The sequence below is a fragment of the Anolis sagrei genome, chromosome 1 (genome assembly GCF_037176765.1).
Source record: "Anolis sagrei isolate rAnoSag1 chromosome 1, rAnoSag1.mat, whole genome shotgun sequence".
NCBI lineage: Eukaryota > Metazoa > Chordata > Lepidosauria > Squamata > Dactyloidae > Anolis > Anolis sagrei.
The window spans coordinates 28637825-28782003 of NC_090021.1; the positions used below are offsets into that span (position 1 = coordinate 28637825).

Below are 144179 nucleotides of genomic sequence, written 5' to 3' on the forward strand. Positions count from 1 at the left end.
ACGGGTCTATGTCTTCAAAGTCCTCTATTCCATAGCCGAAGTCTTGGAATGCTGATTTGTAAAAGGATGTGATCCAAATTGTTTTTATGTTGAGATCCTGGACATACTGCAGTTTTTCTTGGATACCTGGGGGGGGGGGGGGGGGGGGAGAGAGAGACATACATTTCCTTTTACCTGAGTACTAAATAAAATACATTGAAGACCAATAACCAGCTCTCTGGCTTTCACAGAAGGTTTCTCCCTATAAGAGCCAGCCCAGTCTTTGAGATCATCAAAAGCGGTCTCACGTGCACAACTGAAGGGGACAGGTTTGCCAGAAGATCACCACAAGTCGGAAAGACCTCATTCCAGCAGACTTTAAAAATGGAATAGCTTATCTTTTAGTGATATTTTATCTTTTAAAGTCTAATTTTGAATCATTTTAACAGTTGACTCTGTATATCAGGCATAGGCAAACTTCAGCCCTCCAAGTGTTTTGGACTTCATCTTCCACAATTCCTAACAACTGGTAAGCCAGTGGTTCTCAACCTGTGGGTCCCCAGATATTTTGGCCTTCAACTCCCAGAAATCTTAACAGCTGGTAAACTGGCTGGGATTTCTAGGAGCTGTAGGCCAAAACACCTGGGGACCCACAGGTTGAGAAACACTGCGGTAGGCTGTTAGGAATTGTGGGAGATGAAGTCCAAAACACCCATAAAGCCCGGGTTTGCTCTTGCTTGCTTTATAGTCGCACATTCTTCAACCATTCATGGCTGCAGAATATTAATAAAAATCCCTCCCAAACCAAATTGTGATTTTGCCATTTTTGTAAGGCACACTATTTCACTAACACTGTTGTTTATAACGGGATTAGATCATTTACAAATTTTGGTAAACATAGGGAAGGGGTGTCCTGGATACAAGTCCCAGAGGATAACAAAGGTACACTAGATTATTTTGAAAGTTTAGTCCTATTTTAATGTTCACCTTTTGGTATACTGGAGGGTTATAGGAATCTTTGAGTATGAGGGAAGGAAATTTATGATACATGTGCATAAAATAAAGGCACTTTGACACCACTATAACCCAATGCTATGGAATCCTGTGATTCATAATTTGGCACCAGCATTTTGGTCAGAGAAGGCTAAACACCTTGTACATCTACAATCCCCAGGATCCCATAACATTTCTTGTCTCATCTCAAAGTAAACTTCTATTCCAACATGTTGCTGACCAGGGTTGGAGGAAAGCCACCTGAAGTATTCCATATATTTGAATTTGTTGCGTCATTTCTAACTTGTGGTGACCTTCAGGCAAACCTGTCACAGGGCTTTCTGGTCAACAATGCATTCATAGGCTTGTCACTATCTTCTCCTAAAGTTGGGAGAGTGACTTGCCCAAGGTGACTTTCCATGGCTGAACAGGATTTGAAGCCTGGAATCCCAGATTCCAAACCTAACACTCAAACCGTTGTATAACCCTGGTCGCCAAAGTAGAATTACTCTTGAGAAAACACATACAGGACTTCTGCTTAGTCCCAACAAGGGAAGACATTTTGGATCAATTATTGATCAGTGAATCAGCATGTAAGTTAATCAACTTGAAGGCACGCAGCTAATTCATTTACTCAACTCAAGACTTAATAAGGCAATGGTCTTATCTGAGAAAAAGTACCTAAATCTTGTTTCCTTCAGGATTAACGTAACTTTCTAACTTCTACATTCAAGGAACATGAACTTGGAATATTAATAATATGCAGGGGTGAAAGTACAGCTTTTGGTTTTCCATTAAGGAAATTGCTTGTGTGTTTATGACCATCTTTTCCCTTTGACCATCTTTATTGCTCTGCTACTTTCCAATTGGCTCTTTAGCCTTGTCTCAATCAATGTCAGTGCATATTTTCATAGCCTGATACCAAGGTTCAGGTGGAGCAAATTGTCTTAATGATGATCCTGATTCTTTCCTGGAAGCATTGAGGTTCGGCTGACATTCTATAAAATGGTATGATGAAACTTTTTGGAGGGAGCTACAGTAGCCACATGCCCTTCATTAGAGAGCTGCCTTTTGTTTGGAGAGCTGTTGAGTCCAAATTCACTTTCAACGTAAGATGGGAGGGAATGTGAAGTTGCCCGTTCCTAGCAGACTAGATGTGGGCTGCCAGATGGCAGACTGAGCAGACACCACAGCCAGATGGTTACAGTCTTTTCTACAATGATGAAATACTTAGTCAGTGGTACCAAACTTTGCACCTACACATTTCATTTACAACATGAGCCCCCGGTGGCGCAATGGGTTAAACCCTTGTGCCAGCAGGACTGAAGACCAACAGATTTGAATTTGGGGAGAGCACGGATGAGCTCCCTCTGTCAGCTCCAGCTCCCCATTCGGAAACATTAGAGAAGCCTCCCACAAGGGTGGTAAAACATCAGAAACATCTGGGCATCCCCTGGGCAATATCCTTGCAGACAGCCAATTCTCTCACACCAGAAGCGACTTACAGTTTCTCAAGTTGCTCCTGACATGAAAAAAAAATTTACAACATGCAATATTCTAGATGTTTTATGGAAATTATATTTGCACTTAGTGACCACTTCCTCTCTCTTTTTGAATGAAGATCACCTCCAGGTGAGCTGTGTGTATGCTTCACAATGTTGAGTGTATGCTTTCTTTCTAATGATTTTAAATGGTCATATCCAGCATTTAGAAAATATAGGCTGGTGCATAGTAGCTGTATGGAACATCGACCTAAAGGACTCCTGAAATGCTACCCTCAAAAGTGTTTTTGTAAATACACCTAGGCCCTTTCACACTGGAGGTTTCTGATGCTGTAGTTCATAAAGTAGGTTTCACCCCTTCACTATGATTAAATCATAATAATAATTTTGTTAACTAATTTTAATGTCATTAATTGAAATGCATTTAAATTAACAAATATATGTAAATTTTAAATGATAGCAATATGAATCTACTTTACTTGCTATGGTTTTATCCTATGGCATAATAGGATTTGTGAGGCACTAGATTCCTCTGGATAAGATTCCAAATATGCCCATCTTTAAAACTTCAAACCAGTTTAATCTGCTGATTGTGCAGCAAGTTAAACCACTGAGCTGCTGAACTTGCTAACTAAAAGATCAGCGGTTCAAATCCGGGGAGCAGGGTGAGCTCCCACTGTTAGCCCCAGCTTCTACCAACCTAGCAGTTCAAAAATGTGCAAATATGAGTAGTTCAATAGAATCAGCTTCTGCAAGAAGGTAATGGCACTCTATTGAGTCATGCTGGCCACAGGACCTTGGAAGTGTCTATGGACAACTCTGGCTCTTTGGCTTAGAAATTGAGATTAGCATCACCTCCCAGAGTTGGACACGACTAGACTTAATGTCAGGGGAAATCTTTGCTTCATGCCTGTTAAAGAAAAAGATAACCTCATATTCCATTAATTTATCAAAACCATCCTCCTTAACTTCCGCAAATTTGGCCAACCCAAAGATGGATGTGCAGTGTGGATGAATATTTCCTTTATCTGTCTGAAATAATCCAGCATTTAGCCTTAGAAGATCATGTTTTATGATAGCACCCAATTATTAAACAATAATGTACTCATATGGGAAAAGCGTGAAGATGGTTCTATTCTGTTTCAGCCAGTGGTTCCCCATATATTGGTGGACCTCAGCTTACACTGTGAATAGCTAATAGCCAGGAACTTTCTGACTGTGAGGGATTTACAGCAGTAGAACTCTCTACCCCGGAGTGTGATGGAAGCTCTTTCTTTGGAGGCTTTTAAACAGAGGCTGGATGGCCATCTGTCGGGAGTGCTTTGAATGCCATTTTCCTACTTCTTGGCAGGGGGTTGGACTGGATGGCCCATGAGGTCTCTTCCAACTCTATGATTCTATGACTTCTCAAACATGATGTGCTTTTCCTACATGGCAGAGGGTTGAATTAGATGACCCATGTGGTCTCTTCCAACTCTATTATTTTATGATTCTATGTAGTCCAACAACATCTAGGGACACCAGGCTGGAAACTAGGGTTTAGATCCCAAACCTCAGGACATGTTAGCATTGTGTAACTTGCCAATCATAAGTGAGAATTATCAGTTAATGAACATTTTCACATGTCTGCCTGTCTCACTCACATTTCCCCAGAAAAGCAATCCAGCTACAGCTTGGTGGCCAAACCTGTTCTCAAAATGCAAAAGGTCCTGGCTTAAATCGCCAGTATAGCCAGGAGCTAAACTATCTGGAGGATTCTGGTGCTGCAGTTGATGAAGTAACTTTCACTCACCCAATATGATTAAAATGTAATAATAATTCTGTCAATTAATTTTAAAGTGATTAATTGTAATGCATTTACATTAATGTAAATATGTGTAAGTTTAAAAATGGGTAAATAACAACACTGGAGGGATTTCCAGGATGTGGTATTTTTCAACCTATAGTTCAATCATTTTTGTTACATTACTGATTGCCAATCTGATAGGAAATGTAAAACTAGCATTTCCAGATGACCATTAAAGATCTCCTTTCCTACAAGGTCCTACACACTGAATGAACTTTATTTATCTCACAGATATCTGTGCTGTATTTCAGCAACACATTTCCCAAATATATTTTATTTAAAAACATTTTCTATTGGGTAATTCTACCTATGCAACTTCATAGAATCATAGAATTAGAAGAGACAACAAGGGCCACCCAGTCCAACCTCTTCTGATGTGGCAACACCCAATCAGAGCTTTGCCCTGCATGAACTTTCTCTACAACAGGAACATCACACAAACTTACCTTTGAGATCGCCATTTCCATCCTTGTCGGTGTCTTTAAATGACCGAGGATAGATTTGGTAGATGGGGCCAGCTTGCCACCAGCCAAGGCATTTAGGGGACATGACAATGATTGCAATCGTAGCTGCCACAAGCACCAGGGAAGCAGCAATGATCAACCAAAAAAGTATTTCTCTGGTAACTCGGTAGCGTGCCTGAGTTGAAAACTGAAGAAGGACCTCTTTGGGCATCCCAGCATAAGGCCGTAGAGTTAATTCTTGCATAGTTTCTAAACTCACACCAACTGCACATTGTTTTGGCAAGGCTTCAAAGCTGTTGGCACCTGCCTCCATTTCCTCCATTTCCACCTCCTCACTCTGGAGGAATCCATTGTTGTCCACACCTTCCTTCTCGTTCATCTCAAGAGAGATCCGCTTACTTTCTTGGTCAACCATTTCCACTCCGTCCTGCCTGATCCCTCTCAGGAGACTTGCTGAGGCTGGGAGGAGGTGGGAAGAAAACCTTCACTCGGTGAAATACCTTCGGTTAGTGTCATTACTCTCTGGTTTAAAAATAAACCTGACGGACCAGTCCAAAGTCTGGGTAAGGCTAAGAGCATCAAGTGCTCCAACCCCTTTGAACAAAAGCGTTTTTCCTCACAAAGTGCCAGACTTTTGCAAGAGAACAAAGGTCCTACTCATTCCAAGATCACTTCACAAAAAAAAAAGGGGGGCACGGCAGGTACAGCAATTGAACAGGACTGCTTCCTCCCCAGTCCTTTTTGGCAGGACATGAATGGCTTTTAACACTTTCAAGTGAGGCAGCCAGTGTTAGATCTACGCATTAACTCAGTCAGTTGTATCTTATCTACAGGGCTAATTCCAGACAGTGTCACTAGGACATTGTGTATTCATTCTTACTCTGGCAGATGATGTCCAACTCTGTCACTCCTTCCCACCTGCTACTAAGGAGGCTGTTCAAGTCCTGAACGAGTGCTTGGCGGCTGTAACGGACTGGATGAGAGCAAACAAATTGAAACTAAATCCAGAAAGACAGAGGTCCTCCTGGTCAGTTGCAAGGCCAAACAGGGCATAGGGTTATAGCCTGTGCTTGACGGGGTTACACTCCCCCAGAAGGCGCAGGTTCGCAGCTTGGGAGTGATCCTAGATTAAGTGCTGAGCCTGGAACCCCAGGTTTCAGAGGTGGCCAGGGGAGCTTTTGCACAGTTAAAGCTTATGCACCAGCTGTGCCTGTACCTTGGCCACAGTGGTCACACTCTGGTTACACCCCAAATAGACTACTGCAACACACTCTACGTGGAGTTGCCTCTTTTTTTTTTTTTTTTAAATGATTTTTATTAAGTTTTTCACAATCCACACAAGGAAAGAGGGGGAACAAAAAACAAGAAGATAGATCAGTAGGAAAGGGATAGGTACACACAGAAAAGAACAAAAACCCACCATATCTGACTAACATCTAATACATACAAAACAACTACTCAAACTATTCTAAAATGACTTCCACTCCAACCTCAGGATCTTTTCAAAATATTTCTTCACCTTAATTATCTATTCTTATCCCATTGTTTTTTCAGCTTTCTTTTCATAATCATATATCAGGGACCAATCTGTCCTCCTCAAAACTCTTCCTTCATTTCTTCTCAACAAAAAAGTTAATTCATCCATGTCTCTTATTTCTTTAATTTTCTTCCACCAGTCTTCAATACTCGGGACCTCACCATTCTTCCAATATTTGGCAAAAACCATCCTAGCCGCCGTTGTGCAATAAGTAAATAATTTATCTTCTTTCTCATCCAATTTACATACGTGGAGTTGCCTCTTAAGGCTGCCTGGAAGCCGCAATTAGTCCATCACTCGGCAGCCAGGTTGCTCACAGGAGCGGGGTACAGGGAGTGCACAATTCCCATTACATCAGCTCCACCGGCTGCCGATTAGCTTCCAGGCACAATTCAAAGTGCTGGTTTTAACCTACAAAACCCTTTACAGTTCCGGCCCAGTTTAGCTGTCTGAACGTATTCTCCCCTATAAACCATCAAGGGCGTTAAGATCTTCCGGAGAGGCCCTGCTCTTGGTCCCGCCACTTTCGCAGTCGCGCCTGGTGGGAATGAGGGACAAATTCACCAGCATTAAGCCCCATTAATAGGTTTTAGTGCATTCTAAAATCATCCACTGAAACCAATGTCCTTTATTTTTTTTCAAATAAAAAAAATGTGATGGTCCCCTGGCTATGGAACTTTCTCCCGAATAAGGTTAGGTCTGCCCCCTCCCTCCTGACCCACAGGAAGCAATTGAAATCCTGGCTTTGGAATCAGGCATTCGCAGAGTGACGGCTGAGTTCTGTAAAGACTAAGAATTATTGGACCACAATGCGCGGACTGAGTTGGACAATGTTTTTAACTTGGCGAATGGTTTTATATGTATTTTAGCCTATATGTATTTTAACCTATTGTATTATGTATGTTGTTTTAAAATGTTATTTATTGTCTTCAGTGAATTTTTGCTGTTAGCTATTCTGAGTCCCTCCATGGAGATAGAGAAGAACGGGATATAAAAGTTCCAAATAATAATAATAAATAATAAATATCAAGCTGCATAGTGCCACAGATACTATCTTATCTCATGTGCAGTCTATTATCTATATAAAATCACTGGGAGTCCTCAGTAAGCTGATGACCCTCCACTCTATTTCTCCTTGTCATCAGAGTCAGCTGGAGTTTCACAAAGGCCGAATCCATGCCTAGATGCTGTAATGTGATGAATGAGGGCCAATAAACCAAATCTGAATCCCAATAAGATGGGAGTTACACTTAAAAAGTGCCTGTTCTACTTACATACAAATTCAACTTATGAACAAACCTACAGAACCTATCTTGTTCGAAACTTGGGGACTGCCTGCATTTCCCTTACATTCTATGATCTTCCTGGGTAAAATTAGGCCCGAAAGAGGCACTTTGAAACCAAAACATGGAGAAAATGCCACAATAGCCACCTGGGAGCAAGTTATGTGTATGTATTGCAGCAGCAGCCCTAGAGGGATAAGCAGTCCCCAGCCTTCCAAATTTACTTTAAGGGAAAGATTGTAGTTCTGTGACCAGTTGCATTTTTTATACTAGGGGCTGCATGCAACCTCTAGCATCTCCACCTCAAATGGATGAAATAGTAGATACCGTACCAGTTTGATACCAGGCAGGAAGACAGTGCTGAGTTAGATAGGGAAATTGTCTGAGCTCAGATATGCAAGATCCACATATTTTATTTTATAATTCATCTCCCCATGTGCCCATTTGCTGCTCCCCTCCTTGCATGTAGGAAAGCAGGAAGAGGGAAAGGTTTCTCCATTTCCTTTGCATGTGCTAGATAATTGCATGTAGGAAATATGGGGTGGGGGAGGCCTTTAGTAACACTCCTTTGCAGAACTATACAGAATTTGAGTATCTCGCTTAGCATCATGTTGTAATGGAATCTTACAAGTTCTCTTGTGTTTAATTCTCAGACCATGCAAATGTTGTTGGTGTCCTTGAATGTTCTGATTTATTACACCTTTTATGGGTAGAATTAAAGATCGCGTCACCTGCCAGTAAAATGGCTGTTCGTATCACCCGATAGCAATGTTTACATATTTGAAAGAATGACATATTGAAGACAAAATGAGCTTGTTTTTTTGTTTTTGTTTTTTGCTGCTCCAGAGACTAGGGACATGGAACAATGGATTCACTATAGGAAAAAATATTTGTATAATCTCAACTCAAGGTGCAGTTTATTACCTATCAAGCCCTAAACAGTTCGGGACCTGCCTATCTTTGTGATCGCATCTTCCCCTATGAACCTGTGCAATCTCTAAGATCTTTTGGGGAGGCTCTTATCTCGCTCCCACCTCCGACACAAGTGCAGCTGGTGGGGACGAGGGAGAGGCCTTCTCGGTGGTGGCTCTGCGGCTCTGTAACTGTCTCCCCAGGGAGATTAGGCTGGCACCCACCTTGTCCATCTTTCGCAAAAATCTAAAAACCTGGATGTTCCACTGTGCTTTTGATTAGACAGTTTCCCAGAAAATTTTGGCCTCCAGCAATTCAATCCCTGCATTTGATTACTGTCCCCTGCCCAGAAATATAGTTTTCCACCTCATATTGCACTTTATCCCCAATCATGTCAACTGGTACTTGCACTTTATCGATCAGCCATTTCCCCACAACTGTTCGTGTCACACACCCCTCCCCTGCCCAAGCCTAGAACTGTTTTGCTATTTCAGACTACTGGTTGTTTGTGATGGTTGTTTTTATATGGTGTCATGCTCTTTAGTTTTTGTTTTATTTTGCTTTATGTTGCTGTTTTTTGAATTTTACTGTGTTATTTTAACTATGTTGATTGGGTTTGTCCCCATGTAAGCCACCCCAAGTCCCTTCGGGGAGATGGAGGAGGGGTACAAAAATAAAGTTGTCGCATGTTGTTACATGAGGAAGAATTTCCTGAAGGTAAGAGCTGTTCGGCAGTAGAATATGCTGCCTTGGAATGTGTTAGTCTCCTTCTCTTGAGGTTTTTAAGCAAAGGCTTGATTGATAATAATCTGTTGGGGGTTTTGTGTATTCTTGTATGACAGAATGGGATTGCACTGGATGGTGCTTGTGATCTCTTCCAAGTCAACAGTTCTATCTTACCACTTCCCTTTGCTTGAAAATTCCTCACCCTTGATTCACTGGGAAATGAAAACCAGTAAACGAAGGGATGTAAGGCCCGTTGAGGAAGGGATATAAGGCCTGTTCAATATATGCAACTGAGCATTTGTTGTTATTGTTTTAATTACTGTCACAAGATTTCTATGCAAAAGGACTCCACTTCAACCTTTGGTGTGGTTGGTTAAAAGGACTGGCAAGTTAGTGGTGGAAATTGTCTCAGCCCATGACTTAGAGAGGAAATAGTGTTTGTGTGGTCATCCAGATATTGCTGCATTGCAGCTTCTGTCATGCCTTGCCTTTGACTATGTAGTCCATAGGGCTGTTGTGAGTTACAGCTCAATGATAGCTGGGCCACATGATTCGCTCTCCTAATCTAGAGTAAGGCCGTGTCCTACATCCAATCGAATTAATTGGCATTTACTACTGAACCAAGATCATTACATCTTTCTGCTATACAGATTCATTACTGGCTTTCAAAAATTGCCACATTTGTGAAAAGATGGGGTGTCACCCAATCCAAGTCAAACTTTAACTTGATTGCAACCCCCAAAGGTAATCTTTGGTCAGGTTTCTTTTTTCTGAATGGCATATTAAAAATCTTTCTAGTTGTTCCAGGCTAAGGTGTAACTTTTTCATGTCTCTCCCCAACTCCTGCAACATTCCAGGGTTTTTCTGTGCTGACTTCCCTCATGTAATTCCCATCTCCACTCTAGATTTCTGCTGGAGGCTTCCTACCTTGGCCTGTTAATATAGTACTATAGGGAAGTCATAGGGAGGAGGCTTGTTTTCTGCTGCCTTGGAGACTAGGACGTGGAAAATGGTTTCAAACTACAGGACAGGAGATTCTATCTGAATATTAGGAAGAAATTCCTAACTGTGAAAGCTGTTCAGCAGTGGAATTCTCTGCCCCGGAGTGTGGTGGAGGCTCCTTCTTTGGAAACCTTTAAACAGAGGCTGGATGACCATCTATCAGGGGTGTTATGAATGCTATTTTCCGGCTTCTTGGCAAGGGGTTTGACTGGATGGCCCATTAGTTCTCTCCCAATGCTGTGATTCTATACACTGGCTGCTAACCTTCTGAGGCTGACGTTTCATTATCAAGGGCCCAGCATTTATTAAGACTGGCTGGTAAGAGAGCAATTCTGTAAATGACTACAGGAAATTTCAGACATGGGAGGTATCCTATCGCCCCTCTCTCCCTCTTAACTCAGAGGTGGGCATTTTAAAATTTACAGCCACTGGTGAGGGATGCTGGGAATTACTGGCCAATTTCATCTGGAAGGCCACATTTGCCCACCCTACAATTTATTGCAAGCACATATACAGACATATACTCGCAGTCAACCTATTGGGCAGGTTTTTGTTTTCTTCATATTGGCAATCTCTTCATATGTCCTCTTTGTGTTTGTTTTCCTTCTGGTTTGGCAATCCTCTTTCTGGCCTTCAGTTCAGGACCATTCCCTTTGCCCATTCTCCATTGTTAGGATGCCTGGTTTACCTTGGCTTACCTTTCTACAGCCAGCAAGTTGTTACAGGTAGCATTATGAAAGGTGGGCTGTGTGTCCCCTGCCCATGATCATACCTGTGAATGCATGCATAGCTTCAGGTGATCTGTTGGTGTATGGTGACCACGTGAGTTTCATAGATTTCTTTGGGTGACAAATAATCAGAAGTGGTTTGCCATTGCCTTACTCTCAAAGGTACCCTACAGTATCTAGGATTCCTTAGCAGTCCCTCAGAATAGAGGGCTGTTGTTATAGGAAAAATATAGGGACAGGGAGTACCATGTATAACCCATTGAACTGAAAGACAAGACATAACATATAACCTGGAGAATGGTCACCATTATGCATCTAACATTGATGGTATTATAAACTTTGGAGGATCTCAAGCTTCACAGAAGTACAAACCTGGCAGTGCTAGAGGGGAAGAAAAGACCGGTGGACACACAGAAAGATAGAAACACTCCATGTCTGAATAAACCAACTTGTAGTACATAATGAGAAGCTGTTTTTGCAGTATTCCCAGGGACAAATGTTCAGTGCTTAGAAGACCTATTCAGTTGACTTGTGGAGTCCCATGTTTACATGTTAAACAAATTGTAAATCACGACATGGGCTGTCTTTGAGGCTAATATTTGATTTTTTAGCTAGGCCCCAGCCTAAGGGAACAAATTGACAGCAGGAATACATGGTGCTATTCTGTGGCCAGCTCCCTCTTGTTTTCCTCACAGGTTCCAACTCTGCATGCTAATGTAATGAAAGAAGCACCATCCATGGACAAGAGAAAGACAACATCTCAAAGATTTGGTATAGTTCAAGACATCTTTAGAAAAGAGGTCCAAAAGCACTGGCTATAATCAGCACGTGCAAAATAGTGATTGGCATTTTGTTTCAGCTCCACCTTGCAAATGTAGTTTCCAGGCTCCCGCTTTCTCCTTTTCTCTGCTTCTTCTCTCCTCCTTTGCCCAAGCCAGGGAATGACAAATTCATAGGGTCCAGGGGTCATTCTTCCGGCTTCAAGATTGGCCAAGAGAAGTACGTTCAAAAATGAACCCAGAGGTTACCTGGTCTCTTGTTTGAGAAACAACATATCGTTCATTAAAATGAAGTGTGCAGTGACACACTATAGCCTGAATCCTGGATAATCCTCCCCAGAGTAGACCCATTGAGTTACTAGAAATTATGTCAGTGCTGACTCACCATTTCAATATTGATTCAGGGTGTCTACAATGGTTAAGACTAACCAACAGGACTCAAGAATCTCCCCAGATCAGTGGTTCTCAACCTGTGGGGCCCCACGTTTTGGCCTTCAGCTCCCAGAAATTCCAACAGCTGGTAAACTGGCTGGGACTTCTGGGAGTTGTAGGCCAAAACACATGGGGGCCCTCAGGTTGAGAACCACTGTTCTAGATGATATAATTGTCCAGTCTGACTATCAGTCCATCTAGCTATCACTAGTGTTCTTGGGATAAATGATCTCCATTTGGGGCTGTAAAAACAGCTGCAGAAGGGGGGGTACATAGTTTGCTTCCCTTGCCTAGAACTTCTGCCTGTATTGCTCAGGTAAACAATGGCCATCAGCAGTGATTTCTCCCTAGTCTGTCCTACATCTCAGTGATGTAATGGCAGCTCAGCTAATCACTTCTATCTGTTCCACACCTCAACTTAGGCTGGAACTTGCTAGGGAAATTCCAAATATGTAACCACCTCAGTTCATAGGTCAAAGACCTAGTCTGACTCCCCACTCCATCCACCCAATAGCAGCCACTGCCATAGACAGGAATCTGTTGCCATCAATCAGGAACAGATGACTCACTTCCCACTCCTTACCATGAACAATCAGTTACACAGAGGACTGAGAATATCAACCAGCCATTTCCCAATCAATAGGGAATAGTTTGGGAGAATTTCAAGTCCCCATATAGTCCCTAATCTTGTGAATATGTAGGAATCATAAATATGATTCACTCACTAATCCATAATTATTGGGTACATGCTCCTAAGTCTTTGTAAATTCGGGCTATTTGTAACTGACATAACTATGGGCAAATGTAGTGGCACAGAATTGATCTCCTTAATGTACTCAGAATAACTAGACTCAACTTTTTTATACTGTATGGTCCTCATATCTATGGGGGTATGTTGCAAGGCCGCCACTTTGCATGGGTATTTGGGACAGTTAATAATGGCAAATTCTATATTTTGACTAAACTTGGGCCAGACGTATATCACGGAATCATGCTGGAGAACTTAAAAAGAGGCTGGCAATTACTTTTGGAGGGTATTTGGAGTGTGGGTATACAAAACCTTTGAAAATGTGGATAAATACCGTGGTGTATTATCAATCTCAGTCCCAGTGTGATTTTAAAGGACCAGGAAGTCTCTTCCTCTTTCCTCAAAAGACTCCAGGGATCCCAGCCAATGAATGACAGCATAGCCCACTTGCTTGAATAAATGGGAACTGTTTCCAGGTGCAGGTCGCTCTTTGTAATCTTATCAGTAGATCTCTCCCAGTAGACAGGAAGCTTCAGGGCATGCCTCTCATTGAAGATGACAACTAGGGACAAGAACTTTTCCAAAGGTGATAACCTGAAGTTGGAATGTCTACTTCGATGGCACACTTTCGGCCCCATATTAAAGGATGCATTTTCTTTATTTTTAACAGTTTAATCATTATACCAATTCAGAACATGGCCATGCTGTCATGTTGAACAAAGATCACTATTAACAGCTTTACAACTCCCACAATGGATATGACTGAGGTCCACTTATTCCAGCAGTTGTCCTCCTCCAGGAGCAGGAACTTCATAAGAAGGGGATGGGTGATGTTGGTCATATACTTTTGCCCCGCAGCATTTGGGAATCAGAGGCCAAAGCGGAACCTGCAACAGAATGTTGCAGTGTGATGGGCTCCTCCTGCTCAGTGTACTAGCCACCCCATCCCAGCCCTTCCAGAATACTCAATTGCTTGCCCCCTTCCAGTCCAGAATTTTCCATTTCTGCCCAGTCTAAAATTCCAGCCAACATCCCACTGCCATTCAACATGGCAAATCCTGACTGGAATGTCTCAACCAATACACACCCATCCTCAAGATTTTGTGTATTTCTGTAAACCTTGGGGTCCTTTTGTGCTACTGCTTCTTTTTTGTGTGTGAATAATATACAAGTCCCTCAAGGTGTCTTTATCTGCTATTCTATGGCACAGATGGGGAACTTTGTCTAATCCCCACCAGTACCTCAGGTAGCGCGGGCCTTCATCATACTGTTTCGTTACCCAGTGTGAAGTTGAAGCATCCTGTGGTACTTTGATGCCAAAGCTGTACCCCTCCCTCAGCATTCTTAGTCAACACTTTCAGGAACCTGCTGAGATCTGGGAGGACAAGGCTGCAAATGGTTACGTTCCCAGTAGGGGAGAGGCTGACTCCAGTCTCCTTTAACTGACCAGAAATAGTGTGGACTCATCTTTCCACTAGCCAACAATGGCTGGATTCTAGTCCACCTGATATACAGAAACTGATGTCTTTTAAAGTAGACAACATTTTGCATTCAGTGGCACTAATAATGGTTGTTAATTTGTAGACAAAATCCGGATGTGCTCTTCCTTTACTGTCAATTTTGTTTTACAAAGCAATGCCTTGTAGCCAGTAAGGAATATAATCCATCTCCACATTGTGGCTATGAAAGCTTTTATATGTCTCTCCAACGAGCGTGAATTAAACTTTGAGGATATATTTCTCAGTCACTCTGTAATTTGTTGCCTGCGCGAGCGCAGGATTATTACCATATGTGCAAAACACGGTGACCACGTGGGGAAATTAAAATAGTATATTATTCCTTTCAATCACCTCCTCCTCGGGGGTTTGGAGGGAGATTCCTTCTCAGTGGCTACTCCAGACTGGAACTCCTTTGGATGGCTCTCCTTCTCCCAGCAAGTGAAGACATTAACTTTCACCATGTTTTTTGGAATTGACTGCAATAGGCTTTTAATGGTGTGATTTTTTTTAATGAATTTGTAGTGGTTTTTACTTTGCAGATGTTTGGCATTTAAGTAACTTTTTAAACTGATGGTTTTGTGTGGCTTTTAATCTGTATTGATTTCAATAATATGTAAACTGCCTTGAGTCCCATTTCTTCAATTGCAAGATGCACATTAATTTCAGTACCAACATATATATATATATATATATATATAGAGAGAGAGAGAGAGAGAGAGAGAGAGAGCGCCACAATTTTAAGAATTGTTTGTATGGAGGAGTGCATCTTAGAACTGAAGAAATGCCACAATTGTTATTTCCTAACCAGAATTTAACACTATTCAATGTCATAGCTAATATATTTCAATTACTGCATTTGCTGGGACCATAGGTGTGGTAGAAGCTCCTTCTTTGGAGGCTTTTAAACAGAGGCTGGATGGCCATTTGTCAAGGGTGCTTTGAATGCTATTGTCCTGCTTCTTGGCAGGTGGTTGGACTAGATGGCCCACAAGGTCTCTTCCAACTCTATGATCCTATAAGGTTATCTACCTCAATGTGCACCTATCTTATCTTGACACTGATAAAATTTGGGTGAATTCAGATGAACACCCAAGATATGATGGAGGTGCAAGGCAATTAAGTATTCAAGGCCTGGCATGTACAGACATGTGTGCTCTTCAGTCCCTTCACATACAATGATCATCTGTTATTCTGTCATCCTGGCATAGAAAGATTTTAAAGTCTGCTTAAGTTTTGATATCCCAGAAGCCTGCTTGGTACTGCTTTTTGTATATCCCCATCTTGTTCAGCCCTTTTCCCAAATCATTTGTGAACGTTAAATAGCACCTGTCTACAAAGAGATCCGTTGGGGTCCCTTCCCCTTCCTTGTTCTAGGGAAGGGGGGTCATTCTTCACCCACGTTCAGAAGGGAAATAACTAATTATGGGAAAGGTCTTACTGTGAAAAGATAATTGGTTGAACAGGAAGTAAAGGTTAAGGGCTTTGTTCAGAGCTTTATGGAAATCTCAGCATATGGTGTCAGACAGATCACACTCAAGTTGCTTGCCAACAACTTCAAAGAATGCTCTCGGATTAACAAAGCAAAACTTTTTTGTGTGAACCTCATGCCAATTTCCCCAGTAAAGGCTATACATAACAACTAAGTGAGACAGAGGTTATGCTAAAGGTCTGGAATTCCTTACACTATAGCAAGACTTTTTCAAAAAACAAGACCCCAGTAAGAGATTGCCTCCCCTCTAACCTTCATGTAAGGCTAAATTTAGAAATCTTACAGTTTTGCATAGAAGTTTTTTGGCGAGGGATATCCAGTGTAGCAGCCGACATACACTCTTAACATTTTGGACTAATTTTCCACCTCTATTTGACAGGTTTGCAATAGTAGGGTTGGAGAGCAACGTGGCAAGCACAGGATGCGTCCTTAACTGCAGTAAAGGATGGATGCAAAAAATTCATGTCATGTATCTGCCATTTCTATATCAGCATTCATTTATACCTTTATCAAACAGTAGTCTAAATTCTTGTATTCCTGCTAAGAATTGGATGACGTGATCTGGTTCCATGACTTTTGATTTTAATTTATTTTACACACTTGTTTTGTACATGTTGGAGTTGGAAGACTATCCTACTTGGACAATGAGGATCACCTAAGTAAGTAAGTAAGTAAGTTGGAGTTGTTAAGTTCTCAGCAATTGGGATACTTCTTTTCGAAACCAACTTTCATTCCTTCAGGCTACTTTTGCACAACTTCTATGTATGGAATCTAAACATTACCTGTTATTTGCACGGTTGTACCAAAGTACCAGAGCATTTTTATAGCCTACACTGAATTAACAATTTTCCTTGCTGCTTGAGCAAATTCTATTGTTTTTCTCCTATTTATCTTAATAAATCTCTCAACGGACTGATCAGGGAGCTAAACCTATACAAGGCTGTTGTTAAACTTAGACAATGTGAGCACCTTTTTGAACTACATGGTGCAACAAGCTAATCCTGCTTTTAAAGCTTTCAGTTGCTTTCTTCCAAGGAAAAAAATTTGAAAGACAATGAATGAAGTGCAATGAAAATGCAACATTTTTACTTGTTTATAAACCAACTTCAAACTCACTCACCCCAAACTTCTAAGCTCTGGAGCAACATATAATATGCTTTGTACATGATGGACTCCCTGTTCAATTTAGTGTCAATATTAAGTTATAAAGGACATTTTGTCAAGTGACTGAGAGGTCTGGAAAGCAGGCAAAAGTTCTGAGCATCAAGGTTATGATAGAATTGTCATCCATATGAGAAGCAGGGAATAGAGGAACAGGATTAAGCATATTGTGCCATATCAATTCTTCAGGAACACCAGTAAGCCTATTGCATTTGGGATTTTTAAAACCTTCACATGCTATTGGATGCAGTGTCATATATTCAATGGTGCAAACAATGTAAGAAACCCAAAGAAAGGTAAAGACCTTGTTCCCTAGTTCAACAATACGCACTTTGTGCAAATTTCAGACACTGAAATAACACAGTACTCGGCAGACACTGTTGTGTTAGACAGGCAATTATTCCCATCTGCTTTTAGAAACCATTTGTCAAAATACAACAATTTGAAAAACAACACCATGAATAAAAACCAAATAGGATCAATTATGATACAAGTAATGTTTTATACTTATGAACAGACTGACATGCAGCAGCTTCACAAATTTACAGACACCCCAAGCATCACAGAGAATGTTACAGCTTCATTAAATGGCGTAGGGTACAGGGTTTGATAAATAAATAGATCTTAAGTGAACTAAATAGACTAGATGTTCTGGTGGTGCTTACAGATCATAAAGAGCACAAGAGAGGAAAACAGTAGTAAAACCCAGGAAGAAGCTCAACAGTGCTATCATTTCGAGGACGCAACATTAATGGCAACAAATGAGTTTTCTACAATGCCAAAACGAAACATATTCAGACAATGCAGCAAGACACTTTTATTGAAAAAGTGAGCTATTACTTCTCATCCCTTTGGGTTCAATACTATTCCTTATAGTGAAGGATTAGCCCAGATCAAATATAAGAGCTGGCCTTATTTTAATCTTCCTTGTTATGTAAGTACGTAATACCTTTTATTCTTCAACTTCAAAAAGAAACGTACAATGTGATACAGAAACAAAGAATGTTAAAGAAGTTGTCAAATCAAAAGATTGACTGCAACTCTACTGATCAACTTGGCTTTTCCTGTATCAGTCACCTCTGTCGTCTAAAGTAAATCACGCCAGCTAAATAGAGATCAGTCAAAGACTGAGCAGCTGGAATAAGGAATTAATGAACATTTCATGGCGGAGCCTGTCCTCCAATCAGCAGTGTGATGGCTGCCTGAAATCCATGCCCATTGACAGGCTGTTGCATATGGCAACCCAAATCATAGGCAGCAGCTCACCACAGAAGTCTCAACATTCTCACAAAGCTGCTAAAATGAGTAAGAATGTTTTGCACGGGTGTGTATGGGGGTTGGGGAACCCAACACTTCCACACAATGAGCTGTGCACCCAAAGTGCTCACCCCACAGATCTGTCTGAATATCAAGCTGCCATCACACAGCTACTGGTTTGTCACTGTTACACTGTCAATTATTTTAAAGTCATTCACTGAAAGGCCATTTGCAAGTGTTCGTCCTTACTTCTGAATAACAAACTCACTGAAACAAAGAATTAGGTTGTTTGTTATTCTGGATTCATTTTGCCCCATGTCTGTGCCTCAAGTTGCTGGCAGTTTCAAACCAAGTACAGCAAACCATGGTGGTAAGCAGGCATTAAAAAGAGAGGGGGCTGAATTAGAAGCCAAGATAGAGCTTGTCATGTTTCAACAGAACCGATGGTCTGCCAATTAGGCAAATACATGTCGGCACTGTAGACTGGAAAGTGACTTGAGATTGAGGCTATTCCAACAATAAGGAAGTCTAACTGGACTCTTTTATATGTAGAGCAATATCCAAGACATCTCAAGACTTTTCTCTAAGAACTGCTCTATATCATTCTATGGGAATGCAACAGGACCTTATACAGAACGGCTGGGCTATTAAGTCTAACTTAAATGGTGCCACAATATAGTTTTAAGGAAACTATTCTGAGCCACTATAAATGTATTAGGATCATTGTGATATTTAGCTGGATACATTCTAAATTGATCAAAAATTGCTACCTCTTCTTAACAAGCCAGTGACAAAGTTCCTGTAGTAAAAAAATTAGATTGCAAAACTTGTCTCTGATTATTTTCACTGTTTTGGTCCACAAGATTTTGGCAACTGAATTGAATCCAATTTCTGGCGTCCGGGTGAACACACTGAACCTAGCAACATCCTTCAAAATCTACTGGGATGGATCCAGAATCCCTTCTCAGATTAAAAAAAAGTGGTAGGGGGCATATTTCTATCCATAGAGAAGACAACAATCCAAGAGAAGCTCCAGCTGGAAGAAGGGAGAGGATATGATCTCTGACAGTTTCTCCTTCCTCTGACAGCTCACAACAACATTTCCCATTCTGTTCTGGGGAATTCTTTGACTCCCCCAAAACAGCATTTTGCAGGGAGCAAAGTTCACCACTGATGCCAAGCCATCAAGCACCAATATCTACAGCACATAATCTACGCAGAATGAGGGAGCAATGTTGAAGTTTTGGAATTTATTGTGGACCGAAAATAAGGAACAAGGTGCGCTCTCAGGTGGAAATAGCTTAAGATATGGCAAAAAAAAAAAAAAAAAAAAAAAAGCAGAACAATGGTTTGTATGGTATTCCTCCATCAGGTATAAGAGGCTAACTTTGGCATCCAATAAAATAGTTCAGATAACAAATATAGGCACTTGCAGCCTAATGATGATATAAATGGATCTAATTCAATTAATAGTACACTCACATCTTATCACCCTTCCTGTGAAAAATATAACACAAGTAGTGGCAATGGTTCAGTTCCCTTTCCCCTCTTTCTCCTGGAGAAACTCTTCATTCACACAACTGCTACTATTTGAAAGTAGACCTAACCCTATAACTCAGTAGTCTGAAGTGCACAACTGAATTTTTTTCAGAAATCTTCAGTAGTACTTTTGAAGACGCCACAGGTTACCTTCCATTACTGTTACCACAAGCAATCCCTTCTGCCTATTTCATCTGCCATTCAATTTCTCTATGGTATCTTGGACCAAACAAATATCAAAGTGACAAGTTTAAGAACCTGTGCATGCCCAACACAGGTAGATCTTTGTTTCAAACCAAAGACTGCAATCAAGACACGCGTTCTTAAGCTCTTACAGGTCAAAGACCAGGAAAACAGATTTAAAATAAATCAAGTAAACAATATTTTAAATTCTAAAAGCAAGTGCTTTTTGTCACTACCTCCTCTCCCACAAAATAGCACCTCTCACTGTTTTAGCAATCCTTTATTGAAGATAACAAGTTGGTTATGTTCACTGTATTGTATGAAACATCACAATATCATACTGGGAAGGTACTATCAGTACAGGATTGGACCAGAGTAGACAGTCTGAACAATAAACCATTTTGCATTCTTCATCCCTAACTTTTAACATCCCCTCCCCTCCCCAGAAAAAAAAACTCAATAGGGACAAATACCTGTTAACATCATCATTTAGAACACTTTTAACTTACAAGGCTAAAATCTAATGAATAAATAAAATATATTGTGGCATTAATCCTCTCTAGACCACCCCCCTCCCCCAAATCAGATACACAATGAACCAAATGATTGGGAAAGCTGGCTATAGGCACCAGGCTACTGAGTGTACATGGGCTGACACTCAAGTGTGTATATAGGAGGGGGGGGGGGGGAGTTACAGAAAAATACCATGAATTTTATTTCACACAAAACCAGTTGATGACTGTCATTAGCTTAAACTACACACAAGGGCAATTACATCCTCGTTGAAACACAGTTTAAACAAATAGGAAAATGTTTACAAGGCATCCACAGCATGTAAATCATGTACAGATGGATACATTCATTGTTTCCCCTCCCCAATAGCTTTTATTTATTTATTTTTTTAGATAAATACTTTACTCTTCTCCACTTTCAGCATTAACTGGACTCAATACATGCACAACTCAAAAAGAATTAAGAAAAAAATAAGGTTATTGCAAAAATAGAATTAAACTAAGAATCTTCAAGTACCTTACATGACGGCCACTCTGTACCATGCCCATTGCTTATAAAATGAAAGGTCACTGAACCCATGAAAATATCTCTAATATTTTCTTAGATTTAAAATAGATAATTTTAGCTGTATTTATAGTAATCTCAAAGTGATAATTTGAACTTTGTAAATAATGCAAACAATTAAAAATTATACCCATATTACACAAGACCTCTCTTTTAAGCTGATAGAAATCAAAGGAAAAAAACTATAGAAAACCACATTTAGAACAAAATCACAATTTACATTATAATAAAGGCAAATATTCAGCATTAAAAAACTTGCAGCAATGAGTGAGATGTCAAAGCAAATTACAACTAATCATAAATTAAGTTGTTTGGTTTAAAAAGATTTTTTTCTAGCAAGAGTTTAAGGATGTGTTATACACATGCGTAAAATTCTTATTGGTTTTAGATGCCTAAAATCTCCTTATATTATTGCCAAATACATCTTATCTTAAGCAAGCGGTAGGCAACATATCACAATTTGGGCACTGTAGGGAAAAACCTAACAGTCTGGTAAAACTGGAAAATTAAAAAACAGTAATAATACACATCTTATAGCATATTGCCCAACTGAAATGATTTCCAAGCCCAGAGCTACAAAAGCCTTCCAACTTGGTAAGGTGAAGTAAATAAGTGTCTCATTACAATTATCTGCACTCAAGTGTGCATGTACGGTTAAGTTTTGTTAAACCATAGTGTATCTTCGGAGTACAACTACAATCCCATGGTACCTTATGTACATTTAGTGATGTGCTCCCAGCATTACTCCTTCCTTGTTTTATTTTGGGGGAGGGGGGCTCAGGCTCCATAAAGGTTTAACCAACGCGCCCAAGGCTGGTAAAAATACTGTAGTACAGGCAATGCTAAGAGTGGCAATTATCAGAAAACACAAATATGAACAAATGATGGAAAATCCTAATAATTTCTTTCTGCCCATTTCACAAAATGTTGGAAATCCACCAGAATTTTTCCCTTGTACTGAAGAAAACTGATTAAAAGTTTTTTCCCCATTTTTTCAGATTCAAAAGCATTTTAGCAGATCTGTAAGGCTACCACGGATCTTCTAGATCGCCAGCACCCTACAGGAAAAGAAGAGGGAAACTGTTAGTCTTCTACTGATGTCAAGGAAGATGAAAACCACATAGTTCTGAACTGCACATTTGAAAGACACACACAGAAGAGAAGAAATTGGCCCTTGTTTTCCCATTCATAGGAGGCTTACAACCTCACAGAAGCAACTTTCCTGCCATTGCTTCCTGTCCCAGGATAGTAACGTAGTGGCAGGAGGTACTGTCACAAACACAACAATTTGCTGGCTGTTCACTCAAAAGCTTTACAAGTACAAGAGTAGGTGCAACAACCACATCTGCCAAGGAGAGGGCTGGAGCTAAAACGTGTAATCATTATTAATATTAGCACTTATATAGTTTACTGTAGACATAGTGAAGGGAGTTATTAAAAGGCAAAACCCCATTAATTGCAATAAATATTAACTGTACTTGGATCCAGCTGAAGCCACTGAATTAGAAGTTGATCATTATGAACATCATTACTCTTCTGTGTCAGAAAACTTAGCATATTACTCTTGAATATTTAAGCAAAGTTGATAGCTGGTCTTTTTGGCAACAGCTTATACTACCCCACACTCGTTAAAATAAAGTCCATATGCATTCAGATTATTCCACACATGTTTTATTTAATCTTAAACAATAACTCTTGAAGCTAAGCACTAATCGCCAGTACATTTTTCCCCACTGGATACATAGTGCTGCGTGCATCCTCAATACAGTCTTGTGTACATACTATATAGTCCAAATTACAGCCTAACATAAACATCATAGTTTAATAGCTAACATAACATGCCTGAACTTGAGACTAATCTGCCATTGGCATTAACTATTCACCAGTCAAATATACTCATGCAATATTGGTTTTACGATGTTTAATCGAAGAAAGGAAGTTATAGTCACAAACTATAAATGCTGGAAAAGGGTGATGATTTTAGATTCTTCCAAAAAAATTAATTTTAAAAAATAATAAAAGTAGCCTGTTTCTCTGGCAAGCATTTATAACATGACAGTCTTCAAAGTTTACCCCAATGCCACCAAGACGTAAATCCACACAAGCTTCTTAATCAGCCTCTATGAACATAAATGTTTTCTGCTTCCTGCCAAGTGTGCAGAAGACAAGCGGGTGGCAACGCTGTGCAAGCTATAGTTGGCAATGGCTAAGATTCTCTGACAGAGCTCCCCCCAAAAACACAGAATACCCTTTTAACAAAACTGACAAACGTGAACTCTCTAAGGTGTGACAAATTTTAAGAAACTGAAAACATCGTAACTAAACCATCAATTCAACTCTGAAAAATGGGGTTACATTTTTTCATCACAATGTTCATCACTCATCTCTGAATCTTCATTAGCATCCTGCATTTCAGCAAGTGGGGGCTCACATTCGGCTGTGGCGGTTTTCTCTTCGTTACTGGATTCATCAGTGGACTCTGAGGTTGAGGCTGTAGCTGATTCGGCATTAGAGCAATCTTCTCCCTGCATTTTAGCTAGCCTGTAACTAATCAGCACGTCCTCCAGAAGGTGGCGGTAGTTCCCCCTATGAGTAATTCTCACTTGTCTGAGAGCTTCCACCAACTTTCCCTGCGTTCCACCTGCTGCAGCATCGCCAGGGTCCTTATTTAAGATTTAAGACCTCAGAATCAGATGTTAAGTCTAAGGTATTTCTAAAGTACTGAACATAAGATACAAGCTATGGCCTAGAAATAAACTTTCAACAAGTCTTAATGTGTCTTGGCAAAAATCTTTACAAGTGCTCATTGAGTGTTCTAATATTTATGGAAATGTACAAAATATGGAATCAGATATTCTGTCCTGAAATGCACATGAATGATGTTCACTGATATCAGCTGCAGATGAATACCATCAATAATTTTGAGGATTTAAATATTCATCATTGATATATTTAAATAGAGTAAAATACAATTTAAAAAAAAATCTGTGAACAGCTTAAGTAAAATGAGTTGCCATTTAAGTTCTTTACAGAGAATATATATCAGGTGCGCTTGAATGATCTATGTTACGTTGCTAATGGAAAGCTTACTGCCAAAGGGATTCATTCATGGAAATACCACATGACTTTCAGAATTCTGAGCTAATACATTTGAAAAGCACATGAAGCTATAGGAGAAAAAAAACCCTGAGTCTTTCAAGAGACAATGCTGAAAATGCATGACAGAGGGTCTCATAAGTAGTTCAAACCCTGTTGAAGGTTCTGATTTCAAAGTGTTCTCCTTCTTATAAAACAGACACCCAGGTTAGTTAATGAAGTAGATGGTTCAGGACAGGAAAGAAGGATTTCACAGAGTAAATACAATACATTATTTGCTACCACAGGATATAGTGATAAAGACCAAGTCAATTCAGCTTATTAAAGGTATCAGACCCATTCTTGGAGAGTTAAGTTGACCACGAAGGTTATGATGCTACATGTCACCTCTAAAAAAGCAATGTTTCTGGGTATCAAATGCTGGGGGGCGGAGGGAGAGATTATAACTAATATCCTGCTTGTGGGATTCTCATGGGCATTTATCTACTTTGTAAAATAGGATGCTAATTTACGATACAACTTTGGTCCACAATAGCTCTTGCTCATGGTGTCTAGTCTCATGCTAGACACCAAATATAAGATGAGGGCCTTTGTTAATATGTAGCTATATGTGTATGCACACAAACATACATACACACCTGCATGCAGCTGATAGCAGCAAAATATAAGCAGTCAGACATGTAACAAATAGCTAGCAATAAACCCTCACTAGACCTTCCCTTTTGAAAGCCACAGATAATACAAGGTGTTTCAAAAAGATGGATCTGATTTGAAATTGGATCTGATTTGAACTGCCCATGATTGAAACTCTTAGCAGGTGAAAGCATGGGGCATAAAGTTTCAAATGGTTACTGCTAGATGCCTCCCCCAGCGCACAAATAGCCTCAGTCAATTGCAAGATGGCAACCCCGCAACATAAAGCCTAATGAGGCATTCTCCATTTGCAGAGTAATTTTTAAGATTTGTTTTGGGCTAAAAATGGTGGATAAAACTAGATAACTAATTAAAGTGTTCATAAATTTTTATGTCATTGTAACAAGTTGCTATTATGAAATATATTGCTTTGAAATTAGGTTCATCATTTTGAAACCTAAGTCCCTTCCGCACTGCCCATACATCCCAGGATCTGATCCTAGATTATCTTCTTCTTCTCCTAGATTATCTGACAATGGAGACTCATATAATCTAATATAAAGCAGATAATCTGGGTTCAGTTTCTGGGATATAGGGCAGTGTAGAAGGGACCAAAGTGATGTGAATTCAGGGGTTGGATTTTCTGCTTGCTGAAACTTCCTTAAAATATAGACTCAAAGCAGTTTATCACATTTCAACATAGTTTACAAATTCACAGCATACTAAATTAAAATAAATTAAACTCTCTATATTTTAATTTAAATATTATTATATTAAATTTACACTGTTACACTTTGTTAAATCGCACACTACATACTACAAACTGATTAAGACTCATCAGCAGTAATTCTGGGAGTTTAAGCCATGAAACTATACTAATCACACAGAAAGATTAAGAATACTGTACAAGAATACTGTACAATGAATGAGTGTGTGGGGAACTGGCTCAACATATTTTTCAGGAGTCTCAAATGTGTGCCAGAGAGTTAAGAGTCTGAGAAGGAAATGATGGGGAGAGTTTAGGAATTCCTCGATCATGTAACTCTCTTGCATGTACTCACCTAATCAATTTAACAACCTTCAAAATCTTTTACAGAAAAGTGGGAAGGGGAAAGCTGACACTACTATTGTGTCAAGACACATTGTGACTCTTTTTTTTCCAAGTAAAAAAAGAAATTAAAAACACACCAGTCACCATGAAAAGTAACTATAATCTCAAATTACAGAACATGTGAGTGCTAAAATATTGTGTTTTAGGTAACATAACTGTACCAAACTACCATAGTGGTTTCACTCTTTTGGAAGAAGTATATGTTGATTATGCTAAGATGCATCCCCGAAATCCCTAGGTTAGGCAGACCTTAGTGTCCCATTATCCTATCAGGAGCCTCACAGGCTGCTAAAGCTATTTATACCACACTTCTGTTTTTTAAAAGAATTTTTGAAACTATTAAACAGTTTGGGAATCATATATCAATTTTAAAGGTCAGTTGAGGGTTCATACCTTTGCTCACATTCAAAGGTTGAATGTGAGTAAAGAACCACTTTTCCAAACCCTGAAATGGATGGATGTAATTATATGAATTGATATAAAGGGAGCATGAGGTGAAGGTATATGGATATTTTAGTCAACCATCTATCTCCAGAAAGAATATGCTGTAAGGCATTCCAACTACTGTTTTTCACTGTTCTTTTGAAAATTTTAGCTGTCCACTTAGAAAAAAATATATACCATTATTACTAAACCTCCAAAGCCATCACTGACGTCAGACTGCAGTTTCTCTTAGACTTGAATTACGTAGAAAATGCCATGCAATTCATTTATTTTGCATCCAACAAGATTTCTAATGATCAACTGCAATACAAACCTATGCTTGTAAAATTAGTCACCTTACACAGGATTTTCATAATACTTAGTTAAGCAAGCAATGAAATGCAAGAACAAATATGACAAGGACATTCTGAGTATCTCAAAAATCTTAATATTTCTGGTGAATGGACAAATTTAATCTGGAAGGTTATTCTTGGATTTTTTTAAAAGTACATAATAAAATGCATGCATTTGCATATGAATGGTTAATATTTTTAAGAAATATTTTAATTATTTTTTCATAGTTCAATACATTTGAACTGTTAATAATTGGCAGTCAGACTATGACCTTGTAATATACCTCCGGCAACAGGATTAAACACAATAACTAATAATAATTTTGAACACTGTGGAATAGCATGCTATTTTAGAAAGCACCAAGAATAAACTGGTTATACAGTGGCATCATGTTAAGATGACGATGACAATGACGATTTTCTATTTGTTACTCGCCTCTTCTCATGGCTCAATGCAGGGCACAACACCGTTACAACATAAACAAACTACTACTATGTCATGCAACTAAAAGTAGAACAAGTCTTTAAGATATATTTGTTGAACTTCACATCGCAGGATAAGCTTTGAAACCTTTATCAGTAATTGAGAAACATGCACCATTCTAAATTTTCATCTAATTCTAAACTTACAACTGCCCTATTCACTGTCATCAAATCTGGCAATTTGGAACAACACAAGAAAGCTCAACCGTGTTTCCTGAACCCCAAAAGTAGAAACAATATATGTGGATTATCCAATAATGCTATCATATAGATCAGAACCAAAATCAGGAGACTGATAGTTCTGCTCCGTGTCACAGTAGGAGAGCAGTTGTTTAGCTTGCAACTCCTATTATTCAGCCCCTAGCATCTGTTACGATAGTGAAATAGCCTACATGAAATTCTGAATATAAGTTAGTGTAGTCAATACTGAAATAAACAATGGTCTGAAAATTTAGGTCAGTTTCCTTTACTTTGGGAAAAAAGCACAAAGAAGTTTATATGATTATAATATTCAAGAAGGTGCAGGATGTATATTCCTTAATCGAAATATGGGGGACCAGAATTGTTTTAAATTTCGTTTGGGATTTTTTTCAGATTCTGGAATACCGTTACTTGCATACACATACATAATGAGGCAGGTTAGAGATGGGATCCTCAAGTCGAAATATAACGTTCATTCGTATTTTGCATAAACCTTATACACAAAGCCTGAAGGTAATTTTATATTCGATATTTTTATAGTGATCATGTTGTGCATGAAACTAGGTCTATGACACTGAACCATCTGAAAGCAAAAGAATCACTATCTCAGCACCCCATGTGAACTATTTTGGAATATTTCAGAATTTTGCATAAGGGATGCTCAACTTGTATAGAGAAAAGGAACTTTGAATAATTCCATCTATTTTCTAAGGAAAAAAAAATGCCCAAATACAAAAAACTGTAGTCACATACACTGCTGTTAAACACCACCAATGCAATTATGAATATTTAGTGGGGCTGTTCACGTGACTTCCATATGAACACTGGCTTGTTCAGTTTCTCCCTCAGAGTAATTGCAGCTAATATGTAGCCAGTGAGTTTGAATACGGTTTACTGTGTAGTCTTGCAGCAGGCTGCTTTTTCCTAGTTATTTCCCTCCCAAACAATGCAGAAAAAGAATCCTGTACTTGTTTTTAGCTTCCTTCTCACCTCTGATGAGAGGGAACAAACCAGAGGAGTAAAATGGATCATTGTCAATATGACACAATAATTCATCTACAAAGCAAAGAAGCTCTATGATTTCATTGTTGTTACAAGCAAGAGTCATCAATGTGCAGTAGCACATTGCTCAATTCAGGACAAACCAGGATTCACACAATTCCACAGTATGGGTTTTTTAATGGTCTGCAGAAAAGAAAATCTCTATATTATAGCTGAGATCCCAAACAAAAGATAGTTTTTTAAAAAAAAATGAAAAAAGCTATGCATGCTTATTTCACAGATTACAGTTCATGCACTTACTACATTTTAATTAAGCTGTTCACACCAACACATTTATACAATCCAATTTCTAAAAGAAATAAGCCACTTCTTAAATCATTTATTAAATTAATACCTATTTTGCATGTTATAGGCATTTTATAATTCATAGATATGCATAAGATTGGTTTAAGGGAACGTAACACCTGTGAAAGGACTGGAAATAAAACAGCACACAGAATGCCAAATCAACACTGGGCCCAGAACACTTTGCTATGGTTTCAACACATGTGGCTCAAAACACACTCTTTTTTGCAACACACAATAAAGTCAGTTAGCTTACTATAATAGCACAGCATGGAATAATGTGTGGTATGCTAAGCTTTGCAAGCTGATTATGAATATAGGTATGGAGGCTGACTTATATCTAAAGAAATAGAGCTGCCCACAATAGAGTTGTTGAGCTAAAAGTCCAGGTTCTGAAATGCAGCAACATATTACTTTAAACATCAACAGAGCCTGTCAAGTGCCTGTTAGACACAAATGGAAACAATTATTTTTAACACAGATCACTGCCATTGCTTCAAACAATAAGGAAGCTGCAATCCCTGGGAAACCTACATGTCATGTCACTTGTGTTGTGGAGGGGATTCTAGTTTGCCATCAATATAGCCCAGGAAGTGCATTTTAACCTATTGTATCATCATTATTATGGAGCCGCCAGTGGCACAATGGGTTAAACACTTGTGCCAGTAGGACTGCTGACCAAAAGGTTGGGAGTTCGAATCTGGGGAGTGAGGAGAGCTCCCATCTGTCAGCTCCAGATGCTCATGCAGGGACATGAGAGAAGCCTCCCACAGAATGGTAAAACATCCGGACGTCCCCTGGGCAACATCCTTGCAGACGGCCAGTTCTCTCACACCAGAAGTGACCTGCAGTTTCTCAAGTCACTCCTGACATGAAATGAACATTATTATTATTATTATTATTATTAGTAGTAGTAGTAGTAGTAGTATTAGCAGCAGCAGCAGCGCAATTAAAAGCTATTATAGGCTATCAGAAAGTCCAAATTACTTTCTTGGAAGAAACACAACTAGACCATGCCTCTGCCCTTGAAAAAAACATCAATATAAGATTTACAGATAAAAAGACATTAGGTATTGCCTAATACCTGTTGCTGTAGTATCTTTAAAATGGTGCAAAATATAGCTAAGTAGTGCCCTCTTATGATGTATCATGCCACCTGACTACTAACCAACCTGTCTTAATGAATTAAACTATCCCAACGAAATGAAAAGTAGACGATTACATGAACATCTAGTAAAGTGATCAACAAAGAAAGCATCCCTAAGATTAGCATTATGAGAAACTAGGGACAGAACCCTGCCAGGGACATTATGTGACTATAACTTTTGAGTTACAAACATGTACACTTTAGATTAAATGGGGGCACAAGTAGCTTTTCACTAGCTCTGGGAATCCCATCAAACCTTCTCCTCTGGCAACTGGAAAATCAAAAAGGCTGTGTGTGTAATGGCCGCTTAGGATGACAATCCAGCAGAAGGGACTGTCTCCCTTCCCTACTACAGTTTGTAGTGGAAAGGCAAGGTACGATAACCTAATTCTCCTTCCCTCTTTGCATTCCACTCTTTTCTCTCTGCAGCAGGAACAAGAGGTAGCCTCTGGTACTTGGTTACCTCATGCCACCTATTCCCCAACTACTTAATGAACATAGCAAACCACCAGTAGTAGCAAAACCTGAAGGGGTGCAGAGCTGCAGGCACAAAACATTATGCTCCCCCCTTACGATGCAACATCTACCGGGCACACAAATATGATGGGAATTATATGGCTCTATGGATCCTGTTGGATAGCCGCTCCTGACAGTAGTCAATGGTGAGGAATGCCTGGGCTGTAGTATACAAAATACTACATGTTTTCCATCCCTGTCCTAAAAGAATGTGTATAAAACATGCCTCACTTAATTATACACCTGCAAGGAATTAAGAACATCAAAGGTATCCATATATTGCAGCCCCTGAAGTTCAGTACAAAGCAACAGCAGCAGTTTGTATTAAAAGTAGTTTCTTTTCAGAATGAGACACCAGAAGTGGTTTTATAACCCTTTCAACCCTAAATTATCCCTCCCACTAAAATGTATTATTTGACTCAATGAAAACTAACAAGCAAATGTAGAACTTACCCCATCATTCTCTCTGTGTGGGTTCAGCCTGTTATAAACAGCTTCAATTATATTTCGCCTAGATAAAGATGACAGTATAAAGTCACATTCTGAGCAGCTTCTCTTACACAAACAAATACATTAACTATCAGTCATGATTGCTGGAAGAACTGGAATTAAGTCGCCAAATGAAATTTGATGTAAAAGTACAAAGTAGAGGGGAAGGGATTTCCAACTTTACAAATAAATTGATAAGAGGCTCCTTATTTGGGGGTTTTAAGCAAAAACTGGATAGCCATTTGTTGAGGGTACTTTGATTGTGAGTTCCTGCACGGCAGAGGGTTAGATTGGATGGCCTGCGTCATTTCTTTCAACCCTGTGATTCCAAGATGATGACTAAGAAAGGAGTTCTGGACTTGACACTTCAGTGAAAAAGCTGAACCACTGCGTGGCTATTGTATATTCCATGTTGTTAAATCAGAGAAAGAATAAAACATAAAACTGTGAACATTAAACTATCCATGCATGTATCCTTCATAAATAACCGAACAAGAAGAAATAGCTTGAAATTTAGTGTAAGGAAAATATAGCATGAAGCAGGACATTCTTCAGTCACCTCATTTATCATAGAAGTAACTGCCGCATCCCAGGAATGGATGAAATGTATTCCTATAAAATATGTGATATTATGTCTACTCCCACCCCAATTAAGTAACAATTTAATGTGTTTCTTCATTTTTACACGAGGAACTCCACATTCTAAATTATAGTTAGGAGCATAATCCAGCCTGTAACCGATCCAAGATCACATTAGAATATTGATGTGAGACTGGACTGAATAACCTTGTTCTGGGTTACACTCAATAATTCTAGCTTCTCAGTTCCTCCTCTGCCATTCTGAAAAATGAATAGAAGGTTGTACTAATCATATTTGTTACATTAACAGAAGACTCTTCATATCACTGGTTAGGTTTGAGGACACAGCTCCCTTCTTCTCAGCCTACCTCCTATCCAGGGCTATGAAGTCAAAATGTTGACCTTATTGAATGGGGGAAATGTAACACTGATGGTTGCTGCCTGAAAGTAATAAATGCCATGATCCCACAATAAGTGTAGACTATACAACTGTACCAGTTGTAGAGGAAAGAGAAAATACATGTTATATTTTTAATATTTAAACTTGTTGCAAAACCAAAGCAAAATATGCCCAGGCATGAACAAGCATGTCCTGTTATTCTCTATACATATATGTGAAGGAAATCAAAAGCTGATGTCAGACATCTCTGCTAATAAAGAGACAAAGTACTGTAAGGCTTTGTATATTTTTGATAAAAACTGAAAAAAGTGTTAATTATAAAGTGAAGCACATTTACTCATAGCTTTAACTAAGATCTTGGAATTATGTTTTATTTATTTATTTATTTATTGACTTCACTTGTATACCGCTTTTCTCACCTGGAAAGGGGGGGGGGGGCACGACTCAAAGCAGTTTCCAACATATATGCTTGTCTCACATACATATGAAACATAATATAAAACAACAATAACATATAACTATTGATTAGATCATAAAAACGTAACAACATCTAAACATTAAACATAACAACATCTAAACATGGGAGTTAAAAATATTAATGTCAATGTTAAAATCACATAATTCAAAAATCATGGTTTTCCACCTTCATGGGAACCACCACTCCTCTTAACGTTCCTCCAGCAACAGCAAGAGTATCCCTCTGAGTAGCTAAACCAGGAAATCCCAACTGGATGGCCCCCCACGAGGATCTGCCTCCAGGGGCAAACCAAGAATGGGCAGATCAAAAGACAACCGGGCAAAATGGCACTACCTAAAAGAATCCTCCACATTATGCGACTGTGGAGCAGAACAGACAACTCCGCATCTGTATGCTTGTCCGCAATGTCCTGCCTCATGCACAAAGGAAGAATTGTTTGAGGCTACAGGCAATGTGGTTGCTGTTACCCATTTTTGATCAAAATATTTAGCTGGTTGTGCTCCTTCTATTTTTATCAGTTTTATACTAATTTATGCAATGCTTTTGACACAAAATAAATAAATAAATAGTTTCCCACTTACTTGCCAGCTAGACCACCTCCTGGTGGCAGGTTTGGGATATTCTCTGCAGACAAAATGCGCATAACATGAGCAAGGTCAGGCATTCCTTCTTCGCCTGATTTCTCCATAATTTCTAGTAAAAAGAGAAGCCACAAATTACTAAAATGAAGAACAGACAGAAATTTTCACAAATGTTACTCCATCAAATAGAAACAGAATACTTGTACCAAAACAAAAAAGACTACTTAATGATATAAATACTACTTCTATAAGATGATAGACCAGATATGACCCTCAGTAGCCTCTCCTGCTTTTAAAGGACACATTGTCATGCCAGCATTGGGCTGTCAAACCACACAGATTACATCAGAGTAACTTCAATACAACACTCTATTCTATGGGATTGTTGTAGGTCATGCCTTACTTTGAAGCATCAGCTCCTGCCACTTAATATAATAAAAGTTCGTGCACAAACCCTAGGAAAAACTCAAACACCAAATGATAAGCAGTAAGAATGTATCTTGTGAATCATCCATTAATATGAAGGAAAGACAGTATTACCCTGCCCAGATCCATCCAGAAAAAAGAAGAATGTTGCATAATCACCAAGATTAGAATATTTCAAGGTGGTGCAGAAACTAAGAAAAAGGATTATTCTCGTTTCACTATTTGTACTGGAGGAGGAGGACAGAAGTGCACATAATTCTTTAACTTAGGAAATTAAGAAATGCCTGGCTTTAGAACCTGAGTGACCTCAAGTGGACAGTTTAAGGACTTTGTCAGTTTGCATGCTTCATCTGGAGAATTCAATTTTATAAAGTATTTGCTTAAAAATACAATTGGGCTCTCTTCCAAAAACATATGCAGGCACTTGATAAACATCAACTCAAACCAATAAGGAAAATTTCTTTTGCTGTGTAGCAGCTAATCAACCAGGAATGTTCTCTTTGCTTTGTAGTAGAGCTCCTATTAATGGAACGTGAGTGTCACACTCTCTAGGTAAAGAATTACTTACAGAAGAAAACTACTTATTAGACACAATTCTGCACGGCTATATTCAATAGTAAATCCCACCGTGTTAATCTTAATCTATATTTTACTTGTAATGTGTTTAGAATTTGAGGCCTAAGATAGCATCATATAATAATGATGGACATCCACAAGTAAAGAAACGGATTCAAATGTATGTTTCAAAAGCTGTTGTTACTGGAAGGTAACAGCTACAAACATGGAATGTTCATAAATGGGAATTGCATACATCTATTATGTTTTCAAATATTTGGAATTTTATTTTCACAGCCAAATGTTGGTTTCACTTGAGGATTTTTTTTGTAGTAAGATGTATGTTATTTCTAACCTTAAGAATGATTATTATTAATATCCTGTTTTTTCTATACAAAAGAGACTCAAATCATCTTACAGTAAAACCAATGCAATACAATTTAAACCCTAAAATATACAAACAGAATTAAATATTAACAGTATTAAAAATAAACACTTAAAATCCTTAAAACTGATTAAAAACATATTCAGAGCTAAAACCTCAGCTAAGCTTGTCATACACATTTCATGCCTCAACACTCTCTTTCTAAACTTAATCTTACCTAACAACACTGTGCCATAGATCATAACTTTTAGACTTTTGTTTTTTCACTTTTACCTTCAACCTGCAACTATTTTATCCTTTTTCCCCATTCCATTTATGCTGATGTGATTATCACTCATATCATTATGTAACTATCTCCAGAACACCTTCCTAACTTCTGAAGGAAGAACCTGCCCTAAATACAATACTTCTAAACCAACTCTAACCAAAAGAGGATGTAGTATTGTCCTCAGTTGCTTCAGATGGCCAGCTATTAAAAGCATGTACACTAAATGAAGGCAAGTATTTTACAAGAAGATTTCAAATAGCATTTTCTTTTTCTCTATAATCTTTCTGTATTTTGTATAAATGTTTTCTACCATTCACAGTGCATAAAAATCCCTGTACACTGAGGCATGCAGAGTTATGCCTGCTGTTACATAGCCTCTGAACCCCATACCTATATTTTTGGCAGCCCCAGGTTCGCTCTAGCACCACAAACATGTAGCAGTCAATGGGCCTACCAAATACAAGGCCTCAAAATCAGCATTGGAAATACACAGCTGTCCCATCCAATTATATTAGTCATTCACAAGGCACTGAGAATAAAAAATTGGCCCTAATTCTTCCACTGCTCTATTTCATATAGCCATCATCCTCTTAATCATTCTAAACGTATCTTGAAATTACATGACCAAGTTTTAAGAGACTCAAACTCAAAATATGGCAGGCATAGGAGAGATAGGTTTTCAAATAGTTACACTTCATCTGACTGTACTGACTTTGCTGTTTCTTTCTCTCTCCCGATATTTATTTATTTATTTACTTCATTTCTACCCTGCCTTTTTCGACCTGAGAGGGGACTCAAGGCAGTTTAAAAATCCGGCAAAATTTCAATGTTGCATAGGTAAACAATAACACATCTATAAAAATATAAATAATCTTCTCATATAAGCAATTAACCATAACACACATTCAAAATCCAGGAAAATCAAACAAAAATAGTTAAAATACTTGATTATAAAACAGCAGAGTTGCAGATCAATTTGGCTCAATACTTTTCAACAAGCAAGAGACAGAAACAATTGGTGCTGCCTCTTCGTGAGTGATTCAAAGTAAATGAAAAATGAAAAAGAGGCATATTTTTCTTACTTCATCTTTCACCTTGTTAAGTATATATGCCAAACACACACAAACAGCAAAATGTAACCAGTAAGACCAAATACTAACATATTAAAAACTCAGGCTTTTCCTCCCCAAACTCAGGAACTTGAATTCTTGATTGAATATGATATATGAATCTAAACTCAGAAAAGAAAACTAGGCTCCAGGAAAACAAAACAAAATATGTTACTGATTAGGCGTTCTTTAGTTAGATAAAAGCCAATCGGTCATTGTGACCCATATTAATTCTCTTGTTTTGTCTTGAGAAAAGTGATGCAAAACTACAAACTGTTCGTTTTTCTAAAAAAAAAAAAAGCTATTTTGAGTTCAAGCTCTGAAATTAAGGAAACAGTAGACATTTGTCAAAGGGCAGAGTTTGAATATTTATTTGAATTGGGAGACATATCAAAATAAAATAAAGGGGAAGGGAAAATAACAGTCCTTCTGCATTTTCTTCTGTTTTCTTTAAATTCTTCTATTCTTGAAATAAAATTCCTTCAATACTCTAAATCTCATTTCTTGTCAAGTATGTCATTTAAAGTTGTTACAGTTCATCCAACGTACAGGACATTGAATGACTTGGGCAATTCCTGCAAGGGAAAAAAAATCAAAAGCTGCACACATGGGAGAGAAAAAATATGGATAACTTATTCTGCTGAATATTTGGCTTATCATTGATATATGAACATTCCTGCATATTGCCTGAGATAACACAGTCCTCTTCAGGCCTTCTGATATAGGGGTCTACACCCTCATGTGCCAGGGATTGCCATGTCTGTGCTCATTGACTACAGATGGGAACTCTCGTGCTTAGTCTCAGCTACGATAGACTTCAAGCAAGCCATTTTTGTACAGAGATCTCTCCAGACTTCACAACTGCTATGAATTTAATTTTTATTTTGTTTGTTTTTCATTGTAACTGCAAGGCAATAGGCCTGGCTCACATGCCCTACAGTCAGCTAATCAATTTTGTCAAATCGTAGTCGAAAACTTCTGAATTCGTAAAACATTATGGATCTAGTTCAATCCCCTTGTATGTGTGTATCTCTTTCTCTGCATACAGAAAAGCTAGTAAAGGGAGAAAGTAGTTGGAAGGTAGGCTCTATATATGCTATATATTCTCGGGTATATATACTTGAGTATAAGCCGAGTTTTTCCAGCCTTTTTTTAGGCTAACCCCCCCCCCCCCCCCCGCTTATTCTTGAGTCAAGGTTATGTATTATTTTACTCTGTTGCTGTTGTTGTTACATTTATTATTTTACTCTATTTATTATTATCCTATTATTATATACATTATTATATTCACATTATTTTACTCTATTATTATTACTACATTTATTATTTTACTCTATTATTAATACATTTATTTTTTTACTCTATTATTATTGGAAGGATACGTAAGCATATTTCCATCAAAGAATTTATTTATTTATTTATTTATTTGCTTCATTTTTATACCGCATTTTTCAGCCCTTAACAGGCGACTCAATGCGGTTTACAGTGCAATTAAAACATAACAATGCAACAACAGGATCAACACATCGATCCACAACAATTAACAAACAGACAGGACAAATCAACAAAACAACATATATAACGCCTCAGTTGAAATCAGATCCGTTCTCATAGTCCATGTGCCGTTCCTATGTTCCATTTACCGTCTTCCTTGATTGGTTGCATTGCTTAGCCAAACGCTTGTTCATAAAGCCAGGTCTTAACCATTCTCCGAAACGTCAGCAACGAAGGTGCCTGTCTGATGTCTGCCAGCAAGGCATTCCATAGCCGAGGGGCCACCACTGAGAAGGCCCTGTCTCTCGTCCCCGCCAAGCGCGCCTGTGACGCAGGCGGGATCGAGAGCAGGGCCTCCCCAGACGATCTTAATGTTCTAGTCGGTTCATAGAAGGTTAGAATAATGGTTTAATTAGAGTTGGACAGACTTAAATTACAGTTTTATGTAAATATTCAAAAACATTTTACTTACTGATGTATCAATTAATGTAATTTTATTGATATCAATTTTATTTTGAAATTTACCAGTAACTGCTGCATTTGTTACCCTCGGCTTATATGCGAGTCAATACATTTTCCCAGTTTTTTCTGGTAAAATTAGGTGCCTCGGCTTATATTTGGGTCGGCTTATACTCGAGTATATATGGTAATAGAAGGAAAGAAACATTCAGAATAAAACATTATCTTCCCTTCCCTTCTATGCATAAGAAGTCATTTTGGAAGTTCTTACATGCACTCTTTGTTTCCCCAGCAAGATAAAAAAATTGATACAGCTATACTTTTTCCAAGTCTTTCCATGTGGTTTTTCTATGCAATAGTAATAAAATAACCCACAATCATTTTTGCCTTTTAGTATTATTTTCAACTGTGTTAGAAACCATTTCCACATCGCCAATCAAAACAATATGCTTATGGAGAACCAACACAAAATGTAATTTACAGATAGGTACCTGAACAGTTTGCAGAATAAAATATCTCTAACAAGCCAATGGGAAGCAATGTTGGGTGAGACTTTACCACAAAGAATTAAAAACAACTACATCTATAAAGAAACGTATCAGCTAAACTCATCCTTAGTATTTGATTACTGTATGTACTTCAGCTAAGTCTGTTTCAAAAATGAGAAAGATTAGAAACCAAGTAAGTCAAAATTCATCTGACTTAGCCTGGCTTAACGAATCCACTTCATTTTATATATTATTGATCTTATCTATTAAATAGCAACTTTCCTTAGCAATTGACTGAACCATAAGGCAATTTACATAATAGATTGTACAGTGTAAGGCTTTGCTAATTATAGCAACTTAACTCTGTCACAGATAACAAAAACATTCACCTTTTTAGTTTAAAAAAACATATCCGAATGCTACAAGTAACTTGCTGGCGGTACAAAACATATTCTAATCTCCTCTATCTTAATGTCACCTCAACAAACAAAACAGACGATGAAGCAGCACATGACAACTATAATCCTCCTGTGCCCCTCAGGGTGTCTGAACGCCAAAACCATAAGTAACTTAAAAATTAGATATACCGCAGAAGAAATAAAGTTCTTCTTAAGTTACAATTGTAATTTAAACTACTTCACTGCTTGGAAAAAGAATTAATTAAAAGTATTGTGTTAAGGGAGAAAACACCCTAAAGCAGTGGTTCTCAACCTATGAGTCCCCAGATGTTTTGGCCTTCAACTCCCAGCAATCTTAAAAGCTGGTAAACTGGCTGGAATTTCTGGGAGTTGTAGGCCAAAACACCTGGGGACCCACAGGTTGAGAACCACTGCCCTAAAGGCACCAGATCCAATCCAATCTTGGAAGCTAAATAGAGTTAGCCCTGGTTAGTGCTTGTATGGAAGACCACCAATAATACCAGGTGCTGAATGTTATATTTCAGAGGAAAGAACTGTCAAACAACCTCTGAGTATTCGTCATCCAAGAAAACCTTACAAAATGTTCCCATTATGCTGACAGGTGACTTGAAAGCACATGCACACAATGAACTCTGGACTTCGTCTATCTTTCCCCACCCTTAAAAAAGGTATTGCCAGCAATAATCCATAACTAGTTTTCGGACAACACATAGAATGTGTGCTTCCTTGATGTCATTTAGGGTTGTTTTTTTTTCTTAAAATATATAATCATAAAATTTCCAAGGATATTTTAAGAAAAAGAAAAACTGGGACACATATGACATGTCTCCTCTTAGAAGTCAACAAGAATATATTTTCATTCTAATATATATGAGAGATGGATAAATTCCTGTTGCTCTGGACTTCACGCTTTACTCGGTGCTCTCCCATTTCTCTGTTTAAAGAAAATTATTTTCACTGCATTTTCAAATCTCCCCTTGTATGTGCCACTTAATTATACCATACTATATACATGAGTATAAGTTGCGTTTTTCAGCCCCCTTTTTAAGGCTGAAAAAGCCCCCCTAGGCTTATACTTGAGTCAAAATTATTTATTATTTTTCTGGATTATTATTATTATTATTACATTTATGATTTAACTCTATTTCAGTGATTCTCAACCTGTGGGTCCGCAGGGGTTTTGGCCTACAACTCCCAGAAATCCCAGCCAGTTTATCAGCTGTTAGGATTTCTGGAAGTTGAAGGTCAAAACATCTGGAGACCCACAGGTTGAGAACCACTCTTTTATTTTTATTTATTTATTTATATTATTATTATTATTATTATTATTATTTCATTCATTATTTTACTCTATTATTATTATTACTATTACATTTATTATTTTACTCTATTATTATTGGAAGAATATGTAAGCACATTTACATTGAAGAAGGTTAGAATAATGGTTTAATTAGAGTTGGACAGTCTTATCTTAAATTACAGTTTTATGTAAATATTCAAAAACATTGAACCTACTGATGCCTCAATTAATGTAATTTCATTGGTATCTATTTTTATTTTGGAATTTACCAGTAGCTACTGCATTTCCCACCTTCGGCTTATATTTGAGTCAATATGTTTTCCAAGTTTTTTGTGGTAAAATGATGTGCTTCGGCTTATATTCAGGTTGGTTTATACTCAAGTATATACGGTAATTCTCCCATCACAAATTATCTGTAGCACTGGCCATAGTTTTATCAGTATCTATTAATATATTTAATGGTAAGGACAAAGATTAAAAGGTTCACATGTTGTTAAAACTATTGTAAGTGTACGCACATTGCGTCTAGGTCTAAATGGCCCAAGGACAACATCCTGTGGGATCATATCTGGAATACCAGCTGAGTTCAACAAGAAATGGCACTAGGCAGAAGAGGAAGCATCACAAAAAGCAAGTAAACAGGAGGGTCTATGGACTCTTGGAAGCTGGGGTTATGGATCAAAGAGGTTTTGATACATAGTTTTTAAATTAATTCAAAACTTTACTATGATGTTTCTGCTTTGGATTCGGTCAAAACTTCCATCATAGCCTGGAAACTTAAAGTGCAAACTCATAAGAGAATAGAAGATAAAGGTTAAAAAGGAGAGAATGCTTCTGAAACATAGCCATACAGCCCAAAAAACTTACAGTAACCCAGTGATTCTGGCCATGAAAGCCTTCGACAACACAAAGGTTAAACAATTTATCTGAAATAGGCAGCAGCACTGAATCAAAAAACAGTTTCATCTCACCTCAAATACAAATTATTATGTGCTACTCTCTACATTATATAACCACATTGCTCTGTAAAATAACTAACAGAACGATTAATCATTTTGTTTTGAAATAGAAGGGCAGTGGTTTTCTGTTACAATCAGAGCTCGTTTGCATGTATTAATTTTCAGTAAAAAAAAATAAAAAGTCATCTAGTCTTGAAATAGATAATACAGTCAGGCCCTTAGCATTTGCAAGTTTCGCTTCAGCAGATCCAACAATATGTTCTCTAGGTCCACCGTCTATGGTCAATTTCCACTATAGAGTTGTTTTAGAGAATCTAGAGATTCCTAGACAAAACGCTTATTTGAGCATTTGTAATTCTATGGTCAGCTTCTGACAGACCAATTGTCTCACAAAACCAAACTATTCTATTCTTGACAGGGAAAATCTGCTTGCACCACAGCACCTAAACTAGCAAATACATGTTATTTTGTACTCAATGACAATTCAGAAAGAAAGCATTAGAATCTAAATATATCACTAGATCGGGTGATGCTATGGATAATATCACAGTGAATTTCTAAGTGTTAGATTGAAAGAAAATATTTAAGCAGACCAAATCTAAATGTTTACTACATTATGGTTTTTGGATAACAGTGCAACAGTTAAAAAAACAGTACAAGACACTGAAAATCTTAAGTGTAGATAAAACATTTACATTGACTGTTCACAAACAAAACAAGGGCTTTTGATTTCAGGGTGCATTCCAGGGACCACACAGTTATTCTTTGATGTACGAGAAAAAGTAAAATCAAGAAGTCCTGTACGCCAGATCTGAAAAATTCAGAGAGAAACCATGCCACATTACAGGAAACCACCAGCCTATTCTTTTGAGTAGATAGACAAGACATAATTTTCTGACCTGATCCAGGCTGTCATTATTCTTTCAGCTCGCCCTCTTTCTAGTCAATAGTTTCTCCAAGAAAACCAGATGATTACTCAACTTGATCCTAAACATGACTCGTTAGTCCCAACCTTAGCTTACTATGTGGTAACTCAAGATACCCTTTTCATCTTACATCTCAGTCATAATGAAATGCTTTGTGTTCTGTGAGAAATTCAACCACTAACCTAGAGTAAAGGAACTACTACTAGATTACAAAATGTGTCACATATTAAACTGAAAAACAATCAATCAACCAAATATTTTGGCCTATCTGATGAATCCTTTTCCTCCCTCACATAGAGTATATCATTATTATGAAATATACTTCCTGGGGAAGTAAATTTATCCTTATCTTTTTTATGTCTACAGAAATTTGATGACATGCAACCCTCTTGAGATAGCAGCAGAAATGGGATGTGACCCAGTACAGGGGAAAGCTCTAGAAATATGCAGCTCAGATGGAGGAGCTCCATCTGTTCTTGTTCACCAATCAACCTTTGTAGAAAATGCCAATTACAAACTCACAGAGACTCAGCTTGACTCCTGGAAATAATTTTTGACTTTTCTTCAGCCTTTTTCTGGTATGTTTCCCTGGCTTATTATTGACATTCTCAGTCTCTGACCATGGATGGTTAATGACCAATGCTGGCTGAAGCTTATTCCTCTATTCCATGCTATATATACTCATGTACTGTACAAGACAACCTCATGTATAAGTCAAGGGAAGATTGGTGGACTAAAGCCTATAATACAACTTGGGGGGACATAGCAAAAGATGTAAAGGACCAAACAAAGGCAAAAAGATGCTGAAGTATTAGCAGTGATTACTGCCTTTAACTTTATAGCTTTGTCTGATTTTAACTCAGAAAAGTGGACAAATAATTAGTAGACCCTTGGTATCTGTTGAAGTTTAGTTCCAGGATCCTTGTGGATAACAATCCCATGGATGCCCATACAATGACTGTACACAAATGTCTTAATCAAACCTTTCAAAGCCCAAATACTCTTTGCTAGAGTAACTGCATAAATAGTGGAACTGTTCTTTGGTGAGATCAACAGCATAAACACTGCCTGCACTACTACAATCCATTAATTCATTATCTGATACTGATTCATCTTTGTCTTTGTGGATGCAGTCATTTTCAATGGCATCCACAGCATAGCTAATGCCAAATTTCAGGAAGAACACTTTTGGTAGAACTGAATCCCAAGTGTCCTTTCTACCAATTTCCCGACCAAATCAATGGTTTCATCTGATTTTCTTTTTTCATTCACCAGAACACATCATTGTTTCCATATATTGTGCAGACAGTCCTTCAAATGTTTGTTAAGACAAACATGCAATAGCGGGAGTATTGCTGTTAGGACACCTGGAATCACTGCTAACATTGTTGCCATTTTCTTTGCTTTATCCTTGATATTTAGAGTGGCATGTTCACAGAACATAACCCTCACCAACAACAATGGGCGTGATCTTATCCTTGACTGGATCGCTTTCCCCAAACATCAGGAAGCTATAGTTTAGTGACCAAGGCTTGGATGGCCAGGTATGACGGCCCCCAAGTGTAATATACATAACTGAATACTGAAATCAGAATTGTCCATGTCAAAGCATTTCCAATTTCTATGTAGCATTATGAAAGCGGGACAGTGAAGCTAACTGACAGGAAAAAATCAATGTGATGCTAAAGATGTCAAAATAGATGTCAAAATGAGAAATGTGTCCAAAAACAGATCAAGTATGAACTATTCCTAGAAGAAAAAATAACCAAACGGAGGCTTTCGTGACACACTATGTGACATCCCTCATTTGAAAAGATAATGCCTGCTAAAGTGGAAGACAGTAGGAAGAAATTAAGTCTCCATTACAAGTGCAAAGACTCATTCAAGGAAGCCGCAGCCTCTGAGTCTGGAAAAGCTTAGTAGGGCTGTTAAACATAGCATGACGTGGAGATATCTCCTAACGTATTTGACAGCAACTAACAAGAAACTATGCAAATTTTTCAAACGAATGGCTTTGTACAGTTAACTCAGAACTGGGTGGTTGTGACACACTCTTCCAGCAATATCATTTTCTATTTGGTAAATATCTATTAAGGACAATCAAGTTTATACAAGCACACAGTAGTCAATTTGCCAGAAACTTGTCAGTACTTTGAAATCATGGGAAGAGGAAATGCACCCCCAAATTTGTATTTTTTCATCTCCTCCATGCTGAAATGCTTATTAATTAAAGGATCAGAGACCTGAGACTCCAAAACATGCTGCAGAGAAACATATTCCCTTTGTCATGGCTTTGACAATAGTATCTTAACATTTCTAAAACAATTCACATAGAACAAAACATTACTGCAGATGCTACCTTAGCAAATGATATAAACTGTTTGATATCAATTGTTCAAAGAGTTGAATGATTAATATAAGCAACTTTAACTCCTCTTCAAGAATGTTTATGAAGTTCATAATGGATGAGCTAATAAAGGTAAGTTTAAAATATACACACCTTGGCCTATAAAATGTACCTTTATACAAGACACTGATCTGTGCTAAACAATCTGTGAAAGTCCCAAGAGATAATCAATTACATCAGGTTGCTGTTTGGATTTTGTAATTCAGAATCATTGCTATAGAAAAAAGAGTGTTATTCTCATCTGTTGCTATGCTCTGTGTGGATTTCAGCTAAAGGTACTTCAGTCAGTTTTGGGAGCTGTGAGGTAAAAGCCACCAAAACAACAATAAATTAAATAAAATAAAAAATACAGGATAGAATAGCAGTTCTTACCTTCGACCCGTGATTCCAAATGCTTATCCAATTCTGCATCTCTTTTCACTGCCTCATCTGAGACCTTAGGAGCATTTGAAAAGCAAACTAGAACAATACTCATGTTATCACGGCTTCCCTATATTTTGGAAGGAAGAATAGTACATATTTGAGGTTTAGCATTCACAATCCCAAATCACATACTTATCCACTCTTCCATATATGAAAAATTGTGTACCATTGATTTGTTAGGTATTTCTTATTCTCTGTTTTTTTTAAAAAAATTTGATGGTCCACAATATACTTGAATTCATAATATATAATGCATTAATTTTTTTAATAAATTGTCATTAAGAAAAAGCTCTGTTTAAATGTATATATATACACACAGACACATATATATATGAATGATTTTTAAAACATCATTTTAGAAATTGAACAAAAATTGTTGCACAACGCTTAACATTTTAGCAATCAAATTTGCCTCCATTCAGCTTTTGAACACTGAGATACTGTAGAAAAGCCAACCGAGTCATTTAACATTCCATCAAAATATACATTTCAATAACAAAATGTTTTCAGTTCTCATCTCACAAGCTCAAACAAACAGAACTAGCCTGTGAATGGATAGAAGATTGAACACACACTCATTTTACATCATTTTTCATATACTATAGCAATTCAAATGTAAGTTTTTCTTTTGAAAGCAATACATTCACTTGAAAAAGGAATTTGAGATGTTTCCCAGCACATGAAAAAGAAGATAACACAGGTTTAACAGCAAGAACTATCGATTTTAGGGCTTTTAAACAATGAAAATCAAAATACAACTAGTTTTTTGTAATTCTTCAGTCAGAAAGAGAAATGAAATTATTATTCCTTTCTGAAAGATATAACATTTTGCTGTTTTAATTATTCTGCTTCCAAATAAAGACAAAGGATAACTTCCATGATTAAGGTTTGGAATGCACATAATTCTAGCCGGATGCATAAGAAGCACTTAGACCAGGTGAATTCCTAGAAAGTTCAGTTATATCAATTTGCAGAGTTATCCTTTTTTTGAGTTTTAACAGAAACTGTTAGCGATACAGAAAAACTGAGCATCAATTTAACATTATTTTAGATTAATCTTTGTTAGGTATAAGGAATTGTTTATGCTTCCTTTTGGGGGAACAAAAAAGGAGTTACCTACCTTGTGTAAACAAGTATCCACAACCCAATTGCACACTTTTTCCAGATCATCTGATACTTCAAGCCTAGACTTAACAAATTCACAGAGCTCCTCGTTGCTCATTACATCCCAGATTCCATCACAAGCCAAGACAATAAATTCATCCTCTTCTGCTCTTACAATTTCATAAACCTCAGGTTCCGGAGAAACAAGTTGCTCTGTAGGACCTTTGCCATCCACACATTTGTAGTCATAGTCCCCCAGAGCACGGGAAACGGCTAATGAGCCATTAACACGCTGAATCATCACACTCCCACCTGCATTCTGGATTCTCTCCTTCTCCCTTGGATTACAAGGCTTGTGATCCTGTGTTGAAAAGCAGACTTGTCCATTCCTATACAGAACAGCACGCGAGTCTCCACAGTTGATAAAGTAAATGTGCTCAGGTGAAATCATAACTCCCACTGCTGTTGAGCCACTCCGGTCCATGCCATTTCTGAGGTCTGAAAAATTGCGCATGTATTCATCAATTTTCAAAAAGCCAGTTCTGATTCCACTCTTTACATTTTCCACTGAAGGTTCGAGAGTAGAGCTGGGCTGTTCTGTTCCCCTGAAGTCTTCATTGCTAGTGATGTGTTCTAATAAGTGGTTTGAGCAGTAATTCGCCACACGAGATCCTGCATGACCATCATAAACAGCAAAAAAGGACCAGTCCTCCAAACCATGAGGAATTCCTACAACAGCTGTGTGAGCATCTTCCATTTCCACTCTCCATCCTTGCATACTGCTTAGGCCATAACGCAGGCCATTTCCTGCCCCGTGGGCATTATGTTTTTCAGTTTTTGGTTTATCCAAAAATGCACCCATGTTTGCTTGATTTGCAAAGAAATCTGCAAGACAAAATTTGATGATGAATACAAAATGCAGCAATCGCAAATCATACAAATAACTACTTGAATAGCTAAACAAACAGTAACTCCAAGACAGTCAAAATTATGGACTCATTTAGTCTTCTATGACAATTCTACCAAAAGTCTTGAAATATGTAGTGTTTCATTAATAAATGACTAAACTATGTAGAAACCTATCTGTCAGGTGGTAGGCAGATAATTATATGATGTTCTTCGTGTGGCATACTCCTTCCACATAAGAAGCTAACAGTCCTATATTTTCCCTGCACCAGGCTAATGTGAGTGGTCCCCCCTCTCTCAGATGGACTATTCTACAGTATTCTATGTATAGTAAAGGTAAAGGTTTCCCCTTGACATTAAGTCTAGTCAAGTGCATATCGGGGGCGTGCGTGTGCTCATCTCAATTTCTAAGCCGAAGAGCCAGCGTTGTCCATAGACACCTCTTAGGTCATGTGGTTGGCACGACTGCATGGAGCACCGTTACCTTCCCACCAAAGAGGAACCAATTAATCTACTCACATCTGCATGTTTTAGAACTGCTAGATTGGCAGAAGCTGGGGCTAACAAAAGGAGCTCACCCCATCCCACGGATTCAAACTGCTGACCTTCCGGTCAACAAGTTCTACAGCTTAGCAGTTTAACCCACTGCACCACCGTGGCCCATTTAAAATATGTATAGCTACAAATAATATGCAGATGCATGACTCTGGACATTGAATGAAACTAGACTAAAATGCTAATCATAGTGTAAAACAGAAAGTCCAAGTATAATTTTACCACATAGAAGTTTGCAAAATTTCTCTTCAGAGCAGGCAAGAACAAGGAAAAATGCAACATGTCCATTGCAACATACTTTTAACTATGTTTACGCTCATTTTTAAACTGAATTTTTCTTTGCTGGTAGATCAACATAGACTATACAAATATAAATCAGAAAATAAGAACTCCAAACATATAATCAACCAAAGAAAAGCTGCAAAACAACTGAATCATTTAATGTTAATGGAACCAGACAAATAAAAAAATCTGGAGCTAACAAAAAACAGAACTACAGCACTGGTACCCAAGCACAATAGTAAAGACAGAGGGAACTACAACTGAGAAGCCTCCTTCCCTTGCTGATATATAATATTGAGATTTTAAAGTAAGCTTCTCTTTTAAGTCATGGGCAATCTTTTACAACAAGCTTACAAATATTTGAGCCTCGAGCCCTTCTGGGTTATCTTTAAGTGCAACCATGGCTTTACGTTAATCCAGTGCAAGTAATATCTGCTGGTTAAGGCACATCTACAAGTTTAGTGGCTGTTAACCAAACTATTGCAGATCAACACAAGCTTAAAATAGGTAGCATCTTTTTTTATGAAGCAATGAGGGACAGTAAAATTGGGACAATCCTCCATGCAACTCAATACTCCATGGGTATAGTACTATTATTCTATATTAAGATGCAGACTGCTTTTAACTGAAGCTTTTGTAAGAAAGACACAATTGTTCAACTCTAAAATATCTTGCAAATACGTTTAATAAATGCTTCATATATATGTCCCAGAGTTATTTATGTGCTAAATTCATATTCTTTAATTTGACTTTTGACTTTATTACTTTTATAAATGGTCAGCTGTGAACTAGCAACAATGGGTCAATTCACATACAAACACAAACGATGATTTGGTGCTATGGGAATTAACCCCATGGTGCATGCTGCCAACTTCAGCTTTTAGGAACAAGATTTGTACTGCACAGGCAAAATACACAAGCCAAAGCAAGAAACATTTTTTGTAAAAAAACAAAAACAAAAAACCTGAGGCAACCATTAGAGATTTTTTGGCTATGACAATATCTCAAGAGCAATGTTGGTGAACACTGGAGTAACAGAAACAGAATACCACAATGACCTCAATGTAATTGCCTTGGAAAGAAGGCTCACAAATACAGTGGAGAATGTGTTATTTAAAGAATGGAGAATGTGGTATATAAAGAAACAGGAAAACCTTATTAACACCATATTAACACAAAAATAGTATGTTAATTCGTATTATTTCAACACTTATGCAACCATCAGTTATAATTTTTATTTAACTTAGCCCATACAAAATAAGTATTTACCTGTCAGTTACACTTCTATCAGTTTTGCACAGATCTCAAACTTTAGGGTTTACATTCCTTCAGCCAATAGGTACAGAATAGGTTTTGTCAGAAAGCCTTCAGATAATGCAGGATTCAACATTTGCTTTGACTTGGAATCTCCTAAGAAAAAAGTAGTAGTAATTAGTGCTTCAGATTATACAAAAGATTAAAAATGCTATAATATTTCCCTATTCTACACCGATCAATTACTATTATTATAGTTCATTTCACTCAAACAAACACACTTAAACATAAAAATCATTTCTCCATTTAAGTCACAGTTAGCATTATGCTGAAACATTTGATTAACAAAAATTATACTTGCTCAGTAAACTAAGAAATTACAGGGCACTTTGGTTTTGCAATATATCTTAAAACTCCCTTTAAACATTTCTTAATATGTACTAAAACATCACAGGTATGGAACTTTACTAAATGTTAAGAACCACAGGCAGTCTTTGAAATTTTTGTACACGTCAAAGAATTCATGCCTATTCTGTTGCGGCTCATGATGGATTTCAGGAGGCTATTTTCTCACTCTCTGGCTAAGCAGTACTACAGTACATATTACAGTCAAAATCCAACATTGTGTAAAATCCCCTTTTCACGTAATTAAAATCACACACATACTGATCTCTCCCAACCCCCCCACCACCACCCAAGTATCCTCTAGCCCACCACTGCAGATCCAAGGAGAGACTGAGAAGGTTGTAGGAGCTGAAAAAAATGGTTGTGAAACCATCACTTCTCCATTTTACTATAGCAAATTAAGGAATACCTTTAACAATTATGTCAAAAATAATTGACACTATTATTTCCCTTCAGGGAGATAGGATGGTATACAAAGTTTTATTATTGTATTATATTTCATGAGTTGAGAGCTGTTTTGGTAATTCAAAGCTACACACTAGTTTGTGCAGCTTGTGTGAATCCAGCATATGAGAAAGAGAACATAGGAAGATTTCTGAGGACAGTGTTAAAAAGCGAGGCAATAGCGACGAGGAATTGTAGGATATAATTCTGAAAAATGGATACTAATATCAGATAAATTAGTAACTTTCCTGAACATCAGTTTCCAGAACACTAGAAAGTCATTTTCCTTCAAACTCCTCCCCAGACCATATTTTTTCCAAATACATCCTGAATTCACATATGAACATCCATTGTCAAATCTAATCATCTCCAGCTCATCCCTTGTTTGGGTATCAGCCAGCACGTCAACGACTTAAATCAAGAAATAGTTTTCTAAGATCTACAGAGACACTCGCTGGAACACCCCAGCAAGCAAGAGTCCAAAAGTCAAACCCAGAACCTCAATCAATGGCTGATACCAAATGAGACTCTCCCCCCTGGGCACACAGAAAACTGGGTGACTTGGAAGGCGCTGAACAGACTGCGCTCTGGCACCACGATGCAGAGCCAATCTTAAGAAATGGGGCTACAAAGTGGAATCCACGAAATGCGAGTGTGGAGAAGAGCAAACCACTGACCACCTGCTGCAATGCAACCTGAGCCCTGCCACATGCACAATGGAGGACCTTCTTGCGGCAATACCAGAGGCACTCCAAGTGGCCAGCTACTGCTCCAAGGACATTTAATCAACTACCAAGCTTGCAAACTTTGTGTTTTGCCTATCTGTTTGTTTGTTTGTTTTGTTAAAAATGTAATACAACTGTCTGGTTGCTCCTGACACGATAAATAAATCATGCTGCTTCATTCGGATAAAATTCTGGCATAAAGGTATTCAAGTATGATCTCCATATTTGCAGAACCAATATATGCAGATTCACTTGTTCACAGTTTCACTTATTCATTCATGGTGTCCTGTACAAGCTCTGCCCTCTTCTTGGTACCTCCATTGTTTCTTCCACTGAAAATAATAGGTTCACTATTATCTATCGTTTCACATATCCACATGAAATCCTTGAAAGCATTTCCCATGGGCATGAGGGTCATAATATAGTCATACTAAATCCTTACAAACAGTTTTATCATCAAATTTCGAGAATAAAATTAATGATCAGGAATGAATTAATCCAATTCTCTTTAATGGGATTTGGCAAAATTCACTCTCCAGCTACTTGGATTTTGACAAGGAAACAGCTGGCAGATAAATCAATTTAAGAATCTAAAAAGAGGCTTAAGGAAAACCAACTCAGACAGATGTGGGGTTTGTCTTTTCTTTCTGCCTTTATCTCTCTTCCCAGTATGAATTAATTCTAAAGCCCAGACCAGTAGTTAGTTTTACTTAGAGAATCACTATGAAGGGATGGTGCTTGGTACATAAGAGCAACTACCACAGTTACTATTTCCTTAGCATATCATAGACATTTTGAAATCTGTTACTAAGGAAAGACAGACAACACTTCTTCAAGGACTCAATTTAGTGTACATTTACTGATCCCAATTCAAGTACTTGTGCTAATTGAAGGAGAATTGCATGCTTCAATATCTGACATTCACAATAGTGGGTGAAACACTATAAAAATGTTCTCAGACTATTTTGCTTACTGTGGTGCCAGGAAAACTAGGTTCAGGTTCAATCACAATATTTTAAACATCAAGTTTCCCTCCCATGGAAAAACAGTCTTTTGGTAACTGCAGGTACAATATTTCCCAAATGTCAAAGTGTAAAAGGCAAAAAATCAAAGGGTGGTCATAGCACCACACAATACTTCTCAATGCTGCACAATATAGGTCAGCTCTAAACAGGAATCAGAAGAAGTAAGCCCTTCTAACTCAGTTCAGACGAGCGCCAACTTGAATCATGATCACAATGTCATTACAGAAAAAAATTAATGTGCTTTCATTTTTATGTGTGCAAAATCACACAAATATTAGTTAATTAGCTATACTCCAGTATGCAAGAATGTGGGATCCCAATGAGAGGTTGTACACGTAAACCAAAGAACAAGTCCCAGTTTAAGGCAAAGTACATGTTAAATTTCCCCTAGCCAGTGTCTTAACTCTAGAAAATTGTTGAAAGCCTTTTATAGACGAGCACCCTCCATTTATTCAGCAATTTATGTTTGCCTGAGTGGGAAGTAATCTTTTCCCTTATTCCCAAAACTTAAACTGGGGGTGGTATTCTGTCCTTCACCTCACTCACCAGAGGAGCCGAAGTTTTTCTATGCTCCCTGCAAATGATGCTCCTAGACCAAACAACTGCCTTTTTATTCTCTCCAAAAGCTTCTAGAATCTGCATCCTTAGGTATCCCTGGCAACAGCAGTCAGCCAGCATAATATCCCATGGCACTGGCCAACTTGGCTGAGCAATAAAATACATGATAGGTTCTTTCCTACTAAGGCTTCTCCTCAATTTTTGGGATTTGGAATTAGCAGTTGGAGAAGGAAAATAAAAGAGACAGTTTCTGCATATCTGGTATGGTAAAAGTAGAGTGTTCTCTCATTTTTCATTGGGTCTCAAAACTAATTGAAAGCATTAAAATCCAATAAATGCAGTCCCCAAGTTACGAACAAGGTAAGTTCTGCATATTTGTTCTTAAGTTGAATTAGTATGTCAGTAGGAAGAGGTATATTTTAAAGTGTAACTCCAGTCAAATATATATATACGCGTGAGCGCGCACACGTTAGCTTTGGACAGCATGGGGAAGTTTTGATACCACTGGTATTTATTTATTTATTTGTTTGCTATACTTGTAGGCCGTTTCTCAGCCTAGCCGGCGACTCAACGCGGTTTACAACAACTTATAACAAACAACCTGCTGTTCTGCTGTCTGTGCCCCTGTTCAGAAGATTCCACCTCACTTTCTGTCTCTGTGACAACTAGATTTTGAAAACTGTGGCTTATTGTGGAAACAAGGATTGCTGATAAAGCTCCAGTGGAGACATATTTTCCCTATGATAACAATTCCAGGAGTGAATTTCCCTCCCGAGAGGTAGATTTCTCTCACTTCCTGTTGTCTCACCTCTGTTCTTAACTATGTTTGTAAGTCAGATGTTTGTAACTCAGGGACTGCCTGTATGTTGAAAGACAACATGTCAAATAGTGGGAATACAATCAATTTTTAGTTCATAAAACCCACATTTATTTCTTTTACATATACATCCTAATTTCTTCAGTGTGAGACCCAAAGGATAACCAAATATAAAGTGTTCTGTCTAACAAGCTATGTTGGTCATATGAGTGAAATTCACACAAGATACCAAACTGGATGGGTTTAAATGGCACAGATAAAACATGGTGAATGGGACTATCAAAATGAAGTCCTCTGAAGTTACTTTTGGTGGTGGTACTGGTTATTCTTTATACCTTCCAAGGTGTCCACTCTAGCTCCATAAGGAATCCATAATGAAAAACACTATACCCCACAATGTATTGTCGAAGGCTTTCATGGCCGGAATCACTGTGTTGTTGTCGGTTTTTCCGGGCTATATGGCCAGGTTCTGGAGGCAATTTTTCTCCTAACGTTTCGCCTGCATCTATGGCAAGCATCCTCAGAGGTAGTGAGGTCTGTTGGAACTAGGAAAAATGGGTTTATATATCTGGTCATTCCACAGATATATAAACCCATTTTTCCTACTTCCAACAGACCTCACTGCCTCTGAGGATGCTTGCCATAGATGCAGGCGAAACGTCAGGAGAAAAATTGCCTCCAGAACATGGCCATATAGCCCGGAAAAACCTACAACAACCCACTATACCCCACACTTTAAAATATTGTCAGTTACAAATCTTTATCACAACACTGACCTCTACATTATCCATGCTACATTATGAACATAATATAACTACTACTTATTATAATCAAATCTTGTAATACATTATTAATGTCATAAGGTTCCATTATGGGGAAGAAATAGAGTAAGACATGAATAACGTAAAATGTGAATGATTATATATGAGGAAAATGCTCAGTGATTGTCTAAAAGAAGGGCACAGTCTTTGACAGATCAAGATGCATATTTGGAAATTCAATTAAGAAAAAAAATCTTGTTTACAGATCAAATTACAGATTAGTCATATATTGGTCTACTTATCAATTCTTTGGCAAGAATCTTCCAAAATGAACAGATTTGGGTTAAAAAGAATAGTCATCTAACGTAACAAGAAATTGGGATGACCGTAATAAGATCAAGATGTAAATGCAAGTGGACAGAAATAAAAGGTTCTGGAAGCGGTAACAATTTAAAGTAACTATTTCTCTAAGAGTATCATGCAAATATATAACAACTGGGATGACCATAATAAGATCAAGATGTAAATAACAAGTGGACAGGAATAAAAGGTTCTGGAAGCAGTAACAATTTAGAGTAACTATTTCTCTAAGGGTATCATGCAAATATGTAACAATACCCAAGAGGCTTCTTATTGAAAGCAGATCAGTTGCCCTGATCACCACCAGTCATGCTTCCAGGTGAGCCATGCTGTCCAATGTGGATAAATACATAGGAAGGGTCATTACTCAGTGCTACAAAACTTGTTTTGAAAGTCTAACCAAAGAAAAGGGTCCCACTGCAAAGTTCAGAAACACCCATCTATAGTAGTGAAGAACTACTAAAATAGCAAACCCCACTGGTACAATATATTCATACAAAGAAAATTAAACTGTCTTAAGAGGAGTTTCAAATGTCAAATGGCTTTGTACAAATTAGACACGGATTTATCAATGCAACAGTTTTTAATCAATGAAATAAAGAACATGTTGATCTTCTGCATTCAGATTGGGGATATGCACAGCGGCAGGAGGTGAGGATATTGGAGCAGAAGTCCACACTGCTACTAACTTGCACAGCTTGACATGCAATAGACTTCCCTCATTCTCTAAGAACTAGTTGCCTAAAGAGAGAAATGTGATGCCACACAGTAGCTGTTTACACAAAAGAGGGTATTAGTACATGGGAGATGTTTAAGACTCACAACACAGCAGGGCCTCAACTGTACATAACAGTTGTAATCACTAGTTATCTTCAGGTAAACTAGAGTTCTGTCCATCCATCCAAGATCTCCAACTTAATGTTTTGTCCTTTTAATTCCTACTTCAAGTAGAGTGCACTTTCTAATGGCAGAACTGATTTTCAAGAGGCTATCCATGGAGAATATGCAAGTGTCATTAACAACTGTGGCTTAGATCTATTGTTCTTTGCTATTTGTTATCAGCGGAGTTATGTCTCATAGACATCAATTTTCCTCATTTCCTCATATATCTACAATATTGTACGTTTGCAGAGTGGTATAACTATATCTCAACATCTAGCTATATAGGGGCTTCTGGTAGGTTGCAGCTGGTTTGCATTTTCTCAGTGTTGTGCCATCTTGAGCCGCTTCTTGGAATTACCATAAATTGCTGTGGGAGTCGGGTTGACAATAGTTCACTACCCTTACCATCTCAAATAACTGTTCCAAATGATGGATTCCCACATCCAGTAAGAATTGTACAAGTTGTTATCTAATGTTTAACTGGATCCACCCTCCCACCCCCTACCCTCTTTTAAGTTGCACTCTCTGGTTCTACTTTTTGGAACAGAAGAGATTTAGATTTCTTCAACCATTGCTCATTTAGGGTTTGGATTATAGACCCTTTATTGTCCCTGTGTCTTCCCCTGGTTACATCCTGACTAGTCAACAACCTTCTTAAAATGTGGTGCCCATGGACACAGTTCCTTATATGACCAATGCAGAACAGAATGCTATGATTACTTCCCATAAAAACAACACAGTGAGACACAAGAAACTTTCCTGTTCTTTGACATTTGGAAATGACATGAAAGTGGAGAGAGATGTTTGCTGCTCCCCCAAGTAGCTCTGGATCCCAGTGTTCCCTATAAGAGAACAAGGACAAAGATCTCATCACAGTCATCAATCTGTAGTGTCTATGGGGTGAAGCTGTAAGCTTAGTAGCATAGAAAAAATGGCCAGTCAGTATGAACAGCCTATTGTCTTACTCAGCATAAGGTGCATCCCTGTTTCCCATGTTGTACTAATATTCTAGTATTTCCATCAATATGAAATATATAACTTATCCCCCCCCCCCAAAAAAAATACTGGTAAAATTTTATCTCAGACATTAATATTCAAAATTCTTAAATTGGCTTAAGACAGCTCCAGTTTCTCAGTCTCAATCAGAGAGAGCTGCAGTATAAAATGCACTGATCATTCAAGTACATGCCAATGAAGTAGTGCTAAGCTGGGGCATACCAGAGTCTTAGTACTGCTTTAACTAGTGAACTTCTGCAGTTGTTACATATTTGCAAATATTGACAGATTGCAGTCCCCTTCAGATCATGTCAACACAGCCAATGGTGAGGGAGCATAAACCTGCAGTATAACACCATGTGGATAACCACACGTTTCCCAATCCTTGCATTTAATATGTTAAATTACTTTAGGAATTGCAATTACAAGAAAGAAATTGCACATTTAAAAAAAACCAAAAGTCTAGTATTGTTAAGTACTTTCAACTTAAACGATCAAAGATGCACAGTAAACTTTCATATGCAGACTACAAATATACAATGAGGCTTTGTGCTGAACTATTTTGTAAGACAATAAATGTAATAATAATAAAAATAGAGTAAAACAATGTAATAAAAATAATACTAATAACAGAGTAAAATAATAAATAACCTTGAATTGAGTATAAGCCAAGGGGAGCTTTTTCAGCCTAAAAAGGGGGGCAGAAAAACTAGACTTATACTTGAGTATACATAGCAGTTCCATCCACAGGGAACAAATAGTATGAAAGAAATGTCCCTTCTAACTTGGTGAGGCTACTGCTCCCTATAATGTGAGATAGAGATCAATTACCAAGAGTTAACAGTTTCTTATTCCGGAAATGAACAAAAAATGTATAAATTATAATGGTCAGAAATGTAACTTGTACCTATTTAAATTAACTGAGGACGATAGGATATTATTCACTGGCACTGCTCATCCTAATTTTACTACAAAATGAAATTTACTCAAACAGAAACTGAACAACTCTCAATAGAGCTATAGCTAGCTACTACTTAAAAGATATTTTGAAAATTGTTTATGTATAGATGACAGCAGCTGGAAGACAGAATTCTCTCTTAAAAGGTGAGGAACTTAGTGCTTCAATATCTCTCTTGCATCAATGGTTTGAACTGAGATCTCACACACACTTCTCGTCAGTGCCTTGCCAAGATTAATCATTTCCTGAGGACAACTGGTCTCAAGGACACAAGAGCTTCACAGAGAAGCAAGGGATACAAACCAAACCAGCTGCAAACTACCAGTAGTAACACTGCACCTGTTGAATGCCTCGGGCAAAGAAGCACAGAACTTCTAGTAGGAAACAATAAACTGCAGCTCAGATTCAAAAGACAATGGATGAATAAGTTATTAATATTTTGGTATTCTTTGTACTTGTTTGGAGAGAAGCTCTTCATATTATTTGCTGGGGAAGAGGAAAATAAACAACACATTTTTGACATTTCAGGAAGGTATCTGTGGCAGCACCTGCTCTGCTGGACATATAGTACCAGCACATGGCGGTACAAGCAACAAAATTAATAGCAAGGTGACGATTTATAGATATCTGAATCTGGTCCCTCAGCTTGGATGCAAAAGTTACACTGGCAAGAATATTACTAGGAGTCGACTAGTGGTTAATAATGGATAATAGCTTTCATAAAATAGCTTATGGAAAAAAGCTCTAAAAATCATGGAATAAATTGCTGCTGAAATCTCTGCCGATTATGAACTTTAATGATTGCACACAAGCATTCGGAGAATAGGTTACTATGGGTTTCAACACAGTCTGAATAAGGATTATTTGCAAGGATTTTGGATGAATGAAACTATGAATTTTATATGTTAATTTGTATGCTGTTTTATGTGTTTTATATTAACTGTTAATTGGTTTAACTGAGAGTTGTTTTTATAGTTTGATTGTTGATTTTACTGGCATTGAATTTTTTGCCAAAGTTGAGTCCCCTGAGGGGTGAGAAAGGAAGGGTAGAAATGAAATAAATAAATAAATAGTTAGAATATCAGGATTTTGATATCTGATTATGTAAATGTTCTTTAGCATTATTCTGTGTGCACCTACTCAATTTGTATGTTAATCATCTAACTTCAGAATAGAAAAAAGTTACCTATGAAAGTTTTGGTCATAAAGCCTTTTGAATTCCATTTTTTTTAAAAGGTGGTTAAGTCATTTATTTAATGACATATCTTGCAACATGTACCTACCGTAAATAGTGAAGTGTGGGCATTGCCTTCATGTAACTGCCTATTTTCCTTACTATTGTATTTCAGTAAATTAGCACCCTACGCCTGATTACAGCTTTATACTGATCATTACCTTCTTGCTCTTTATTGGCACTCCTCTTCTATATAAGCAGCCAATGAGCTATTTTCTCTTCCAGAGGAAGTTTGATACCCCAAAACAGCTAAACTAGTTTTGAACCTGTCCACTGTCTGGCCAGAACAGTTGTAGTTTACACCAAATAATTCATAAAATATAATCTGGGATCACACATAGTGGAAGAACTAAATGTCATTCTAGTCTATGGCAGGTTATTGCCGAAACTAATAACTGCTGGTGAGCTCAATCAAAGGGCACTATGATAAGGATAGAGGGCCCTTATCAATGACAAGCAAGGTGACTAATTTTGTCACACCTGTGCTCATAAACATTTCTTGAAGATTCAGAATTGTAAATCTGAACACTACTCTTCTCATAGAAAGTAAACTAGTTTCTAACTGTTCATTTGGCTCTGATGGACATGTTACATGGCTAAGAGTGGCCTGATGATTGAAGATAAAGAACACATAATTATGCATGATTGAAGTTAACCAACTTGAAAAACCTTAAATGTTCAATATAATTCATACTGAATGTTAGCTAAAAATATAGTCATTCCTGCATACACATAATTAATCTTTTCCCATAAACTCGTATTTATTTATTTCACATATTTGTGTCCTGTCCTTCTCACTCCTGAAGGGGGACTCAGGGTGGCTCCACAAAATACATTCGTCCAATGCCAACAACAGTAATAAATGATAAACACAATTAAAACATAAAATTATTAAAACATTGTTTAAATCACGCAGGTTTGAAAACATAGTCCAGGTCAGTTCATTATAATTCACACAAATTGGGCCTCATTCTAAATTGCTGCCTCTACTGTTCCAGCGCTTGGTCCCATAACCAGGTTTTGAGTTTCATTCTAAAGGATAAGAGGGTGGGAGCCAATCTATGTCACTGGGTAGAGTTCCACATGCGAGGGGCACCACTGAGAAGGCCCTGTCTCTCGTCTCCACCAGTCATGTTTACGAGGATAGTGGGACTGAGAGCAGGGTCTCTCCCATCGATCTTAGACTTTGTCATGGTTCATGGCAGGAGCTACCTTCAGACAGATAAAATGAGCCAGAACTAAAGCCAGCACTTTGAATTGTGCTTGGTAGTAATGCTACCTGCAGAAACTATGCCCCGTTCTCCAGTCCTGATTATACAGTATGGTCCCTAAATCCACAGGGGATACATTTCTGGCCTTACTATGAAACCAAAGATAACAGTGGATCCTATTGGAATTCATGACTTCCAGTAGAAGCATACTGTAGAACAGGGGCCCACAAACTTTTTAAACAGAGGGCCAGGTCACAGTCCCTCAAACTGTTGAGGGGCCGGATTATAATTTGAAAAAAACATGAATGATTTCCTATGCACACTGCACATAACTTATTTGTAGTGCAATAAAAACCCTTAAAAACAATACAATAATTAAAATGAAGAACAATGTTAACAAATATAAGCTTATTAGTATTTCAATGGGAAGTGTGGGCCTGCTTTTGGCTGATGAGATAGGATTGTTGTTGTTGTGTGCTTTAAAATCATTTCAGAGTTAGGTTGACCCTGAGCGAGGGCCGAGTAAATGACCTTGGAGGGCCGCATCCGGCCCCCGGGTCTTAGTTTGAAGACCCTTGCTGTAGAATCACATTGGAGGAACTAGAACATGCCTTGAGCAAGTGAATTCATGGATACCCATCCTGGAGGCACACTATCAGCATTTTTCCAATCATCCTTAATCAAGGGGCACCTAAATTACTGATCACAATGTAACTGGAATCCCATCCATGCTTACAGTATATTCAGATATAAGTAGACCCTGTGCATATGTCAAAGGCAGGATTTGGAGTCAAAATTATGAATTTTGATACAACCAGTGGAAAAGTTGAGGGTCATTCTGTAGAGAAGAGAAAGCACTAACAATACTGGTCCCTAACCACCACCAATTCCTTACCCAGGAATTCAAAAAAGCAAGCCGAAGTGCCACAACATAGAAAGCAGAAAAGGCCAGTCCTTCTTTTAAGTTCTCCCAGAAAAAAACAACAACGCACTTGCTTTTCAGCATTCTACTCACAGGTGATGGCTCCTTTTTTGATATGAGTAAAGCTGCCTTACTTACAGTGACTTGTGCATAATCAACCTCATTTTTTGGAATGATTTTTGACTAAAATTTCTAGACTCAAACATGTATATACCGTATGTCATAACTAGCAGAACAGAGAAAAAAATCTTAAATTCAACTGTGCTATAGCTTTGTTTTACTATAATAGTAAATGCAACAAGATAACACCATACCATCCTGCTACTACAGGTGAATCCAGAGTACTTGTAAATATAGCACATACTGAAATTTAATGAAGATATTGATGTGACCTTCAAAACCTGTTTACAACCAGAATTTTTATTAGGTAGAGATATGCATAGGCAACCAATGCAACTGGTACAACATTGGTAGCATGTGTTCTTCCCAGTAAGGATCCACCAACATTTAGACAGGTAGTGAATTGTGAACCAATTAAAATCTTCAACTGCTTTCAAAGGCAATTCGCACAAAAATATCTCTAGCCACAAATGCCACCAGTGTCTTCAAATATAATGGCAAGGGAAAAAGCTGTAGACTGGGTCCAAGCAAGTACAACTCCACCCAAAATCAGATATGATAGGTTTCTAACCCAAAGTATTTGGTTCTTATCTTTTCTTACTTATACCCTTTACATCTACTGAATTGGACATGGCTCTCAACAAATGTAAGAATGGCAAAGCAGCTGGCTTGGATGATCTACGGATGGAACAAATCAAGAACTTTGGTCCAAAAGCAAGGCGCTGGCTGCTGGAGCTGATGAACAACTGCACTGCATCCTGTCAGATCCCCAAAATCTGGAGGAAAGCAAGAGTCATCGCCATCTTGAAGCCAGGCAAAGACCGTAATGACCCAAAAAGCTACAGACCAATCTCCCTGTTGTGCCACCTCTACAAAGTTCTGGAGAGACTTATTTTGCATAGAATTATGGAAAATATAGACCCCTGTCTGATCCCACAGCAAGCTGGCTTCAGAAAAGGCAAAAGCTGCACATCGCAAGTGCTGAACCTGACTCAGCACATAGAAGATGGCTTTGAAAGGCAGCAGATCACAGGAGCTGTCTTCATAGACTTGTCAGCAGCCTATGATACTGTGAACCACCGCCTCCTCCTGAGAAAAATGTATAATATCACAAAGGACTACCACCTCACCCGCCTCATAGGAAACCTGCTACAAAACAGGAGCTTTTTTGTTGAGTTCCAGGGCCAGAGAAGCAGATGGCGGAAACAGAAGAACGGCCTGCCTCAGGGGAGCGTGCTTGCTCCATCCATGTTCAACATCTACACAAATGACCAGCCACTGCCAGAAGAGACAGAGTGTTTCATCTATGCTGATGATCGTGCCATTACTGCTCAAGCAGGGAGCTTTGAGATGGTAGAACAGAAGCTCTCCGAAGCTCTAGGTGCTCTTACTGCCTATTACAGGGAAAACCAGCTGATCCCTAATCCATCTAAAACACAGACATGCGCCTTTCACCTTAAGAACAGACAAGCATCCCGAGCTCTGAGGATTACCTGGGAAGGAATCCCACTGGAGCATTGCAGCGCACCCAAATACCTGGGAGTCACTTTGGACCGTGCTCTGACCTACAAGAAGCACTGCCTGAACATCAAACAAAAAGTGGGCGCTAGAAACAACATCATACGAAAGCTGACTGGCACAACCTGGGGATCACAACCAGACACAGTGAAGACATCTGCCCTTGCGCTATGCTACTCTACTGCTGAGTATGCATGCCCAGTGTGGAACACATCTCATCACACTAAAACAGTGGATGTGGCTCTTAATGAGACATGCCGCATTATCACGGGGTGTCTGCGCCCCACACCACTGGAGAAATTACACTGCTTAGCCGGTATTGCACCACCTGACATCCGCCGGGAAGTAGCAGCCAATAGTGAAAGGACCAAGGCAGAGACATCTCCAGCTCATCCCTTGTTTGGGTATCAGCCAGCACGTCAACGACTTAAATCAAGACATAGTTTTCTTAGATCTACAGAGACACTCGCTGGAACACCCCAGCAAGCGAGAGTCCAAAAGTGGCAGGCCCAAACCCAGCACCTCAATTCATGGGTGATACCAGATGAGAGACTCCCCCCTGGGCACTCAGAAGACTGGGCAACTTGGAAGGCGCTGAACAGATTGCGCTCTGGCACCACGAGATGCAGAGCCAATCTTAAGAAATGGGGCTACAGGGTGGAATCCTCAGCATGCGAGTGCGGAGAAGAACAAACCACTGACCACCTGCTGCAATGCACCCTGAGCCCTGCCACATGCACGATGGAGGACCTTCTTGCGGCAACCCCAGAGGCACTCCAAGTGGCCAGATACTGGTCAAAGGACATTTAACCAAATACCAAATTTACAAAATCTGTGTGGTTTTTTTTTTCTTTTTCTTTTTAATCTCTGTGTTTGTTTTGCTCTGTTAGAATTGTAATACAATGGTTGCTGATGACACGATAAATAAATACTTATACCAAACCTGTCTTGAGAAACCTGCTGAAGAGCCACTCTGTTATTTCAATGTGCACAGAGACCAAGCAACCAAATAATATCTGCCAAAAATATTATGCAGATGTTAAAAATATGGATTAATTGTTGATAAATCAATTAAATTAAGAATAGACAATATTACTGCACAATCCTTGTGGTAACTTTGCCTGTACATCCACACAAGGTTACTATGGAAAAGTTTATTGAAATACCATGGAAATGTATTAATATCCTAAACAAAAGGAGCAAGAAGAAAAGTTAATACAGGAGCACTCCTGTTGCACTTGACAGGCATGAATGAAAGGACTCTGAAAATTATTGCCTACACTCTTCCATTTGCTCATGCCAGTAATATGGGCAACAAAAAGCACAGGGCCAATTTTTTATTGTCTTGTCTTAGATATTATAACAGAAATCTACAACTCAATTAAAAGGGCTCAATCCATGATTCCACAGGCACTTCTAGTGGTCACAGCAGAGGCAACATATTCATTTTTTCTTCCCTTTTCCAGGAAAAGAATGGCTTAATGAAGGGAATTAACCTCAATGACGTATATTGCCATTGGATCAAATCATGTTTAGAATTCACTTAATGCTTAACTTGTACTTATGCTGGATGTTAAAAATGAAGTTATCTTATTAAAGTGGCCAATTCTGAATTGGAATAAATCAAAACAGGATAGAATATTCCAGCTAAGGGCCCCAAGCAACTCTTCCTCCATAATTCTTGTAATCAGCATTGCATGTTTGCATTATTAGAAAATGTTTCTTGATAGGTATGTCAATTGTTTCTGAATGAGAGTACAAACTTCCCTTATTAACCACACACTAAATTTCACTACATAAAGATCTACCTACCTAAAGCAATGATTGCCACTTTTGTTCAATTGTCCAACTATTCACTGCATTTATACTGGGTTGACAACATACTGTCTGATGGCTGCTAATAAACACATTATGCAATGTCTGTAACTACACAGAAAGCTGGCTTTGTACAGCATCTGCCTAAGTAGCAAAGGAAAATTAACACATGGAAACCTGGACTAACAAGATCATAAAAACACTACCACACTACCTGCATAAACTCTCCATAGCTACAGAATCACACAAGTTTACAGACTGTCACATGACTCCACCAAATTGAAACAAATGTCTCACCTAACAAAATGTCTTACGATTAGTTTTATTTCCAATGTAATTGTATTAACTATTACTGCAATATATATTTTACCAATATACTTGCTAGTATCATTTTGTGTCATAGCACACAGCTATACAATGGGAGACTCAAAGCCTGTGCTTTTTTCTGAACCACTGCAATATGTTTTTGTTATTTACAAAATGCATACTGTGCTTTACTAAGTAATACAAGCAAGAGGCAGGTCTCAACATCAAGGAGTTTGCAAACTCATTTTCAATTGTGAGTGGAAAAAACAAAAGATATTGGAGAGGTTAAAGAAACGGGATGAATGTGAGCAATAGGCCATCTGTTTTCACTAGCTTTCAGCAGTTAAATCTAATAATTGGTACTGAAGCAAAACTCCTTTCCTAGTCTTTAAGGTCTGGGAAATTTATGGCACTATTTAAAAGACATATAGAGCCTAAAACCTAATGAAAACAGAACTAAAAATAGCTTAACCTTTAACACTGGTCACTAAATAAAGAAAAACTGGGGGAGGGAAGAGAGAATGCAAGCTACAGTTGGGAGCTGAAAGATAGGGTGGAGAATGGAGGAGTGGTAAGGAAAATTCTAGTGTGTGGCAAGACAGCAGGCTTCTTGGCCATTTCAATTTTCTCTGTACATAAAGATAACAGTTTCTCGAACTTTACACTGTCAACAGGTATTTGTGTTTTGGTGAAACTGTGGAACAACAAAGTCCCACAGTTGGAGTGTAGCCAGTGGAAAAACAGCCCTCATGTGCCTTGGTATCGTTATTAATATGTTTATTAAATAAACAGCCACAGAACTTACCAAGAGGGTTAAGTATCCCTACTATTGGCCTTAAGCCTCTTAAGAGTTACAGAGGCAAGAACAAGCAGCTTTAACAGCAAGAAAACAATGCTTTATTCTGCACTTACTTTTTCTCTAAATCCCTAAGGGGATCTAATGGTTGTGGTTTTCATTTTATACCTTTATTATTCTAAATTTGCAATACTCTTGCCCATCCTAAACAGCTAACTTTTAATTAAGTAGGTAGGGTCTTGCTGCACCCCTCCCTAATATTACACATATATTTCTGCTTATTAGGTAGTCCACCTGTAAGTCTGAGTTCCATATTTCTAGGGATCATAATACATCCAAGCACTACAATCCCTTTCTTTTACTGGAATTTGCTTGCTCTTCTCTTCTCTTTCTCTTTTTGCTGATTCTGCCTGCTTTCTATTGAACAAATTCTCTTTGATAGCTCTCATAATGTGGGCCTCTTTGGCTTCAGAGACTGAAACCAACAGGATGGTGAGAACATTCACTTATTAACAATAATAAGGATGTTCACTTATTAACATGGTAATGCTATAACACTACTGTCAGAAAGCATTATAGACTTAAACATGAGGAACAACTGCATTGATCTAAAATAACATTTCCATGATTTATACAAAAGAGTATAGTTATAAAGACACCACTTGATGTCCCCAAATTGTAGAATAACACATGTCTATATATAGGTACAACTGTCTCATGCTTACATAGGTCACACCAATTGCTCCAGGCAAACAGTCAAGTGTCAATTGTCCCCACTTCCACAACAACCAATGCTATATTGCTCAACTTTTGAAATCAGAGATGCTCAGAATATTTCTACAGAACTGTTTTCAATCTAAAAAAATAACATTACTGTCAGAATTGTGTACACTCAGTTTATCCCCTTATGGCTAAGAATCTAGAAGAGTACTGGCAAGCAGCTGGGAGCAAGCAGAAGGATTAGGCAGATTTGGTAAGCAACTTTGTCTAAGCCTAGTACCCCTGCCCGGTTTCAGTTGATGGAAAGTTAATAGCCACAAATACCCCGGTACAATAATACCCTCGTCCAGTTTTTAATAACCCAAAATACTACATAAATTACACAAGGAAGTCCCATACAGTACTCTGTTCATCTGTTTTTAAAGGTGGTTTTTAAAAAAAAAATTTAAGGGGAAAGGCAAGTTTGAGAAACATTTTCTCATCTATTATACAAATTTCTTATAAAAAATGAATCACCACCACACAGAGCTAGAAGTACAGTACAATGGTGGAGAAACAAATTCTACTTATACCACAATAATTATTATCCAAATGCCTAAAAGGATATCGTATTATTCAATTGACTGAGGACTCTGCAACCCTTTCAACAGATAAACACATGTTATGCACATCACCACCTTATACAAAGGCTGAGAAAATATGATTTGCACAAAAACACTAGCATCACCATGTCCAGCTATGAGAGCGGAGTCTGGTTTGGATATCCAAGACCAATATTCTAAATATAGCACTGTACTAGCTCTAGTCATACCCTGTAAAACCATTTCCAACTGTGAAAATAATAATGCAAAACGGCTTTAGTCTATTTAAGACTAATATTAATCTCCATAGCAAAATAGCTACCCTTTCCCAAGTATTTGTTTTTCAAAGATCAGAGAAAACTTTCAACCTCTCCTTGTGTAGACCTGTGACATGGAAATGAAGCACCTAACAAGTCTAACCTCTGAAAATGGGACAACAGTCTTAACACCTGGCTGATCAGGCATGATAGGCATTCATTGCCTCCAGGCACCAATCCCACTAAGCTGACATCTGTGGAGAGCTTCCATAATATTGGCCCAACTGAACACATGGCCATGATTGTGCACAAATTCTGCATGGCAAAGGAAACATGCTTCCAGTTGGGGTAAGGCAACTGATGGTCAGCTGTAGCTGCCCCATCTACAAGGTCATCTCGTGTATACTGGAGGGCAGGTTTGGGGGCCAAAATTATGGATATTGACATGAGCTATTGATGTCAAGGGTTATTCCATGGAGAGGAGAAAGCACCAACACCATCTCAGAGGGTTAACTTCAACTAGATGCCACCACAATTTCCCTGCCATACCATTTCCTTGCCCAGGCATTCAAAAGGCCAAAAGCAGTGTTATGGCAGAGAAAATAGAGGGTGCTGGTGTTTCTTTTGGATTTTCTCAAGATGGATTAAGCTCTTGCCTTATACCACTCTGCTCAGAAAAAGGGGCAGTTCTTTCTTTTATGTCAAGAAGTTTCCCTAGGTTTTCTGGATTGATTTTTTAAATAAAATTTCTAGACTTATGTATACAGGGTAAATTTTAAAGCCATTGTTTAATATACTGAGTAGTGCAGTGGTTTTCACCCTGTAGGTCCCCAGGTGTTTTGGTTTACAGTGCCCAGAAATCCTAGCCAGTTTACCAGCTGTTAGGATTTCTGGGAGTCGAAATCCAAAACATCTGGGGACCCACAGGTTGAGAACCACTGGGATAGTGAAATCCAGAATATTCTATGCCTTAAACAGCTATCAAAATAAGTATGGGCAAACAGAGTTCCTTTCGAAATGGAACCAGGTAAGTCTTTAGCTGCCACAACATAAGAAAAACAATGCAGAGTGAGCAGTTACTGGCTTTAAGTGATGTGTGAACATTTTACATGGGGAAAAGCCAAGTTGCCCCTTGACCCTGTTCAGGCAGGGTTCCAGGAAAGAACAGAAAACTTGACAGCTGTACATGTAACCATATTCTGCATAATTAGGGGTGGAGACCGAGGGACTCTGTAGACATTACTGAACAATATTTCCAGCATTCTTCATCATTGATTGTGTTAGTGACGGCCGATTAGTTAACATTAGTCAACATCACCTGGAGGGGAAAAAAGTTTCCACTAGTAGTACAACGGAGATGGTGGATGTTGTTCTTTTGCCACAACACCAGGATCCTCTTGATAGCTAAAGACAGCTACATGATGCAGGGAACAAGTTGAGCATCAAGTTACAAAGATGCTCCATCTCCACTGAAGTTCCTGCAAATGGCCAGCACCAGAGCTAAAGCACACATGGGCTATCCCCTGAGCAATTTTTAAAAAGTCACATGCGGATAGCTTAAGGCTTTCAACACTCTACTCACACTGGCCTCCTTAGCAAGTAAATCTCATCACATATGCATTGTTACAAAGCTCTAGGCTTTTGGCTAAACCTACATTCTTATATGGATAAGAATGCAGGAAACCTCAAAACCTACAGGTTTGTTATTGTATGAATTTTCATTAGAAACACAAAGAACCCTCTTCATGTACAATAAAGCTTTGTGACACATCAAAGACTAGAAAGTTTTATTTAGCATGAGCTTTCATGGATAGCAAAGCCACTTCAAAAATGTATGGAGTGCTACCTCAGCTGGAAGTTATTTATACACACATGCTAGGAGAATAAAAACCCTCTATGCATCCAATTAAGTATCCTTATACAGACTGACCACTCCTTATCAAGCATAACAAAATCTGAAGTATTCCAAAATCCAAAACTGTCCACATGGGTAGATAGGACAGTACCACCTTTGCTTTCTGATGATTCACTGTAAACAAACTTTGCTCCATGTGCAAAAGATAACTATATGGGATGAAGTTATCTTCAGACTAGGTATATATGAACGTGTATAGGTATACGTGTATAGGTATATATAACTGATGTTTCTTTAGATTTGAGTACCATCCCAAATATCATAATATGTACTTCCATACAACTCCAAGCATTTCAAAATACACAAAAATCTGAAAAGCCAAACAATTCTAGTCCCAAGCATTTTGGATAAGAGGCAGTCAACCTGTTCTATTTTTCAATTTTCCTACAAAAAATGTAGCTTACTTTTATTTTTATACAAAAGGTGAGATTAAACCATTAAGTACCTGACTGAACTGAATCAGAATCTGAACTTTCCTTAGTTCCCCAGCAAGAGGTCCCCGTGATTACTTCTAATTGCTACGTACAACAGCATCAGAACTATAAGTTGTGTACGTTCTCCCTAAAGCAAAAAGTCTGCCCTTTTCTGAAGAAAAGAAAAGGTCTTTAATAAAGTATTTGTGTTCAATTCTATTTTAATGTTTGCATCTTTTACACTTTTAAATTGTATACTAATGCTTTTATGTCAAGCTGCTTTGAGCCCCCTTTGGGGAGATAAAACGAGGGTGTAAATATAATAATAATAATAATAATAATAATAATAATAATAATAATAAATTTCATATCTTACACACCTCTTCTCAAGGCTTGAGATGAGGTAATAATGGTAACAATACTAATTGATTACTTGTTACCACCTCTCCTTACAGCTGAAGGCAAGGTACAATGTATCTCAAATCCACAGATAAAATTGACCCTAAAATACCTATTTTAAAAATACAGAACAAAAATTAAAATACCAATATTAATAAATTGTAAATTTAAACATTCAAAGTTTAAAATTGACTAGGTAGGCCTGCCAGAAGAGAGAACTTCAATCGCGTTTTAAATTCTGATAGCTCATTTAGAGATCAGGGCTTTTCTGGCAGGTCACTCCTCCATTGAGGGGCGACCTATGAAAAAGTCGTCCGAGTGAGTTGCCAGACAGGTTCTGGCTGACTGGACTAAACATCCCACAGAGAATCGAAGTGTGTAGGGTGGGAATTAAATGGGACAAGGTGATCCTGTAAGTACCCTAGACCCAAACCATACAAGGCCTTAACAATTATAACACTTTTTACTTTGCCTGGAAATCAATTGGCAACCAGTGTAGTGACTTTTTATATAGGTACAGTATCCTCACTCCTGGACATTCCCATAACCCATCTGGCTGCCATGTTTTAAACAAACTCGGGACTGAGGTAGCAGCCCAATATACATCACACTGCAGAAGTCCAGCCTTAAGGTGCCCCATTCGCGTGTAAGCACCACACAGGGCAGCGTTTTAAAAGACCTGCAGACTGTCGAAAAATTTCACTAACGAAAAGCAAAAACAAAATGTTGCTATTTTGACCTTTAAAGCTCTACGTGGTTTGGGTCCAGGTTACCTGTAGGATCACCTTCTCCCATACAATCTGCCCCAAATACTTAGGTCCTTGGGGCTGGGGGGGGGGGGGGAGTAGTTTCTCCAACTAGCCAAAACCCGAATGGCATCCGTCACCCAGAGGACCTTTTCATTGGCCACTCCACGACTGTGGGACGACTTGGCAGCACAGGTCCAACAGCTAGATCAACTGTCGGAATTTAAGATACAAGTGAAGGCTTAAACCTTCTGGCAGGCCTACCCAGACAGTCTTAACTGTGAATTTTAAATTCCTTTAAAATTGTATGTCTTGTTTTTGTTTTGTGATTTTGATACGCATTTTAATATGTGTATTTTATGGAGTGTTTTAAAATTACTATGTGTGAGTTTATGTTTTAGCAATGCTGTAACCAGCTCAAGCCATGAGGGGAGGCGGGCAAGACATAAAACTATTATTATTATTTTAAAAGGAGAGGGACTCAAATGTCAGACATGATTACTCAACTAAGTCCATTTCATCAGTGAATTTTAACGTCATGTATCCTGTTCTATAAATGTTATTAGAATTGCACGGGCAAACTTTGGCCCTCGGGATGTTTTGGACTTCAACTCCCACAATTCCTAACAGCCAGGAAATGTGGGAGTTGAAGTTCAAAACACTTAAAGGGCCGAAGTTTGCCCATGCCTGCCATTGTATTTTATTGTTCTTTTTTAACACAGTTGTACCCCGTCTCGAGCCACAAGGAGAGGTGTATATTATTATTATTATTACTGGGAAAAGATACACCAAAACAGACGCAGGCAAACTTGGGCCCTCCAGGTGTTTTGGACTTCAACTCCCATAATTCCTAACAGCCAGTAGGCTGCCTTGCTGTGAGTTTTCCGGCCTGTATGGCCATGTTCTTTCCTGATGTTTCACCCTCATCTATGGCAAGCATTCTCAGAGGTTGTGAGGTCTGTTGAAATCTAGACAAGTGGGGTTTATATATCTGTGGAACAATGTCCAGGGTGAGAGAAAGGACTCTTGTCTAAGGAAGGTTTTATTTTATTGTAATTTTCTGTTTGGGCTTGGCCTCATGTAAGCCGCTCCAAAGTTTATTATTATTATTATTATTATTATTATTATTATTATTATTAAAGTGTGAGTGTTGCAACTGGCCATCTTGATTAGCACTGAATAATCTTGCAGGTTAAAAGCTTGGTTGGTTGCTGCCTGGTTCATCCTTTCTTAGAAGGTGTTAGGTGGCCCTGATAAGTTTGTCTAGAATTCCCCAATTTTTTTAGTGTTGCTCTCTATTTACCGTCCTGATTTTAGAATTGTTTAATACTGGTAGACACGTTTTTGTTCATTTTCATGGTTTCCTCCTTTCTGTTGAAATCGTCAACATGCTTCCTGTGAATTTCGATGGCTTCATTGTGTAGTCTGACAAGAGTGGTCCAGCATTTCTGTGTTCTCAAATAGTGTGCTGTGTCCAAGGTTAGGTTCATGAGGTGCTCTGCTATGGTTGACTTCTCAGGTTGACTAAGTCTACAGTGCTTTTTGTGTTCCTTAATTCGTGTTTGGGCATCGCTGCATTTGGGGGTCACTTCTATGGTAGGCTGTTGGGAATTGTGGAAATTGTATTGTTCAAGGCTTTCATGGCCGGAATCACTGAGTTATTGTAGGTTTTTTCAGGCTATATGGCCATGTTCCAGTTCCGAGCACAATTCAAAGTGCTGGTTTTGACCTACAAACCCTATATGGTTCCGGCCCAGCATATCTGGTCGAACGCATCTCCCTCTACGTCCCACCTCGGAGTCTGAGATCCTCTGGGGAGGCCCTGCTCTCGGCCCCGCCTCTGTCACAAGTGAGACTGGCGGGAGACGAGGAGCAGGGCCTTCTCAGTGGTGGCCCCTCACATATGGAATTCACTCCCTGGGGAAATTAGATCAGCAACATCCCTCCTTTCCTTCAGAAAGAAATTAAAAACATGGATGTGGGACCAGGCGTTTGGGCAATCTGGCAGATGAATAAAGGACTGTGACGACCGATAGGAATAGACAATGTGGAACGAAGTATGGACCCTGAGTTGGCAAACGCTGTGCTTGAGATTGGCTATCGACTGTGAGATATATTGTTGTTTTAATTGTTAACCATTTAATTGCCGTTTTTATATGTTATTGTATTTGTGTAGGCACCAAATTATGCCATTTTGTAAGCCGCCCTGAGTCCCCCTATTTCGTATAGAAGTATACGAAATAATAATAATAATAATAATAATAATAATAATAAATGTTTTAGAGGCATTCTCTCCTGATGTTTTGCCTGCATCTATGGCAAGCATCCTCAGAGGTTGTGAGGTCTGTTGGAACTAGGAAAAAAGGGTTTATATATCTGTGGAATGACCAGGGTGGGACAAAGGACTCATAGAATCAAAGAGTTGGAAGAGACCTCATGGGCCATCCAGTCCAACCCCCTGCCAAGAAGCAGGAATATTGCATTCAAATCAGCCCTGACAGATGGCCATCCAGCCTCTGTTTAAAAGCTTCCAAAGGAGCCTCCACCACACTCCGGGGCAGAGAGTTCCACTGCTGAACAGCTCTCACAGTCAGGAAGTTCTTCCTCATGAGATGAAATCTCCTCTCTTGTAGTTTGAAGCCATTGTTCCGCGTCCTAGTCTCCAAGGAAGGAGAAAACAAGCTTGCTCCCTCCTCCCTGTGGCTTCCTCTCACATATTTATACATGGCTATCATATCTCCTCTCAGCCTTCTCTTCTTCAGGCTAAACATGCCCAGCTCCTTAAGCCGCTCCTCATAGGGCTTGTTCTCCAGACCCTTGATCATTTTAGTCGCCCTCCTCTGGACAAATTCCAGCTTGTCAATATCTCTCTTGAATTGTGGTGACCAGAATTGGACACAATATGGTGTGGTCTAACCAAGGCAGAATAGAGGGGTAGCATTACTTCCTTGGACCTAGACACTATGCTCCTATTGATGCAGGCCAAAATCCCATTGGCTTTTTTGACTCCTGTCTGTTGGAGTTAGGTGTGAATGTTTCAACTGACCACCGTGATTAGCAGTTGATGACCTGGCAGTGCCTGGGGCAATCTTTTGTTGAGAGGTGATTAGATGTTTGTTTCCTCACTGTTGTAACTTTAGAGTTTTATTTAATTTTAGTTTTTTTAATACTGGTAGCCAGAAAGGAGGAAACCATGAAAATGAACAAAATCTGGCTTAAGCGGCTGAGGGAGGAAAGGAAAGGACATGAGGCTGTTAGGAATGGTGGAAGTTGGAGTCCAAAACACCTGGAGGGAGGGACCAAGTTTGCCCACGCCTGGTCTAAAGAGAAAATAGGTGTGAATGTTTCAACTGACCACGGCAATCTTTTGTTGAGAGGTGATTAGATGTCGTTGTTTGTTTCCTCGCTGTTGTAATGTTAGAGTTTTATTTAATTTTAGAGTTTTTTTTTAATACTGGTAGGCAGAAAGGAGGAAACCATGAAAATGAACAAAATCTGGATTAAGCGGCTGAGGGGGGAAAGGAAAGGACTTGAGGCTGTTGGGAATGGTGGGAGTTGGAGTCCAAAACACCTGGAGGGAGGGCCCAAGTTTGCCCACGCCTGGTCTAAAGAGAAAATAGGTGTGAACGTTTCAACTGACCACCTTGATTAGCAGTTGATGGCCTGGCAGTGCCTGGGGCAATCTTTTGTTGAGAGCTGATTAGATCCTCAGAGGTAGTGAGGCCTGTTGGAACTAGGAAAAAAGGGTTTATATATCTGTGGAATGGCCTGGGTGGGACAAAGGACTGTCTGTTGGAGTTAGGTGTGAATGTTTCAACTGACCACCTTGATTAGCAGTTGATGGCCTGGCAGTGCCTGGGGCAATCTTTTGTTGAGAGGTGATTAGATGTCCTTGTTTGTTTCCTCGCTGTTGTAATTTTAGAGTTTTATTTAATTATAGAGTTTTTTAATACTGGTAGCCAGAAAGGAGGAAACAATGAAAATGAACAAAATTTGGATTAAGCGGTTGAAGGGGGAAAGGAAAGGGTCTGAGGCTGTTGGGAATGGTGGGAGTTGAAGTCCAAAACACCTGGAGGGAGGGCTCAAGTTTGCCCACGCCTGGTCTAAAGAGAAAATTGGTCTGTATTAGGAACAAAATCTGTCTTAAGCGGCTGAGGGGGGGAAAGGAAAGGACCTGAGGCTGTTAGGAATGGTGGGAGTTGGAGTCCAAAACACCTGGAAGGAGGGCCCAAGTTTGCCCACGCCTGGTCCAAAGAGAAAATAGGTGTGAACATTTCAACTGACCACCTTGATTAGAAGTTGATGGCCTGGCAGTGCCTGGGGCAATCTTTTGTTGAGAGGTGATTAGATGTCCTTGTTTGTTGTAATTTTAGAGTTTTATTTAATTTTAGAGGTTTTTTTTTTAATACTGGTAGCCAGAAAGGAGGAAACCATGAAAATGAACAAAATTTGGATTAAGCGGTCGAAGGGGGAAAGGAAAGGGCCTGAGACTGTTGGGAATGGTGGGAGTTGGAGTCCAAAACACCTGGAGGGATTTACTCAGTCTTTGAGGAGGCTCTTTTCATGTCTCCTGACTGAAATAGTGACATACAGGCAGTCTCCAAGTCACGAACAAGATAGGTTTTATACGTTTGTTCTTAAGTTGAATTTGTTTATGAGTGAATTTCTCCTTCACAATTATTGAAGGTACTGTACAAGAGACCTATCTTCTCTATTACCTAGCAATTCTGGTTGCTCTACAACAGTGGTTCCCAACTTTTGGACTTTTGGGCCTCCAGGTGTTTTGGATTTCAACTCCCAGAAATCCCAGAGAGTTCCACTGCTGAACGGCTCTCACAGTCAGGAAGTTCTTCGTGGTGTTCAGATGGAATCTCCTCTCTTGTAGTTTGAAGCCATTGTTCCACGTCCTAGTCTCCAAGGAAGGAGAAAACAAGCTTGCTCCCTCCTCCCTGTGGCTTCCTCTCACATATTTATACATGGCTATCATATCTCCTCTCAGATGTGGAACTGTGGGAGCTGAAGTCCGAAACACCTGGAGGCCCAAAGGTTGGGAACCACTGCTTTATAAGGTTGTGGTTGGATTGCAAAGAGGAAGGTTAGCAAGATTCGAAGTGCTTCTATCCCAAATGTGATGCTGAGAGGACATTGCTCTCTGTTTAGAGTTAAATATCTTGAAAGCCTCTGTATTAAAAATATACAGATTTCTGGCCCTCAAAACTGATACTTTAAAGTGGTGGGAGGTTTTTAAATGGAGTGATACCTGGTGTAATTTTCGTATAGCTACAGATTTGTTTTAATATTTTTCAGGCTTCTATGGGAAGTGGGCCAATGAGAACGCAAGCGAGGAGGAGGAGGGGCAGCATAATAAAGATCCCAAGGATCCTGGCCGAGGATCAAATGCGGGGCCGCTAATGCAAAGCAGGGGAGGCCGGGCCTCTCCAAGCGACGCCCTTCCCGCATTCCCTTTCCCATCGAGAGAGAGAGAGAAAGACGGAGGTCGAGGAGGGCCAACCTTCCTCCCTCCCTCCCTCCCTCCCTCCGCGAACCCGCCCCCTCCCCTCTCCTACGCAGAAGCCAAGCGCAGGCCCAACTGAAGCCTGGGCCTCCCTCAATCCCTTTCCCTGCCTCTCCCTCACTGACTCCCTCCCTCCCTCAGGCCTCGGCCTCTTCCCGCCCCTCCTCCTCCTCCTTTCCTGCCTTGAGCCTGTACCTCGTTTAGGAGCCCCGCGCCAGAGTAGGCCAACTAGGCCTGGCTCGAGTCGACTGAGGCGAGAGCTGAGGAACCGCCGCTGCCGCTGCCGCCTCCTCCTCACGCAACGGCCTCTCCTTCCGCCGCCCTTCGCCCAAGCGCAGCCAGCACCACGGACATATTGGGAGCCCCCGTCCCAGCCGCCGCGACTGGGCCCGCCCTCGCTCGCTCCCTCCTCCTCCTCCTCCTCCTTCGCCGCGCAACGTCAGAATGCACCGAGGGGAGGAAGAGCGGCCCCCCTCCTCCCGCCCTCCCAGAACGTTCAGCCCGGCCGGCACGCACAAAATACAAAACGCTCCTCCTATTGGTTGGTATTGCCGTCGCTCAAAGCCCAGCTCGCCTCCTCTACTTCCTCATTGGTCTTCCTACCCCTTGGTGTTGTCCCTTCTCGCTGCCGATTGGCACATCCGCTTGTCACTTGCCCCATCTCAACCTCGCGTCTATTGGTCCTCGGCCCTGCCCATCAACTCCTCCGTCCTTACCTATGCGCAATTTTGAAAGGAAAAAAAAATCCCAAGGGCTATGCAGCTCTGGATCTCATTGGTCCAAAGAGGTGTCAATTAAACACCCCCTCCCCTCCCCATAGATCTGTTGCCTCTTTCTTTCACCAAAGATGAATTATCCTCCTCTTGCCCCGCCCCGCTGCATTGTTACTTTGTAATCATTGGCTCTGAGAACTGCCGGTCTTGGCTGGCTTCCGCGTCCTTCTAATGGAGACTCAAATTCTTGCATTACTATTGGGAGGAACCAAGGAAAGGGCGAGGCTTCGAAAGCTACTGAGCGTTGAGCTCTTTTCAGTACAACCCCCCCCCCCAAGGCCGCAATAGACTCTTCCATGTGATTGGTTAAGTGCTGGAGCGGCCTTCTCTCCGGTACTTACCAAGAACAAGAAAGGGGGGGGGGAGAGAGGAAATGCCCGTATGTTCTGTCGTATTACATCATCGCCAACCAATAGGAAAGAAGGATCTGTTTGCCTCTCGTGCTCAGGGCGCCTGAGGCTTCAGAAGGGGGAGACAGGAAGCAGAGCTCTAATGGGCTCCGCAGGAAACGCATGCTCTGCTGAGTTAAAGGAGGTTTACCTCCCCAAAAGGTGTCTTTCACTAGATATTTGTGTGTGACATTTCTGTTCCAGTTGACCATAAAAAATAATAATAAATAATAGTATGTACATAAACAATATACAGAAAACCCACACACACAGATAGATATCTACATAAAAACTCCTACCATCACCCAAGTCAAAAAAGAAGCACCATTAAAGCCTTGGCAGACCGTGCAAAAAGAATCTGCGAACCCCACCTCCTCCAAGATGAACTGAACCACCTCAACTGGGCTCTCCAGGCCAATGGATACTCCACCTCAGGCATCAGAAGAGCTGCAAGACCAAGAACAAGCCACGAGAGTCAAGATGAAGATCCACCCAGAGGAAAAGTGTTCCTGCCATACATCAAGGGAACCACTGACCGCATAGGGAAGCTGATGAGGAAACAACATACAAACAATCTACAAACCCACCAAGAAAATCCAGCAAATGCTACGTTCAGCAAAGGACAAGAGGGATCCTCTCATCTCTGCAGGAGTCTACCGTATACCATGCAGCTGTGGACAAGTCTACATAGGGACCACCAAACGCAGCGCCCAGACACGCATCAAGGAACATGAAAGGCACTGCAGACTCCTTCAACCAGAGAAATCAGCCATAGCAAAGCACCTGATGAACCAACCTGGACACAGCATATTATTTGAGAACACAAAAATGCTGGACCACACCAACAACCAGAGTTTGTTTAAGGAGCTCCACTGGCTGCCATTTATTTCCCAAGCCCAATTTAAGGTGCAGGTGCTCACCTACAAAGCCCTGAACGGTTTGGGACCACCCTACCTGCGTGACCGCATCTCCGTCTACGAACCCACACGCTCACTCCGGTCATCTGGGGAGGCCCTGCTTGTGATCCCACCTACGTCGCAAGCGCGCTTGGTGGGGACACGGGACAGGGCCTTTTCTGTGGCGGCCCCCCGACTTTGGAACACCCTCCCAAAAGATCTTCGACAGGCCCCTACTCTGGCAGTTTTCAGAAAGAACCTAAAAACTTGGCTGTTCCGATGTGCCTTTTCAGATTAGGAATTCCCCATCACTATGTCCTAGAAGCACTTTAGTAGAATTAAGATCGCTGCACACCGCACTTATTTTAATCCTACGTTCCTCCTGCCATTTCAGCACTTTTAACCCTGTACCCACCGCTCTGGCCGGCCCAGTTTTAAAGTGTCCTGATGTATTGTTACTGTTGTTGTTATTTGCTTAACTATTTTGATTTGCTTCTGTTTTGTCGTGTTATGTTTTGTTGTACTGTGTTTTGAGGCTTCGGCCTGTGTAAGCCGCATCGAGTCCTTCAGGAGATGCTAGCGGGGTACAAATAAAGTTAATAATAATAATAATAATAATAATAACAACCATGTCAGACTACACAGAGAAGCCATTGAAATCCACAATCATGTGGACAATTTCAACAGAAAGGAAGAAATCATGAAAATGAACAAAATCTGGCTACCAGTATTAAAAAATTCTAAAATTGCAACAGCAAAAACAGCAGAGAGAAAAACAGGCAGGGACATCTAATCACCTTTCAAGAAGAGTTTTGCTCCAGGCACAGTCAGCCCATTGTATGCTAATCAAGGTGGTCAGCTGAAAGATTAACACCCAGCCCAACTTACAAAAGCCCTTTGTCTCACCCTGGTCATTCCACAGATATATAAACCCCCTTTTTCCCCAGTCCCAGCAGACCTCACCTCTGAGGATGCTTGCCATAGATGCAGGCGAAACGTCAGGAGAAATGCCTCTAGAACATGGCCATATAGCCCGAAAAAACCTACAAGAACCTAATGTACATAAACATACTGTGTACATAAACCAAGATTATGGCAACCAGACTGGGAAAGGTTGGGAAAGGAGTATGACGGTTGTATACTCTCACCCAACCCTATTCAACTTGTATGCGGAACGCATCGTGGGACATGCGGGGCTTGACAAATTCAAGGCTGGAGTTAAAATTTTGAATAAAAGAAACATAAACAACCTTAGATATGCAGATGATAACACTTTGATGGCTGAAAGCAAGGAGGAGGTGAGGAGCCTTCTAACCAAGGTGAAAGAAGAAAGTGCAAAAGCTGGGTTGCAATTAGACATAAAAAATACCAAGATTATTTATTTATTTATTTATTTACTATATTTGTATACTGCTCTTCTCAGCCCTCAGGGCGACTCAGTGCGGTTAACAAAGCAAATACAATATTAAACATGATAAAAACAGTTAAAAACAAGTTAAAAGAATAACATTATAATAATCAATAAACATCATAACAACTCGCCTCGTCTCATAGTTAAAATCAAGATCCAGTCTCATCATCCAAATGTTCCATATTTCTATATTAGTTACACTGCCTATTCAAATGCCTGCTCAAACAACCAGGTCTTCACTTTCCTCCGAAATGTGAACAGGGAAGGGGCCGATCTAATTTCTGTGGGAAGGGCGTTCCACAGCCGAGGGGCCACCACTGAGAAGGCCCTGTCTCTCATCCCTGCCAACCGTACTTGTGATGCAGGCAGGACCGAGAGCAGGGCCTCCCCAGACGATCTTAACATCCTAGCTAGTTCATAGGAGGAGATACGTTCAGACAGGTAAGTTGGGCCAGGACCATTTAGGGCTTTATAGACTAAGGCCAGAACTTTGAATTGTGCCCGGCAGCAAACTGGCAGCCAGTGGAGCTGGCACAACAGAGGAGTTGTATGCTCCCTGAGTGCCACTCCTGTTAGTAACTTGGCTGCCAAGCGTTGGGCCATTTGAAGCTTCTGGACAGTCTTCAAAGGCAACCCCACATAGAGAGCGTTGCAGTAGTCTATACGGGATGTAACCAGAGCATGGACTACTGTGGCCAAGTCAGGTTCTCAACCTGGGGGTCGGGACCCCTGGATGGGTCGTGAGGGGGTGTCAGAGGGGTCGCCAAAGACCATCACAGACAGTATTTTCTGTTGGTCTGTGTGGGAAGTTTAGCCTAATTCTATTGTTGGTGGGCTTCTGAATGTTCTTTGGTTGTAGGTGAATTATAAATCCCAGCAACTACAACTCCCAAATGTCAAGGTCTATGTCCCTCGAACTTCACCAGTGTTCACATTTAGGCATATTGAATATTCGTGCCAAGTTTGATCCAGATCCATCATTGTTTGAATCCACAGTGCTCTCTGGGTGTAGGCAAACTACAACTCCAAAACTCAAGGTCAATGCCCACCAAACCCTTCCAGTATTTTCCGTTGGTCGTGGGAGTTCTGTGTGCCAAGTTTGGTCCAATTCCATCATTGGTAGAGTACAGAATGCTCTTTGAATGTAGGTGAACTATAAATCCCAGCAACTATAACTCCCAAATGACAAAATCAATCCTCCCATAACACTCCAATAAGAATACATCCTGCATATCAGATATTTACATAACGATTCATAACAGTAGCAAAATTACAATTATGAAGTAGCAATGAAAATAATTTAATGGCTGGGGATCACCACAACATGAGGAACTGTATTAAGGGGTTGAGAACCACTGCTGTAGGGGTTCAGCCTGTAATTGTCTCTTTGCCATGGGAGAATGATCATGATCAGGACCCTTCAGAGGTTCCCAGGTTTGACTTTAATGATCAGATTTCTGTTGATTCTCAGGAGTTTGTGAATGCAGGTGATGGCCTAGAAAATGAAGTTAGCCAGAGTGAAACTGAGGAAGATTCTGGGATTCCTGGTTCCCAAGGCAAAGATGTCTTGAGACAGTCTGATGGGAAACAGGCTGAGGCCAAGGTTAGATAGTGAGAGAGAAAGGAATGTGCTAATGAGCGAACCAGAGGAGGCTATCTTTGATTGCAGAAGGCAAATCTATCATGATAGCCACCTGGATTTAGGGAGAAGGCGTTCAGCAAGAGAAAGAAGGGGTTTGAGAGAGGTTTCCCAAGGGAATCGGAATGCTTTTGCCATGGTGTTTTGAATAAATATAGGGGCCTGTGAATGCATGCACTTCAGTGAGTCCAACGTTCAGCTTCCATGCCTGCCTCATGTCTTTGTATCATGCTGAGACTCATAGAATCATAGAGTTGGAAGAGACCTCATGGGCCATACAGTCCAATCCCCTACCAAGAAGCAGGAATAGTTCATTCAAAGCACCCCTGACAGATGGCTACTCATATAATATCTTGCTCCAGATTTCATGTTCATGCTGAGATTTTTGTAAGCCTTGTATCCTGATTTCAAGCTACTGCATTTGGTGTTGTTCAAGTGTGCTCCTGACTCTTCAAGGGACTTTTTTCTTACAACCTTTTGGACTTAAGGACTATTTCCTGTGCACTTGATTAATTGGACTTTGGAACTATCCTGTTCCCCTGATGTGGACTTTGCTGGTTAAGTTTACTTTGCTATTGGATTGTTTTTTGGACATTCTATTATTTCCTTTTGAATTGCCTTTTACCTTTTTGGCACTTGCTATATTAATCTTCAATAAACTAAGTTCTTCAATAAACTAAGTTCTATGGCAAGCATCCTCTGAGGATGCTTGCCATAGATGCAGGCAAAACATCAGGAGAAATGCCTCTAGAACATGGCCATATAGCCCGAAAAAACCAACAAGAACTTAGTGATTCCAGCCATGAAAGCCTTCGACAATACTTCAATAAACTGCTTGCTTATTAAAGAACATTGGTGTGTTTGTGGGTTCAAAGGTGCTCATCACAGCCTTGGTGTGCAACAATGGCAACCAGACTAATTGATAATTGACAAATAGAGGGAGAAAATGTGGAGGTAGTGACAGACTTTGTATTTCTCAGCGTGAAAATTACTGCAGACACAGACTGCAGCCAGGAAATCAGACGACATTTACTTATTGGGAAGAGAGCAATCGCCAATCTCGAAAATATAGTGAAGAGTAGAAACATCACACTGGCAACGAAGATCCGCATAGTTAAAACAATGGTATTCCCCGAAACAACCTATGGATGTGAGAACTGGGCTATAAGGAAGGCTGTGTGAAGGAAGATAGACGCTTTTGAACTGTGGTGCTGAAGGAAAATCCAGAGAGTGGACCACAAGAAGATCAAGACTCTAACAGGTTTCACAAATATTTCTGTACTGCAGGGTTTATATTTGCCATTACTTTTACACATGAAGCTAATAAATGGCTTCTGTGTGATATGAAATAGATCTTTTTTCATTTCTCCCTTTGCTAATCTTAATTTATAGGTTAACAATTCCAATAGGGCTTTAGTCCATATCCTATTTAACTCATTCTTTCTTGATAATTTCTCTAGCTTTTTCTAGGTTCTGACTATTTTGATCTTATGGCACATAACATGAGCCATATAAGATTTTTAGTCAGTGAATCCTTATTCTTACTTTCAAATACAGAAATCATTAGTAGATCACCACTGAAATATACTGGTTCCCTCATTTTTTTGCTTATCTGTGATATAACTTCATCCTAGAATCTTTGTAATATTGTTATCATCAATAATAATCATCATCATCATCATCATTCACAGAAGACTGAGCAACTTGGAAGGCACTGAACAGATTGAGCTCTGGTACCAGGAGATGCAGAGCCAATCTTATGAAATTGGGGTTACAAAGTGGAGTACACAACATGCAAGTGTGGAAAAGAGCAAACCACAGACCATCTACTACAGTGTTTCTCAACCTGGGGGCCGGGACCCTTGGAGGGGTCACAAAGGGGGTGTCAGGGGGGTCGCCAAAGACTATCAGAAAACACACTATTTTCTGTGGGTCGTGGTGGTTCTATGTGGGACGTTTGGCCCAATTCTATCATTGGTGGGGTTCAGAATCCTCTTTGATTGTAGGTGAACTATAAATCCCAGCAACTACAACTCCCAAGTGTTAAGGTCTATTTTTCCCAAACTTCACCAGTGCTCACATTTGGGCATATTGAGTATTTGTGCCTAGTTTTTTTTTCCAGATCCATCATTGTTTGAGTCCATAGTGCTCTCTGGTTGTAGGTGAACTACGACTTCAAAACTCAAGGTCAATGTCCACCCATCCCTTCCAGTATTTTCTGTTGGTCATGGGAGTTCCGTATGCCAAGTTTGGTTCAATTCAATCATTGGTGGAGTTCACAATGCTCTTTGTAGGTGAACTATAAATCCCAGCAACTACAACTCCCTAATGACAAAATCAATAACCCACCAGTATCCAAATTTGGGTGTATCGAATATTTGTGCCAAATTTGGTCCATTGAATGAAAATACATCCTGCATATCAGATATTTACATGACGATTCGTAACAGTAGCCAAATGACAGTTATGGAGTAGCAACGAAAATATTGTTATGGTTGGGGGTCACCACAACGTGAGGAACTGTATTGAGGGATCATGCAATTAGGAAGGTTGAGAAGTCCTGACCTCTTACAATGTAGTCTGAACCTGCCATATGCCAGAGGCACTCCACGTGGCCAGCTTCTGGTCAAAGGAAATGTAATATAATGCTAAGTTTTTAACTTTGTGGTTTTTCTATGCATTATAACTATATTCTCAATTTGCTTCTACACGATAAATAAATAAATAAATAAAATCATCATTATTATTTATGGTATATAGTAACATTTTCATGCATTTCTGTGCATGTCATTTTACAAGCAAAAACACAACAAAACAATGGAAAGAAGGGAAATTTCCATCAATTATCACATGACAAAAAACAAGCAGTTCCACAAGTCACACAGTCCATTGTTTTCTCCAGTAGAATTAGGTACAAATTACATTTTTATTGAACTTGTAGTATTTTCCTTTATTTTAGTACATATAAAATAACACTTTGTCACAAATCTGCCTTCTTTTGAACTAAGCGCTTCCTGTTTTGGAATTATGTGAAGGTGGCTACTCTATTAGTCAGAGATCTGAATCCTAAAAATTACGTCAAACTAGAGTGATCCCATGAATCAGTTGTTGAATAGTAAATCAACACAATAATTAAATTGAACCAAATGATCTACTGTTGTGGGAACTAAGAGCAGGATGAAAATGAGCTCAAAGACTCATTTTCTGCAAAGAGGGAAGAGTTTGAGCCCATTTTTTAAAGGAGCAATTAAGTTTTTCTATTTTTTAAAAAGGAAATCCTAAGAAAATTGTCTTCCAGCGAGGCAGAGACAGGGACCCCTGATAACATTGTGCTGCAAAAGTACAACAGTCTCGTCTGCTGCTTTTAGTGAAAGAAGCATACAATCCACTTGACACATGCACGATAGACACATGTGCATCAGCTGAACATTTGCAGAGCTTGAAAACCCAAAGGTAAAAGGTGAGATGATAATGTGAAAGTGTTGTCAGCTCCGGTATCTTCCTGCAGTTAGTGATGTTATTTTGTCAAGATGTATTTCACAGATCATTGACTTGAACATCAAGCAGACGTAATCCATGAAGAGATCCATCAGCTACTATCACTATAAAGACCAATCTTTTTTCACATCACAAAAGAATAACAACAGCAACAAAATAGTGGCAGCTTGGAAGAAGGCAGCCAGAAAATATGAAATTGATGTTTGAAAGCAAATAATTATTGTTATTTTTTTTACTCACATTTATTTTTAATAGTCTTGTAATTGAGAAATTCATTACAATTTTGCATTTGGTATACAGTCAGTCTTCCACATTTGCTGGGGTTAGGGGCACAGGACTCTTGTGGTTGTGAAAAAACATAGAATAAAGAAATTGGATTTATGGCAGGGGGTCATATCTTCACTTCTCAAGGAATTTCTAGGTCTTCTAGCACAACTCTATGGCCAACATTCATTGGAAGCTAAACATAGAATCATGTTGGAATATAAAGAAATCGCTAGACATGTGTTCTTTTTAGAAATCTCTAGTTCCTCCATGCTTTTGAACGGAATCTGTAAAAATTCAAATCCACAAAAGTCAAAACGGCAAATGTAATACTATCACCCGTGTAATTCAGTATAGTCTTCTTCTTCTTAGGCGATCCCTCGTTGTCCGAGGATGGTGGTCCTCCAAGATCGGTGTCTTGGCGGTGGGTCCGTAGGTGACTGTGGAGCCCTATTCTTGATCGGCATATTCTCCTGCAATGAGGGCATTGGTTTCCAAGTGAAAACAAGAGTTGGGGTTGGCTTGATGTGCCTTCCTCTTGGCATGTTTCTCTCTTTCGTCCTCCATTCGTGCCTCTTCAAATTCTACAGCACTGCTGGTCATGGCTGACCTCCAGCTGGAGCACTGAAGGGCCAGGACTTCCCAGTTCTCAGTGTCTATGCTAGAGTTTTTAAGGTTGGCTTTATGCCCATCTTTAAATCTCTTTTCCTGTCTACCAACGTTCCGTTTTCCGTTCTTGAGTTCGGAGTAGAGCAACTGCTTTGGGAGATGGTGGTCAGGCATCCAGTCCAGCAGAGTTGATGGCGGAGGACCATCGCTTCAATGCTGGTGATCTTTGCTTCTTCCAGCACACTGACATTTGTCCACTTGTCTTCCCAAGAGATTTGCAGGATTTTTCGGAGGTAGCGCTGATAGAATCGTTCTAAGAGTTGCATGTGACATCTGTAGGCTTTCCACGTCTCACAGGCATATAGCAAGGTTGGGAGGACAATAGCTTTTTAAACAAGCACCTTGGTATCCCTACGGATGTCCCGGTCCTCAAACACTCTCTGCTTCATTCAGAAAAATGCTGCACTCGCAGAGCTCAGGCAGTGTTGAATTTCAGTGTCAATGTTGACTTTTGTGTAGAGGCGGCTGCCAAGGTAGCAGAAATTATCAGCATTTTCTAATGTTACACGATTAAGTTGTATTTCTGGGATTGGAGAAGGATTGGTTGGTGACTGCTGGAAGATCACTTTGGTTTTCTCAATGTTCAATGACAGGCCGAGCTTCTTGTATGCTTCTGCGAAGGTGTTTAGTATTTTTAATTTCCAGTAAAAAAAAAGTCATAGAATTGCCTGGAAGACCCAGAAAATTCATAGGGAGGACATATTTTTGGATGCATATAGGTGAAACTGTGGGTACTGATCGCATGGTTATGGGGATCATACTGGGATGAGTTGTACATGAGTATGCATAGAAATGGCTAGCCCTGAGAAGTAACTAGCTGGAAATAATTAGTTACTTATGATTGATTCCGCTTTTCAATTCCACTACAATTTTAACTCAAGCAGGAATAATGCCTCTCCTTTTGCTGTGAAATTACATCTAGTTACAGAAAAATGGCTTTTCTAAATGATGGAGGAAGATCATGTTGTTGTTTGAATACTGGTCTTTTGCCTTAAGCTTCTGTGTTTCCTTCTTTCCTTTCTTTCTTTTGTGGATGTTGGGGTGACAACAAGATAAACTTAAGAGGTTAAGTTCTGTTCCACAAACTTCCCTGTTGCGTTCTGGCTATTTCAGTTATTTTTGAGAAGCTGGAAAATAGCTATTTCTTTATATCTGTATTTGCAACAACAACAACCCTTTAAATGCTAATAGTCAAGCAAGTAATTATTATCAAACTGACCTTGCAAGCCTGGGAGATGGCTTATTAGCACACCGTAAACATCAATATATACATGTTTAGAAAAGCATATATCTAGCCCTCCATATTCATGCTCTGTATCTTTTTTAAAAAGTGAAAATGTGTCTATTGTCTCCCATAGTTAATGGAAACAAGCAATGTTCACACACACACTCACACACACATATGTTTTGAATCACAGTTAAGATTAACCACCTTTTAGGGTTTAGATTAAACATGGAACTAGGGATAACCGAAAACAGAAATGGGTTTTTTGTATATCCTCATGGTTATATGGGAGGAAGAAAATGGAAGGAAGAGCAGCACACAGCTTCAATATTTGTTTGTTGCCGCTTGTCCTTGTAACACTAAAGCATAGCATTGTTCAACCATTTGTGAACTGAGCTATCATATCCCTGTGGACTCAGTTGGACACATTTCCAAGAATACATCCATAGCTCATGTTGAAGAATTCTTGGTTTGGAGAAAAGGGCATTTTCATGTGATTAATGCAGTGCATGTCAACAGTAATTAATATTTGTCACACTGATTTTTGTAGAGTTTCTTGTTTCACTCTGTGCTAGTTATTGTGCTGAGAGACTAACATTTAAAAATGTGCTTGGAATAACTGATGTATAGCTGACGTATTATCTATCCATTCTCCCTCCCCACTCCAAATTGTACCAGTACATTGGGATCAGATTGAAGGATCTCTGTGTCAACCTTCCAGCTAATCAATGACCTATTTTATTATTACATCCCAAGCCTAGGCTCAAAGAGAGGCTTTTTGCATTGAATGACGTTCTGATCAATAACTGGCATGAAGGACACAGTAGGGTACGGTGCAATGGAACAGAGAATAGCCTTTACTAAATGTCATTTCATAACACCTTCCCTTGGTGGTCCAATCTATTTTGGATTCAACAGGAAGTCATAATTCAAATTACTTTTTGATGTAAAATGTTCAGATTCTGGAAAGACACTGACTAATGCACCCCCCAAAAAGCTTACAGATTGATATTAGCTTATGACAGTAGTAGGAGGGGACCCAACCATCTTTTATTTCATTCATTCATATTAAAATTTTATTTATTATTGATTGATTAAATTTGATGAGATTCCTTCTATAGACTACTTAGAATGATCCAAGGGATACAATCGTTTTAAAAGTACAATAATCACAGGGAACATTTACCTTATCGATGAAACTAAAGGAAAGACCCTGAACTTTGGAGACATAGCTTAAAATGTCCATATCTAAAACTATACTACATCCCCCTTTTTATATCCAGAACTATATTACATCTCTGTATTACCTCCGCCTACTCACTCACCCAAGTTTTCAGTACAGAAGACCCCTTGCCACATATATTTTCTGGAGAGGAGGGGCATTGGAAAAGTATTTGACTATTTCCCTGTTCCCAAAAAACAAATAAATGACATCATTTATGTATTGTTGAAGGCTTTCATGGCCGGAATCACTGGGTTGTTGTAGGTTTTTTCGGGCTATATGGCCATATAGCCCGAAAAAACCTACAACAACCCAGACATCATTTATATTGAGACCTTTAGACCCCTGTCCCGCTATAGAGATGAAGCCAGAATCTTCTCCCACATGTCCCAGTCTCCACCAATCACTAAATGGCTATAAGAAGAATGATCCTATATCTGAAAAGTGGGTATCAAGGCAATGTTCATTACACAAGGTTAGTAGAGAATTCATCCTCTGCTACAACTTTACAATAGCTTCAAATGGACATGTGGCATCATAAGTCCAACTGAAGCCCTGGTGTATTTTAGATAATTATGGGAATGCTTGCAAAAAATTGGAACACACTAAACATGCGCATAAAACCACAAGTTGTTGGAGCATGTTGAATTCCGAAAGGAAGAGTATCTGAAACATTGGATGCTATCATACTAAATGTCCTTCTCCAAAGGACTTCAGAGTTCTCAGAAACTGTAGGGCCACCAGGTGACCCATTTCAGATGACATTAAGGAATAAGGTGGATGGAATCTCTCACATAACAAAATCTCAGTTGTTTACAGCTTTGCAAATTAACAAACACACAAAAATCCATTAAACCTAGATCAATAACAATTAGGCAGTGAGTGCAATTTCTTTAGCAGGTACTTTATTTTTTTTCATTGAATTTTATGGATTTATCCCTACGTTTGAGAATACAAATAGAATAGACACTTTGAGTTTCCTTTGGGAGATATAAATAAATATGATGAATGATAATAATGAAAATAATAACAATACAATCACACCTCATCTAGAATTCCAAAATCCCAAATACTCAAAAATTCAAAATTGCCAATAATTGTTGTGGTTCAGCACCAATGTGATGGGAATGGGAGTGCAGATGGGATTGAGAATAGTGCTGATGTGGGCTCTCAGCTTTCTTCCCATGAATTTAGAGACAGGTCTGTGTCTTCAATGTCTTCACAAGATCGGAATGTGAGTGATAAGGCAGTTGCTGGGAAGCAAGGTCAGACAGTCGGTGGGATGCAAGGCCGCGCAGGCCAGGTGGTGAGAAGGAGTGCACGGCTGGCAGAGAAGGGTTGACCTCATCTGTGGGAAAACTGCTCGTTAAGGCTTGTTTGATGTTTGCTGTTTTGCTGTGAAACGTATAAGTAATCTGCCTGGACAGAGATCCTGTGTTAGTTCAACGTTGCAATATGGCTTGCAGTAGCCCAGTTCGGGGCTAAGGATTTAGCAACAGCCTGCTTCATGTAACTTAAGCTGCTTCCTGGTTTGGGGCTTCTGGTTTTGCTTCATGTCTTCTGCTTAAACTTCCAAGGAATATATTGGACTTATTATTTTGTAACCACTGAATTTTTTACTGCTTTTACTTTGATTGTTTTCAATAAACTCTTTTACTTCTCAAGATTGGCTGGTTTTGTCTGAGTAAGCAAGGTGAATCTATTCTGAGGTACAACAGTTTGAACTAACCACCAACAAAGTCCTTGCTTCTCCCAGCCACTATGAATCCCGCTGAAGCTCAAGCGATGCAACAACAGCTGGTGACCCTTCAGCAGCAGATAGCAACGATGCAAGGGCAAGCAGCAGCCAACCTTCCGGTTCAACCGCTAAGGACTCCCATGGCGTTGCCTAACAAGTTCTCTGGAGACAGCCAACGGGTCAAGGACTTCCTGGGGCAGTGTGATGCCTATCTCACAGTGCGGGCAGCGGAGTTTCCAGATGAAGCCGCCAAGGTGGGCTTTGCCTACAGTCTGTTGGAGGGCCCGGCCCTCTCCTGGGCCACCGCGTTACGTGAGGCTGCTTCCCCTGTGTGCAACACCGCCAAGGCTTTTATGGATGAACTGCACAAAGTATGGGGAGGCCAAGTGCACCGGGAGATGGCGGATCGTAAGTTGCGAGCGCTCAAGCAGAAAGAAGGACATTTGGCCGAATACATTTCAGAATTTCGTGTTTTGCAGCGGGAGCTTGCCTGGAATGATGCCGCCTACATGAGTGCTTTCAAGGCGGGGCTCACCCAGGAGATGCAGTTGGAGGTGGCCCGTTCCGCTGTCCCAGCCGATTTGGAGGAGTTGATGTCCCTGTGTATCCGGGTAGATGGGACTATGACTACCCAACGCCATATCCTCGCCGGCTCTCGGCCAGTTGGTCGAAGGGGGGCCGATGCAGGGATACCACGTCGCTTGGGACCGCCGCCAGCTCATGTGCTTGACGCAGAGGAGCCCATGCAGTTGGGTTCCATGCGCCCCAAAATCGATGCGGCGGAAAAGGCGCGGAGACAACGGCTGAACCTGTGTTGGTATTGTGGGGGCAGTGGACATTTCTCTCGGGAGTGCCCCGTAAAGAAGAAGATGACCCCTCGCCTGGCGGGGGCCTCTGGTTCAGCGGAGGCCGTGGCGCCCCCGGCCCAGAGTTCGGGTGAGCAGTGGGCCGAACAGCCGGCGGGGGAAGGCAACGACCGAGTTTAGCTGGGCTCGCTGACTCGGTCTCCATCCCGTTTCCAGAGCCCGCCACTGGGATGCTGTTCTTTCTGTTGGTTTCGTTTTGTGTGGCTCACAAGACTCCCACAGCGGTGCACGCCTTGGTCGACTGTGGGGCCACTAACAATTTCATGGACAGTCGGTTTGTGGAACACCTTGGATTACAATGCTTAGACCTTCAGCCTCCCCGGGATGTACAAAACTTTGATGGGCGCTCGCTGAAAGCCGGGCCGGTCGCTCGCTATACGGCGCCCATACAGATGAAGGTCGGGGACCATATGGAAGAGGTCTCCTTTTTGGTCACGGACCTTCCACACGCTGTGGTGCTGGGAATCCCATGGCTGGCCAAGCACAACCCGACCATTTGGTGGTCCCAGAAACAGTTACGATTCACTTCGGCCTTTTGTAAAGACCATTGCGGCGGGGAGCGGAAGTGTCGGCTCGCAGAGGTTGCCGCACAGGCTACGGGCCAGCTGCCCGCCAAATATCAAGATTTCTGGGACGTTTTCAGCGAAAAGGAGGCGGAGAGGCTTCCCCCCCACCGTCCGTACGACTGCGCTATTGACTTGATTCCGGGCGCCCCGATTCCGCGTGGGCGGTTGTATTCTCTCTCGGAACCGGAGCTGGCAGCTCTCCGGGAGTTTTTGGATACCAACCTACGTAAGGGGTTCATTCGTCCTTCGCAGTCGCCGGCCGGCTCCCCAGTTTTGTTCGTCAAGAAGAAGTCAGGGGAGCTGAGACTTTGTAATGACTATCGAGCATTGAACAACATTACGATCAAGAACCGCTATCCGCTTCCCCTCATCCCGGAGTTGCTCAACCGGTTGCGAGGAGCTCGGATTTTCACCAAATTGGACCTAAGGGGGGCTTATAATTTGGTGCGTATCCGGGAAGGGGACGAGTGGAAGACAGCCTTCCAGACCCGTTTCGGGAGCTTTGAATACAGAGTTATGGGTTTCGGACTCTGCAACGCTCCAGCCACGTTCCAGCACTTCGTCAACGACGTCTTCCGCGATTTTTTAGACCGTTTTCTAGTCATTTACCTGGACGACTTCCTGATTTACTCGACGAATCCCCGTGACCACACTCAACAGGTGCGTGCGGTGCTTCAGCGCCTGAGGGATCATGGACTGTACGCGAAGCTGGAGAAGTGCGCTTTCGACCTAGAGGAAGTAGACTTCCTGGGACACCGCATCTCGGCGGAGGGAATCTCCATGGACCCCACTAAAGTCTCCGCGGTGTTGGAATGGAAATCCCCTGGGAGCAAAAAGGACATCCAAAGATTCATGGGATTCGCCAATTATTACCGCAAATTCATCCCCGACTTTGCCCGCTGGGCGGACCCTATTACTCAATGCCTGAGAGGTAAACGGCCGTTCCTATGGACTGAGGCGGCTGAAAGAGGGTTTCAGCGGCTCAAAGAACTTTTCACTTCCCAGCCTATCCTGCAACATCCGGATCCTACTAAGCTGTTTGTGGTGCAGGCCGACGCGTCGGATGTGGCGGTCGGGGCAGTGTTGCTACAACCTGCGGGGGATCATCTCCAGCCCTGTGCATATTTTTCTCGACAGTTGACTGCCCCAGAAAGAAACTACACCATTTGGGAAAAAGAGCTCCTAGCCATCAAGTCCGCGTTTGAGACTTGGAGACATTGGCTAGAGGGTGCTCCCCAACCAGTGGAAGTTCATACGGATCACCGCAATCTGGAATATCTCCGTACGTCCAGGAAGTTAAACCAACGACAGCAGCGTTGGGCATTGTTTTTTGAGAGATTCAACTTCCGAATTTGCTACGTGCCGGCGGCCCAAAACAAACAAGCAGATGCTTTGTCGCGCAAGCCGGAATATACTCGGGGCCAAGAAGACTCCTCAGAGTCCTGTATTTTGCGGCCAGAAAACTTTGCATTTACCAACACAACGAGGCCCCCTTCGACTTTGGCTGAAAGAATCCGGGCACGGCAGCAAGAGGACTTGTGGGTGCAAGAACAACTGGAGGCCGGATTAAAGTTCCCATTTCAAGAAATAGATGGGATGTTGTGTCATCGTTCACAGGTCTATGTGCCGCTTGGCCCCGAGCGGGAGGAAATCTTAAAACTATGCCATGATACCAAGCCGGCGGGACATTTTGGGATTTTTAAAACACTGCAGCTAATACTGAGGGACTTTTGGTGGCCCAAGATCCGGCGAGAGGTCGAGAAATATGTCAACGGCTGTCCTGTTTGTCACCGCGCCAAGAATCCTACTGGCAAACCGGCTGGTTTGCTACAACCTCTGCCTACTCCGAGTCGGCCCTGGGAAATTGTGTCGGCCGATTTCATCACGGATTTACCGGAATCCCAAGGTTTCACTACCATTCTGGTGGTGGTGGATCTGTTTACCAAGATGGGACACTTCATTCCCTGTGGGGGAGTGCCTACTGCCAAAGAAACTGCCGATTTATTCCTAAGCCACATTTTCCGTCTTCATGGACTTCCAAAGAGCTTGGTGACCGACCGTGGGGCTCAATTTACTTCGCACTTCTGGAAGGAGATACAACGACAGTTAGACATCGCGAGTCGGATGTCGTCGGCGCATCATCCACAGTCTGATGGCCAGACCGAGAAGACCAACGCCACCCTTGAACAATACTTGAGATGTTTTGTCAATTATCAACAGGACAATTGGGCCTCGCTTCTTGCTGTAGCCGAGTTTGCCTACAACAATGCTACTCACGGGTCGACTAAAGAGGCCCCGTTCTTTGCTAACTATGGATACCACCCCCGGTTCTTTCCCTCCGTGATTGGGCCTGGGGAGGTCCCTGCTGCTACCACTTGGCTGCAGGAGCTCTCAGCGATTCAAGAGATCTTAAAGGCTCAGCTTGAACAGGCAAAAGAGGATTACAAACGGATGGCAGATACCCATCGTCAATCAGGTCCACCGATTCAAGTGGGAGATCGTGTTTGGCTGTCCACTAAACATCTGCCTATCCAACGCCCCTCTCGGAAGCTTGACGCACGGTTTGTGGGACCATACCCAGTGGTGGAACAGTTAAATCCTGTGACCTTTAAACTAAAACTTCCGCACGGCATGCGGATTCATCCAGTTTTCCATCGATCTTTGCTGCGACCCGCCACGGAAGTCCGGCCGGATGCTGGCGGGGCTCCTCCGCCCCCCCCGATTCTACGCGATGGCGAGGAGGAGTTCGAAGTAGCGGACATTTTAGACTCTCGTCGTCATCACCGCAAGTTACAGTACTTGGTGGACTGGGTGGGCTATGGGCCTGAGGAGCGCTGTTGGGTGGATGCTCGGGATGTTCATGCTCCTCTCCTAGTGTCCCGTTTTCACCGGGCCTACCCGGCCAAGCCCGGGCCGGTGGGGGGCCCTCGGGGGGGCCCTAGGGGGGGGGATAGTGTTGTGGTTCAGCACCAATGTGATGGGAATGGGAGTGCAGATGGGATTGAGAATAGTGCTGATGTGGGCTCTCAGCTTTCTTCCCATGAATTTAGAGACAGGTCTGTGTCTTCAATGTCTTCACAAGATCGGAATGTGAGTGATAAGGCAGTTGCTGGGAAGCAAGGTCAGACAGTCGGTGGGATGCAAGGCCGCGCAGGCCAGGTGGTGAGAAGGAGTGCACGGCTGGCAGAGAAGGGTTGACCTCATCTGTGGGAAAACTGCTCGTTAAGGCTTGTTTGATGTTTGCTGTTTTGCTGTGAAACGTATAAGTAATCTGCCTGGACAGAGATCCTGTGTTAGTTCAACGTTGCAATATGGCTTGCAGTAGCCCAGTTCGGGGCTAAGGATTTAGCAACAGCCTGCTTCATGTAACTTAAGCTGCTTCCTGGTTTGGGGCTTCTGGTTTTGCTTCATGTCTTCTGCTTAAACTTCCAAGGAATATATTGGACTTATTATTTTGTAACCACTGAATTTTTTACTGCTTTTACTTTGATTGTTTTCAATAAACTCTTTTACTTCTCAAGATTGGCTGGTTTTGTCTGAGTAAGCAAGGTGAATCTATTCTGAGGTACAACAATAATAATAATAATAATAATAATAATAATAATAAACCCCCAGATGGGTTGCCACCTTGTCGTGGTGGGGGGCTAAACTGCTCCAAGGATGCTGAGAGCTATGCTGGCGGTAGTGTAACTACCAGCAGGTTCAATCAAGTCAGAGAGGTCTCAACTGAGCACTAACCCATTAGCATTATGGAGAAACAAACCAAAACGAAGCCTATACTGGCTTGGCCAACGCCCAGGATAAAAAGGACTGCAGTGGATGCTGCTGATATGGGACATCCATCAACAAGTGGGCTACAGATCATAAACCCGCAAAGGTCGTGGAAAATGTACATGCAAAAATACTGTGGGACTAAGTTTTGGAACACAATACACCAGACATCACGAGTGTGGAAAAGAAAAAAGTCTGGATTATTGATGTCGCCATACCAACTACACCCCAGTCTCAATGTATCTTAACAAAAAATAATGTAGTTTGACTATCCTTTTTCTGAAATGCTTGGAACCAGAAGTGTACTGGACTTAGGGTATTTGCATATATGTATGTAATCTTGGAGATGAGACCCAAGTCTAAACACATCTTATAGCCTGGAGGTAATTTTATACATACTATTTTTTAATAATTTTGCATATTTAACAAAGTTTGTGTACATTGAAAATAATATAAGTGGTTCGTGTAGCTGTGCCCTTAGATATAACTGTCAGTTGTTCCTGTCTTTTTATAAGAGTGTAGCTACGGATGTGAGAGCTGGACCATAGGGAAGGCTGAGCAAAGGAAGATAGATGCTTTTAAACTGTGGTGCTGGAGGAAAGTTCTGAGCGTGCCTTGGACAGCGAGAAGATCCAACCAGTCCATACGTCAGGAAATAAAGCTCGACTGCTCATTGGAGGGAAGGATAGTAGAGGCAAAGATGAAGAACTTTGGCCACATAATGAGGAGACAGGAAAGCTTAGAGAAGACAATTAAAGTGCTTAGGGACAGAAATATTTTGGATTTTTAATTTTTATTGGAATACCTGAATATGCATAGAGAGAGAGAGAGAGAGAGAGAGAACAATATCCTGCAGATAGGCCCCAAGTCTAAACATGGAATTCCTTTATGTTTCATGCACATATGTGCATTTATGCACATAGCCCAACATTAATTTTATACAATACTTGAAATAGTTTTGTGCATTCAATGATCTTTGCATACATCGAATCACGATAAAGTGTCACTATCTCAACCACCCACATGTAGCAGTCTGGAGTGCTTTTGTCAACTACCCAGAGTCTTTTTGGGGAGATAGTGGTGGGGTATAAATAAAGTTGTTTATTATTATTTTACTGACAAAAAAGCACAGTATGTCACAGCAAACGAGATCTATATGCTGGATTTTGTATCACAAAATCACAAGTCGAACACTTCCCAAGCATCTAGGACTGTGTGATGTATTTTCGAATGATGCTCGCAGATCCAAGTAAGGTGGCCTTTTTCAGTTGACAGATCGTGATTTTGTTGATGTTTATTGTTTCCAAATGCCGGCTGAGATCTTTTGGCAGGGCACCCAGTGTGCCGATTACCACTGGGACCACCTGTACTGGTTTATGCCAGAGCCTTTCCAGTTCGATTTTGAGGTCTTGATAGCGGCTGAGCTTTTCCTGTTGTTTTTCCTCAATGCGACTGTCACCTGGTATGGCGACATCAATAATCCAGAGTTTTTTCTTTTCCAAAATTGTGATGTCTGGTGTATTGTGTTCCAAAACTTTGTCAGTCTGGATTCAAAAGTCTCACAGTATTTTTGCATGTTCATTTTCCATGACTTTTGCGGGCTTATGATCCCACCAATTCTTTGCTGCTTGCAGATGGTACTTGTGACATAAGTTCCAATGAATATCTTGCTTTTTATCTCTAAAAAGAGTCTAAAAGCTATTGATACTACAGATCCTGGAACCAGTTTGAGGCCAGCTTCTTCGTTGTGTATAAACACCATCCAGTTTCCTTGAACTGGTTCCAGGATTTCACATATAATCATCTGCACAGTAAAATTGCTTCATTCCCTGCTAGTGCCCTTTGAGTTTGAGAGATATAAGCAGGGCAGCTCATTCCCAGAGTTCCTGGAAGTTTCTCATTCATAGAGTAACCAAAAGCCGAAGCTGACTTGATGGCAAACAACAACAACAACAGCAGTAGCTGCAGTCCCCAAAAAGGAATTTTCCAAGCTGTGAGAAAACTAATTTAGATTTTGAATGGCAGTGTTGAAGTATTTGCGTACTGAATTTCAAAGCAAATGTGCAGCCTATGCAGAGTCTGAACTAACCAGACACATAATTAATTTTTCCCTGAATTATAGTCCTCTAGTTCCTCTCTAGGACTACTCTAGGCTAAAAATAAGCTCTGAGAAGAGTGCTTATTTGTAATTCCCCTCTAAAACAATGGCCAAGCAGGTCATTTGTAACAGCATCTAATGTTGTTTCATTGCTGAGAGTAGGGAGCAAATGTATTTGCTGACAGACTCAGACTCTTATGTTTTCAAAAGGAATTCCAGCATTCTCCACAATCTCCTAAAATCATGCAAACAAACAACATGGTAAGGATGGTTGAGAAAGAAGGGACACGAAGGTGGCCAACATTGCAATATCATAGAGCTTAGGTTGCCCACACAGGGCAATGTTTTGACCAATTAGGTCTGCGTTTGTCCAGATTTAGGCAGTGGCTCTCTACCAGTGAAGCACCACGTTTTGTTGGATTCCAGTTCACACAAACCCCAAGCAGCATGGCCACTGTCAAGGATTTGGGGAGCTAAAGGCAAAAACATCTGGACCCTCCTCAACTGAGAATCATGGTTTTAGATTTTTCCCCTTCTGTTTGACTTAAGAGGACTCCAAAGTGGTTTACATGAAAATCATAAGATTCATAAAACTCCCAAGAAAATCATATATGTTATTTATCAAGTTGTCCACTTTTGTTAATCATATACTACATTTCTATCTCTGTTTTTATAAGGCCTTTTCAGACATCACTGATTTTGTTATGAACATGTCCACATAGTAAAAGGCCTCTGAGGAGCAGCTGGGTAGGTTTAACCTGGATAAAACCTCCCAGTAGACTCAAATCCCTCTGGGCAGCTAAACCAGAAAATCCCAATTAGACGGCCCCCCATGAAGGTCTTCCTCCAGGGGCAAACCAAGAATGGGCAAATTGAAAGTCCCTGAACAGACTTAGAAGTGCCATGGGGAGATCAAAAGACCACCTGGCAAAATGGCACTACCTAAAAGAATCCCCCACCTTGTGTGACTGTGGAGCAGAACAGACAACTCCACATCTGTATGCTTGTCCAATATGCCCTGCCTCATGTACAGAGGAAGAATTGTTGGAGGCTACAGACAATGCCATTGCTGTTGCCCGTTTTTGGTCAAAAGATATTTAGCTGCCTGCGCTCCTATTTTTGTCAGTTTTATACTCATTTACACAATGCTTCTTATAGGAAATAAATAAATAACCTGGGTAAGCGAAGGTTAAGAGATGACATAGTGGCCATGTTTAAAAATTTAAAGGATGTCATATTGCAGATGGAGCCAGACTGTTTCCTGCTGTTTCAGATGCTAACAGATAAAAATTGATTCAAAGTACATGGATTCTACTTAATGTCCATTAGACATGTGCATGAAATTGTTTCTACTGTTTCTTTTGTGTCTTCTGTTTCTTCAAAAGCATGAAATGGGAAGCCTCCCCCCGCCCCACAGGGGCTCAACACAAAAGCTGAAATTTCCTCCTTGTCTGCATGTAGGCAGGTCCGGAGCTCAGCTGTAGGCATGCTAGGGCCTGCCTGGACGCCCCGCCACACAAGTGTGTGGTGGGGCATGTGTGGCGGGGTGTGCAGGCTGACCCCACCACACACACACTCTTGGAGAGCGTGGCAGGGTGTATGGGGGCTGGTGGTGCGTGCAGGCACACCTACAACTGAGTGCCTCTTACTCTAAAGGAGAAACAGCAGGTGCCAGATAAGAACGCCGGAAAAGGAAGCCATTGGGTGAGAAGCCCCCCCCCCCTCCTCACATAATGGTCCGAATTTCTTGGCCATGAACTGAAAACAACCCTCCCGATTTCAGGAGGGTCTGGAAAACAGATCAGGGCCCCAATGAAAGCCGGGACACAAAACGAGGCAAGGTTTACCTTGAAAGCACAAGCCTAATGTCCATAGAGTAAGGGCTATTCCACAGTGGAATATACTGCCTTGGAGGCCCTTCCACACAGCAATGTAACCCAGAATATCAAGGCAGATAATCCACCATATCTGCTTTGAACTGATTTATCTGAGTCCACACTGCCATATAAGCCAGTTCAATGTGGACTTTATACAGCTGTGTGGAAGGACCCTCAGATAAACCAGTTCAAAGCAGATATGGTGGATTATCTGCCTTGATAATTCCGGGTTATATAGCTCTGTGAAAGGGTCCAGAGTGTGGTGGAGTCCTATTTTCTGGAGGTTTTTATATAAAAAATGGATAGCCATATGTCTGGATGTTTTGATTGTGTATTCCTGCATAGCAAAACATTAGACTGAATGTCCCTTTTCATATTCCCCGATTCTGTGATTCTGTGGTTGTCTCTGATAACATTTAACAAAAGAATTGTCCAGTCGCTTGCACTGCCTGTACTAATGACAATATAGACACAGTTAAGTGGTTTTAATTCTAGGGATAGTTTAGTCGCAGGATAAACTTTGTGTGAATATTTTACGTATGTAAAACATTCTCGAATGGCTTCATTGAATGGCTTCATGCACTTTTAAGGCCATTTGACTGAATGTGTGTAAGCTGCTGTGAGTCAGTTTTCAGGGAAATGAAAAATATAATTAAATTAACTAGATGAGAAACATACTGCTAAAACTTAAAGAGTAGGAGTACTGGATTTTCTTTTAAACCTTTGTTTTGAAGCTAATTCCCCCATACACACACCACTGAAAGTGGTGAGGAATAATTTTATGTCAGCTCTAAAATAGGCATTTTTTTCTCCCTGGATTGCAGTCATTGTAGGTGGGTACTGCATACCTTCCAACTGTTGTGATTTCACAGGGTCTGTCCCACTTTCAGCACTTTGTCCTCAACTTACTTTCATGATACCAACTGAGTTTGAAGTGAAAGAATAATTCCTCTCAGGACCTGTCTACACTGGCCAGTAAACCTGAATCTAAGCAGATGTAGCTCCTGGACATTCAGACAACACCCAGTAATGTCCAATCCATAATGCAGGGTAAAATCAAATAACATGGCAACAGGGATGACAGCACAGGTAAGGGTGACTGTCCGATGGGGGGGGGGGACCTGCCTCTGAAGTAGATTGGGAGTAAAGCATGTAAAAGCTCCTCAGAATCCAGGACCAACAATGAAGCAACATGTTTGTTTAGATTAGCCTTTAGTTAACTTGATAAGGAGGAGAAGTAGGCTCAGGTCAAAGCAAACTTCTGCAGTGTCTCCAAAAAATTGTTCCTCATCATTTGTAATGTTCTTTCTGATCACACTCAGATGTTTCGGGGCCACAAATGTTCTTGTTTTCATCAGTACAATGTAGGAGGGAATGGCATTAGATCCTTGGATCAACACTTTTCTCAAGCTTGCCCAAGCCTTGGTGTTTCTTCCTCTAATGTCAACAAACTGAGTGGCATGGATCTTTCCTCTGGGAAAGAAGTAAGGATCTGACCTCATATATAATTCTCACTGAACTTTGAGGAGGCCATTCACTCTCTGAGGGGACTAAAAGATCTTAATACCAAAACAACAATTTTTTTCTTTTGCAATAGTTTACAATGAATTAAATTGTAACAGAATAAATGGAACAGAAACTGAACATCCTGGTAAAAGAAAAAAATGAGAATTAACACCCAGGGGACATTCTCAAGGAAGCCATTCAAGAAGATCAGAGCAGTTACTGAAAGTGTCCTTCTCATGAATGCTAATTGCATTCATAAATTACTGCACCCTCAACTGTGGTCCCATTTACACTGTCATATAATACAGTTTCAACTGAGACTACAGTCCCCATATACTTAAAAAAGGTAAAGGTTTCCCCTGACATTAAGTCTAGTCATGTTTGATTCTGAGGGGTGGTGCTCACCTCCATTTCTAAGCCGAAGAGCCGGCATGGTCCGTAGATGGCTCCAAAGTCATGTGGCCAGCATGACTGCATGGAGCGCTATTACCTTCCCACAGAAGAGGTATCTACTGATCTACTCACAGTTGCATGTTTTCAAACTGCTAGGTTGGCAGAAGCTGGGTCTAACAGAGGGAGCTCACCTTACTCCCCAAATTTGAACTGCCAACCAGGCCCATAGCCAGGATTTTGATTCGGGAGGGGCTGAGTTTGATTTGGGGGGGGGGGGCTGAGTCTGAGTGAAGGAGGGTCTACCCTAGCAAACCTTTTGTATTGTTACCCCAATAGCCCCATGCATATGGGATATATTGAGCATGGTGATCAGATCATGATATGAATGAACATAACAGTTTAAATAATGCACCAGTAAGGCCTTCTCGCAGACCACCATGAGAATTTCGGGGGGGCTGAAGCCCCTCAACCCCCCCCCCCCCCCCCGGCTACATATCTGCTGCTAACGTTTTGTTCAGCAAGTTCAGCAGCTCAGCGGTTTAACTCGCGGGACCACCAGGGGGCCCATATACTTTAACTGTCCCCATTAGATAGGACAGTCCTGATTATTTCTCTACCACTCCACATTTTAGCTGTTTTTAACATGGTCCAGTCACACTCTCCTCCATCCAATTTCCCCTTTTCCCACAGCTTACTTCAATTGCAACACACTGAACCCAAAATACAAAACCATTTGGGCCACTGATTCATAAAATGGCATTGAATAGACCACATCACTTCTAGTTTCTTATGATTATTATGATTCTTTATGGGAGAGCAGATTGTGACTGGTATTATTATTATTATTATTATTATTATTATTATTATTATTATTATTATTTATACCCGCCTTTCTCCCTGTGAGGACTCAAGGCGGCTAACAATCCCACAGTAGACAAGTCTAAAAGTGCAATACAAAAGTTAAAAAACAATTAAATGGTTGTTGTTCATTCGTTCAGTCGTCTCTGACTCTTCGTGACCTCCTGGACCAGCCCACGCCAGAGCTCCCTGTCGGCCGTCACCACCCCCAGCTCCCTCAAGGTCAGTCCAGTCACTTCAAGGATGCCATCCATCCATCTTGCCCTTGGTCGGCCCCTCTTCCTTTTGCCTTCCACTTTCCCCAGCATAATTGTCTTCTCTAGGCTTTGCTGTCTCCTCATGATGTGACCAAAGTACTTCAACTTTGTCTCTAGTATCTTTCCCTCCAGTGAGCAGTTGGGCTTTATTTCCTGGAGGATGGACTGGTTGGATCTTCTCGCAGTCCAAGGCACGCTCAGAACTTTCCTCCAACACCACAGTTCAAAAGCATCTATCTTCCTTCGCTCAGCCTTCCCTAAGGTCCAGCTCTCACATCCGTAGGTTACTACAGGGAATACCATGGCTTTGACTAGGCGGATCTTTGTTGCCAGTCTGATGTCTCTACTCTTTACTATTTTATCGAGATTGGACATTGCTCTCCTCCTAAGAAGTAAGCGTCTTCTGATTTCCTGGCCACAGTCTGCATCTGCCGTAGTCTTTGCACCTAGAAATACAAAGTCTGTCACGGCCTCCATGGTTTCTCCCTCTATTTTCCAGTTGTCAATCATTCTTGTTGCCATAATCTTGGTTTTTTTGACGTTTAGCTGCAACCCGGCTTTTGCGCTTTCTTCTTTCACCTTGATTAGAAGGCTCCTCAGCTCCTCCTCGCTTTCGGCCATCAGAGTGGTGTCATCTGCATATCTGAGGTTGTTAATGTTTCTTCCAGCAATTTTCACCCCAGCTTTGCATTCATCCAGCCCCGCACATCGCATGATGTGTTCTGTATACAAGTTAAAAAGGTTGGGTGAGAGGATGCAGCCTTGCCGTACGCCTTTCCCAATCTTGAACCAGTCTGTTGTTCCGTGGTCAGTTCTGACTGTTGCTACTTGGTCCTTGTACAGATTCCTCAGGAGAGAGACAAGGTGGCTTGGGATGCCCATCCCACCAAGAACTTGCCACAATTTATTATGATCCACACAGTCAAAGGCTTTAGAATAGTCAATGAAGCAGAAGTAGATGTTTTTCTGAATTAATTAATTAATTAATTAAATTAATTAAATTAATTTAATTAATTAATTTAATTAATTAATTAAATGGTAACCGTGTGGTAAAAACAGAATTAAAATACAATAAATACACTTAAAACCCATACCCCCACCATCTCCCCTAAGCTTGCTTCTTATCCTTCCCCAAATGCTTGGTAGCAAAAGAAGGTCATGGTATATGGCATACGTTCTGTATCTCAACAACTAGAGCTGATAAGGGAAAACTAGTACCATTTTTGGAATCAACCATTTTTGGAATCAACTTGGCCATGATAGTCCACACTCTGGTTACATCCCATATACACTACTGCAACACGCTCTACATGGGGTTGCCTTTGAAGACTATCCGGAAGTTTCAATTGGTCCAACAGACGACAGCCAGATTACTAACAGGAGCGACGCTCAGGGAGTATACAACTCCTCCGTTGCGACAGCTCCACAGGCTGCCAGTCTGCTACCGGGCACAATTCAAAGTGCTGGCTGTAGCCTACAAAGCCCTAAATGGTTCTGGCCCAACTTACCTGTCTGAACGCATCTTCCTTTATGAACCTGCTAGGACATTAAGATTGTCCAGGGAGGTCCTGCTCTCGATCCCGCCTGCATCACAAACACGTTTGGTGGGGACGAGAGACAGGGCCTTCTCAATGGTGGCCCTTCAGCTATGGAACGCCCTTCCTGGGGACATTAGATCGGCCCCCTTCCTCTTAACATTTTGGAAGAAAGTCAAGACTTGGTTGTTTGAGCAAGTGTTTGAAAATGCAAGGTAAAAGACATAGGAATTGGAACGACTGGATGACGAGATGGGACAATGTTTTTATTAGGAGACCCAAATGATGTCTGCTTTTAGTATTCTTGTTATGATTTTATATTATGTGTTAAGTTTTTAAAATGTTTTATGGTGTTTTGGGCATTGTAAACTGCCCTGAGTCGCCTAAGGGTTGAGAAGGGCGATATACAAATATAGTAAATAAATAAATAAATAAATAAATAAATAAATAAATAAATATATCCAGAAACAGGTTTAACATTTGAGGTACCAAAGTATGTGTTGGCCAGTGCTATGAGACGCTTCAGCAGTGCCCATTACAGTAGAGTCTCACTTATCCAATCTTCGCTCACCCAATGTTCTGTATTATCCAACGCAGTCTGCCTCCTGCTCATAATATGGTCCAGGGTGGGAGAAAGAAAGAACCCTTGTCTGTTTTGGTGCTAAATTTGTAAATACAGTAATTACTACATAACGTTACTGTGCATTGAACTGCATTTTCTGTCCATTTGTTGTAAACAGGATGTTTTAGTGCTTAATTTGTAAAATTACAACGTAATTTCACATTTAATAGGCTTTTTCTTAATCCCTCCTTATTATCCAACATTCTCGCTTATCCAACATTCTGCCGGCCCATTTATGTTGAATAAGCGATACTCTAGTGTAATTGTTATTTTAAGTGAGAAAACATTTGGCTTTCCAAAGGTTTTGAACAACATCTTCCCCCAGCCTGTTATTTCAAGCCATTTCAGCTAGGACCTCTTGAAACTAAAGTTCAACACATCTAGAATTCCTTGATATCAATCAGAACTGTGCAATTCTGTTTTTTATTTAGATGTGTTTGAACTACAATTCCCATAATTTACCACCATTTATTACGAATGCAACACCTGATAGGCCAAAAGTTGTTTATCCCAGCTTCAAAAAATCATGTGGATAATGTCATTGCAGCATTCAATCACTAGATGGCACTGAATTTAATGTTGTCTGGGTGGAGTAAGAAGTTTCTTGCTCATCTGCTGTGAAAAGCAAACAATCATGTTCTTGTCTGCCCTCATAATTGGTATGTTCTCTAAACCTCTGATGACAATTTCCAGGCAAAAACTTTTTCCATCCTCCAGACATTTGACATTTACCAGAGTACATTGCTTGGTTAATCAACCTTTGTTTACATCTTCAGATCTAGCCATCTGCTACATTTCAGCTGTTGTGGGTTGGTGCCAAACTTTCTTCTAAGTAGACTTAACATCAATTAAATTCCATCCAGGGCTGTAGCTGAATACTTTCTGTAGAAGGATAAACCGTGACTTGCCACCTTTGACTTTTTCTCATATATTCAATCATGGAAATATTGCAAATCAAAATTATGGTTCAGAATGGTACTGACCCTTATATCCATTCCAAGCTGAAACACTTGTGCCACTGCACTTTTATTTTTCTTTGCCACAATGATATTTCTATTAGCACATTCCATGCAAAATTCCATGTGCTCACAAGACAAAAAGCTGCTGGGAGAGTATTAATGTCCTTGCATCCATCACAAATAGTGGCAAACCTAGCTATTCTGTTAAGATCTCCAATATTGTTCACACAGGAGATTGTGGGTCTTATCCCCATTCAAAAGAAACATCGAATAAGATGCTACAATTTGATTTTTTTTTGAGAAAAGGAAATTATTTAAAAGAGTTAAGAAGAAGATATTGTAGAAGCTCATTGTCAGTAATAATAATAATAATAATCATATATATATATATATATATATATATATATATCATTTGCTGTGACATAATATATTTTGTGTCAGTAAAATAATAATAATAATAATAATAATAATAATAATAATAATAATAATGTTATTATTATTATTATAACAACAACAATGCTTTATTTATATCCCACCACCATCTCCTGGAGGGACTTGGGAAGGCTCACAAAGCACTCAAAGTTGCAAACGTGCAATATTCAAAAAGTTCAAGGACAACAACACAAGGTAAAGCAACCGACATAAACATCACAACCCCCCTCCCCCAAGTTAAGATCAACAAAATACAACAGTACCTGCAGAATACAAAACAAACTGCAATCAATACCAGTCTCATAAAGTGCACTGTGAAAAGTCTCTAGGTCCTCAAATTTCTACACATGGTCAAAAGCTTGTCTAAAAAGCCACGTCTTCAGTTGTCTACAGAAGGCTTGGAGAGTGGGAGTGAGCCCATGACTCACACCTGTGATGAAAGCCAGGACTAGAGTCAAACATTAGAGCAAGAACCAAATGGAATGGTTTCTAAAGGAGATGCTTACCTAGCAAAAGCCTGGAGCAAGGTTGGAATCGTGTGGCACATCACATTGTTGGACTGCAACTCCTAGCATTCTTCATCATTGACTCTGCCGATTAGAATTGGTGGAAGTTGCAGTCCAACAACTCTTGGAAGATTGTGTATTTTCTTATCTTGGTCTAGAGAAGCCTGAAAATTTTGTATGTATATGGCCAAATCCACCTCTTCATGAGATGGTTCATTGTTGACCATTAGGGCTTTCCCCCTGATTCCAAAGCAGAGCTTTCCTTCTGAATATCTCGTTAGGAATTTTTTTTTGCCCATGTCCCTTTGCGAAAGCAATAAGTTTCCTGAATGTGGCTGGTGTGTAACCTGACCTAATATTTATTTCTTATATTGTTAAAAATAGAACTGACCACATATTGTGATGGAGCTGCTGCCATGAACTTTTTCACATGTGCTGTGCTTGACGAAATGACACTAGGGCGTGATTCTATCTCATCTGAAACATCTTCATTTAGCTACTACAACATGAATGGGAGAAACAGAATTTCAGAATGGAAAAATCCACCGGGTAGCTCTAGGCCATGAATCCCTGCTGACAAAATCCGAGAGAGTCAAGGCCAACTGTTCCTATATCATTGTCTCCTAGAACAGGAAAGTAAAACAACAAATTCCAAGGGAGGCATAATTTGAGACCTTTCCAAACTTTAATCCCAGCTATTTTTTCAGAGAGCTCTCCTGGGCTGTAAGACTTCCCTGGCAGCACATCCACTGTGCACACAAACATTTCCTTTACAAGTCTCAATCTAGACATAAAAGAGGCAGTTTGCCAAAGTGTGGGGAGGAGCAGGGAAGAGAAGAAAAAGCTGAAAGTCATTGGCCAAATTAGCATTGTGTGATCATAGCTTTCAAATGACCCCGTTGCTGAATAAACAAGATTATGTAACTGTTCTAGTGGAAAGCACAGCAGTTCGACAGCAGTGCCATCTTGAGGCTGGCAAAAAAGAGCACATTCCCAGACTTGTTGGAAATCACTCACTGGGGACGAATTTTGGAAAGCTGTACATCTGGTTTGTCTATGGTTATTCTGAACTCACCGAGGATCTGCTCTGCACCTAAAGATATGTACATCTACAGCTATCACCCAGTTGTACATCAATACAGGAATCAAAACTCAGTTCTGACTTGTATTTTGCAGATGTTGTGTTTTTGGATTTCTGTTCCCAGAATTCCCAGCCAGCATGGCCTTACTACCTCTGAGGATGCTTGCCATAGATGCAGGCGAAATGTCAGGAGAGAATGCCTCTAGAACATGGCCATATAGCCCAAAAAACCTACAACAACCCAGTGATTCCGGCCATGAAAGCCTTCGACAATAGCATGGCCTTAGTTCATAAATACATAACTTTTCTGAGTTTTGATATTTTGCAAGGCATCAAGTTGCCATTCCTCCAGGTAAGTGTTTTCTAGTCTGACACAGTCTACAAAGCAGCTAAAAAATCTCTTCACTAGTCTATGCTATTTTACTTTGAGTGTATAATGCAGTCAGCAGCAGACATGGTCCTGTGCTGCTCCAAGTGGCAACAGGAGCCTTTTCACTGTGCACAGGTTTAGCATTCCACTGCATCCTAGGGAATTCTGGGGCCTCCAGTTTGGCAATGAACTAGAATTCTCTGGCTGAGACTACTAAGAACTTTCTTCTTAATTATAAATCTCAGAATCCCATGGTATGGAGTCATAACAGCTATAGTTGGAACATAGTACTATAATTGTATGGCGTGAAAAGGTCCAAAGAGGGGGGAAATCTCCATTAATGTTATTTAGCTAAGGTTAGTACCAACACTTAACTGAACAAAGGTGAACAAGAGTTATTGCATCATTCTGCAAAAGGATTGTCCTTATACACTCAAATAATGCCAGAATCAAAGACATAGCCACATTAGTCTGGAGAAGGATCTTGTGGCACCTTTGAGACAGAGAGAAGTAAGTTATTAGCATAAGCTTTCATAGACTTAATTCTTCGAAAGCTTATGCTACCAACTTTTTTCTCTCGATGTGTCTCAAAGGGGCTACTCAATCCCTTTGCATTACACACACACATTAGAAGCAGACATAATTCTACGAAAGCTTATGCTACAATTTCTTTCTCTCCGTGAGTCAGAAAGGTGCTACAAGAAAATTTTGGACTGCACACAAACATTAGGGATGACAGATTGGATTCTGGATGGGATTCCTGTAAAATTAATCCTCAACAGATTCTAGGAGTCCAAATATTGCAAAGCTCTGTAAAGCAGGATGAAAATACGCATACTTCCTCACCTGCCAAACCCCAATTTTCAGCACAAGCTATCTCCTTCTAACACAATCGTGTAGGAAGGTGGCATATAGAATCATACAATCATAGAGTTGGAAGAGACCGTATGGGCCATCCAGTCCAACCCCCTGTCAAGCAGGAAAATTGCATTCAAAGCACCCCTGACAGATGGCCATCCAGCCTCTGTTTAAAAGCTTCCAAAGAAGGAGCCTCCACCACACTCCCAGGCAGAGAGTTCCACTGCTGTACAGTTCTCAGAGTCAGGAAATTCTTCCTAATGTTCACATGGAATCTCCTTTCTTGTAGTTTGAAGCCATTATTCCGTGTCCTAGTCTCCAGGGCAGCAGAAAACAAGCTTACTCCCTCCTCCCTATGACTTCCTCTCACATATTTATACATGGCTATCATGTCTCCTCTCAGCCTTCTCTTCTTCAGGCTAAACATGCCCAGCTCTTTAAGCTGCTCCTCATAGGGCTTGTTCTCCAGACCCTTGATCATTTTAGTCACCCTCTTCTGGACACATTCCAGCTTCTCAATTATTTATTTATTTATTTATTTACAACATTTATATGCTGCCCTTCTCACCCCGAAGGGGACTCAGAGAGGCTTACAAGTAAAAAGTAAATACAATATATTATATTATTATCATAGCACAATATTAATATTATATACTACACTGTACTATAACATGATACTGTAATATTATTAGTAATATTACATTTAATATAAAATATATAATTATAATATCTTATTAGTAGTAGTAGTATATTGTATTACATTACAATATTATCAATATTATATGTATATACAATATATTGTATTATATAATGTTATAAGCACAGTGCAGGAGACAAGATGGAACTGCCTTCCTGGCCCCTCTCTTCACTCTGATCTAAGAGCAGCGGTTGGTGCTGGAGCGGGGGGGGGGGGGGGGCTCCCAACTGATGACACTGGAGGCAAGATGGAACTGCCTTCATGGCCCCTCTCTTCATTCTATATCTCTCGTCAATTGTGGTGCCCAGAATTGGACACAATATTCCAGGTGTGGCCTAACCAAGGCACAATAGCGGGGTAGCATGACTTCCCTGGATCTAGACACTAGACTCCTATTGATGCAGGCCAAAATCCCATTGACTTTTTTTGCTGCCGCATCACATTGTTGGCTCATGTTTAACTTCTTGTCCACGAGGACTCCAAGATCTTTTTCACACGTACTGCTCTCGAGCCACACGTCCCCCATTCTGTATCTTTGCATTTCATTTTTTCTGCCTACGTGGAGTATATTGCATTTCCTGCAGTTAAACTTCATTTAGTTAGTTTTGGCCCATCTCTCTAATCTGTTAAGATCGTTTTGAATTCTGCTCCTGTCTTCTGGAGTATTGGCTATCCCTCCCAATTTGGTGTCATCTGCAAACTTGATGATCATGCCTTTTAATCCTTCATCTAAGTCATTAATAAGATGTTGAACAGGACCGGTCTCAGGACGGAACCCTGCAGCACTCCACTCGTCACTTCTTTCCAGGATGAAGAGGAAGCATTGGTGAGCACCCTCTGGGTTCGTCTGCTTAACCACTTACAGATCCACCTAACCGTAGTTTTTCCTAGCCCACATTTAGTTTGTTTGTCAGAAGGTCATGGGGGACCTTGTCGAAGGCTTTACTGAAATCCAGGTATGCTACATCCATGGCATAGAAAGGAGTACACAGCTTGTTGCTGGATAGCTGCAGGTGAAGTTGGGGTTTGAAAGGTGAGGGAAAACAGGTATCTTCATATCACATGACAGAATTTGCTGCTCCAAGATCTGTTAAGAATTAAGGTTACATCCAAGCTGACAATCCTAACACATATGCCCATTAACCCCCAAAATGTTATTTGCTTCAAGTAACAGCGATACTTAGAGGCTCTGGTCATTTCACCATAGTGTCAGAACACTCGATCTCTTCAGAATGTGGTTTCTGTATTGTCATAAGGTCACTGTATCTTTTAAATTGAAGAATATTCTTAAACCACCATGTGGTCAAAAGCACAGCTCTAGGCGGTTGCACTGCTCTGTTACATTTCTTTCAATTTCTTTCAACAGCTATCCTACCCAAGGATATAAAGGTTCAAATGGGTTTTGAACTTTGTTGCTGCTTCAAGATAATTGACTCCCAATGCTACAAGATCCATCTCCTTTTCCTTAACAGGTTTTGTTTTGCAGTAAGAAACATAAAACAGAAGGAAAACAGTGGGAAAAGATTGGGGGCTTATAATAGAAAGTCATCATAATTTGCATCCACAGTTAAATTCTCTGAAACAGGCAGAGCTACTGGAAAACAAAAACCTTGGTGGTGCTTCCAGGAATGGATTAATAGCTGCATGTAACTGGGTTTCCTATTGAAGAAAGCTCACTTCACAACAAGATGTTGTGCCTGAATTTGGTGCCTTCCTGCACTACTACTATGGATGGGATGGGTGGGACCCACTGTACCAAGGTTGCGAGACTAAGAGCTATTGATGAGTTTTTCCTATTAATAGCTAAGGACGGGAGAACCATGGGGAAGAGGCAGCATGGCAAGAGGATGCACATGGTACCATGTGACAGTGACAATCACAAAAGGTAATAGTCCAACTACAATGCCAATTTGCCTGCCTCATGTGATAAAGTCCTCAATCTCTAACAAAAGCCTTTGTGCAGGACTTTCAAAATCCACCAGACGAAACTGATTACATCAGGAGTGGCTTTCCAGATGTTTTCAGAAACAGTGAAGCTGATAATCAGGATGCATGGACACTGGAGTTCAATGGCATAGCCCCACTTCTTGGCTAAATAGACCAATAGACTGAGTTCACACAGGAGAATTTCATATCTTCTTGGGATGACAGATGCCCTCAACTTCTTGATGGCTAGCCTCTGCCCTACTCTGGTTCCTGACCCAGACCTAGCTCAGCATCTCAAAGCTTTCAGTTCCATTACAATAGGACTGTATGTGACTACAAAGGAAGCTGACCTCTTTCAAAGGAGAATTTCCTCCAAGTTGCTTTGAAGTGGTATACACTGTCTGTGTTCCAGATGTGGTCCAGGATGACAAAAACTAATTGAGAAAGTGCATTGTCCTTTGGTCTCAGCCATCTTAGCTGCCAATTGGATTAAGCCCAAGAAGATAAAGGATGTGATACTTTCGATAACTGGCAGCTGTGTGTTGGGAAGCAAGTTGCTCACCTAGCAACTAATCATTCACCTATATCGAGACCCTTCAGGCTAAGAAAACCTCCTTCACTTTTCCTTCAAACATCAGACAGATAAGTGGTTACATCACAGTGGGTGATGTGAAGGAAAGAGAAAGGTGACAGAGGACAGTTCAATTACGGTGATAAAGCGATGAGCTGCAATTATGGGAGAGTCAGATTCAAAGTGAGGTTTAAAGAGAGGGTCAAACAGAAAAATAGGATTTATCCAGAAATGTGTCCCGGCACATAATAATCTGACCACAGGTGCAATTCGGTGACTGCTACTTGTCAGATCAGGCTCTCCTTCTGTATAGACGATGCTAGGAAGTGTTCCTGACTTGTGGCACTTATGCTCTATGGAAATATTAGGGTTGCCATTTATTCCTAACAGAAGGCTTGTGACTTTGACAGCTGTGTGGCAGGCAGAAATCAACAGGAGACAAGGAGGATTTGGAGAGGTGGGGCAGGTTTTTTGCATAAATATTCAGTGCTACAAGAAGTTTTTCACATTATATGGCACCTTGGCAACTCATGCTGGGTACAGCTGGTGTGGTGGAGGGCAAGGACACTTGAAATGGAGGCAGGGGAATCAGTGGAGCCTTAGCCAACAATGTGTAACTTCACTAGCTATCATTTTTCTCTCTCTTGAAAACTGCTTCCTTTAGGAGAGAAAAAGTGGGGTATAAAGAAGGAGGAGGAAAAGACATCATAATCCTGGACAGCAGCAGCAGTGTGCCCAGTAGCTAGGAATTCAGATATGTCATTGAGTCCAATGATATAGTCCCACTGCTTGGCTAAATAGACCAAAGTGTCTGCCTGAATAGTGGATTAGTCTGGATCAGAGTCGATGCAGCAGTCTACACTGCTACTTCCAAGAAGAAGGCACATCAAGCCAACCCTGACCGAGACCGCCTTCCACCTGGAGACCAATGCCCTCACTGCGGGAGAAGATGCAGATCAAGAATAGGGCTCCACAGTCACCTACGGACCCAACAGAATACTGATCCTGGAAGACTATCCTACTCAGCCAACGAGGGATTGCCTAAGTAAGTAAGGACTACACTGACACACAGTTCCAAGGTACTCTGGAGCTTCCACTGAGCTATGGAGTATTCTCAGAATTTGCCCAATGTGGGCCAAACTTTGTTTAAACCTTAACAAGCCCATGAATGTCATGGGCACAGCTAGCAGTGGATACAAAGTGAATCTGGGCGGTGGGGTGTTCCCCATTATAGACTCATACAAAGAGAGTTGCCAATCAGGATTCATGATAGAAATTTATTTATTTATTTATTTATTGTGTCAAGAACGAACCAGACAGTTGATTGTATTTAAAAAAACACAAAGTTTGCAAACTTGGCATTCTATTAAATGTCCTTTGGCCAGTAGCTGGCCATTTGGAGTGCTGCTGGTGTTGCTATAAAAAGGTCCTCCATTGTGCATGTGGCAGGGCTTAGGTTGCACTGTAGTAGGTGGTCTGTGGTTTGCTCTTCTCCACACTCACATGACGTGGATTTTACTTTGTATCCCCATTTCTTAAAGCTGGCTCTGCAACTCACGGTGCCAGAGTGCAGTCTGTTCAGTGCCTTCCAAGTCACCCAGTCTTCTGTGTTCCCAGGAGGGAGTCTCTCATTTGGTATCAGCCATTGCTTGAGGTTCTGGATTTTTAGCCTGCCACTTTTGGACTCTCACTTGCTGAGGTGTTCCAGCGAATGTCTCTGTAGATCTTAGAAAACTATTTCTTGATTTAAGTCATTGGCGTGCTGGCTGATACCCAAACAGGGGATGGGCTTGAGATGATATCTCTGGCCCATTATAGAAATGAACAGTTGAGAAGAGTCTAAAATCTACTAAAAAGATCCAATCCAAATGCAAACTCTGCTAATCATAATGGACTATTTTTACTGTTTAGTTATACACCTCTCCCATTTCTGCATTTCTCACCTGTGCATTGCTTCCATTTTGTCTTCAAAGGCAACATTGTCCTGAAAGCATATGGCGCTCTTTTCTATACCGTGTTGTTGGCTCAGTGGCCTCCAGTAAAAATGCCTGCTGTTAAAAGTACTCCCACGTCCTGCACTGCTCAACTTTCCTTTGCAAATTTCCCATCCAAACACTTGACCTGGTCTAACCCTCTTCAGTGAGTGAGAGACTGATGAGATCGTAGCCTTAGGTGACAAAGCTAAACAAATGAAAAAATGATAACAAAACCCAGCCGGCATGATTGACATATCAGTGAGCTGAGTACAATAAACTTGGAGGAGAGCTCTGTGTATGCGTTCTATTTCCTATTATCCTATCTAGAGATAAGAAAAATAAGCTGAGTCCTGAGGCCAAAGCAGGAATAGGAGGAGGGCTGTGTATGCACTACTTGATGACCATAATCAAAAAGTGTATTATACAAAGACAGATTACTGCAATGGAAAGGATTTGGGTGCTTGTGAGATGTTCCCTCCAGGCAAAGCTAAAGCACAAACCATCTTGGACTTTTCTGCTGCTGGCAGCTATCTTTTCTCTCTCTCTCTCTCTTTCTGTCTTTGAGGTTTTATGCTTTCCACTAAGCTCTGAGCTGACCCTATGCAGTCCTGCTTTTCTGGCCCTCACTGTCAGGTTCACTGAGACTCTATAAAAGTATTTTGCTTGAGCAAAAGGAAAAGTATGTGTACAAGTCATGGAGTGCATCTTCAGATAAAAGAAGTAGTCATCTGTAAGCAGCCTTAAGAGATTTTCTTTTGTGGCTTTTCAATCGAAAACAGTATATTTGTGGCAACTGGAAGAGAGGCGTGGTTTTAGGTTTATACAAGAGCTTCTTAGTGTGTGTGAATAGGAAGCAGTGATCTTAAATGAATGCGACACAACTTTGATCCTTGATTTTATGGTGGTGTGGCACCCAGAGGCATACTGGGATATCAAGAGGCAAATTTAGTTCTGATTTCAAGGTCCCATTTATACAGTCAATTAGCTGAAGCTAAAAACCCTTTAATTTGCATTAGTTACATATTGGATTATCTGAAGGTTTTATATCAAAATGTTAAAGATAAAACTGTGCCCCTCGCCATGCCCAAGCTGTAATCCAGGATCTAATGGACCCAGGAAGATACTCTGAAGCAAAAGAGTACTGAATCAAGTAAATGTCTGCAAAAGTTACCATGTAGAAAACCCCTGAATTCGCTTACAGAAGAAAAATAGAACGTAAATTAATTATAGAAATCAACCACTGAAAGATTACAGGAAGGTCAACATTGGCAGGGAGTTGGACTGGATGGCCCACTAGGTATCTTCCAACTCTATGATTCTATGACAAATCCTGAGAGGAGATTGTGTGCAATATTATGTACATAACAAGAAAACAAAAGGTTGCATTCTGGGTTTACATTAAAACAAATAATTTACTTTTGTTATGATTACGTCTGGATCAAACCTAATGTTACCTTGTTTGTTTTTCTCTACAGAATAACAATCTGTATGTGAGATCAGATGAAAGTGACAGGGATGCTGAAGCAATACCAAAGTCCCTTTTCAAGTCTAAGGGAGAAGGAGACTCAGGGTGTCATTCTTGCTTGAGTCTCAGATGAAAGGAGTGGGGCAGGAATTTCAAAGTTAGTGACGTCAAAGTTACCATTTGCTTCCCAAGTGAAATAGCGACTCAGAATCCATAGTCAGGGAAACTTAGGTTGTATGTACACTGTCCAGTAAATCCAGAACCAGTCTAGAAATGACGTGGAATGGTTCCAGAGACTGTCACATGCACCTTACTGAATCTGCTCCAACAGCGACTTGGAGGCCACAGAGTCCAACCAAGCTAAAATGGATAGTATGGATTTAATAGTAAAGGTAAAGGTTTTCCCCTGACATTAAGTCCAGTCATGTCTAACTCTAGGGTTTGGTGCTCATCTCCAGAGTTGGCGTTCTTCGTAGACATCTCCAAGGTCATGTGGCCAGCATGACTGCATGGCACGTTGTTACCTTCCTGCTGGAGTGGTACCTATTGATCTACTCACATTTGCATGTTTCGAACTGCTAGGTTGGCAGAAGCTGGGGCTAACAGTGGGAGCTCACGGCACTGTCCAGATTCAAACCTGTGACCTTTCAGTCAGCAAGTTCAGCAGCTCAGTGCTTTAACCCACTGCGACACCAGGGGCTCCATGTGGTTTTAATAATTGGTTTTAAATTGTGTTGTTTTAGTGTCTTGGTTGTAATGTAACTCTCAGCAAGTGGGAGTCCAAAAGTGGCAGGCTAAAACCCAGCACCTCAATCAATGGCTGAGACCAGATAAGAAACTCCCTCCTGGGCACACAGAAGAGTGGATGACCTGGAAGGTGCTGAACAGTCTGCGCTCTGGCATCACAAGATGCAGAACTAACCTTAAGAAATGGGGCTACAAAGTGGAGTCCATGACATGTGAGTGCGGAAAAGTGCAAACCACAGTCCACCTACTACAATGCAACCTGAGCCCTGCCACATGCACAAAGGACCTTCTCACAGTGACACCAAAGTGGCCAGCTTCTGGCCAAAAGTTTTAAAAAACTTTGTGTTTTTAAATTCATTTTAACTATACCCTCAATTTGATTCTGACAAGATAAATACATACATAACTGTAACTGTTTATTTTATTGTATGTTTATTTTTGGCATCAAATTGCTGCCTAATTTGTAAGGCTGCTCTGAGTCCCCTTCAGGGTTGAGAAGGGCGGGATACAAATGAAGTAAATAAATAATAAAAATAAAATGGCATTGGCCTTACTGAACCATCATTTTACCATCTCTGTCACTGCAGCCACTCCAGCCGGTCGCAGAGGTCCACATGAGCTCCTGACTATTGGGTGCAACAAGGAAGGAGCAGGGATCAAATCTCCTCAAATCTCCTCACCTTTTTTCTGTTTGTGCAGATGTTAGTATGGGGTGCCCGTAATGGCCAGGAACTCACATATGGACCTCTGCAGCTGACTGGAAGCAGTGATGCTGATGAGTGCAGTCAAAAGGAGATGGCAATGGTGCCATGTGGACAGCAGACTAGTCCAAATCAAACTCTGTCCAGCTGCCTGAACCTGTCCCAAAGCATTGGGGATACTTCAGAGTTTCAAGGAAACTTTGGATTTATTTATTTATTTATTTATCGTGTCAGGAGCAACCAGACATTTGTATTACATTTTTAACAAAACAAACAGACAGACAAAACACAACATTTGCAAGCTTGGTAGTTGATTAAATGTCCTTTGGATCATCTCATGGCTTTTTCTAATGTCAAGCTACACTGGATTAACCTTGTTTAACTCCTAATACTTACTGAAAGTGAAGAAATATTGTTTGGATAGCCAGAAGTCAATTTGGTGTGAGTCTGGGTACATGAGTCCAATTCTGCTAAGTATAGGCTGTACAATAAATCCCTAATGTGCCTTGCTGAAAATTTCCAATTTCAAAAAGGAAGGGAAGGAACCAGTGACCTTAAGCAACAGGGACTGCATTTAACAGGGGGTCTATGAGGCCCCCTCCAACTATTCTTGAATCTATAGTTGAGATGTCTAGCTCTCTTTTCCCTAAGTGCACTTGACTTCCCTTGACAGTGTCACAATAAAGAAGTGTATATATGTGTGCATGTATGTGGTGCCAGCATGCTTCAATTACACCATTGATAATCCAGCCCTGCCTATATGGACACATGCTATTTACCCTGAAAAAAGTTATTATATAATAATAAACCCATTTCAAGGCAACTCAGATTCACTGCATTCAACAACTCCAGTCAAAGCAATTATATGATGATCTGATTAATAACATACTTCAGGAAGTTAGTGACAATAAGGGATACAATCTACAAAGGAACAGAACAATAAGGAAAGCCTGAAGGAAACAGAGAAAGCAAAAGAACCAAAAGAGGAGGTCAAACTAACATGAAGGAACCCCCTCCCCAAACTCCTGAACAGAAATTCTCTTTAGACCAGTGTTTCTCAACGTGGGGGTCGGGACCCCTGGGGGGTCGCAAGGGGGTTTCAGAGGGGTCGCCAAAGACCATCAGAAAACATAATCCTTAATTAAGACTGTCGAAACAGAAACTTATTCTTCGAATCTTGTATGCAAAGCCAAATTTTCAGCTTTTTCCTAAAACCCAGAAGGGATGGGGCTTGCCTGATGTCGCTGGGGAGGGAGTTCCACAGACGAGGGGCCACCACGGAGAAGGCCCTGTCTCTCATTCCCACCAGTCACGCTTGCGAAGAAGGTGAGATCGAGAGCAGGGCCTCTCCAGAAGATCTTAAAGTTCTAAATATTGAGAAAATCATTGAAAATAAGTTGCAGCAGTTATCAGACAGGAGAATGGACATTTGAGAAGATATCTATTCTATCACTACGAAAAAGGCTTACCATATATATTCATGTATAAGTTGCCTCATGTATATCTTGAGGGCAATTTTTGAAGTCAATATTCTAGTTTTTGCTATGACTCATGGATAAATTGAGGGTAAATGTTAGGGGAACTCTTGAAACCTAGAAACACACAAGAGGGAATGTGCATGTGAGAGCTGTGAGTGTCATTATGGCAACCTCGGCAAACATCACTGCTTAAGTGCTCATGTTCACCTGGGGTAAATGGTGCCTGTGAGAAAGAAAAGAAGCCTTACCTCTTTCCTTGCCCTTTTTTTGGCCAACATGGTATCTGACAGCAAATTGGGTATCTTCTACAGTTACTTACTTAGGCGATGCCTCGTAGTCCGAGGATGATGGTCCTCCAAGTGATGTGTCTTGGCTTTGGATACGTGGGTGACTGTGGAGCCCTATTCTTGACCTGCATGTTCTCCCGCAGTGAGAGCATTGGTTTCCAGGTGGTTGGGGTTGGCTTGACGCGCCTTCCTCTTGGCATGTTTCTCTCTTTCATCCTCCATTCATGCCTCTTCAAATTCTACAGTACTGCTGATCACAGCTGATCTCCTGCTAGAGCACTCAAGGGCCAGGGCTTCCCAGTTCTCAGTGTCTATGCCAAAATTTTAAAGGTTGGCTTTGAGCCCATCTTTGAATATCTTCTCCTGTTCGCCAACATACCATTTCCCTTTCTTGAGTTCGGATCAGAGTACCTGCTTTGGGAGATGGTGGTCGAGCATTTGGACAATGTGGCTGGTCCAGCGGAGTTGATGGCAGAGGACCATCACTTCAATGCTGGTGGTCTTCGTTTCTTCCAGCACACTGACGTTTGTCCGCCTGTCTTCCCAAGAGATTTGCAGGATCTTTTGGAGGCTGCGCTGATGGAATCATTCCAGGGGTTGCGTGGGACATCTGTAGATAGTCCACATTTTGCAGGCATATAGCAGGGTTGGGAGGACAAAGTAAATCCTTATTAAAATGGCCACCATCACCAATCCACCTCAATTATTCCAAATAGTGGGGACCACATAGATTATTAAGCCAATGCTGTTGTCACCTGCTTCTAGCATTGACCCAAAGATAAGTTGATGCAGGTTTTGGGGGTCATTTAAAAAAGATCAATTTATACACAAGTATATATGGTAGAGTTCTGGATGTACCCAGTGCTACAAGCCTCCTTCAAAGTCAACAGGAACAGCAAATGCTCACCAAAGCTAAAGCTCAGCTGTATTTCCAACCGAGTGGAACATTCCAGGGATGCCAGTCTGAAGTCTTTGGAATTTAGCTCCCTTGGTAGTAATTTAACCATTGGGGGTTTTTTTTCTATCTCACCCTCCTTTTCATTTGCCAAGGAAGATGAATTCATTTGGAAAGTGATCAAGCAACTTTTTTGAATGCCTTATTTTTCTTGCGACAAATGCACACGATGTATCATTGTTTTACAGTCTGTGTGAAGAGAGCGTGTGATAAAATATGAAATTCATTTAGTATCGTTATCTCAGTTGTGGCAAAATATCATATTTGGTCAAATTCACAGACAGAGCTTTGTAAGTGCTGAGAAGTCACTTGCTCCCCATGCCTCCAATCACCACGGCAGGGACACCTAGAATCTGAAATACACATCATTCTGTAAAAGCAAAGCGGTCCAACCTCAACTCTTTGTTACTAAATTCATGCATATGCTTTTCAGACTTGGGAGGCTACTGAGCGGGAAAGTTGATATTGGACAAATCCCTGATTAGACCCTTTGTAATGTTAACCATCCCCACTGTGCCAGAATTGATTACCCACATTTGGAGAAAGGCTATTTGAACGGTAAGTCACTTAGTCATAGTCTCGTTTTCACACATCATTCAGCGTCCTACTGTCCTCTGGCCCATTCTTTCCTCCTTTCTCACAACAGTCTGCCCAGCGTGTTCCCGCCATTGTTCAGCATAGTTTAAAATGACTTTAAGAGGAGAACGGCAAGGTAAACAGGTGGAAATAGTTGCCACTGAAACGGTTAGCCTAACCTCAGTGCAAGCGCAGCTGCAGCGCTTGCGTCTCCCACGCAGCAAGGCAGAAAAAGGAATTAGCAGCACTTCAATCAGGGAGATGAACTAATTGCTGCAAACAAGCTTAGGGCCCAAGCCTGAGCACCCTTTGCTCTTAGTGAAGTGCTTTTGATGGAAAGGCTACTTAGCACCTTGCAGGATATAGCTCTTAATGAGCTTTAAGTGTTCTTTTTTTAATAACAAGCAAACAAACATGTTCTGGACTCATTAAGAGTAGTTCATCTGAAAGTGCAGTTCAAGCTAGGATAAATCTGAAAGCCAAGTGTGAGTGTACTACTCTCCTATGCAGTAAATGTTCTAAATTAATATTGCAAATGCAATTACAGTCTTTGTAAGACGTGTATTTTCAAATGGAAAACAACTACACAAGCATGGATTATGTAGAAACATGTGTGCACATGCACACGCCCCTTGAATTCCATTAACAAACAAGAACTTGCTAGAAAGAGCCCTGGTTGCTTTGCTCCCAAAACCAAGGAATTATTCCCACAATATTGTGCTCCAGCCCAACAAACAAACCCTAATAGCTCCAAAAAACTCAAACTCAAAATCCTACAAGAATATACAAAATAGTACATAAGGTCCACTACAAATATTTTTCCCTTCCCCACTTCCAACCAGCACATGAACAGAAATTTCATTAAGTAGATCCAAGTTCTCTTCTACCCTGACCATTTAATGTGGCTGCAAGCTTACTCCAAACTGCGACAACCACAAAACTCACACAGCCAATGGGCATTGAAGTGTGGATTAAAGGGTCTATACAGTATTAAAGGAAGTTGCAGGAAAGTCTGAGTTAAGCCTGCTAACACACTGCAGCTGATCCCAATATATCGCAGATCCCATGGTGAAATTAGTTCTGCAGAATAGGAAGCGCATGGTAGATGTTCACTCTTGCTGAACCGTTTGTAGGATTTGGAACAAGGGGGGAACAAAAGACCCAGTGGTCCCTGGTCAAAGTGGTCCCTGGTCAAAAAAAGGTTGGAAACCACTGGTCTAAATGCCCCAAGGGCATGGCTGGCTAGCAGGGAGCTCATTGACCTCCTGGGAAGGGTCATTCATTATCTCTACTGATAACTGTCACTTTCCCCTTTTCTCATTTCCTATGCCTCTGGAGCATAGAAATGGAGTGGGGATGGGGAGGAGGGGAATACAGAGCCATTTCCTGTACAAACTCTTCCGCCATCTGCCAGTGTCAGTTCAAGATGGATTATACTGTCAGTGCAGATGTTCTCAAGATGACAAGGGTATAAATCAGTGGTTCTGAACCTGTGGGCTGCAGACTTCCAGTGGGCCGCGAGGATGAAAATCTGTTCCGCGAGCCTCCTTCCTCTTTATTTACTTATTTTATTTCCGCTCCTTTTGTGCCAACTGACACTCCTTCCCTGTCGCTGATGATGGCACATGTTCTGTATCAGAAACTAGAGCTGATGTGGTCTCTCCAATGCAATTTTCTGAATCAGCACCCCAAAATGAATCTAACGTTGACCAAAAACTGATTCATAACCTTTGGGTACTAATTTTGGGGAGTGGTCCCTGGTCAAAGTGGTCCCTGGTCAAAAAAAGGTTGGGAACCACTGGTCTAAATCCTTGCTCCCTCCTCCCCTCTAACATTTTGCCAGTGAAAGCCAAGCAATATCAGAGCTTAGTCAAGATGGCAAGGTATTACAAAGGGGGGAACATACCAGCTAGGAAGGCTGCTGCAGTTTGCTTTTGCCAAGGCCTACTGCTGAGTTAAATTAGTGCAAACTGCTTTTGCACTTTGAACACAGCTTGCATCAGCTGAAGGTAACTGAGGACAACAGAGGAAAGTAAAGGGAGAAAAGTGGGATGATCAGGATTGCCCATGCCAAACAGTGGACATAGCTAAATTAAATAAAACCTACACTTTTCATCCAAGGCAGACTTTTCTTTGTTCATGTTTAACAGGACTAAGAGCTGGAATTTCTGTCTGGTTAAGCACATTCTTGCTCCTATTGAAGTCAATGGCAAAATTCCAAGGGGTTTTAGTAGGTTGGTGACAGCCAACCGGAGAGCTCTGGCGTGGGCTGGTCCATGAGGACACGAAGAGTCGGAAGCAACTGAATGAATAAACAACAATAGTATGCTCTTCTGCAGTTAACCCTATCAACTTAAAGTGACTTTGCCTTTCTTCTGTCTCATAGAAAAAGATAGATCCAGCCAGTATCATTTATGTACAGAGAGAGCAACCAAAGTTGCTGCCAACTGCTCAGACTGCCTGCCAGAAACAGATGTTGGGTGTTACTTCTACTGTGCCATCTTATGCAGCATGACATAAAATATTTTTAATGCATGGCATGCGGTAGGGAACAACCTCAATGCTGATGAAATATTAGGGTGACAGTTTGACATATCAAGCAATATAAATAACCAACAATATACAGAAACTATAAGAGATGAAGAGAAACTGCTGATGGTTGCTTCTCAGGATTTGGAATCCCAAGCATATTTTCTTGAAATATGTCCCACAACAATGGGACATATTTTTGAACATATATTGTGGAGTTCCCTACTCAAAATGATGATAAGGACCCATCAGAAGTGCCCCTTCCAAACCCTTCTTTTTAAAAGGGGGGGGGGAAGCATGATTGTGCCAAGGGGACAGCGTGTGTGATGGTTTGAATGTTAAAGTAGGACTCTGAGAGACCAGGGTTCAAATCCCTAATCAGCCATGGAAACCCACTGGGTGATCTTGAACAAGCCACACACTCAGCAATTTCAAACAGCAGTCTAGATGGGCCCATAGACTCCAACAATGAAAGAGATGGTAAATTTTGTCCAACATTTTTATATGTGGTGTTACTTATTTCTCAACTAAAGGAGCTTTTGATTGTGGTTAAACCTGAACACCCCACATCTGAGGGTGGGTCAAAAAGTAATGTCTCCATTGCTCTAACTTTTATTTCTTTCACAGATATTGGACTATCTATGCATGATATGAGAAGAGGTAACCTTACTCTACTGATGTAGTCTTTTCTTTTTCCGATTGACTGATTAGAACCATGAATCTGAAGATAAAAGAAAGAATCATCATTGAATTTCTGGCAAAATAAGGTTGTGCACCTAAGGAAATCCATAATCGCTTAAAGAATGTTTATGATTTGGCCCCTTCTGACTTTTACCTGTTTGGACCTCTGAAAGACAACCTATATGGCTTCAGATTCAATGAACTGAACAACGTCAAAACAGCTTTAAAAGAATGGGTCACGAAGCAAAACCTGAATTTTTCCAAAATGGTTTTGATGCCTGATTTAAACGATGTGTACAAGTTGATGGTAACTATGTTGTACAATAGTTTTGTGTAGAGGACAGTTCAGGCTATGATCTGTAGCAACTTCTGCTATTATATGTTCATTCATAATGTTTTATGACACAGGAGGCAAAACTTTTTTACCCACTTGGATATCATATTTACTATCCACCTTAAAACTATAAAACAGCATTATCAGAAGCTGATGCAGTGATTCTGAGGATTAGTTTGCCATCTAGTGGTAAAATTTGTTGAGCAATAATGATATTTTAACTCTGTGTATCTTATATGGGTTTTAATAGTGTTTTATCTCTTGTTTTAGTTATGTTGTACTCTGCCTCGATGATTATTATTGGGAAACAAGTTCTAATATGTAGTAATTATTTAAACAAAATGTTCCAATACAAATGTGTCTTTATTGTTGTATATACTTTAATCTGATTATGCATTGCGCGTGATAAATATATTCCTATAAACTGAATAAATTGCTATTTCTAAAGCTAACCTCAACTCTGAAAGTACTGATAAGGAAGTAATTAGCTGTGTGAATTCAACAAATATTTTCTCAACACTATACTGAAAAATATTATGATGGTTATGATGTTAATTATGTTTATACCCGTTTATACCCTCCACGAGGATGCTCAAAGTGGCTTACACTAAAAGCATTTTAATATAATTTAAGGAGAACATCAGGGCTGTATACTATCACCCGACCGGTTCAACTTGTATGAACACATCATGCGACGTGCGGGGCTTGACAAATCCAAGGCTGGAGTTAAAATTGCTGGAATAAACATTAACAAATTTAGATATGCAGATGACACCACTTTGATGGCTGAAAGCAAGGAGGAGCTGAGTAGCCTTATAACCAAGGTGAAAGAAGAAAGTGCAAAAGTTGGGTTGCAGTTAAACATAAAAAAAATGCATAGATTATGACAACTAGACTGATTGATAACTGGAAAATAGAGAGAGAAAACATGGAGACAGGGACAGACTTTTGATTTCTAGGTATGAAGATTACTGCAGATGAAGACTACAGCCAGGAAATCAGAAGGTGTTTACTTCTTGGGAGGAGAGCAATGACCAATCTCGATAAAATAGTGAAGAGTAGAGACATCACACTGGCAATGAAGGTCCGCACAGTTAGAGCAGTAGTATACCCCATAGTAACCTATGGATGCCAGAGCTGGGCCATAAGGAAGGCTGAGCAAAGGAAGATAGATGCTTTTGAACTGTGGTGTTGGAGAAAAATTCTGAGAGTGCCTTGGACAGCGAGAAGATCCAACCAGTCCATCCCCCAGGAAATAAAGCCTGACTGCTCATTGGAGGGAAGGATATTAGAGGCAAAGATGAAGTACTTTGGCCACATAATGAGAAGACAGGAAAGCTTGGAGAAGAGAATGATGCTGGGGGGAAAGGAAGGGAAAAGGAAGAGGGGCCGAACAAGAGCAAGATGAATGGATGTTATCCTTGAAGTGACTGGCTTGACCTTGAAGGAGCTGGGGATGGCAATGGCTGACAGGGAGCTCTGGCATGGACTGGTCCATGAGGTCACGAAGAGTCGGATGGGACTGAACGAATAAACAACAACAAAATCTATGAATATACAAATATTAAAACAGAATTAAATAAAAGAGAACATTTATATGTCTCTAATATTACTTATCACCAAATGCATCAACTCAGATGATGGCAATGGTATATGCTGGTCACAGTACATGCTTTTTCATATTATTTTAGATGTGTACTTATTTGAAATACTTATAATCTAAATGAGGGAATCAGGAAAAAATGGCTGGACTGAAACCAGAGACATTATAAGGTAAGGAAGTAAAAGTCACTGTTTACAGTCAGAAAGAAAGAATATTTATGAATATTTCAAGCAATTTAGGACAGATAAAAAGCAAAGTAAAACATGACAAAAATAATATTAGAATTTTGAATGCAACTGTTCAATGACTTCTATATAAAAACAAAGAGTAATATTATAATAATGAGATCAAAGATAAGGAAGAGAACAAAAAAGGAAGAATCAGAGACATTTTCCACGAGAAATAAACCAAGAGATATATACTATATGACCAGCAGGGGTATACATTATATCATCAGGTCAAGAGACAGAGAGAGAGCTGCAGAATATGCTGAAGAATTATTTAAAAGACTAAAGAATGGCAGATTAATTGAAGGAAAAATATAGTTTTTTCTCAGATCAAGTTAAGGAATATTGTGGTTTTAGCTTTGAATATGTTTTAATCAATTTTTAAGGATTTTAACTGTTTAGTTTTTGATATCATTAATATTCAATTCTATTTTAATGTTTGTATATTTTTAGGTTTTTGATTGTATTTCATTTGGTTTTACTGTAAACCGCTTTGAATCTCTTTTATAGAGAGTGAAAGCAGGGCATAAAAACATAATAATAATAATAATAATAATAATAATAATAATAATAATAACAGCCACAATAAAATAATAATGTAAAATCATTAAAGTGCATGTATCAATTGCCGAGCAATGGAGCCCCCGGTGGTGCAGTGGGTTAAACCCCTATGCCGGCAGGACTGAAGACCCACAGGTCGGAGGTTCGATCCAGGAAGAGGCGGATGAGCTCCCTCTATCAACTCCAGCTCCTCATGCGGGGACATGAGAGAAGCCTCCCAGAAAGATGATAAAAACATCAAATCATCTGGGCGTCCCCTGGGCAACGTCCTTGCAGACGGCCAATTTTCTCACACCAGAAGCGACTTGCAGTTTCTCAAGTCACTCCTGACGCGACAAAAAAAATGCTAAGTAAACATAATACCAAAATGATTAAGTATGCAAAGAGTTTAATTTTTTTAAAGATAGGTGTCACTTAAGCTTCTTTCAGGAGTGAATTTCCTTTCTGAGGGGTAGATTTCTCTCACTTGGGGTTGTCTCATCCCTGTTCTTAACTATGAGTCATTTGTAAGTTGGATGTTTGTAACTTGGGACTGCATGTATATAAAAGTGAGGGCATGGATGAAGATGGGGACAGCATGGAGAGAGGGAGTAATGCTCCTGCATGTGCAATAAAGTCAACATACTCACAGTGCATGCAAAAAGGATTTGTGCAGTAAGAAGAGGGGCCAGGGAGGCATGTTTCAATCTCAGTCATGATGGGTTTACCAGAGGAGAATCCATTTTAGGAGATGTGAGTGATAATGTCCCCAGCCCAGCACTCCAATGCCATGCTGAGTTTACCTAAAGTGGAAAAACCATAAGAGTAAAAATAAACCTTTAATTAAATTCAATGTAGGGGATCCCATTTTCTCTGCAGAAAGCAAAAAAAATATGTTTGTGATCATTTTGATGTAGGAGCCATTCATTGTGTATACAATGTGTTTATCTGTATTTTTAACATCTTGCCAAGAAAACAATTCTGGCTTGGAAAAGCTTCTCTCCAGAAAGAGGGGGAAGACAACTCAAACTTCATTTAAAAAAACAAAACAAATTGTTCCATAATTACTAAGACTACATCTGAATTTGGCTGTAATTGGAGACAGCAGAGTATGTGCAATGCAACTTTTCAAAATAAGCTAGGAAGGCAAGGAGGCTAATTGTCATACTAACCACCATTCCTGCCTTGGAGGAGGCAGGGAGCTGAAATGAATTCCTGAATGGACGGAAGTTTTGTGTATTCATTTCTCAGCAGTCTCCTCATTCCAAGTTCAGTCTTTCAATAAGCCTGAATTCCATGGTCAGGCTGGCATTTCAGAGCAATTGGCAAGCGACTTGCGGCCCACATAATTCCAAAGTGAGCTACAGCAGGATGGCCCCTTCAACAGGAGAACTCCTATCGGTAAGTAGTAGGTTTGTAGACTTCAATAAACAGGGCAAAAGAAACCCTGTAAAGGTTATAATTGCTTCTTGTCATCTTGCCACCATTAATTACCAAAGTAATTCAAAGTATATTTCAACATAAAAACCACAAAAAGGAGAAGATTCATTTGCATCAGGAAATAATAGTGATGTAAAAGATATGTAATGGCCAGAGCAATTTTCTGAGCAATCTGGTCCCATAGGGAAGGATCTTTGAAATAAACCAAATCTCGCCGAATGGCTTCATTCAATTTGCTAAGCAGGTGACTTGGCTTCTATCAGCAGCGGCTTTCAAGAATAAAGAAACTTAACACAGCCTCACAGTTTGCAAAGATGAATAGTTTGTCAGAAACTCTTGGGCTCAAAATTAATAGTCTTCATATTTGGAGGCTGCGACTCTATTGGGATGCAGTGGTCACTTGCCAAAAAAGGGGAGAAAATCACAAAGAAGGGCAAAAGTACTTTGGAAGAAAAAGAAAATATATTTAATTCAGAGAGAGGACTATAAAGATGTGGCTCTTTTTCTGGGCAGCAAGAGACTCAAGGATTGCTACAGCTGAAGACCCAGCACTGAGACTGTCTTGAAGTTCAGAAGTTCATCAAGCAATAAAAGGTAATGGTTTTTATTTATTTACTTACTTACTTTGCTTGTATACCGCCGTTTCTCAGCCCGTAGGCGACTCAACGCGGTTCACAACATAGCAAAAACAGTCATAACAAAATAGCAATAAACGATTTAAAACCATGAGAGCACAATATACAGTAATGGCACATCAATAACAACACAACAACGTCTCGTAATTAGAATCGTGATCCAATTCGTCGTCTGTAATTCCGTTCCTATGTTCATCGTATTCATTGCACTGTTTATCTGAATGCCTGTTCAAACAGCCAGGTTTTTAGCTTTTTACGAAACACTATTAATGTCGGAGCTGATCTTATGTCCATGGGAAGGGCGTTCCACAACCGAGGGGCCACCACAGAGAAGGCCCTGTCCTTCGTCCCCACCAGCCGTGCTTGTGATGCAGGCGGGATCGAGAGCAGGGCCTCCCCAGAAGATCTTAGAGTCCTGGTGGGTTCATAGGCAGAGATACGTTCGGATAGGTAGCTTGGGCCCGAACCATTTAGGGCTTTAAAGGCCAACGCCAACACTTTGAACTGGGCCTGGTAGCAGATCGGCAGCCAGTGGAGCTGGTGCAGCAGAGGAGTTGTGTGCTCCCTGTGCTCCGCTCCTGTTAGTATCATGGCTGCCGAGCGTTGGACTAGCTGGAGCTTCCGAGCCGTCTTCTAAGGCAACCCCACGTAGAGAGCGTTGCAGTAGTCTAGGCGGGATGTAACAAGAGCGTGGACTACCGTGGCCAAGTCATACTTCCCAAGGTATGGGCGCAGCTGGCGCATGAGCCTAAGCTGTGCAAATGCTCCCCTGGTCACCGCCGAGACCTGGGGCTCCAGGCTCAGCGATGAGTCCAGGATCACACCCAAGCTGCGAACCTGCATCTTCAGGGGGAGTGTGACCCCATCCAACACAGGCTGTAACCCTATACCCTGTTCGGCCTTTCGACTAACCAGGAGTACCTCTGTCTTGTCTAGATTCAATTTCAATTTGTTCGCCCTCATCCAGACCGTCACAGCGGCCAAGCACCGGTTCAGGACCTGGACAGCCTCCTTAGTAGTAGGTGGGAAGGAGTGACAGAGTTGGACATCATCCGCGTACAGATGACATCGCACTCTGAAACTCCAGATGATCTCCCCCAGCAGCTTCATGTAGATGTTAAACAACATGGGAGACAATATTGAACCCTGAGGAACCCCACAAGACAAAGGTTGTGGGGTTGAACAGGTGTCTCCCAGTAACACCTTCTGAGACCGGCCCTCCAGGAATGACCGGAGCCACTGCAAAACAGTACCTCCAAGACCCATCCCCGCGAGGCGTCCCAGAAGGATACCGTGGTCGACGGTATCGAAGGCCGCTGAGAGGTCCAGCAGCACCAACAGGGACACACTCCCCCTGTCGAGCTCCCGGCGCAGATCATCCACTAAGGCGACCAAGGCTGTCTCGGTACCATGCCCCAGCCTAAAGCCAGACTGTGCCGGATCCAGATAATCCGTGTCTACCAAGAATGCCTGGAGTTGTGAGGCCACCACACGTTCCAAGACTTTGCCCAAAAAGGGGAGATTGGAAACAGGCCGATAGTTCACAAATTGAGTGGGGTCCAGTGATGGTTTTTTCAACAGCGGTTTTATCACAGCTTGTTTTAAGCTGGCTGGAATTATGCCTTCCCGAAGGGAGGCATTAACCACCACCTTCACCCACTCGGCCAATCCCCCTCTGGCCTCCTTTAGAAGCCAGGATGGGCAGGGGTCTAGGATGCATGTGGTTGCCCTCATTCCTCCAAGCACCTTGTCCACATCCTCGGGTTTCACCAATTGAAATGAATCCATCAAAACTGGACAAGCAGATGCTCGTGCTACATCCTCAGAGACTGCCGTTAATATGGTATCCAGACCAGAGCGGATCAAAGCGACTTTGTCCGCAAAGAACTGAGCAAAGGCTTCACAACGAGCTGCCGAGTCACCAGGGCTCCCATCCTGAGTGGTGGGTTTCAACAGGCCTCTGACAACTCGGAACAGTTCAGCCGGACGGTTCTTTGCAGACGCAATAGTAGCCGCAAAGAAGGTCTGCTTTGCGGCTTTTATTGCCCCGGCATATGTCCTTAAAAAGGACACAAACCATGTTCGATTTGGCTCGCTCGGATCCGAATGCCACACGCTCTCTAGTTCCCTCTTCCTTCCCTTTTACCTGACATGAAGTCCAGTCGTGTCTGACTTTGAGGTGTGGTGCTCATCTCCATTTCTAAGTTGAAGAGCCTGAGTTGTCCATAGACACCTCCAAGGTCATGTGGCCGGCATGACTGCCTGGAGAGCCGTTACCGTCCCTCTGAAGCGGTACCTATTGATCTACTCACATTGACATGTTTTCGAACTGCTAGGTTGGCAGAAGCTGGGGCTGACAGCAGAAGCTCACGCCGCTCCCTGGATTCAAACCAGCAACTCAGCAGTTTAACCCACTGCACCACCAGGGGCTCCAGCAAGCAATAGTCTCAGGAAAATGCTGAAAACCTATTATGCATAGCTAGGACCTTCTTTTTCCTAGTTTTAATAACACTGATCTTCTTAATTTTCCTGATATGCCATTGCAAGGGGTGGTGAGAAACTGAGAAAGCAGTTCCAGGTTGTCAAGAACTGGCTCAAAGTAATTATTCTCAAGGATGTAGAAGGGTCTCCCTGCATCCTCATTCCATTTTTTGCTTTGAAAAAAAAAAGAACACGAATTCAAACAATCCCAAGAGGGAAAAAAAACCTGTCAATTGTCATTATTCCTTACAAACCCGGGATAATGCTATTGGCTGTTTTTAGTATAAAAAAAAAAGAGAAGACTTTAGGATAGAGAGCAAAATGAGATTTGATAAAGAAGATGCAGATCAGCCTTGAACCTTGGATATGCCTCCCCAATACCTGGAAGTTACTCATTCCTGAATAACAGTTCTAATATAACGGCTCTCCTTCTCCAGTAATCTCCCTGGAATGCTCATGCTTCAAACTTGGGTATTGGACACCTTTCTAACTTTATAATTATGATAAAATTGCCGTTTTAGCATGGGGATACTGCAGGTTGCTGTCAAATAATACCAATACTCTTCTTTCTATGTATTATCCCATAACGTCCCCACCCCAAATAGAACATGAGACATCAGCATAATGTACATCATGAGCCAGAACTTGAACCATAGGATATTAATCCTTCACTTTTCTATCCCCGTAGCCTTTACAACAGTGGTTCTCAACCTGTGGATTCCCAGGTGTTTTGACATACAACTCCCAGAAATCCCAGCTAGTTTACCAGCTGTTATGATTTCTGGGAGTTGAAGGCTAAAACATCTGGTTGAAAAACACTGCTTTAAAAGAAACTAACAAAACTTTCTGACAACATAACAGGAATGGAGGCTTTACTTGCTAAATTACAAATGTTATGTGAGGTCAGAGATGCATGAAGCGGAGGATATTGGGGTGGCAATGGCTATGTTATCTACAATGACGAAATGCCCCTGGCTGAGCTAATTTATAGCCTGCAGGAAATCAGCCCAGCTGGCCTTATTAACTCAGCATGGTTTACTTAAGGCAGAAGAAACCATCTCTGGAGTTTTTTCCCCTATGTTTTCACTGTTGATCTACAACAGGGTACAGAACCTCTCTCTTTCTCCAGGTCTCTATATACTGCCTGGGAGAGTCTGGGCTGTGGTTCTGTCAAAACAGGGGTGTGAATTTCCTTGGGATCCAGCTAAGAGTTAGCATCTTACACTTATCTTCACCTTCATCCAAGATGGCCTCCTCAAAATAAGGTCTGATCAGCAAGTCTCTAAAAGCACTAGCAGGGAACAGAAGAGCTTCACATGCCAGTTGTCTGAAAACAGATTATCCACTGATACTTGGATTCTGATTTCTGCTCGATTCCAGAATGCAAGAATATTTGGAATCTGTACTAGCAGAACGCAGTGGAGTAGAGTTGTGAACTATTAAATGGGAGCAAATATTCCAGATACTTGTATTAATAATAATTTATTATTATTAAAACAAATTAAAACCACATAATCCAGATTGTAGTCCAAGGCCTGTCAAACTGTCAATTCCATTAATCTGTTAACCTTATTGCACTATTTACTGGTTGAATGCTTGGTCCCTTACTTCTACATTACCGTATCTTCGAACACTTCATTGAGGAAAACCTGGATCTTTGTAGCCAGACAACATTGAAATGTGGTCGAGATGGCAAAACCTCTAAACAATGAAGAACAACATATAAGGCGAGAAAGGCTGCAGCAGTTTGATTTTGCCTGAATCCATTGGAAAGGTCGAGAATCTCTCCTCTCTCCCTTGCTGAATTAATTGAGTAAAGATGACCCTTGCAGTTTGAACTCAGTTTGTACCTATTAAAAAGTCAAGAGCATAGAGGGAAAAGGGGAGAAGGAGAGACAATTGGGACATTTTAATGCAGTTGAAAAAATGAGGAAATGGGGCTGTTTCAGGACAACAGGAGGTTGTGTATCACAGACAATGCTGAGTCTCTAAGGGAAGTTCAAGAAGTCTCTAAAACTAACTTCTATATGTACATGGTTGCTCAGTGATCCATTATGAAGTCTCCAAGTGATGCCTGTCTCTTTCCAGCTGAGAGAAGAAACAGGAAGTAACCTGTCAGTTTTAAACCGAGTTTAACATGTAAATGTATTAGTATGTATTATTTTAATGTGTGTTTAATCTTTGTTTTATGTCTTTTAATGTATATCTTTTCATGGTCTTATGTTTTATATATGTATTTTATGTTGTACCCCACCTTGAGCCATGAGGAGAGGTGGATAACTATTATTATTATTATTATTATTATTATTATTATTATTAATGTATGTAAAGAAGATAAACATAAATCAAAAACTCCAGTGGGCCCAAAGATTTGATTCCAGGACCTCCTGTGGATACCAAAATCCATGGATGCTCAGGTCCCATTATATACAATGGTCTAAGCCAGGGGTCCTCAAACTTTTTAAACAGAGGGCCAGGTCACAGTCCCGCAAACTGTTGGAGAGCCAGATTATAATTTGAAAAAAAAAATGAATTCCTTTGCACACTGCACATATCTTATTTGTAGTGCAAAACACACTTAAAAACAATGCAATAATTAAAATGAAAAACAATTTTAACAAATATAAACTTATTAGTATTTCAATGGGAAGTGTGGGCCTGCTTTTGGCTGATGAGATAGGATTGTTGTTGTTGTGTGCTTTCAAGTCATTTCCGACTTAGGTTGACCCTGAGTGAGGGCCGGGTAAATGACCTTAGAGGGCCATATCCGGCCCTCAGGCCTTAGTTTGAGAACCCCTGGTCTAAGCATTGTATATAAAAATTGTCTGTTATATAAAATTGTCTGTTTAGTTTGGAATTTAAAAAATATTTTCAAGACATAGATGGTTGAATCCATGGGTACAGAATCCATTGATATACAGGGACAATTTTACTTATTCCCTCCCCTGCCAAACACATACCTGTTCAGGTTATTTTCTACAATATTGATGCTATCATTTGTAATATAGGGGATTTGTTTGCGGGGGAGTCAGGCCTTGGGGTTAGGGCCAACTGGCCTAGATTCAAAATCTTCACAAACTACAGATTCTCTTTACTTTCATAGAATCATAGAGTTGGAAGAGACCTCATGGGCCATCCAGTCCAACCTCCTGCCAAGAAGCAGGAAAATTGCATTCAAAGCACCCCAGACAGATGGTCATCAAGCTTCTGTTCAAAATACAATAAGGGAACAAAAACCATGTCCTATTTAGTTATCTGTTTACATTACCCAGTGCCTTAAACACTGGCCAACACACATTTTTATGCCTCAGATGTTAGTCCTGTTTTGGGTATAGTTAACCTGCTGATTCAAAATATGGCACCAGTTTTCCCCTAACCGCTCTAGTTTTTGAGATACAGAAAATATGCCATATACCAGTCTTCATCTGCTTGCCCATAGAAAATCATGATAGATATGTCTTAATAACTAGAACTGATGCGGTCTATCCAATGCAATTTTCTGAACCAATGCCTCAAATAACCCCAAGAACAAACCTGAAAACTAAGACACCAAGATTTTTATTGTTGTTGGGCTGTTAATTAAATTAATATATTGCCCAAGTGGCAAATGGCCTCACGATAATTCACCTGTGTGTGTGTGTGTGTGTGTGTGTGTGTGTGTGTAAAACAGTCTCTAACATCACAAATCAAACAGCTGATTCATTCTTTTAAATGCACGGACTATAGATTAGGATCATGGTGGTCAAAAGACGAAGGAAAATGTCACCGAATGCATCTCTCCCAGCTACTGCCAGATAGCTGCACTAACCTCTGGATGTTGCTATCAGAAAGCTAAATTACCAACAAGTCTCATCACATCAACAGAAGCCAGTTGATGGAAGCTAACTGGGTTAAGACAACAGAGAGTCTGGATCACATCTGCAGTCTAAACGTAAAAGGCTTTGTAGGTTATTTCTACCAATTCCCTAAGCCATTCATGTCTTCCCAGAACAATCATCCAGTTCAAAGAACCAGATTCTTGTATCCAAATTCGTCTGCATTTTTCCTACTGACTCTTTAACATATTTGTTCATTTAATATGTCTTATTTGCTATGAAATATTTGTGGGTTTTTTCTCCCAAATTACTAACATCAGGATTTCCGTATGGTACATTTTAGGAACACTTCCCTTTTCTCTCTCTCTATCTGTTCATTCATTCGCTCGTTTGTTCTTTTTTTGATAAAGTAATGGACTGCATCCAGTCCATTACTCTCCTGCTTAATAGCATCATGCAAAATAAAATTATATAAAATAAAATGGCACGTCAAAGAATTTGGATGTAGAGTAGTAACCCCAGAGGCTGGATTTCAGATAATTATTTCTGCTGACACCGTACAGCTGTTGTCAAGTTCTCTTTCTCCCCCCTTGTTTGCCCCTCCTTCCTTAGGAGCAACTTCTATTCTTTTTTTACAATTCCTCCCTCCCTCTGGTCACAGAAGGCTTTTGCGGGAACAGGAAGGCATGGCTTGTTTGAGCTCTGATGTAACGCTAGTTGACAGGTGGGTTTCAGGGAATTCTCTAGGGCCCTGGCCTCTTTAGTGGTTTTCCCACTCTAAACTCAATTACACTGGAGTTTCACGCTCCAAAGCAAACTCTGGTCCTTTTTTTGATTATTTAAAAACATACACCCTCTACCAAGTAAATAAATCATGATGATGATATAGGTCTAGCATTTAATATTCATTGAAGTACATATGTTTGGAAATTGGAGGTAGAATTTAATCCATTTTCATATTTACACCAACATGGAGTTTTCTGAAGGAAAAACGTCAAGTTCTGGTTCAGATTGAGAAAAGAAACAGGTGCAAAGAGGGGAAGGCCCAACCCAGTAAAGAAGCAAAGATGATCCAGGTGGATTTTTTGTAAAGGTGATATTAATTTTATGAAGACTTACTTCAGGTTAGTTGCACTTTAAATGTTTGACATATATCTTTCAGTACTCTGGTGTTCCAGTAAAGACAAAATAGTACATTCCACTTCATGCTCCTGCAAATCCTCATCTGGGATTTCAGTGTTATGAAGTATGAATCCTGAAAACACAAATATTTCTTTTTCTGCAAGTTCAGAGAATTGTATGTGACAAAAGCTATACTTTTGCAGCAACCTGCAGCAACCAGAATTCTAAAATCCAAAATACCGGTACTCCAAAATCAAAAATTGTCCACATGGGTGGCTGAGATGGTGATACCTTTGCTTTCTGATGGTTCAGCGTACACAAAGTTTGTTTCATGTACAATTTTATTAAAAATAGTGTATAAAAGTAGACATGTCATTATGTGCATATATGCAAATTTAGGTAATCCAAAACACTTTTGGTCCAAAACATTTCAGCAAAGTGGATTCTCAACCTGTACTTGCATGGCATGGCCTGCAAACTTACAGCTTTAGCTACTGGCACATTATAGGACAGTGTTTCTTAACCTGGGGATTAGAACCCCTGGGGGAGTCGTGAGTGGGGTGTCAGAGGGGTCACCAAAGACCATCTGTTGATCATGGGGGTTCTGTGTGCCAAGTTTGATTCAATTCCATCATTTGTAGAGTTCAGAATGCTCTTTGTTTGTAAGTTAACTATAAGTCCCAGCAACTACAACTACTAAATGCCAAGGTCTATTTTCCCCAAACTCCACCAGTGTTCACATTTGGGCATATTATTTGTGCCAAGTTTAGTCTACATCCATCATTGTTTGAGTCCACAGTGTTCTCTGGATTTAGGTGAACTACAACTCCAAAACTCAAGGTCACTGCCCACCAAACCCTTCCAGTATTTTCTGTTGATCATGAGAGTTCTGCGTGCCAAATTTGATTCAATTCCATTGTTGGTGGAGTTCAGACTGCTCTTTGATTATAGGTTAACCCCACCAGTATTCAAATGTGGGCATATCAGGTATTTGTGCCAAATTTGGTCCAGTGAATGAAAATACATTCTGCATATCAGATATTGACATTATGATTCATAACAGTAGCAAAATTACAGCTATGAAGTAGCAGCGGAAATAATTTTTCAGTTGGAGGTCACCACAGCATGAGGAACTGTATTAAGGGGTTATGGCATTAGGAAGGTTGAGAAACACTGTTATAGGATGACTTCTTCCAGCCATCACCATCATGGTATGTAATCTTTGAGGTGACACTACCTTCATAGCGTTGCCAGAAATACAGCAGCTACAACCACTCTTACAAATGGCCTATGGTCTTGTCACCAGGTCTATTTGCAGACAAAGGACCACAAAAAGGAGGAAAGGAAGAGGAGAAAAATGTGGCAGCAACTGTGTGAACATAAAATTTTCTTTGAATAAGGTACTGAGTGATATTAAGCCCTCCTCTACATACAAAGCAAAGGTTCTCAATCTGTGGGTCCCCAGGTGTTTTGGCCGACAATTCCCAGAAATCCCAGCCAGTTTATCAGCTATTAGGATTTCTGGGAGTTGAAGGTCAAAACATCTGGTGGCCCACAGGTTGAGAACTACTGGATAAAGCATATTTATAAAGTTGTGAGAGTGAGGTAGAATATAATAGGATGTGCCCTTGTAGCATTCCTTCCATGATCTGAAATTATTATTTTTCTAAAGATCTTGATATACATTGTAGACTTTATAATATAAAGCAAAACAACTTCCGAGAGCCATCTATAGCATAGCTGTTAAAGACAGTTGTGAAAGCCAACTTTTTGACTACAAATGTGGTGTGAAAAGTAACCTTTCAAAGCTTTGTTTCTAGTTTCAGCTTCCATTTTCCTTTTTGTTTGTTAAACTTAGCTCCACTGTAGAGTTTGTTACATGGCTTTTGATTCACTTGCTCAATTCTCTTCTTTCTCGTATCTGGTTTATTTTGAACATTATCCTACAGCTGAAACCCAAATTATTTTCTTTCTTGTTCGTCCAATTTCATGCATACATGAGCATCTAGGAAGTGTTTCGGGATTGTCTCTCAAGTCAGGGTTTTTCTGACTGCTGTTGAAGAAAAAAAAGTGCAGTTGGAAATAAAACGTGCAGTTCAAAAAAAACTTAGAAAAACAATACAAAGATTTCAAGGTAATTGGGAGCTTTTAAAAATTATTTAAAGGAAGTTTGGAAAGATTGGCTGCTAACAATATTTATGATAAATTATTAGGAGAAGAGGAAAATAAGTAAATAAGAAAACTATGTGTGTCCCGCCCTGTTCTCCCCATGGGGAGTCGGGGCATCTCAGAGCATAAAAGGCAAACATTCAATGCCATAAATTACAACAATAAACTAAAGAATCCAAATAGATGGTACAGAACATTAGACAAAAAAAATCACATAAAAACAATAATAACAAGTTACACGATATTAATAAGGTAAAGATAAAGGTTTTCCCTTGACATTAAGTCTAGTCATGTTCAACTCTGGGTGGTGGTGCTCATCTCCATTTCTAAGCCAAAAAGCCGGTGTTGTCTGTAGACACCTCCAAGGTCATGTGGCCAGCATGACTGCATGGAGTGCCATAATCTTCCTGCAGAAGCGGCACCTATTGATCTACTCACATTTGCATGTTTTTGAACTGCTAGTTTGATAGAAGCTGGGCCTAACAGCGGGAACTCACCTCACTCCCCGGATTCCAACTGCCAACCTCTTAGTTAGCAACTTCAGCAGCTCAGGAGTTTAACAGCTGCGCTACCAGGGGGACCAATATTAATAAAACATGGTTATAAACAGGTTAAAAGCCATGTCCAGATTCCAGTCCTTATTCCATAAAGCCGGATCTTTAAACATTCACATCTCCATATGCCTGAGTACAGAGGAAAGTTTTTATTTGCTTCCTAAAGGAGGACAGCGATGGGGCAATTGCAGAGAAGGTCCCCTCTCTCGTTTTCACCAGCTAGGTTTGAGATGGGGTGGGACTGAGGAGAGGACCTTCCCAGATGAACACAGTGTCTGGGCAGGCCATATGAGGAAATGCTGTTGGCCGGGTAGTCTGGACCTGAACACTGGAAAGAAGAACACTGATAAGAAACAACATTGAATAGAATTATTAGGCGTAGATGTGTTTTTATATGTATATGTATACAGTATATATGTGTGTGTATGTGTATCTGTGTGTATGTGTATGTGTATGTGTAAGAGAGATATCAACTGTGAAATGTGATGGAACCACATTTTTTTAATTTGTTCACTTGGGGTAGAGTATGGAAGCAATCAAATAAATGTAGTTGTCTATAAGTAGATAATACAATAGAAGGCAGAACTTTTAGATAATTATAGAATATACGCTCATTTATTCTGCGGCTAAGAATAATATGAATAGACAAAGATTATGAAAAGACTAGGAAGGTGTTGGACAGGCCCATAGCCAGGATTTTGATTCGGGGGAGGGGTTAGTTTGATTCGGGTGGGGGGGCTGAGTCTGAGCGAAAGAGGGTCTACCCTAGTAATTTTTTTTGTATCGTTACCCCAATACCCCCATGCTTATGGGATATATTGAGTATGGTGATCAGATCATGATATGAATAAACATAACAGTTTAAATAATGCACCAGTAAGGCCTTCTCGCGGACCACCATGAGAATTTCGGCTACATGCCTGGTGTTGGAAGAACATTAGTGCTGATGTACTACATATGCTGTCTTTATATTGCTGGCATATGGATTGTCTACTGTTTATTCATAGATTTGTTTGGTGTGTAATTAATAAAATGATTTCATAAAAAGGAATGCTGGTAGTTATGTAGTTTAAAACCCAGACAGGAGAGATTGATCAATATGAAATGGCACTTTAAAATGTATTGGCAACTGTGGCTGCCTCGATATTTTGCTTTCAACTCCCACCAACCTTAGTTAGCATAATAAGCAGTGGGGGATTGTGGAAGCTGCACTCTAAAATATCTAAAAGGCCAGAGTTGCTCATCTATGCTTCAAAAAATTTTCAGGATTACTGTGAGCCTAGATAGGAGAGGAATATATGTTTGAGAAGTACAATATCTGATCATGCAAGTTTCATGAGGCAGGAAAATTACAAGTCTAACCGTTACTGAGCTAAAGCATACTTTTCATCACTATGAGAAAAAAAAACCCACCACTGACACAGATTCAATTTCTCTTCATTTTTTTTAGTGTGGGTCATCTAATGGGCAATGATCTTCTTATTTAAAGCCTTTCATACTTTAACTGGCTGGGATAGTGCAATAGCAGTGTTGGTTCTTAATACACTTTTTAAATAAGTTTGTAAGTGTTCTAAATTGATTTTTAAGTTGATTGTTTAATGCTTTAATTTTTTATTACAGATTTTAGCTATCAGTATAAGCCATTTTGTGTCTTCTGTGAGATAAACCAGGATATAAAATAAGTAAATTGTATGATTTATTTATTTATTTATTTGTCGTGTCAGGGCAGTCAGTCAATTATATTACATTTCTAGCATGATGTTGGTGCAGCTGAAATTTTTTTTTAAAAAAACAGTCTTTGAATGTTTTTATAGTGGGATATTGAACATACCTAGCATGTAAGTCCACCTCTGATCTCAGTAGGCATAACGAGTGGGGGATCAGATGCTTTCAACTTGCACCTATTATAGAAAATGTAGGACCCTTCCACACAGCCCTATATCCCAGAATATCAAGTATCTGCTTTGAACTGGGTTATCTGAGTCCACACTCAGATAATGTGGGATTTTCTGCCTTGATATTCTGGGATATAGGGCTGTGTGGAAGGGCCCTTAGATACTTAGGAAATATTTGCAATTGTCAGGACCATAAAATTAGCAGTAATTTTTATGCACCATGCCAACATTTTTGCAAAATGTTGCTCTAGTCTTTCCAAAAATATACAGGGGAAAAATCAGTAAAATAAAGATAGGCTCTATTGGGACACGCTCACTTACTTAATTCAAACATCAGCTTTTTACAACCAAATGTCTTCTAGATGTTTTGGACTTCAGTTAGGAGTAATCCAATAGAACTGGAGGGTTCTCAATTGATGGTAAAATATTGAGAAAGGATGATCCAAAGTATTTATCCCAAACGTCTTTTTCTTCATATGCTTCCTTTTATTTACTTACTTACTTACTTACTTACTATATTTGTATACCGCCCTTCTCAGCCCTCAGGCAACTCAGGGCGGTTTACAGAGGCAACGATTTGATCAAAAAACCTTTAAAACATTAATATATAGTATAAAACCAAACAAAAGTAATAAAAACATAAGCCATTTGCGTCTCCTAATTAAAAACATTATCCATATCGTTGTCCAGTCATTCCAAGTTCCTATATCTTTTACATCGCATTTTCAAACGCTAGCTCAGAAAAGAGTCAAGACAGCCAGGTCTTGACTCTTTTCCGGAATTTTAAGAGGGAGGGGGCCAATCTAATGTCCCTAGGAAGGGCATTCCATAGCTGAGGGGCCACTATTGAGAAGGCCCTGTCTCTTATCCCCGCTAAACGTATTTCTGATGCAGGCAGGATCGAGAGTAGGGCCTCCCCAGACGATCTTAAAGTCCTAGCAGGTTCATAAGGGGAGATGCGTTCGGACAGGTAAGTTGGGCCAGAACCGTTTAGGGCTTTTTTCTTATGGCTGTTTTCACATGAAGGCACATATAACTTGCTCATTCTGCTTGGAACATTGAGTGTATTAAAACAGTGTGTTGTTCCACCAGAATTTTGTTCTTCTCCTGATGAAGGGGAAAGTTCTCCTTTGTCCCCAAGAGTTCTATTTCAGATCACTAAAAGATGAATGAACCTGATTTAAAAAAAGAGTTAACATAATGATGTAGTCTTTTATCTGACTGAATGTTTATGCATGGTGGTATGGCTGATGGCACCATGTTTAATAATGCAGCATCTGGATTCCTAAGGGGACGGGGCTTGATTTGAAAACGGAATATGGTGCACTCTAAATTCTCTTCCCTGAGGAAGGCTGACTAACTGATAAGTGCCATGAGCTAGCGTGGGGACTGATTCTGTCAAATCAAGCTCAAATGGAAAGCACAATGTAGAATCTTCTCAAGCTTTCAGGAGGTAATGCGAGCAGACACTTGTGACATTAGACAGTACATCAGCTTCGGAATGCTGTAAAAGTTCACTGTCTTACTACAAGGTGGTCTTTAGATGACAGGATCAGGAAATCAGTGCAAATTTGTTAATGTAACAAGTTGGAAAAGCATGCTAAAAATGTCACTCTGTTGGGATATGTGATAAAACCTATAGGGATGTGACTGCCATTTGTGTACCTTCGCGAAACCTTTGCAAGAGTGTTAGCTAAAGGACATACACATACATTGCTTGGCTAAGAAATACACATTCTTTTGTTAAAACTGACACACTCTCACAACAAAGATTAAATCCTGGTCAGGTCTAGCTACTCCATTACATTACCTGTCACAGGCTATGGGTATATTCAGGAGCATCAAATTTACATTTTTAATTTATTATATTTTCACCAACAGGAAAGTGCAGGAAGAAAATTACCATTTTTATTATTGTGCCTAATACTATAATTAATTTGAAATGTGCAGATATTGGGCGTGTGACACCTGGTTTGACAATAGTGCATGTGGAAGGGATCTACGAGTCTTAGTAGACCACAAGCTGAGCATGAGTCAACAGTGTGATGCAGCAGCTAAAAAAACCAATGTGATTCTAGGTTGTAAGGACAGGAATATAGTGTTGAGATTAAAAGAGGTCAGAGATCCCTTCTATTCCGCTTTGGTGAGACCGCATCTGGAATCCTGTGTCTAGTTCTAGGCATCACAATTCAAGAAGGACATTGCCAAGGTTGTTGTTCCAGATCAGGAATCCTCAAACTTTTAAAGCTAAGGACTAGTTCACAGTCCCTCAGACTATTGGGGACTATATTTTGAGGGACACACACGAATGAATGCCTGTGCACATTGCACATATTTTATTTGTAGTGCAAAAATAAAAACCAATGAAAGAACAATACAATATTTAAAATGAACAATTTTAACTAACATAAACATCTCAGTATTTCAGTGGGAAGTGTGGGCTTGCTTTTGGCTGATGAGAGAGTTAAGTTAATTAGGATTGTTGTTGTTGTGTGCCTTCAAGTTGTTTTAGACTTAGGATGACCCTAGGTCTAAAGTTTAGGGCAGGGACCAGGTAAACGACCTTGGAGGGTCACATCCAGCCTATGGGCCTTAAGTTTGGGACCCCTGGTCCAGATGAAGGTCCAACAGAACATTAGATAGATACAGTATTTCTCCTTTCACCAAAACAGCAAAATACTGGAAGTCACCAGTAAAACACTTCAAGTGCACCTGACAGAAAGCAATTCTTTGTAAAATTATATCACCTTAAAAAGCACGCCTGGATCATCTTCATTCATATATAAAAGAACCAGAATTTTCTTCTGGATCGTCAGCATTGAACCTAACAAAGTTGTTATAAATAAAATAATGAAGAGTGTGTTGGAATGATCTTGCTGTGATCAATTTGCCAGCCAATTTGTATGGAAAGTCACTCATATTTTCTCAGAACCTGACACTACCATTTTGTGGAATCTAGGGAAGTCTCGAGTACTCCATTTGGTTAAGTTTCTTTTCATCAGTTTCAGTTGTTGCAGCCTGATGCTGTGGACAAGATGTTTGAATCAGTCCATCCCACCATATGTAAGACTGACCCTTGCTCATCTTGACTGTCAGTATCCAGTAGATGTGGACATACTGCAGTAGGTTCAAGGAATGATGGATATCTTGGTTTTTCAGGTGATCTTGCCTGGCACTTTCAAAGAGGCTACAGTATGCCATTTCCAGAAGAGGACTTCCTTGGTCCCAGAAGGACAAGAACAATGTACCCATTGTTGACACCCCCTTTTTGAGCAAGATATTTGAACATGTGGTGGCCGATGACTCCATAGGTTCTTGTGGGATCTTGATTATCTGTACCCATTCCTGATAGAAGACCATCCAGCCTTGTTTAAAAACTTCCAAAGAAAGATTCCACCACACCCTGAAGCAGAGTATTCCATGGTTGTATAGCTCTTACTGTCAGGAAGTTTTTCCTAATATTTAGGTGGAGTCTCTTTTCCTGTAGTTTGTATCCTTGTTCCATGTCTTAGTCTCTGGGCCATGCTATTATAGTGAAGGGGTTCTGAAGCATGGCAGTATAGGACCATTATGGTGCAATAGTTCCATATCTGCTGGGATAACTTGAGAGGGTAACAATGGGTATTCCTGTGAGGTCATAAGGCATTTTGGTGTTAAATCTTACCCATGTGTTGGTGACTTTCAGCTTTGAATTAATCTGGAAACTACTTAATTACAATAATAACTTATATTGCTTTGTCTGAGCCATTTCAGATTGTACTCTCTGCTATATAAGATAATGGTTACTACTACTATATATGAACATTCATGATATAGGCATACTACAGCTTTGTGCAAGGATACCATTCTCTTTTCACACCCTTTTTCTGGGGTGTAATTTCTCATCATGGACTTTTCAGTGCACTAAGTGGACTACTGTGGCCAAGTCTCACTTCCCAAGGTATGGGCGCAACTGGCACACAAGTTTTAATTGTGCAAATGCTTCCCTGGCCACCGGTGAAACCTAAGATTCTATACTCATTAATGAGTCCAGGGGAACTCCCAAGCTCCAAACCTGTGTCTTCAGGGGTAATCCTGGAACCAAACCCCAGTGGATACCAAACGCTTACTGTATAAAGAATAAATATATAATATTTTCTTGTACAAAGAAAGAAAGCATCAATGTAAACGTGATTGCAAGTATATTAATATTAAGTGTTTCGTTGGGCATTCATTCTTAGTGTAAAGCGCAATCTGATATTCATGTTCAAAAAGGCCAATGTTAATACTCCCCTTCCACAAAAAAACTAGTGTAAACTTGACATTTAACTTAGGTGAGTCAGATTCACAGTTCTCCTGAAAAATAAGGTACTACACTACCGAAGAAGTGCAGTAGGTGATACAAATGTCCTGTTACCTTTTCCCAAAGCTTTCATTGCACGTAAAGATGTGTGGAAACTCACAATTTACAACAGGACTGCAATATCACAGCCATTCTATTTGCTATATTTTACGTGTCACCTTCTTCCAGCCAAACTGATGGTGATGTGATTAGACTTCAAAGGCATCTCCAGTTATAAGATGTAACACTGAAAAAACAAAAGGTTGGGTGAAAAGGGTTAAACTTTACAGTAAGCCAACAAAATGCAATGTCTGACAATGGAAATGAACTTTGTACCACTGGAACTCTTTGGGGATTGTTTGGACAAATGGTGGCACAGCAGAAAGATTGGGGAGAAGACGGTGAGCTGGTTTATTTATTTGTCACATCAGAAGGAAACCAAGGGTACAATTTTAATGTATTTTAAAAAACACAATGTTTTTTTAAAAAAACATGGCATTATACCAAATGTCCTTTGACCAGTAGCTGGCCAGTTGGAGTGCCTCTGGTGTTGCTATAAGAAGGTCCTCCATTGTGCATGTGGAGGGGCCCAGACTGCATTGTAACAGCTGGTCTGTGGTTTGCTCTGCTCCACACTCACATGCGGTAGACTCCACTTTGTGGCCCCATTTCATAAGGTTGGCTATGCATCTCGTGGTGCTAGAGCGCACTGTGTTCAGTGCCTCCCAAATCACCTAGTCTTTTGTATGATTAGTGGAGAGTCTCTCATTCAGTATCAGGCATGGCTTGAGGTTCCGGGTTTTGGCCTGCCACTTTTGGATTCTCATTTGCTGAGGTGTTCCTGTGAGTACCTCTGTAGATCTTAGAAAACTATTTATTGATTTAAGGCGTTGGCATGCTGGATGATATTCAGAGGCTGGAGATGTCACTGCCTTGGTCCTTTTATTATTGGCTGGCAAATGTCAGGTGGTGTAATACCGGCTAAACAGTACAATTTATCCAGTGGTGTAGGGTGTAGACATCCTGTGATAATGCGGCATGTCTCATTAAGAGCTACATCCACATTTTTAACATGGTGAGATGT

At 40.4% G+C, this 144179-nt stretch overlaps 2 protein-coding genes across 3 annotated transcripts in view; both read right to left on the reverse strand.

Annotated features, from left to right (window-relative positions):
- SLC3A1 (solute carrier family 3 member 1) overlaps window positions 1–6018 on the reverse strand; it is a 22771-nt gene extending 16753 nt beyond the window's left edge. The window contains exons 1-2 of the mRNA XM_060754390.2: window positions 4767–6018; window positions 1–126 (exon numbers count right to left, since the gene is read on the reverse strand). The exon at window positions 1–126 is cut by the window's left edge and continues 54 nt beyond it. Of these exons, the coding sequence (XP_060610373.2) occupies window positions 1–126; window positions 4767–5199 (559 nt within the window). The 5' untranslated portion in view covers window positions 5200–6018. The remainder of the gene's footprint in view (window positions 127–4766) is intronic.
- Window positions 6019–20320: 14302 nt separating this feature from the next.
- PPM1B (protein phosphatase, Mg2+/Mn2+ dependent 1B) lies at window positions 20321–75545 on the reverse strand. 2 transcript variants are annotated; one of them, XM_060754389.2, is made up of 7 exons: window positions 75287–75540; window positions 48708–48848; window positions 45712–46580; window positions 44541–44658; window positions 32974–33085; window positions 30900–30957; window positions 20321–22194 (listed from the first exon to the last, which is right to left on the reverse strand). In XM_060754389.2, exons 3-7 carry the CDS (start codon window positions 46555–46557, stop codon window positions 22165–22167), a joined length of 1164 nt encoding a protein of 387 aa, XP_060610372.1. In that variant the 5' UTR covers window positions 46558–46580; window positions 48708–48848; window positions 75287–75540; the 3' UTR covers window positions 20321–22164. The 2 variants fall into 2 exon arrangements, with proteins under 2 accessions (XP_060610372.1, XP_060610371.2); XM_060754388.2 differs by lacking the exon at window positions 20321–22194 and adding an exon at window positions 22792–23799 and having other exon boundaries at window positions 75287–75545.
- Between the last annotated feature and the right edge of the window lie 68634 nt (window positions 75546–144179).

What these genes read in the sequence shown, in the direction of transcription:
- PPM1B (XM_060754388.2), bottom strand. Translation starts at nt 46,557, where the DNA reads ATGGGTGCATTTTTGGATAAACCAAAAACTGAAAAACATAATGCCCAC. An exon ending in TGGATACTTGTTTACACAAG is followed by an intron (nt 44,659 to 45,711) that starts GTAGGTAACTCC and finishes TCCAAAATATAG; the next exon opens with GGAAGCCGTGATAACATGAG. An exon ending in TTTGGAATCACGGGTCGAAG is followed by an intron (nt 33,086 to 44,540) that starts GTAAGAACTGCT and finishes TCTTTTTACTAG; the next exon opens with AAATTATGGAGAAATCAGGC.